Source organism: Littorina saxatilis, linkage group LG12, assembly GCF_037325665.1.
Source record: "Littorina saxatilis isolate snail1 linkage group LG12, US_GU_Lsax_2.0, whole genome shotgun sequence".
Classification (NCBI taxonomy): Eukaryota; Metazoa; Mollusca; class Gastropoda; order Littorinimorpha; family Littorinidae; genus Littorina; species Littorina saxatilis.
The window spans coordinates 75,445,804-75,589,982 of record NC_090256.1 but is presented as its reverse complement, the minus strand read 5'-3'; the positions used below and the strand labels follow the sequence as shown (position 1 = coordinate 75,589,982).

At 41.6% G+C, this 144,179-nt stretch overlaps 6 protein-coding genes and 2 long non-coding RNA genes across 27 annotated transcripts in view; 4 read left to right on the top strand and 4 right to left on the bottom strand.

The window, feature by feature from the left end:
* The window catches only part of LOC138982785 (dedicator of cytokinesis protein 1-like), a 120,366-nt gene extending 98,352 nt beyond the window's left edge, over window positions 1-22,014 (bottom strand). For all 18 annotated transcript variants that reach the window (XR_011460976.1, XM_070356113.1, XM_070356112.1 and 15 more), the window contains exons 1-11: window positions 21,877-22,014; window positions 17,598-17,681; window positions 15,910-16,006; window positions 14,513-14,609; window positions 13,460-13,549; window positions 12,664-12,719; window positions 12,025-12,112; window positions 4,866-4,901; window positions 2,447-2,595; window positions 1,753-1,834; window positions 1-28 (exon numbers count right to left, since the gene is read on the bottom strand). The exon at window positions 1-28 is cut by the window's left edge and continues 36 nt beyond it. Coding sequence is in view for 17 of the 18 variants with exons in the window: in XM_070356113.1 (XP_070212214.1) it covers window positions 1-28; window positions 1,753-1,834; window positions 2,447-2,595; window positions 4,866-4,901; window positions 12,025-12,112; window positions 12,664-12,719; window positions 13,460-13,549; window positions 14,513-14,609; window positions 15,910-16,006; window positions 17,598-17,681; window positions 21,877-21,922 (853 nt within the window). In the remaining variant the exon portion in view is untranslated. The remainder of the gene's footprint in view (window positions 29-1,752; window positions 1,835-2,446; window positions 2,596-4,865; window positions 4,902-12,024; window positions 12,113-12,663; window positions 12,720-13,459; window positions 13,550-14,512; window positions 14,610-15,909; window positions 16,007-17,597; window positions 17,682-21,876) is intronic.
* A 44-nt stretch (window positions 22,015-22,058) lies between these two features.
* LOC138982776 (cilia- and flagella-associated protein 206-like) lies at window positions 22,059-40,872 on the top strand. 3 transcript variants are annotated; one of them, XM_070356104.1, is made up of 17 exons: window positions 22,059-22,177; window positions 22,969-23,085; window positions 23,448-23,531; window positions 23,985-24,075; window positions 24,309-24,497; window positions 24,839-24,997; window positions 25,346-25,438; window positions 25,614-25,726; window positions 26,127-26,246; window positions 34,677-34,781; window positions 34,982-35,071; window positions 35,542-35,652; window positions 36,700-36,842; window positions 37,601-37,700; window positions 38,897-39,040; window positions 39,519-39,607; window positions 40,231-40,872. In XM_070356104.1, exons 2-17 carry the CDS (start codon window positions 22,978-22,980, stop codon window positions 40,373-40,375), a joined length of 1,884 nt encoding a protein of 627 aa, XP_070212205.1. In that variant the 5' UTR covers window positions 22,059-22,177; window positions 22,969-22,977; the 3' UTR covers window positions 40,376-40,872. The 3 variants fall into 3 exon arrangements, with proteins under 3 accessions (XP_070212205.1, XP_070212206.1, XP_070212207.1); XM_070356105.1 differs by having other exon boundaries at window positions 22,107-22,190; XM_070356106.1 differs by having other exon boundaries at window positions 22,120-22,181.
* LOC138982778 (uncharacterized) lies at window positions 31,901-34,670 on the bottom strand. The gene is made up of 2 exons (XR_011460971.1): window positions 32,904-34,670; window positions 31,901-32,077 (listed from the first exon to the last, which is right to left on the bottom strand). It is a non-coding gene; the product is annotated as an uncharacterized lncRNA (long non-coding RNA).
* A 7,462-nt stretch (window positions 40,873-48,334) lies between the features above and the next one.
* Window positions 48,335-52,631, bottom strand: LOC138982777 (solute carrier family 2, facilitated glucose transporter member 8-like). Its single transcript, XM_070356108.1, has one exon. The coding sequence runs from the start codon at window positions 52,272-52,274 to the stop codon at window positions 50,880-50,882; it is 1,395 nt and encodes a 464-aa protein (XP_070212209.1). The 5' UTR covers window positions 52,275-52,631; the 3' UTR covers window positions 48,335-50,879.
* Window positions 52,632-56,862: 4,231 nt separating this feature from the next.
* LOC138983354 (uncharacterized) lies at window positions 56,863-59,201 on the top strand. Its single transcript, XR_011461094.1, has 3 exons — window positions 56,863-57,042; window positions 58,198-58,318; window positions 59,053-59,201. It is a non-coding gene; the product is annotated as an uncharacterized lncRNA (long non-coding RNA).
* Window positions 59,202-61,672: 2,471 nt separating this feature from the next.
* LOC138982775 (uncharacterized) lies at window positions 61,673-66,463 on the top strand. Its single transcript, XM_070356103.1, has 3 exons — window positions 61,673-63,882; window positions 64,249-64,394; window positions 64,981-66,463. The coding sequence occupies exons 1-3, from the start codon at window positions 62,070-62,072 to the stop codon at window positions 65,215-65,217; spliced, it is 2,196 nt and encodes a 731-aa protein (XP_070212204.1). The 5' UTR covers window positions 61,673-62,069; the 3' UTR covers window positions 65,218-66,463.
* Window positions 66,464-67,022: 559 nt separating this feature from the next.
* LOC138982773 (uncharacterized) lies at window positions 67,023-87,847 on the bottom strand. The gene is made up of 7 exons (XM_070356102.1): window positions 87,707-87,847; window positions 85,190-85,384; window positions 79,984-80,129; window positions 79,379-79,491; window positions 78,737-78,928; window positions 77,651-77,759; window positions 67,023-76,622 (listed from the first exon to the last, which is right to left on the bottom strand). Exons 2-7 carry the CDS (start codon window positions 85,366-85,368, stop codon window positions 75,316-75,318), a joined length of 2,046 nt encoding a protein of 681 aa, XP_070212203.1. The 5' UTR covers window positions 85,369-85,384; window positions 87,707-87,847; the 3' UTR covers window positions 67,023-75,315.
* A 2,311-nt stretch (window positions 87,848-90,158) lies between these two features.
* Window positions 90,159-122,854, top strand: LOC138982772 (ciliogenesis-associated TTC17-interacting protein-like). Its single transcript, XM_070356101.1, has 10 exons — window positions 90,159-90,355; window positions 95,332-95,441; window positions 96,028-96,272; window positions 100,050-100,136; window positions 101,572-101,632; window positions 113,268-113,371; window positions 113,686-113,810; window positions 116,885-116,961; window positions 119,009-119,097; window positions 119,485-122,854. Exons 1-10 carry the CDS (start codon window positions 90,324-90,326, stop codon window positions 119,734-119,736), a joined length of 1,182 nt encoding a protein of 393 aa, XP_070212202.1. The 5' UTR covers window positions 90,159-90,323; the 3' UTR covers window positions 119,737-122,854.
* The last annotated feature ends 21,325 nt before the right edge of the window (window positions 122,855-144,179 follow it).

Here is a 144,179-nt window from a genome sequence, read left to right as displayed (position 1 = left end):
CTCGGTTTCTGTCTCGGGACCCAAGATCCTGCACATAAACACACATACAACAATGACAATTTATAACATTTTCTCCTTCACTCCACTCTCTTGATATTGAACAGCCAATGCTTTACTACGGTCTTTTGATTGTCTCATTATCATATGTATGTCCATCCACTACAAAGACATTAAGTTGACATTCTTTTGTGAATGTTTCATTTTGTCTTTAATTAAACATTCAACAAAATTACCTTTCTTGTTTTTTCAATTTTCACCTGTAGATTCCATATCGCCTAAATTCATGATAGAGGTTAGCATAAGCTCCGAAAGCGGCGTATGGCTGCCTAAATGGCGGGGTAAAAACGGTCATACACGTAAAATTCCACTCCTGCAAAAACACGAGTGTATGTGGGAGTTTCAGCCCACGAACGCAGAAGAAGAAGCAGAAGAAGCATAACAGTAAAACAGGTGTATCTCTATGAACAGTTACCGAAAACACAGCTGTGCCAACAAGCTGACCAAATTTCAAAACAAAACATATCTGTACAGTTTTCTTCATGTCGTCTTATACCTTTTCAAAAAATGCATAAGTTGAAAGCAATACTAGGCCATCATGTAGGTGAACCTGAAAAACGGCATCTAAAATCTTTCATCAAAGAAGAATATAGCTATTCTGATGGGCATGTGGGGGAATTCGGGGGCTGTGATTGGATGGTCTCTTCCGATCATCAAAGCATAATGCAACGGAAGTCGGCCATTTTTGCCAATATCCAAAAGCATATTGGCAATGACAAAGACGCATGGTTCCGGTTTACCCATCTGTACCACACGATGTTTCAATCGACAACAGCCAGACACTGAGAACTTGAAATTCTTCACGGGAATGTTTTTCAGCTTTACAAATGTCGATAGCATACCCTTTTCTGCTAACTTCCCGATGAAACAGGACTAAACCAATTATTTTCTGTCCCTAAACACCACAAAATGCCCAAAGTCAAAAGATGTAGTACAAACAGGGGAGTAAAACGGAAAGCAGCCGTTTTTGTGTGCCTGTGTGAGCTCAGTTGCCGACTGACACAAACTTTCGCATTCGGCTTTTCTTATCTCGTAACTCCACACTAAATACCCCACTTCTCCTCTGAAGTATTGATGTACAACCCATGGCACTAACATTCATGTAGTCGTTTATAACTGAGGTTGAAAAATTCGCTTCATAACGAGACAAGTATAAATGCCATTCACCCAAACTGAAAACTTCGCTGCCGTCTGCTCGCATTGTACGGATTAGCTGTTCTCTTCTCCTCCCCTTGTTGCATCCTAGTTCTTCAGTTGTTTCTAGTTTTCCGTTGATGTTGTGTTTTGGTCTTCTTCATAAGTAGTCTTGTTCAAAATTAAAAACACTCAAACTTCTTTTTGTTGTATTCGAATGAACTAATAAAAAGCTGTTTAACAGCTGTGTTGTCAAATCGAGGTTTTTTCCCAAAGTCAGTGTGGCACGCATAAGAAAAGGCGTCTGCTATCAAAACCTGAGATCAACGCATCGACGCAAAAACTGTCATTTTGTAAGTTTGGAACAACAAATCAAGGTCAGAACAGCTATATAATCGCTATTGTATTTTCAGCGTAGCAATAGGGTCCGATATTTAGACTCGAACAAGTATAATGCGACTCGTCTTCGACTCGTCGGCAATATACTTGTCTCGTCTAAATATCGGACCCTATTGCTACGCTGAAAACACAATAGCTGTTAATATTGTTAAAATATCTTACCGTAAAGACCACCCTGAAGTTGTTGAGCATGTCAATATCTTTGGGCACGCCATGCTTGCTCCACCGGACCAGGTAGTTCTCACTGAAAGGTAACCATTGTTACACTGCAGTCTTTATCATTACTATGCACATACAATTACTATACAAGCATATCCGCATCTTAACTAAGGCTTGCAATGATTGCTCATGATGATCTTGCAAACAACATCATACAGATAGGGGCAAGCATAATCATCATGGTGTTTTACGCCAGTCATTGCAATCATCAAGTCCTGAACCCCTTCCAATGTCGTAAAGGTATGGTATCGTGGACCGCTTTCTTTGTGATCTTTGACGTGAAGTTTAGGTTCTCATCATTTGGGGGGGGGGGGGGGGGGGGGGGCGGGGGTGTTGTCAAAGAGAATACTTAATGATGTATATCATGCAGACAATCTGATCATTTGACACCCACAATAATCTTATAATCAAAAGCAGCTGTTGACTATTCACCAGTTATGTAACTAAATCAAAATGGTATAAACCCTCAGTCCAATAAGGAACAACTTGAAATAACAAACAGAACAGTAAAGAAAAAAGAAGAGAAAAAATTTTCCCATTCTTATGTCAGAGTCCAATTTTTTTTTTCAAAAGACACCCGTATCGTTCTGGTTGACACAGAAAGTCTCACATATATGTACAAATAACCCGCACATACCTGATGAACCGTCCCTCTTTGGAGTCAAAGATGTTCATGAGAATGTCAGCGTCTTCACCGATCTTGCAGACAAAGTTTCTCAGCATGACGTACAAGTTGAAGCTGGAGGGCCAGGATGGTCGGGTCTCACTCTCTGATTCATGCATACTCTGTTACAAGGAACAAAATACCACTGAAATCACATCTGCTGTGCTATTACACACACAAACACACACACACACACAAAAGATCAATCACAAACAAACAAAAAACAACAACAAACAAGAAGGGCAAAGCCCATACGACTCACATGCTTGACCTTGACCTTCACATGACCTTGACCTTCAGGGTCAAGGTCAAATAACTAAACCTAGCAATGACATCATACACTAAGAACTGCTTTACACATTTTTCCTACCAAAATACATGTGACCTTGACCCAAGGTCAAGGTCATCCAAGGTCATGCAACACAAAGCTGTTAATTCAAGACATAGGAAGTACAATGGTGCTTATTGGCTCTTTCTACCATGAGATATGGTCACTTTTAGTGGTTCACTACCTTATTTTGGTCACATTTCATAAGGGTCAAAGTGACCTTGACCTTGATCATATGTGACCAAATGTGTCTCATGATGAAAGCATAACATGTGCCCCACATAATTTTTAAGTTTGAAACAGTTATCTTCCATAGTTCAGGGTCAAGGTCACTTCAAAATATGTATACAATCCAACTTTAAAGGACCCTTGCGACCTTGACCTTGAAGCAAGGTCAACCAAACTGGTGTCCAAAGATAGGGCTTACATTGCCCTGTATAGCATACATAGCTAAGGTTGCCATTCTCAATAACTTCAGAAAAAAATGCGAAAATGTGAAAAATGGTCGTTTTTAAGACAACAATTACGGCCCCTGTGACCTTGAACTTGAAGTGAGGTCAAGTTGCCGCACATGTTTTTTGAGATCTTGTAACCATACACCATCAGGCCACATCAGGTGTTGATAGACTTAATAGTGTCCAAGAAATATCCAACGTTAAAGTTTTCCGGACGGACGCCGGGACGGACGGACGGACGGACGACTCGGGTGAGTACATAGACTCACTTTTGCTTCGCATGTGAGTCAACAATAAACCAGTAAAACAGCAAATAAGAAACTCACAAAATGATTTTCAGGGTAAAATGGTTCTTTAACCTTCCTACAAAATCAGAAACATACATGGATTGCTGCTAAACCATAGCAAACAAATCAGAAACATACATGGATTGCTGCTAAACCATAGCAAACAAATCAGAAACATACATGCATACAATGGAACCCACTTTCAAGACCACCCACACACCCCCTTCTGTTTCAAGAACATTGCTTTTTCATATTTCTGTTCATTGCCTCTGTAAACTTAAAACCATAGAAAGACTGCCTCCTTTCTACGACCTGATTTTCTGTGGGATTTTAGATGTTCTTAGGGGGGTTCCACTGTACAATCACTAAGCTTAGTACAAACACAAAAACACACTTTCAAATCAGATCATAGTACAGTCAAACATACTGTGGCAACCACCTCTCAGTAACAACAACTACCTCTCAGTAACAACAACCACCTCTCAGTAACGACAACCACCTCTCAGTAACGACAATCACCTCTCAGTAACGACAACCACCTCTCAGTAACGACAACCACCTCTCAGTAACAACAACCACCTCTCAGTAACAACAACCACCTCTCAGTAGCGACAACCACCTCTCAGTAACGACAACCACCTCTCAGTAACGACAACCACCTCTCAGTTACAACAACCACCTCTCAGTAACAACAACCACCTCTCAGTAACAACAACCACCTCTCAGTAACGACAACCACCTCTCAGTAACGACAACCACCTCTCAGTAACGACAACCACCTCTCAGTAACGACAACCACCTCTCAGGAACGACAACCACCTCTCAGTTACAACAACCACCTCTCAGTTACAACAACCACCTCTCAGTAACAACAACCACCTCTCAGTAACCACAACCACCTCTCAGTTACAACAACCACCTCTCAGTAACGACAACCACCTCTCAGTAATGACAACCACCTCTCAGCAACAACAACCACCTCTCAGCAACAACCACCTCTCAGCAACGACAACCACCTCTCAGTAACGACAACCACCTCTCAGTAACGACAACCACCTCTCAGTAACGACAACCACCTCTCAGTAACAACAACCACCTCTCAGTAACAACAACCACCTCTCAGTAACAACAACCACCTCTCAGTAACGACAACCTGCCCAAAATGACCACCCAAAAGAATCCCTGAAGATTTTTTATTTGTTATAATTCCACTTCCTATAGCAACCACCTGTCTATAATGAACAATTTTGGCCGATCTGCCGGTCGTCATTGTAGTCAGGTTTGACTGTACAAACATGCAACAAAAGAGCTCTGAAACTTACCGAACGTTTTCGTATTTGTTCAGCCGCATCAACATGCTGTAAAACAGCAAAATGACCGTAAGCACATGCAAGATGATTAACAAAAAGAACATCACTCTCATACGAAGGTAAGGCGTACATCATCTACTTGTTCTACATAACACACATGAAAACAGCCAACAATCAGTCATGTCAGAAAAGAGTAAGTAACTCCTGCACCTCTGCAAACAAACATCACAACACACGAGTAAATAGTAAGTAGTTTTTACACTTCTGTGAACAACTTGAAATACTGTTAAAGTGCTTGGACAATTTGAAAATTTTCATCTAAATTTTAATTTGATTATATACTTACCCAACTCACATCAAGCAATTTACTCCAGTTTAGTGCTAGGACGCTGAATAGCATCGCCTTGGTAACAAGGGGAGGTCACCCTAAAAAAGAGCTACCTTGACCCCTTAACATGACAAAGTCACGCGTGACTTCCTGACCTTGCCGCCATCTTTGAATCATTCAATCGAAAGCGAACATAGAAAAAATTTCCCTCTTTTTTAGGAAAAAACCCCCATAAAAACCCCAAAAAGCGGGGCAGGCGGGCGGGTATCAACTATGTGAGTTGGGTAAGTATATAATCAAATTAAAATTTAGATGAAAATTTTCAATTAAATTACATTCTTATCCCAACTCACATCAAGCAGAATGCTAATGAAGGAGGCGGGGAAACAAAATTCCACTTACCTCAGACAGAAGGTAAGACTTGTCCAGCCGCGACAATGGCTGGTAGGGAGCTACTGCCATCATGACGAGTGCTGGCCACATCTCGCAGGTAGAAGTTGATGAAAACATCCTGCGACTTCCAGTAGGCAGCGTCTAGGACCTCTGCTAGCCTGCCTGAGCGGAGGACTGCCAGAGAAGTAGCCCAGGCCCTGGCTTCGTGCGTCCTTGACGACGTCATAGGTAGGACAGAATACCCAATGCCAACTTGACTGTGCCACCACGCATACGCTTGTTTAATCAGCGTAGAGACCCATCTTGCCAAAGTGACCCGCGACACGTCCTTGCTCCGTTCTGCGTTAATTGAGATGAAGAGCAGTTTTTGGTCCCTAGACCTAATAGGAGTGGTACGGGATAAGTAGCTGGTGAGAGTACGAACGGGACAATTTACCAAATCAGGGTCACCAGACGCGAGAATCCTACTTAAAGGAGGGATGCGAATAACAGGAGAAGACCGACCAGGTTTTTGATTTTTGGCAAGGAACTCTGGCCTAAATCTTAAAACGACAGAGCCATCGCTCTCAAAAGAAATATCCTTAGCCAGGCCTGAGAGAGCGTGCACCTCACTGCCTCTACGGGCAGAGGCTAACAAAACGAGGAACAATGCTTTACGAGTCAGGTTAGCTAAGCTCGCTGAAGCTAAAGGTTCAAAGTCCGGTGAGGCTAGAAACTTCAATACCAAAAATAAGTCCCACGCGGGAAGAGGAGACTTAGCCTTCGCAAAACCAATCGCTGCCCCCTTAATAACACTAGCAATGACACCTCCCAGGTTAATGCTATGCCCTAATTGCTTCAGAGTAGAAGAAATGGCTGAGCGCCTGACTCTCAAAGAAGAAGGAGCCAAGCCCTGAGCAGCCAAACACGAGAGATGATTTGCTACATGCATAGAGCGAGGAGAAGTAGCGGAAACTCCATTCTCCGAACACCACTTTGTCCAATTTAACCAGTGAGAAGCATAAACAGTGCTGGTCGATTCCCTATGGGCCTTTTGGACAAACCCTAAAGTAGCCTCTGAGGCGCCAGAACGGCGCAGCGATACCTGGACAGCTTCCAGGCGTGAAGCCGTAGGAACTGGGGGTTCTCGTGAGGAACCCCCGACCTTGGTTGCACGAGATCTCCCTTTTTCACGCCCAGAAAGAAGGGAGGGCCGTCTGCGAGACGAAGGAGGTCGGGGAACCAATGTTGGCTGGGCCACCAAGGGGCCACCAACACCAAGCAAGGCTGTTCCAGCTCCGCCTTCCTGAGCACCTTCCCCAAGAGATGAAACGGGGGGAAAGCATAAGCTATCAGGCGCGACCAGTCCACTTCGAGGGCGTTCGTTTCCCAAGCCTCTGGATCTGGGAAGGGGGAGACAAAGACCTGGAGCCTGCGGGAGAATCTTGTCGCAAAAAGATCGACTGTTGGCTTGCCGAAATGCAACCACAGACGCTGTAGGATCTGATGAGTCAGAGTCCACTCCGTGTGCAACGTACGCGACGGACGACTGAGGCAGTCCGCAAGGACGTTGAGTTTGCCTGGAATGAACTTCGCCGACAACAGAATCAGGTGCTGGCTGCACCAGGCCAGAATCTGACATGCCCTGACAGAGAGAGTGAGAGACAAAGTGCCTCCCTGTCTGTTGATATAGGCCGCCACGGTCGTGTTGTCTGTGCGAACCCGAATATGTTTGTTCCTGACCAGAGACAGAAACGATTGGAGTCCCAGGAAAACAGCCTCTAGCTCTAGGGCATTGATGTGCCAACGACTCTGCGTCTCGCTCCACAGGCCTGACGCAGTGTGAACAGAAAGATGGGCACCCCAACCCTCCATAGACGCATCCGTGAACAGAAACTCGTCTGGAGGGGACATCGAGATTGGCACCCCCTGTGAAATCCAGGGAAGTAGCCACTGCCTCGTTGTGTGCCGAAACCAGCTTTCGAGAGAGACCACCGTCTCCCAGCCCTGAAGAGAAGGCTTCCACAGCGAACTCAGGGCGGCCTGAAATGGCCGCTTGTGGACTCTGCCTAAGGGCACAAGAGTGGCCATCGACTCCATTTGGCCAAGAAGAGAGGTCAGAACACGTACAGACGCTTTGTCTTTCAAGGACAGAGTTCGAATCAGACTTTGCAACTTGTCTACCCTTCTCTGTGAAGGGCGTACCAGCCACTCGACAGTGTTGAACGTCATGCCCAAGTACGTGAACTCCTGAGAAGGCGTGAGTTCTGACTTCAGCTGGTTGATAGAAAAGCCCAGCTCCAGCGCCTGTGCGAGCACCCACTGAGTATGTGTCGCGCACAACCCCGAGCTCTGACTGAGAACAAGCCAGTCGTCGAGATACGCCCGAAAACGCACCCCTTTCTGTCTGACCAGAGAGGCAAGCTGGCGGACAACCATCGTGAATATCCATGGTGCAAGGGATAAGCCGAACGGCAGAGCCCGAAACTGATAAATCTTCTTGCCCCATAGAAATCTCAGCCACTTCCTGTGAGCAGGATGAATGAGAACGTGGAAGTAGGCGTCGGTTAAATCTATTGACGTCACCCAGTCCCCTGGCCTGAGTGCGTCCCGAACCGACGCCGGAGTCTCCATGCGGAACTTCACCACTCTGAGGAATTTGTTCAAAGGAGACAGATCTAAAACTGGGCGCCAGGCGCCCGAGGCTTTTGGCACCACAAAAATTCTGCCGTAGAATCCCGGTGAATTGCGGTCCAACACCTCCTCTATCGCTTGCTTCTCTAGCAACGAGTAGACTTCTCCCTGAATGGCCTCCTGAGCCTCCCTCCTCTTTGGAAAACGAAAAGAGGGAGGAACCCTGGTCAACGGGGCCTTGCCGTCTAACCAGAGGAGCCGGAACCCCGAACGCACGATGCTCACTATCCACTGGCTGTTTACTAGCAGTAACCAAGCCAGTAGGGCCCTGGTGGGGCCGCCCGCCACCAAAGGGGTGGGGGCCAGGTGAGCCGGTGGATCGGGGGGGCATCATTGGGGGGGGGGGGGGGCTTGCGCCCCGACCCCCGCGATTTGCCAAACGATGGAGCACTCTTCGGGTAAGGGGCACCTCCGCCCCTACCCCGAGAAGAAGAACCTCGGCGCTGAGCCTTGCCTCTGAACGAACCCGAAGACTGGGGCTTAGAAGAGGTCTGGTTCTTGCTCTGGTGCGTGAAACCATGGTGTGCAATTTGAGCTATTGCCATATCCCTTGCATCCTGCGTCTCCTTGCGAAGCGCATCCAAGGATGGCTGACCAAGCAACGCACCCTCAACAAACGGAGAGGACTTAAGAGAATCAATGGTCACCTTGTCCTGAATCCGAGACCCCGTGAGGAAGGCCGACCTCCGAGCAAGGATAGAGTGAGCATAAAGGCGAGCCGACAGATTCATCTGTTCAGCCGACACCTTAGCCAGAGAGGCTAGCAGAACAGTGACATCCAACTCCACAGCGTCGTCCCGAAACACGAAGGGATCTAAAGACGACGCTATAGACCTTGACAGAGATCTTTGCAGAGTCTCAGAAAGAGAAGACAATTCAAGCAGACGCCTGCCAGTCTCCTCCAGAGACAGAAGAGAGGCCTCCGAGTAAGGGACTGCTCTCTCCCTACTGTAACCATCCTGCCTAAGTGCCGCGAGTTCCGGAGTGACCGGAAGCGTTGAACGCGGCAAGGCATACGAGTCAATGAGGTTGACCGGATTAAAAGACAGTAACCTCTTAGAAGCGCCATGAGGCAAAGCTGAGGTCGCACTCGATGTAGCCAGATAAGCCTGTACAGAATCAGGAGCTTGAGAATGAGCTGTTAACAGTGGGACAGCTTGGGAAGCACCACCAGACTGACCAGTGGCCAGAAGCCTTGAAAGCTCAAACGCTACTAAAGGGGATTCCCGAAACCGGAACTGCTGTTTCTCGTCCTTGGTCGACCGGAAATCCCCTAAAGCAGAAGAGGGTTGAACAACTGAACCGGAAGGCGTCGTCACACCCTCCTCAAAATACCGAGAAGCCACTTCCGCCGCTAAAGCCAGAGCTTGCGGAAGCTTATTCGGTATGCGGAAGTTGACCTCCTCGTCACCCTGGACGGAAGTGCCAAAATCCGACTGGTAGTCCCTCACTTCCGTGAATCCGGGAACGACACTTCCGCCGTGACTACCATAGTCCGACAAAGCGTCGCCCGGAAGAGACGCCACACGAGGGATTTTATACCCAAGCGGTACGTCTCTATGGACTGCTTCCTGCCTGTAAGGCGGAAGCGGGGAAAGCTGTAAAAGCTGTGCTGCCGCACCCACTGTTCCTCTAGGGAGTGTAGGAGGATGCACTTCCCCTGTTCGGTCAGAGACCGAACGCGTGTCTGGGCTTCTCCCTCGATCTAGACGTTCACTCGATCGGAACGACGTAGATCGAGGGCCTAAGCTTTCGCGCACACGAACCGGTGTGGCTACTCTCTCCAAACCACGCACTTCGTTTTGGCCGGAGAACCCGGTTACTGGCGAAGTATAAATACCTTGATCGTCGTCAGTCCACGAAGCCGCTGAACGCAGCAGGGAAACACCACGGCTACCATCAAAAGAGGCGTGTACGTCGGCAGACGTAACAGTGGAGGAGGGCGGAACACGCACCCTGGCCAGGGAACGCACACCCCCCACGCCGGAGGGCAAAGACAACATCTCAGCCTTGGTAGATGATAACTCCGCTGAAAGAGAGGATATCTGAGCACTCAAGGAGTGCAAAATAGCAGAAACATCCTGCTTCTCGCCGACCGGACCTGAACCGGACAAGACCGGTGAAGCAGACAACGGCAAACTAGGCATAGCCGGAGAATCTGGCAAGTCTATGTCAACATCAAACGAGGATTTAGACAAAGGGTCAGTGACTCTAATCGAAGCTTGACTTGACGAGTTCTTAGATTTACGAGAAGACTTCCTCGTGGGAGAAGGCTCGGCCGCCGACTTAGCGTTATTCTTCTTTTCCTTATCCGACATGACGAACAGAAAAAAGTGTAAACAATGCTAAGTACTCGACAAAACCTAAGTCACAAAAACGATAACAAACAACAAAAACGCTCACCCAAACACACAGTAGGAGCAGAGGGACCGTGTGCAAGTACCAAGGCAGGGTCTGACAAAGGCAGAAGTCAGACAAACCGGCTGAAAGCCGGAGCAAAATCAAAACACGTCTGTAGACACAGATCGCTGGAGAGTGAATGATTCAAAGATGGCGGCAAGGTCAGGAAGTCACGCGTGACTTTGTCATGTTAAGGGGTCAAGGTAGCTCTTTTTTAGGGTGACCTCCCCTTGTTACCAAGGCGATGCTATTCAGCGTCCTAGCACTAAACTGGAGTAAATTGCTTGATGTGAGTTGGGATAAGAATGTAATTTAATAATAGATTAACGGGCCATACAATGTGTTAACAGACATGTAATGAAGTAGCGATACATACCAAAATAATATGTGAGCAATGATGAATTTCACCCCCACTTCCACAAAACCACACTAAATAAGAAGGTACACACACCAGTAGGCAGTATTTTATTAGGATGATTTTTACATTTAGTCAAGTTTTGACTAAATGTTTTAACTAAGAGGAGGAATCGAGATGAGGGTGGTGGTGTATGTGTGTGTGTGTGTGTGTGTGTTTGTGCGTGTAGAACGATTCTGAGAAAACGACTGGACCGATCTTTATGAAACTTCACATGTTTTTTGTTTTTTTCGATAACTATATTTGATGACGTCATATCTGGCTTTTAGTAAAAGTTGAGGCCGCACTGTCACACCCTCATTTTTCAACCAAATTGATTGATATTTTGGTCAAGCAATCTTTGACGAAGTCCGGACTATGGGATTGCATTTCAGCTTGGAAGCTTAAAAATTAAATTTTAAAAAAAAAAGTTAATAAGTTTGCTCATTAAAGTTGTCATTAAAATCAAATTTTCCACTTAGGGTTATAAAATGATCGCATTGTATTTCTCATCTTCTCCTGAATTCAAAAATATATAGATATGTCATGTTTACTTTAAAAATGTGCTCAGAATGGAAGAAAATAGGTCCCGTAAGTACTTCGGTCGCATGCTTTGCGGAGACGAGAGTGACCCGCCTAGGTCTTCAGGTTAGCCGAGACTATCTGAAGCTAGTCTTGGCGATAACTGTTTTTTGGGGTTATTGATCTTTATAGTTTGTTAACGATTGACTAAATGTTTTTATATCGCTTCACGCGACTTGTTTTCATTCATATCACACAAGACAATAACTACTCAAACCCAACAAAAAAGACACATAAATCTTACACACAAATGTAAATTGTAACACAGTTATTCATACACATACACTGTCTCAAAGAAAGACAAAACATAACACATACACCACACACACAATAAAACTGAAAAACGCTGACAACCCATTACATTCTAATGCCACTACCAAACAGAACTCTGAAAGACTCACTCTTCTGTAGATCTCAATGGTGCTGTGTTTGGTCGGATCCAGAACATTCCCATGGTCATCTCTAACCACCAAATCCAAGCGAAGAAGTCTGCAAAACCAAAGCAAAACCACACGTCATTCTAAATCTAATTGAGAAACTGGGAGGTTCATAGCATCATCTTCTTCTTCTGCATTCATGGGCTGCAACTTCCAACTTCCACTTGTAATTGGGTTGGTTTTATTCTTTCTTGCAAGAGTGGGCTCTTACCTATATAGATGATTGCTATTTTACCTGCCATTTTAGGAATGCTGGGTTAAAAGTGCATTATCGACATTAGTACTTATCAAAAACAATGTAGACAAAAGTTTCCCAAAGTCATCCGTTGTATAATTTAACCCCATATTTCTTTCACGAGATTTAATATAAGAGCAAGACTATGCCTTATCCAAAAGCAAGGAAGGCTTATTATTGGAACACTTACTCATAGACGAAGAGAAACATTTTGTTGATTTTGGGACGCTAGTACATGTAGTCTATTTGTTTTGGATTTCTGAGCATTCAGCATGAAAAGTTCAAATACCTATTTACAGGAAAGAGACCTAATAAGGCTAGACAAATACCCATGTTGAAAAAAAAAAAAAAAAAAAAAAAGCACTCACGCATTGCCGCTGTCAATGAGGTTCGTCACCTGCTGCTGAATGCCTCTTTGCTCATCCTGAAATGAAGAAAAAAAATCGAAGTATTTTACACAATTCTTAAAAACCAGTATCAAACAAAAATACACCTGGAGACAGAGTTGAAAAAAACCAAATGAGGACTTTCAGCATTATTCAACCAAATTACACATGAGATAAAAGATTAACCTGAAAAATAAATGACCATACAGTGGTATTTGTGATGAAATGACACCCTTGGAACCAGTTCAAAACGTCCCTACATTGCAGGCGGCCTGTCATGACAGGTATATTTTGGTAGAGATAATAGAGGGATCCAAGGATGTGTCCTTTAAAGGGAGGTGTCCTCCCATCAGAGGGGCCACACATCGCAGGTTCCACTGTACTAAGGAAGGAGACTGGTAATCATGTGAATATTAGCAGAGACATCCACTCTTAACTTGAATGCAACATCCCAGATGTCAACAGCCACTGAATAATACTGAGTTTATTTAGAACTCAACTCATGGCATGAAAACAAACATCAACACACACACACTTTTTTTGATGGTTGATTCCCCCCCCCCCCCCCCCCCCCCCCCCGTAATACACATGGATAAAATCTCTCTATCTGCACTTATTTTAGTACGACGCTTAGGGCAGGAATAACACACAAACACTTCTTCAAGGTCATCTTTCACTAAATATCGCTGGCCTGCCTAACAGCCGCATATCTTCCACTGTGTCAATGTCTTCAACAACCACTAGGCATTATTCCTGCCATTGCTCACTGTCCACCCACCACAGTGTACTTGCGGGTGAGCAGCTTGCTCCTCCAGTCGATCAGGTCCAGGATCATCTTCTTCACCTTCTCCACATCTGGACTCTTGTCCTGCAAACCATGCACAATAATCATATCATTTCAATCGATACTATCATGAGAAAGTTTTATTTTTCTCCAAGTTTTAAGTCAGGACCCCCCCTCCCCCGAAAAAAAAAGCGGTGTATGGCTGCCTATAAACCGTCATACACATAAAAATCCACTTGTGCAAAAAACACAAGTGTGCATGGGAGTTTCAGCCCACGAACGCAGAAGAAGAGGAAGAAGTCAAGCAACATCCACTGAACTCATACTCTAGTATTCATGGCGGAGACAGCGTTCATCCACTTGTGAATCAAGCAAAGCTCATGTGGCTTTAAGATAAGGCTACAACCAATGCATTTCTCTCTCAAGTTAATGTAGTTTTATGCTTACAGTGAGGTTATTTGCACACATAGCTCTCTTTAAGAAGAGTCAGTCCAGACACCTTCATCAAAATACAACTCAAAAGTGCAAGCAACGCCAAGAAAACTAGGTAAGACATGCAAAACATAACGGAGTCCCACACCCATAAGCTCATTTCTGAACCTGCTACAGTTTGAAGCTAATGACGGGCGGGGATGTAGCTCAGTCGGTAGCGCGCTGGATTTGTATCCAGTTGGCCGCTGTCAGCGTGAGTTCGTCCCCACGTTCGGCGAGAGATTTATTTCTCAGAGTCAACTTTGTGTGCAGACTCTCCTCGGTGTCCGAACACCCCCGTGTGTACACGCAAGCACAAGACCAAGTGCGCACGAAAAAGATCCTGTAATCCATGTCAGAGTTTGGTGGGTTATAGAAACACGAAAATACCCAGCAGGCTTCTTCCGAAAACGGCATATGGCTGCCTAAATGGCGGGATAAAAAACGGTCATACACGTAAAATTCCACCCATGCAAAAAAACAAACAAACACGAGTGTACATGGGAGTTTCAGCCCACGAATGCAGAAGAAGAAGCTAATGACATTTCTTTCACATGGAGAAAAACCCATACAAACCATAAAGAGCTGTTTCCATATGACGTGCCATTCTCGCAACACTTCTGTCAGTTCCTGTACAAGAGCGGGCTCTGTGCTTTTGACTGTCTCAAGAGACCTGCACATACACATTTTTATAAAGTGTAAGCAAATATTACGATAACAAAAACCAACAAGTCGCGTAAGGCGAAATTACTACATTTAGTCAAGCTGTCGAACTCACGGAATGAAACTGAACGCACTGTATTTTTTTCACCAAGACAGTACAGCTTCGTCAATCCGCGCGAGAAGGAAATCGCTCACCTCCCACGTGCAAAACGCAGTGATATGCACACGCCAGAATAGCGCGGTAGCGTATTGTGCTAAGCAAGAAAGCGTGCTTTTCTGTATTCGTGTTAACTTTCTGAGCTTGTTTTGAATACAACCTATCATATCTATATGTTTTTGGAATCATGAAACGATAAAGAATAAGATGAAATCATTTTTGGATCGATTTCTTAAATTTTAATCGTAAGACTAATGAATCTATTTTCGTTAATTGTGATCACATTTTAAGAGTAAACATGACATATGTATATATTTTTAGATTCAGAATGTCATGAAGAATACGATGCAATCAATTTTAAATCTGTTTGCAAAAAATCGATTTTAATGACAACTTTAATGAGCAAACTCATTAATTAATTTGTAAGCCTCCAAGCTGAAATGCAATACCAAAGTCCGGGCGTCGTCGAAGATTACTTGACCAAAATTTCAACCAATTTGGTTTAAAAATGAGAGCGTGACAGTGCCGCCTCAACTTTCACGAAAAGCCGGATATGACGTCATCAAAGACATTTATCAAAAAAATGAAAAAAACGTCTGGGGATATCATACCCAGGAACTCCCATGTAAAATTTCATGAAGATCGGTCTAGTAGTTTTCTCTAAATCGCTCTACACACACACACACACACACACACACACACACACACATACACCACACCCTCGTCTCGATTCCCCCCTCTACGTTAAAACATTTAGTCAAAACTTGACTAAATGTAAAAACCACCTGCACATATGCCAAATGAAGGAATAAACATTCTGGTTAGAAAAAAATAGGTCATGTCATATTTGAACTTTTTGTAAAAACCTTCAAGAGAACAGACATACAAAATAAACCAGGATGCTCTAAAAACAACCAACCAAGACCAGACAGACAAACCCACCAAACGCATCTATTATTTTGTTGGCTGGAAATCGTTTAGTTACACACCCTCTCTGACAGGGAAAATCTCATTCAACACGATGATCGCAAAAGAAAAAAACAAGAAAAAAACACGAGTGTACGTGGGAGTTTCAGCCCACGAACGCAGAAGAAGAAGAAGAAAGATAAAAAGAACAAGTAGGGATATAATTCAAAGTAACAAAATAACATACCCGCTTATATGTACAGTTGCCTCTTTAACTTGAACGTAACTTCTTGGGAAGATTCCTTTTTGAGCTTTGTTGTTTGCAGTATACCCACGAAACCAATCTGAAACATAAACAAAATAATAGCCTCAAATCAGACACAGCAATGTCATTAACTTTACTAAAATTATACAAAATAAAAAGTCAGTGTGAACCTTGGTGAATCATAGTCAAATCAACAACAAACAACAATAAAAGCAAACATGACAACTTTCACATTTAACCTCTGCCCACCAACCCCTAAATTTTCACTCAGTATCTGTAGGATCTGAGTCTAAGACTGGCCGTATGTTTTGCCTTGTTGCTGATCTTCACGAAATAACATGCTTTCCATTAACCATGCTTATAACAGAGGATATGATACAAGATACAAGATACAAGATATTTATTCACCAATTTTGCAAAAGGATTTCATCTTGGCACGGCACGGTAAAAATAAAATAAAAACCAACCAGACACATATGCAGACACACATCACCATGCATGCATACATACGTACATTACACTGTCATGCACACACAGACACAACTCACACACACACACACACACACAATTATTTACATACTCACACATAACCAGCCACATATCTACATCACAAATTCACATCGTCGCCTTGTAAAGGTAAAAACCATATCAGTTTAAAAGGGGTGCCAGTAATATCAATGCAACATTAGTGAATACTAGAACAATACCTAAAAATTATAATCCATTTAAAAGTAAGTAGTACACGTAATTATTATCATTTAGTCAGATCATCACATAAAATTATATAATCGTAATCTAGCCAGTTAGACAGTTTAAAACAACAGTATTAACAGACTATCACAGATCTACTCAAGCACCTGAACCTAGAGTCACATTGCACAAAACTACTACCATCACATTCACAGAACTACTCAAGCACCTAAAAAAAAAAAAAAAATAAGGACCATTCCACATTGCACATGCTTCCACTATCACAAGTTATGAGAACAGTAATGGAATGCAGTGAAAGGACTAAATAACAAAAGAACCCCCCCCCCCCCCAATCCTATAACTACAGTATATTACAACGTCTTCTCTACAGGAGTTGTCAGTACAGATGCCGATTAATATGCACTAAATTATGATTGAATGTTATTTGATTACATCACACAATGCTGGGTTCATAAGACTTAATTTGATTTGAAACATGTAATAGCGTACAGTGGAACCGGCCATTTCAGACTCTGATTTAGGACTTCCTCCGTTTTAAGACCTTGCTTCTCCAGATTTTCTATTCATATATGTGACCCTCCACCACGAAATGAGTCGCATGTCACCTCGCGCGGTTCTGCGCTAGGCTCAATATAAGTCTAGGGAGTGTCTGGTAACAGCGTGAGGGTCACCTTAGTCACAGGCTTATAACTCTAACAGTTTTCGCTCTTTTCTAAAACGGTTTTCACCACTGGATAGAGCATACAAAACTCTTTAGGAAAATGTAAAAATATGAAAATTATGCAAAGGTGACATGCGACTCATTTCGTGGTGGAGGGTCACATATAACCTCTGTAAATCTACCTAGATTTTTGAGACTCCCTCCCTTGTAAGACCCGATTTGTTCAGATTGTTTGAGGTCTTAAAAGGGGGGTTCCACTGTTGACACTGTACAAACAATAAGACTGTATAGATGTTACCTGTCGTCTCCTCCAAAATGTAGACGGTGTCGCCGACATCAAGCTGTAGCTGGTGTTGTCCATTTGGCTTGAAGTTGTACACCGCTGAAAAACAACAAATGGCGCTCACTACTTCAAACTGGCCAACAAATCAAGGATTCTCATTTTATCTTGAAAAGTAACAGTTAAATAAAGAAGTACAGTGGAGCCTGAGATGAAAGGACACCCTTTGGACCACCCTTTGGACCACCAAAAAGTGTCCATATATTGATAATGAGATGGCCTGCAATGGCAGATACAGTATATATAATTATTTGGTAGAGATTTTATTTTTTTTATTAAAGGGACAACGATAATGTCTAAATAGGAGGTGTCCTCACATCACAGGTACAACTATAACTTACCTTGTGTTTCTTGAATGAAGATTCATACTTTTTATACCCAAAGGGGTACTACCGTAAACTACCTTGTATACGCCCCCCCGCCCCAATTTCGCCCAAAAGTTTGGGGTGAGCGTTTACTAGGTACTATTCCCTTTGCGGAAGCAGTTCCTTTGCTAGAATAATGATATTTTGGCATAGAAGTGCTCAAAGTATGCGTTATTGCACAAAACTTTCCTTTATCTCACACACACACGGAATTCTGCAAGCAAACCAGGGGTCGACACTAACTTATTTGGCCTGGGGCCACACTGGCCCCAGAGATGGAAATTGCTGGGGCGGAAAACAAAAATCTGGGGCCCACTCTCAGTATTCACGTGCGGCAATGCATTGTCTGTTTTTCTTCATCGTACTGAAGCAAGGGAAATTCTTTCAACCATTTGACATTGAAATTACGACAGCGCTTCGCGCTTTTGGCTGCATCGGTCTCCTTTTTTTGTTTCTCTCCACCCTGTTCTTCATCTTGAATCTTCATTTCCATGTCTTTTTACACGAGGGATGTGTCGCCACATTTTGCGTTTGGCATTTGAAGGCGATACTTATCTCTCACGCTAAAGAGCGCAATCTGGGAGTTATTTCCCTTGCGGCATTGTCCTTCGACGATTTCAATGTTTTCTTTTCTTGACTGCGGCATTGATCGTAACGCAAATTTCAGTGACGACTTTGACTGGCGATTTTTAGTGATTGGCTCTGGCATTAGAATTTTCGGTTTTTCATTGTTGGAATTTATCCTGGGGCGGAGTGGGCCCCAAGCTTCAGCAATGTTTGGGGCGGAACACATGACTCTGGGGCGTTCCGCCCCCCGCCCCCGCTAGTGTCGAACCCTGCAAACCACGAAGATAATCTTGTTGTTTTAGTGTCTGTTAACAAGTTTATAACTTGGGGCGGGGATAGCGCGCTGGATTTGTATTCAGTTGGTCGCTGTCAGCGTGAGTTCGATCCCAGGTTCGGCGGAAATTTATTTCAGAGTCAAATTTGTGTGCAGACTCTCTTCGGTGTCCGAACTCCCCCCCCGTGTACACTACATTGGGTGTGCACGTTAAAGATCCCACGATTGACAAAAGGGTCTTTCCTGGCAAAAATTGCTTAGGCACAGTTAATAATTGTCTACCTATACCCGTGTGACTTGGAATAATAGGCCGTGAAAGGTAAATATGCGCCGAAATGGCTGCAATTACTGGCCGTATAAAATTTCATCTCACACGGCATCACTGCAGAGCGCCTAGAACTGTACCCACGGAATATGCGCGATATAAGCCTCCTTGATTGATTGATTGAAAAGATCTTTGTTCCTGACGACACGGCCCTCTACACGTTCTTAGTCAAGAAATCCAAGAACACCTAAACCAACCTCTTCAGACATCACTTCCCGTCCAAGATAAAGCTTTCGTTTCTTCTTTTCCCTCCCAGTCCAGTGCATTAAAAATGTATCGCAATTCTCTAGCCACTCTAGAATCCCTTTTCTGTCCACTCCGCGAAACATTTCCAAGGAAGGGAAACAACTGAAAAACAACAATAACAGCAGACTAAATAACCTTCTTTTTACATTTAGTCAAGTTATGACTAAATGTTTTAACATCGAGGGGGGAATCGAGACGAGGGTCGTGGTGTATGTGTGTGTGTCTGTGCGTGTGTGTGTGTGTGTAGAGCGATTCAGACTAAACTACTGGACCGATCTTTATGAAATTTGACATGAGAGTTTCTGGGTATGATATCCCCGGACGTTTTTTTCATTTTTTCGATAAATGTCTTTGATGACGTCATATCCGGCTTTTCGTGAAAGTTGAGGCGGCATTGTCACGCCCTCATTTTTCAACCAAATTGGTTGAAATTTTGGTCAAGTAATCTTCGACGAAGCCCGGACTTCGGTATTGCATTTCAGCATGGTGGCTTAAAAATTAATTAATGACTTTGGTCATTAAAAATCTGAAAATTGTAAAAAAATTATTTTTTTTATAAAACGATCCAAATTTACGTTCATCTTATTCTCCATCATTTGCTGATTCCAAAAACATATAAATATGTTATATTTGGATTAACAACAAGCTCTGAAAATTAAATATATAAAAATTATTATCAAAATTTTTTTTTCGAAATCAATTTAAAAACACTTTCATCTTATTCCTTGTCGGTTCCTGATTCCAAAAACATATAGATATGATATGTTTGGATTAAAAACACGCTCAGAAAGTTAAAACGAAGAGAGGTACAGAAAAGCGTGCTATCCTTCTCAGCGCAACGAATACCCCGCTCTTCTTGTCAATTCCACTGGCGGTGGAGTGACGATGCTACGATGCTACGAGTATACGGTCTTGCTGCGTTGCGTTGCCTTCAGTTTCATTCTGTGAGTTCGACAGCTACTTGACTAAATGTTGTATTTTCGCCTTACGCGACTTGTTTTTCCTTGTCTACTCCAATGATCGAAACTGTGGGGTGGGCGTTTTTGTACTAGGTACTGTACCCTGTGCGCAGAATTTGACCAAAAGTAAGGGGTGGGCGTTTACTCGATACTTGGCGTATACAAGGTAGTTTACGGTACTTGATTTTGAAAACCCCCGAAAACCCCATCTAAAACCACTAAATCTAAATTCAAATTGAAGTTTTTGACATGTCTATTAGAATTCATGCCTGATTCAATTTCAAGCCATTTGCATCCTTATTTTTGTGTTAAGAGCCAGATTTTCAACGAAGTCAATACATCGATTTCAATGCGAGGGAGGTAACTCTTGTTACTCTAAAGCACAAGTATTGATGACGTCATACGCACATTAATACATACACGTGCCCGCACACAAATGGTTAACTTTCATCAGTGATAAAACAAAAGATTCTCTTTTATTCTGTCTTAAACCATGCTCAAATCATAAACGAAAACAGCAATGACGCTCACATCGTCTGTTTTCAGTGTTTTCTTGCATTAGAGTTCAATTCCTTTGCGAGATAACAAAAAGGTCTATTACTTCCGCTCCTTCGTAAATCCTCACACTAACACGAAAACAATGCCATGAAGATGAACAGTGGAAGTTGCAGATGTAGGTTATGATTTCAATCAAACAATGAAACATGTCAACAAAACACGATGTAAGGACTAATTTTTTTCATTATTGATGAGGTTTTCGGGGTTTTTTCGAGTCAAGTAGTACTGAGGCAAAGCTAGGTCAGTAGGTGTTCACCCTTTCATAATTATTTATTTTTGTGTGTACTTTTTCCAGTTTAAACATTTGTATCGATATATATTGAGGTTCTCCAGTGAATATTTTGCCTTCGTCTACATGATTAAACATTTCATAAAGTAATACAGTGGGCCCATTCCCTGTAGAGGCACTTCATGTAGGCCTATTTCCTGTAAAGTTGTACAGGGAATGCATCTCTTTTCATTGTATCTCCTTCTTTAGTTTCTTGATGAGAAACTCAGAAAGAATTATATAACAATGTTAGCTTTGCTCAAAGTAACATACTTTCAATGCATGCTTGCAAAATGCACCAATTTCTGTTATATGAGGACCACAAGACCTACTAGCGGGCGTTGCCACTTGAACGCTGGACCAGGAAGGTTTGGCAACTGACACTTTACTGTACGACTACGAGACACTAAAAAGTGTACACTGTTGTGGCCATAATTGACACTATAGCTACAAAAATCATGGTATGGCAACACCATTACTAAGGTGAATAATCCAGACTAAGTTTTCTGCTGCTGCACTTCATGGTTTTAAGTATGCATGAAAAAGGGAACAATATTATGTATGCATCATTATTCGCTACCATTTCCGCAAGGGATCCAACTTCCTTGTTTTTTGCAGAACAAAACAAACACCACATTCAATGAATACCAGTAAAATATCAAAGGTTATCATTACCGACTCCAAGTTTGGCTCTGTGGTCTGTTTTCTTCCACACTGTCATGTTTCTTTATGCATTATTCGCTCAGAAAAATGACTAATTTCATTCAGTCATCCGCAGCATCCTCGTCTTTTCTTCTTCGGCAGCCATCAACAGTCACGTGACTGCTTTTGCTTCCGGTACCCCTAGCTTCCGGCTACGCGCGCGCACATTCGTCGCTAGGGATCTTCTTCTTCTTCTTCTTAGTGATAGGTAGCCAACAACATGGAGTACAAGAGGCTGAACTAACTTTTCTTCTGAGTTTTGGCGAAAAAAAACGTAGGTATAGACAGTAAGTTGTTTGTCAATAGTTTTGTGGAAGAAAGGATTTGTGTCTCGGGTTGCCGCTGACTTACTTTCCTGGTGTACTTTGCAGATCCTGTACTGAAAAATGATGTGTATCCTTGGTGTTCAATAATAAGCCACTTAATTGCACTGTTGCAGCTGTTCCTCGTTTGATTTTGCATTCTAAATCACACACACACACACACACACACACACACACACACACACACACACACACACACACACACACATACACACACACACACTCACACACACAATGTGTATGAATGGAAATCTAAACAACGAAGTGACTGTGGTAAGAAGAACAAAGTTAAACAAACAAAGGAATACTGTACTCATCGATACAAGAACGAGACAAGACGGTAAGACTTGTCTCGTTCTTGTATCGGTGAGTACAGTATTCCTTTGTTTTTTAACTTTGTGTATGAATGCACAAACACAAACGTACACACTAAATGTATTGTATTGTATTGTACAGAAGGGTTTTTTAAGTGTGTGCCAATATCAAGACTGCATCGCATTGATCAGCATCGGTAAATTAGTATCAAAACATGAATTCAAAATGAAGCCGAAACATTTGTACTCATTGACAATATTTATGATCTATGATCATATTTTTTTCTTCATTATAATCATGGAAAGTAACCCACTACTTTTTGGAGGCTAATATCTTGTTGCATGCAACTACAATCCAAGATAAAGACCATGCACATACAGATGTAATTTTAATCAAACACAAGTTTATTTACCTCTATTGCTTACAGGTGGTCACAATGTCTCGCGCACAAGCTGAAAGTGTGATCAAGAACATAATCAGGGAGATTTCCCAAGAATGTGCGAGCAAGGGGCAAGCTGTTTCAGAAACTCTTGTTGCATTTATGGTGAGTTTAAAATATGATATTTACATCTTTTTGTCAGATGATTGAAATCTGTTTTGTCATTTCCTGCATTTGGAGTTTTTAAATGGCAAACTACCAGAAGTTTCCAGTTTAACACAATCCCTGGGTATGCTAGGGCTCATGCTTTACAAAGCACTTGATTTTGTCTTGTAACAATTGGAAGGGAGGGTTTAAATCTAGTTTCTTTTGCAATAAGATTTTGCATAGATGTTATCTCTGTCTCCGTTTCTGATTGAATAGAGAGGTGATAGTGATCTAAATAACCATGAAGCAAGTTTTCAAGGCATGTTGACAATTAAGCAGAGAATTCAAGTCTAAACATATTTTGAACATGTTTTTCTCAGGTGAAGGCTGTGGTGCTTAATCCAGCAAACCAGTTCAATGTCGACCGAACGCTTACCAAGGACGATGTCCAGAAACTCATCAGGGTGAGTACAATGCTCTTTTGGGGTTGAGGTTTTGAAACATCTGATTCATAGTAACTCCAAGGAATTAAGGAATATGTAATCTAAACAGTACCAAAGACATTAGATAGAATTATAAATGTGTGTGAGTGTGTGTGAGTGTGTGTGTGTGTGTATGTATGTGTGTGTGTGTGTGTGTGTGTGTGTGTGTGTGTGTGTGTGTGTGTGTGTGTGTGTGCCTTTCTATCCGTCTGTCTTTGTGTTTGTGTCTGTGTGTGTTTGTATATCTCTCCGTGTCTGTGATGTGCATAGTTCATCTAATAATTTTTGAAAGCAGGATGTCTCGATCTCAGATCGTAAGTGTACAATATTATTTCATATTTCTACCTGGCTGTATTCTATTGCTCTGTCTTTCCATCTTTTCCTGTGAGTCTGTCTGTACATAAGCAGTCATTACTGGGTTTTTTCAATGAACAGCTATGTGTTGAGCGCCTCATGGACAATCGCTCCGCAGCGCTTGATACTGTCAAGATGCAAGTCTACTTTGACATGAACTATACAACAAGATGTAAGTTTGTTTTTGTTTTTTTAAGAGCAAAAGCTTTTTATTTGAAAGAGATATATAGAAATACAATGTGGTGAGACAGAGAGAGAGAGAGTGTGTGTATGTGTGTGTCTGTGTGTGCTTGTGTGATCCCAGAAAATGTGCAGCATCTGGACAGATGTATACACTTTGCATGTATGTATACTTTGTGTGCTTACTGTAATTCTCAATCATTAATGAAATGTCCTGATTTTCAGCTGACTTTTTGGAGGAGCATCGTCGTGTCTTGGAGTCTCGTCTTCAGCCAGTGGTAAGGGAAATAACTGACAGTCGAGCCCGTACAAGAGAGGAACTGGAGAGCCTGTATCGAAAAATTGTTTCAGCCGTCTTGCTTCGCTCTGGACTGGGAAGTCCCACTGACATAGCTGTTGTTCGTGAAGCCACAGGTATTTGAAGACTTGTTTTCCTCACATTCATCTTATATGGGTGTTTGTGTGTGCTTGTGTGTGTGTCTGACTTCTGACTGTCTGTTTGCAAGTGTGTGTCCATGAACTCTGATATGTTATAAATAAAGGAAACTAACATGATTTGTTTTCTTAAGCACACATTCTGTTTTGAAAGCAAAGGAATCATTTCACGTATATATATGCATTCTGGGCATACATGTTTAATGACATGTACCTTGTTATTAATCTAACCATCCATCCATCCATCCACCCACCGTCATCCACCAATCCACACAAATGGAATGAATGAATAAATCAACTTTCTGTATTTTCAATATCAGCTGCCCTTCAGTCAGTGTTCCCTCAGACGGAACTTGGGTCCTTCATGAATCTGACAAAGCGTGACAAGGAGAGACAACTCCTGGAACTGACCATGATTGTCACTGGAATCCGTCTCTTCAACAAGGAGTGTGGTAAAGGCGGAGAGGGCATTGATGACTGTAAGTGTCAAATAAAATATTGATAGTATTCTATTGTTTGTAGGATTTTGTTAATGCATCTCTATTTTATTGCAAGGTGCAATCTATTCTTTGTTTTTGTGTGTGGGTGTGTTTGTGCCGAAGTCTTGCAAAGTATAGTTTTAGGTTTGGCTGAAAATCACATGCTCATTTGATTAGTTTTGTGTAGTTCATATCCTTAATCATTATAGTTAAAAATGTATATTATTTGTATCCACACATGCACGTATGGTAAGAACAACATTATTCAAGGTTTTTCTGTCACTTATTAGCTGCTTCGTATGTGAAGGAGTAAAGATTCATTATGCTATTTTGTCTCAATGGTTTCAGTGCCAGCCATTCTGAACGAAGCAGTTCCTGCAACAACTCAGAGTGTTGACTCAGAGATCCAGAGTACTCTAAAAAGTGCCTACAAGTACACAGGTGAGTGAAACAAAGAATTACCTTCACACCTATATAGTGTTTTGACACATTGGTACCGATAAGCATTCATGATATGCAGTGTCTCTCTGTCATTTGGCAGTATGTACTTTAACGATTAATTGAGAGAAATTACACCCTAAATAATACATTTGTTTTAACGCACTTTGCCTTACAGCTCTGATTGAAGAGATGCACAAGAAGCAGCCACGGGAAGGACCATCCATTCAGCTCCTGAAAGAATCGTTGATCAACACACGTCAACATGAAGCCTTCCTCAGGATCATCCTGGTAAGTGTAATGGGGAGAGAATAAATTGACAATTTGAATAACAACATTTGCTTGCTAAAAAAAGAGATTTTTACAAATTGGCAGCCAGTTTGCATTGGTACGTGCACATTTTTAAAACAATAAACCATCGGTGGTTTGTTCATGGAGAAAAATGTTTTGGGCAAAAATAGAAGTAAAATGTGTTGACCAATTTTAGAATCTGAAATATTTTTACAACTAAGCCATAGTACATTGACTCTTATGTTTAACTCCTTCTGACCTTGACCTCACTGAGAGACCAGTGTTGATTCAGTTAAAAGCAATTCTTCAACAAAAATCTGGAAGCCCTTGGATACCTTATAAACTGCAGCACCTTCAGTGTCACAAGTGCTTATAATCACCTGAATGTTTCTGGCGGCAGAATGACGTGATCAGCTGTGCCCAGCAAGTGGAGCTCCTGGAGAACCAGCTGGCCACGCGCATGGAGCAGCTCCAGGCCACCGTCCAGTCCAAGACCGCTGTGCCCACCGCTCAAGTCTATGTGAGTGGAAAGTGTGTGTGTGTGTGTGTGTGTGCGTGTGCATGCGTGCGTGTGTGTGTGTGTGAGTGAGTTCTGTGTGTGTGTGTGTGTGTGTGTGTGTCCATTCACATGGAACACCTCAAGACCACTGCCCAGTCCATGGCCACTGTGCTGACTGCTCAAGTCTATGTCAGTGAAACTTTTCTCCTCAATTTGCATGCGCTGAGATGGATGGGGGAATGGGTGTCTGCCTTCCTGTGTCCGCCTGTCTAATTACCTGTCTGACTGTTTGTCTGTCAACCTGTTTATCTGTCAGCGTATTCTTAATTCTTTGTTCCTAAAAGCACTTGAGTTAGCCAGTCTGGATTTTCTTAAAATTGTCTCCCTTGATGCTCAAGCAAATCATGGTAAAATGGAAAATTTCAATAGTAAATTTTCATTTGATTAATATACTTACCCAATTCTCATAAATGCATTGACTTCAATCTCACATGCTAGATGTCAAAAAACTACTCAAATAGACCTTTTCGGTATCTGAGCAGCTCTCGCGAGACTCGCTCTTTGTTATGCTTTGAACATCGCGAGAACTTCGAACCTTGGCTTGTGCAGCTCGCACGAGATCGCTGTACCGCATGCTTTGCTATGCTCTGAAGTTTGCGAGAGATTACGAGAGCTTGGAATACCGATAGGGTCTATTACCTGCCCTTGCAAGGGTGGTAACCAAGCTAAAAACAGACGCCATAGCCGTTGCTATGCCCTGTCCCAGCTGGTTACCCATAACCCACCGCACACCACGTGAGCGCCGGCATCCGGAATAATCATTCGAGACTTCTCAAAAACCCTTAGGAAATTAAGTAGCGGGGATGGATGGGAGGGTATTAACTATGAGAATTGGGTAAGTATATTAATCAAATGAAAATTTACTATTGAAATTTTCCATTAAATTACATATTCTTACCCCAATTCTCATAAATGCAGATTGCTCCTAAAGGCGGAGGGAACTTACTTATGTCCCTGAGAGAACCTGTCCTGCAGAAACTAACGAGGGCAAGGAAATTGCCCCATCAAGTTAAGAGCAGGAGATGTCCAGGAGGTAAAAAATTAATGAACACGTCATCAGACCTCCAAAGAGCTGTTGGCAAAACTTCGCATAGGCGACAGGAACACCACCAGCGAGAGAAGAACCCCAGGCTCTGGACTCCTGCACACCTGTAAAGGAACAGAGGGAGGACTGAATGCCCCCCCCTGTGTTCAATAAGCCACCACTCATAGGACTGTCCTATGAAAGTAGCAACACCTCTTGTGAGAGTCAATAAAGAGAAGCCTCTGTAAACCTTGCCAATACTACAAGTAGTCGTATTGCCAATTTTATTTAAACCTTGTCACTTCGCCGGAATGTATTAAGTGGACATAAGGTCGGGTTCGGGAAAAGAGATTTCTTAGAAAAAAGTATACTCTACCAAGACTGAGTTTTACTCTTCACGACATCAACACTCAAACAACTTTCACTACTACACAGTCGTCAAGGCAACACACTGTAATTTACTCTTAAACATTTATTACCTTTTCTTCACTTTCACTAACGCTAACACTTCTTTTCTTATACACAACTGCGGTAAAAAACAATAACTATTAGCTAAACTAAACACTTGAGGAAAAAACATAAACTAAAACACTTAAAGCATGGCAGCTCTGTATGGGAGGTAGGAAAAGTGCCCCTGAAAATACAATGCATAACACTCATAAACACACTATAACAAAACAAATGTAAATAGTAAACAACCTGACAATAAGAACATAGGATTAGAATACAAATACAAAACGAGACAACCTCTTATGACAAAACTTGAGCGCTTTAGAACCGAAAAGTATGTCATGTGACGCACGGCATAGGAATCAACATTGACAAGAAAATGTTCGATCACCATCTATGATAACAACTTTCTTTTAAACATGAACAAGAAGTTGTGTTTTGAGTTGCATATGACTAAGTGCAACAAAGTCAAATCAAAACGTCACTACGTCCACTAGTGATGAATTAAAAATACACCACTCACAGAAGTTCTTCTTTGATATGACTAAAATACATTTCAGCCTTATCTTACTCAGCCATACTAGACTACACACAGTGTCATAAAAGAACTGTATCAGCATACACTAACACAAATGTGATTCCACTCCATCAAAACAGTCCCATAAGTCCCAACTCCATCAGTCAAAATCAGACTCCTCAACATGTATTTTTTCCCCTCATAAAGTGACAAATACAAATAGTAACCAACAGAGAAACTTGATACAAATTACAAACATAACATTTCGAACCACAGAACTCTTTCCGATACCTCACACAGGTTTTTCCCAAACTCAAGACCACATGGCCACACAACAGACAATGACATATATACCATTTTCAATCTACTGGAATCATCTTCAATATTATTCATCCATGATTTATCTTTGCATAGAAATACAAGTAAACAGTTTGTGTGATCATCTCCCACAGTATTTTCAGTCTCTTACCTGAATTAGGAGCACTTTAATCCCCATGTTCTAGCCACCCGAAGCCGGTGCCATCTCTCTCAGAACATCATGCCATCAAAAAGAGAGAAACCCCACTTCCAGACATGGGAACTCAAAAAGTTGGAAGGTGGTTTCATCATAAGTAATATATCTTCATAGTTAAAAATATAATTTCAACATCTAAATATTCCTTAAATGTAACCAATGACTTTCAGATACTTCTGATAATTTTCTCATCACTACTTCTATTTTATAACTTGATAATTGCAATTACCAGAACCTGACGAAAAGTAGTTAATTTAAGTCAAGGGAAGTAACCAACTGAAATGCATGTCAAAATAATAAGTGCAGTTGTGTCCCTTTTAGTTTAGTCACCTCTTGAATGATAAGCTAAATGCCACAGCAGACAGTCTGTGTAAAATAAGAAATAATCCTTGTTAGGAATTATTTCACATGTTTACATACACCCCTCCAAAGAAAATGTTTCCTTATTACTAACACTGGTAATCATGTAAACATTTCAAAAACTTAAAAACATTGTCGTTGAATATCTCAACTCGACATGGCTCATCTCTCATGTGTTAACAAAAAGTGTCTTAAAAGACAACCGGTGCGTGTCTACGACTCAAGTCTAACTAAAAGAAATAGCGCTGAAACCAAATCCCACTCATTAATTATAACAGCATACAGTTCATATAGCACCACACAAAAGTCAGGTTAAAAAATAATCTGGACAGTCAATTGTCTCCACAGAGAAAAAGTAACACAATGTCAACACTACCATACAAAAATGCAACCTTCATCCCCATCAGCCCGTTTAGTTGATAATATAGGGGTTCTCTTTCAATGTGCGCTCTTGTTTAACACTCACAAAAACTCTCGCTCACGGCTTTACAGTAAAGGCATCTTACTATATCACCACGTCATGAGTTAGATACGAGTTCATTACCCAAATTATCTCCCTTTCACCATGAATCAACAAAAACTTTGTCCAGTGCCTCATCTCAACACCCAATCAAGACAAAGTACTTTTAACAAGGTTAAACCATAAGAATCATTATTTCAACAGTGAATATTTAGAAAATCAACATGCGTCCATGCGTCATAACCAATACCACACTCTTGTCACAAGACATACAAATCAATTAGAAATATAACTAAGTGCGCCGGCACAGCTTAGCTACATTCATTGACTCGACTCTCAAGATACACCCACACTACCTCTGCACTGCTTCAATGAATTTCACAATGACAAAAACACATTATACTGCACTCGGCAGTCCAAACCTTCTTGTTTGTTTTCCCCAGTTCCAAAGTCCATTGCAACTTGTTTGCAAATCCCTGTTTTCAAAATATCTGTCTCTTCCCCTTGTCACAAAGTCAAAGAAACACCATAGAACAAAACAAAAAGAACATAACACATAATACACAATACTAAAACAATGCAATGCTCTTGTTATGATTGAAGAATGGAATACAATAGGAATATCATATCATGTACTACATGATATATGGAATCCAACCCAACCAGAAATATTGTCTAAACCACAGCCCCACTTGTCTGTGATAACAAAATTCCTCAATAATGGACAAGAAGTTATGTTAAGATTAATTCAGACACAGCTACAAGCAGAGTCAATCGAAACTATACTTCATCCATTTAGTGACTAGCTTTAAGCATAATCACCTTACAGAAAATCTAAGACATTCACTTGATGTCTCAAATTACTCTTGATGTAACCAGTAACCACTCGGAATTACATCTCTCAAAAGCTGACAGTTAATAAAGCAACTGTGCAGACTAATCAGTTCGCGTGGTGATTCCCCTTATCTCAATACAATTCCTATGTTCCATTTCTTACAACCATCAACATAAAACAAATACTTCAATCTTCTTCTGCTCCACACAACAACAATTATGCAATTTTCAAATTAATGACAAATCAACTTGAATTAACTGCAGAAATGAACAAGTTGTTAACACTTATCATTTCCATGCCTCAAAAAGATAAACAATCAACATCTTGAAGCTTCCAGAGTTAACAAAAAGAGTGGGAACGGTAGCAACGGAGTTAAACCCAAAAACCCGATGACCTTCAAGTACTGAACTATTTAGAGGCCCAGACAATTTTTCTATAATGGAGTTCATATAGTGCAGTAACAGGCAAACATTTCCAAAAATCAAAAAATGTTCCTATTCACTCCGAACAACATTTTTTCAACATGACTCCAGTATGCCAACAGCTATTACAATAATAAGACACTCCTATTTGTCATACAATCACAAATTGACAAAACAAAAATCAACCGCAACTCCTGTGACAAAAAATACTGTAGCACCCAATGACTGAAGTGTTCAAACATATAGTGAAACTCAAGGCAGGAATCGTCCTGACAAGAAAACTCGGTTCAGATCACAATACCAAAACTGTGAAAACATGGAAAAATAGACAAAAAGTTTTGTTAGGATTATATCGCGACCAAGTACAACTAGATCAAATCAAAACTATACTTTCGAGCGTCCATTTATGATGAAAGAATTATCACCACCCAAAATAAACCAAGCCACTAAATGTGGTAACTCTCCACAACATGACTAAAAAAGTCAGTCACATCTGGTCAAAAATCCACAGCACCCAAGGTCACTGAAATCGGTGATTTTCTTCCTGGCAACAGTGTCGTCTCAGCGGTGTCATCCAGCTCATCTCTCTTCGTCCTCTCTCCTCTGCATCGGCTCAGCTGTCGCTCTCCAGCATCCTGTCGCTCTCTCCTCGTCTCTCGCCTTTCCATCATGCTTAGTTATGTGTTTTCCTCTTACCCTTATCTTCCAGTTAAAATTACAAAAAATAGTTGAAACAAAAACAATTGAGTCATTTATTTTCCACTATTCCAGTCTTTACTTTTTTCTCTCTCACTATCTCAGTCCCTTATTGGGCGCCAAAATGTAAACCTTGCCAATACTACAAGTAGTCGTATTGCCAATTTTATTTAAACCTTGTCACTTCGCCGGAATGTATTAAGTGGACATAAGGTCGGGTTCGGGAAAAGAGATTTCTTAGAAAAAAGTCTACTCTACAAGACTGAGTTTTACTTTTCACGACATCAACACTCAACAACTTTCACTACTACACAGTCGTCAAGGCAACACACTGTAATTTACTTTTAAACATTTATTACCTTTTCTTCACTTTCACTAACACTAACACTTCTTTTCTTATACACAACTTCGGTAAAAAACAATAACTATTAGCTAAACTAAACACTTGAGGAAAAAACATAAACTAAAACACTTAAAGCATGGCAGCTCTGAAGGGGAGGTAGGAAAAGTGCCCCTGAAAATACAATGCATAACACTCATAAACACACTATAACAAAACAAATGTAAATAGTAAACAACCTGACAATAAGAACATAGGATTAGAATACAAATACAAAACGAGACAACCTCTTATGACAAAACTTGAGCGCTTTAGAACCGAAAAGTATGTCATGTGACGCACGGCATAGGAATCAACATTGACAAGAAAATGTTCGATCACCATCTATGATAACAACTTTCTTTTAAACATGAACAAGAAGATGTGTTTTGAGTTGCATATGACTAAGTGCAACAAAGTCAAATCAAAACGTCACTACGTCCACTAGTGATGAATTAAAAATACACCACTCACAGAAGAACCAAAACACTTGATGCCTCAAGTTCTTCTTTGATATGACTAAAATACATTTCAGCCTTATCTTACTCAGCCATACTAGACTACACACAGTGTCATAAAAGAACTGTATCAGCATACACTAACACAAATGTGATTCCACTCCATCAAAACAGTCCCATAAGTCCCAACTCCATCAGTCAAAATCAGACTCCTCAACATGTATTTTCTCCCCTCATAAAGTGACAAATACAAATAGTAACCAACAGAGAAACTTGATACAAATTACAAACATAACATTTCAAACCACAGAACTCTTTCCGATACCTCACACAGGTTTTTCCCAAACTCAAGACCACATGGCCACACAACAGACAATGACATATATACCATTTTCTATCTACTGGAATCATCTTCAATATTATTCATCCATGATTTATCTTTGCATAGAAATACAAGTAAACAGTTTGTGTGATCATCTCCCACAGTATTTTCAGTCTCTTACCTGAATTAGGAGCACTTTAATCCCCATGTTCTAGCCACCCGAAGCCGGTGCCATCTCTCTCAGAACATCATCCATCAAAAAGAGAGAAACCCCACTTCCAGACATGGGAACTCAAAAAGTTGGAAGGTGGTTTCATCATAAGTAATATATCTTCATAGTTAAAAATATAATTTCAACATCTAAATATTCCTTAAATGTAACCAATGACTTTCAGATACTTCTGATAATTTTCTCATCACTACTTCTATTTTATAACTTGATAATTGCAATTACCAGAACCTGACGAAAAGTAGTTAATTTAAGTCAAGGGAAGTAACCAACTGAAATGCATGTCAAAATAATGAGTGCAGTTGTGTCCCTTTTAGTTTAGTCACCTCTTGAATGATAAGCTAAATGCCACAGCAGACAGTCTGTGTAAAATAAGAAATAATCCTTGTTAGGAATTATTTCACATGTTTACACCTCTTTCACTTATAGTGTAAAGTGATAAGAACATGAGCTTTTGGCTCTTAGTTCCAATTGACTGAGCGCAAATCAAAAAAGGATTTAAAAAAACTCTAACCAGACAGTTAGAAAATCCAAACCACCCGGAACGAGAATCCTCCCGAGAGGAGGGAATTAAACACCAGTGGAGATTGACCAGGTTTCTGATTCAAGGAAATCTGGCCGAAAAACCATGAAAACACGGAACTATAAGCTCCAAGGCTACAACCTACGGTAAACCCCAACAACGCAAGTGCCTCAGTTCCCTTTGGGGCTGAGGCCCAGAGTAAGAAGAACAAAGTCCTACGCGTTTGTTTGTTTGTTTGTTTGTTTGCTTAACGCCCAGCCGACCAGTCCTACGCGTTAAACAAGGGGACGCCTCTAAACCTCTAAAAACAAGGTCCTTTGATCATGCCCGCAAAAGCGCCATGAACATCAGAAGAGAGGCCTATTTGTTCCAAAGTAGCTGAGATAGCCAAGACGCCGGAACCTCCAAGAAGAGGCCAAGCTGCCCAGAGCCAAAAAGAAACAGAGGTGATTAACCACCTGGATTGAGAGAGGGGCGCTAAGGAGTTGCACCCCCGCTCTATACGCCAATTGTCCAAGGAGGCCAACGAGGGGCATACACAGAGAAAGTGGAGGACCTATGTGCTTCATGCACCAAGACCAGAGTCAAAACCCCCGATCTGTAACACAAACAGCACAACCTCCAGCCCTGTATGCAGATGGCCCAACCCGTGTGCAAGCCTAGCTGAGAGGTCCTGCTGAACGAGTCGGCCAGATTATAGAGCCTTGCAAGGGCAGGTAATTTGAGTAGTTTTTCGACATCTAGCATGTAAGATTGAAGTCAATGCATTTATATATGAGAATTGGGGTAAGAATATGTAATTTAACAACATTTTTGTGATGTACAGATTTTTCTCATGACACTTATGTCTCTGCAAAAGAATTCAGTATGTGCTTGTTTTCTTGAGAGGAGCTAGGGGAAGGGTTATTTTAGATTGCCCGCAGTGTTCACAGGTAAGAGAAAGCTAGATTATTATCTCCCTCTGGGGACCCCCTGCCGATCTACAGAAGGCTGCGGACTTCATGGCAGCCACCGACCTGATGATTTAATGGCCATAATATCAAACGCAGAAGAAGAAGAAGATGAATCTCCCTTGATGCACAAGACTCAGCATGATTGTCTGTTTACTTTGTCTTCCAAGGTTTGTTTTTGACACTGGTAAGTAAGCTTCACTGTCTTCCTTGCACAGTTTAAACAAGATGTGACTGTCTCTGTGTTTTTAGCCCCAGTTCATCCACCTGGCCCAGCTGTGGAGCGGCTTTCAGGACGAGATGGTTTTGCTGAGCGTGCTGAGCAACATCTTGGCCAGTCTCGAGCCTTTCACCAGGGTGAGTGTTAAAGCTACTTTTCTCCTCGAAAATACAAAAAACTTAACAATACAAACTAATAAATGACTGGATTCACGTTTGTGAATTGCTGATAACTGATTTGGGGAAGGTTATAATTATTAAAGTGTGATAGTTAGAATTTTCAATTGTAAAATAGTTTTCGTGGTCCTATCACTGTGTTGGTGTCGTGACTGTTTCAGGGGCACAAGGAGCTGTTCAGCGATGACGTACTGAACCCATACCTGTTGGCGGGTTTGGAAATTGTCACTGACGAGGAACGCATTCAGGCAGTAAGTCTACCATTTCAGATATTGTTCCAAGTACAAATTTCTGTGATGATAACTGACATTTTTTGAGTGTTTAACGCTTTCTATGGGTGGGTCATAGGAACACTTGCTTCATTCTCTTTTGTTTCACCACGGTTTTTAATTTTTATGAGTGTCTTAATTCTGCTGTTGTTTCTGGGCTTGGAAGTCCCATTTTTGTTTGACTTGAGGGAGAAAATGGTGAAGATACCACATAGTACTAAAAGCAGAGCAGCAATGTTGAGTAGAAAATGATTACTGTGAGCTGTCATAGGTCTTCTCTTTGCTGGGGTATAAGCTAGGTGGAGAATGGGGCAATATTATGTGGTGGCTGAAGACGATTGAATGAACATGCAGCTGTGATAAGAGGAACATTATTGTATCTCTCAGAGGTTGACATTATGGAGATTGTTGTATCTGTCAGAGGTTGATATATAATTAGCTGTGTGTTGCAGACTGCGGTTCCGGAGCAGCGGGTCAACCCCAAGGACTTTCGGGTTGAGAACAGAGAATGGCTGTTTCGTGAGACCACCAAGAACTTCAGCAAACTACCCCTCATGTACAAGGTATGTTATGACCTTCTTGCTTTTTAATGAAAATGTCTTTGAAAAAATAATCTTGTTTTGAATCTTTATTTCACAGTCAAGAAGATTAGATGTCATTTCAAATATCTTGCTTTTTACATTTAGTCAAGTTTTGACTAAATGTTTTAACATAGAGGGGGAATCGAGACGAGGGACGTGGGTGGTGTATGTGTGTGTCTGTGCGTGTGTGTGTGTAGAGCGATTCAGACCAAACTACTGGACCGATCTTTATGAAATTTGACATGAGAGTTTCTGGGAATGATATCCTCGGACGTTTTTTTCTTTTTTTCGATAAATACTTTTGATGACGTCATATCCGGCTTTTTGTAAAAGTTGAGGCGGCACTGTCACACCCTCATTTTTCAATCAAATTGATTGAAATTTTTGTAAAGAAATCTTCGACGAAGGCCGGACTTCGGTATTGCATTTCAACTTGGTGGCTTAAAAATTAATTAATGACTTTGGTCATTAAATATCTGAAAATTGTAATAATTTTTTTTTTATATAAAACGATCCAAATTTACGTTCATCTTATTCTACATCATTTCCTGATTCCTAAAACATATAAATATGTTATATTTGGATTAAAAACAAGCTCTGAAAATTAAAAATATAAAAATTATGATCAAAATTAAATTTCCGAAATCGATTTAAAAACAATTTCATCTTATTCCTTGTCGGTTCCTGATTCCAAAAACATATAGATATGATATGTTTGGATTAAAAACACGCTCAGAAAGTTAAAACGAAGAGAGGTACAGAAAAGCGTGCTATGCAGCACAGCGAAACCACTACCGCGCTGAACAGGCTCGTCAGTTTCACTCCGTTATGCACAAGCGGCGGACTACGGTCATTGTGAAAAAAAGCAGTGCGTTCAGTTTCATTCTGTGAGTTCCACAGCTTGACTAAATGTAGTAATTTCGCCTTACGCGACTTGTTTCCTTCTCTCCCTTTGCATGCTTTAGCCACAAGCCAACTTTTCAGTCCCTAACACTTTTGACAAGATCATTGTTGTGCCTTCTTTTTCAGGGGTACTGTGCCTACACACTGGGGAAGTATGATCGACTACTCGTTCCAGCCAATCCTGAGATAGGCGTCATGCGTTACAGGGACCATTACTATGCATTTTCCAACAAAGAAGCTGCTTATGAATTTTCTCAAAGTCCTCAAGAGTAAGTATGCTGAAATTTGGTTTGTTTGTTTGTTTGTTTGCTTAACGCCCAGCCGACCACGAAGGGCCATATCAGGGCGGTGCTGCTTTGACATATAACGTGCGCCACACACAAGACAGAAGTCGCAGCACAGGCTTCATGTCTCACCCAGTCACATTATTCTGACACCGGACCAACCAGTCCTAGCACTAACCCCATAATGCCAGACGCCAGGCGGAGCAGCCACTAGATTGCCAATTTTAAAGTCTTAGGTATGACCCGGCCGGGGTTCGAACCCACGACCTCCCGATCACGGGGCGGACGCCTTACCACTAGGCCAACCGTGCGCGGTTGCTGAAATTTGGTATTACGTGTAAGATAATTTGGTATTACGTGTAAGATAATTTGGTATTACGTGTAAGATTGTGTTTTTCAGGACACTTTTTTTCTCATACTTTATGTTAATCTATTTCACTTACACACATGTGTTACTTGTGCACAAACGCACATGCACAAATCAATGTGCTCACACATGTTCATGTGTACACACAAATGGCGAAATGCGCACACAAACGCAATTTTTGTTTTTTTAGACACAGTAGATCTCTTGGATGTTCAAAACCTTTGCAGTTACCCGCAGCAAGATTTAAACATGTATACAACAACTCAGTGATTACATGTATGTTTATCCTGTAGTTTATCCTGCAGTAAGCTCAATAAAATCTGAGCTCTCAGTTTGGCTGTTCTTTCAGTCTAATGGTGAATATTTGTGTACACAGGTTTATCCAACTTGTTGCTGAAGGAGCCAAACGGAGTCCAGAGTTGATACAGCTGCTGGAGCTTCACACCCAGTTCTCTACCATCACTCCTTATTCTCAGGTCAGTTCTCACACGTTTGTGGATAGTGTTGTTGCATGATATGGTTCCCTGCTTCATAATAGAGAAGAATAGTTTCAGGTGTTGTTGTTTTTTTTAGCTCTCTTTTGTGGTTTTATGCTATGCGAGTTTCATTGTTTTTTTTGTTGTTGTTGTTGTTGTTTTGAATAATGTTCTTTGGCTGTAAAGTTTGAAGCAAAAATCTGACTACTTCAGAAACAATGAACTCTACACCAGCTGTTGCTTCTTATAGTTTGCTGGCATTTAAAAAAAAGTTTGACACAGCAATTATGTTAAATGGTTATTGTTCTACCTTTTGTGAATGAAGCTTCCCAAATCCTGACCGCTACCCACTCCCAATTAAGTTATCTTGCTGACTTATTTTTATAATTTTGTTAAGGATCTTTGTCTTTCTGATTTAACTAATAAAACCATGAATCCAAAAACAACAAGAAATTCCTTCGAGGTAGGAAAAACACCCCCGTTGGTCAAAGGGAAATAACCATTCTCACTGCCACCAACTGAGAAGGTTATTTCCCTTTGACCATTAATATGTCCTTGTAGAATCTTAATCCACCAATAACTCCCTAACCGTGTGTTTGACTGGTCCCAAGTTTTGTAAGGACCGTCTCAGGAATGTATAGAACCTGTTCACCAAGTTTGGTGACGATCGGTCCGTTCATTCTTGAGATCTATATGCGAACACAAACACACAAACACACAAACACATCGACCGAAACCTATACACACCCCTATACCGGGGGTGTAAATAGACTGCCAACGTTCCAACGTTCCAAATTCAGAATAGAAAAACAAGAAAGGTATGTTGTAGGAACGTTAAATTATTGACAAAGCAAAATAGTTCACAGATATTTCAACCCAGCGGTCTTTTTAGTACACAGACAAACACTAATTACAGAAAGACTTATCTGACAAAATGTTCAGCCACTTGCCTTGCTTTTGTCTTCCTTGCAAGTGGTTGAACTCTTTGTCAGATAAGTTTTTTCTGTATAATTAGTGTTTGTTTGTCTGTGCACAAGTCGACTGGGTCGAAAATCTGTGAACGTAACGTAACGTTTCGTCAATAATTAAACGTTTCAACAACATATCTTTCTTGTTTTTTTATTCTTAATTAAATTTGATTAGAAATAATCTACAATGCTCGTTTTTTGATGATAAAACCATGTGTCAACCTGCAGGGCCGTGACGCGGGCAAGATGGTCGAGAAACCAGTGACGAAATGTGAGAGTGGCACGCAGACCGACACGCATTTTATAGATTCCAACATCGTCCGGTCCTACGAATGGAACGAGTGGGAACTCCGTCGAAAAGCAATGAAGCTGGTATGTTCCGGTTATTGATATCAACTAGTGTTGGTAATTAAAATTGACTAGATATCATATGTCAGCGGACAGTTACATCAACCACACAATGAATGTGATGGCTTATTTAAGGCTTGATGCAGAAACTGGTGAATTTGTGATCATTAACTGGCTAGGGACATAGAAGATTTTCCAAGCTATTAAGTTCATTATTGGTATTGAAATATGTGTTTTTTCTGTCGGTCCACTTCTTAAGACAGCATTTTGTTTTGTCAAAAATTAAATATTCCAACAACCTTCCATACTTGTTTTTATTATGCAGATAAAAGCACTTGTTAAGATTCGCTTGTGGCATGACATATAGATGATATACAGTATGCAGAGAAAAGCCCTAGTGGAGATTCTCTTGCATGTGTTTTTCTTTAATTCTAAAGCATGTGATAAGTCTTTACAAAAATTATACCAAATGCATAATTTAATCAACCAAATTGGTGTACAGGCAAACTTGCGGACCAGGATCACTACTTCCATGCAAACCAACCTCAGCAACATACGGCGAGACAATACTACTCAGGTCTACCCTCTCAAGTAAGTACCCCTTTATTTTTGTTCATCTGCAATTAATTTTACCTATACATGAAACTTTTCAGTCATATTAGCTTGAATCCGTCAGGCAGAGCGTACATTTACTATGGGATTTACACACACCCCACTACAAATCAGTGCCAAAAATAAGAAAATTCTTGCTATACAACACTGTTACATGCACAGTCTTGCGGTGACCTTACAAGTATAGTAATGTTCTGCTGCTGTTACAATAAAGTAACCAAGACAAAGTTTGTTCTCGAAATTCTTTGTCATTTTTTTTATGTGACGCCATAATTTGCATTATGATGTCTTCTCGAGCTTTGTTTCGCGTGTGACTTCAAAGATAATTTTATGTTGGAGGAAAGAGTCGAAAAAGACATCTTCATTTGTGTAGTCGATGTCGCTTGTCATTATATACTGAGGAAGTTTGAGGACTGCTTCTGCTCAGTGACATGGGTGCATGTGGGGTATGAAAATTAACCATGGGGTAACTAGCAGTCTTGATTCAGGCCTATACTGTTTTTGGACACACTAGTTCTAAAGCACTTATCAAACTGCCGGAATTCCTCTGGTTTCTTGGAGATGTTCAATACTCTAATCTGCACCTTGATGATTCTCTACAGAGATACAGACACACAGACCAAGACGGATGGCTACAGCAATGTTCCGCAGCCTCAAGTCTTTCTGGCTGGTTTACGCGGCGGTGGCATGGGTGTGCCGACTGTCATGACCAAAGTCGACCTCACCATCGATGTTGATCAGACGTAAAAGACATGACGACCCAACCAGCTGTTTTGTGATTGAAACTTAATCTGCTTGGCAGAACTGAATGCACCACTTTTACATGGACAAACAGTATTTTGGTGTTGGATTTTTATTTTCATTTATTTATTTAATTTTATTAGATAATGCCAAAAGCCTGTCAACTGCAGAGACTTTTTATAATTACTGTCTGTACAGCCCAGTAAGATGTGTGATTAAACTCATAACTTAATTATGACTTTATATCCTTCTTTGGACTTCTTTCTATTCAATATGATGCATTGCTCTGTCTTTCAAATAACAATTATAAACAGACGAGCGAGTCATCTTCCAAAGCACTGTGAATTTTTTTTTGTTATTGTTATTAGTGTTTTTGTGGAGTGTTTTGACAGACAAGCACGACCTTCAGATTCAGCAGTAGAATGATAGAAATTGTATCTGTACAAAAAAACTCCAATGTTACAACCAGATATGAATAAAATGTGCATTGAAATGAAAAGAAATGCTGTTGGGTATTCTTACAACATCCCGCATATTGAGTATTGCTTGTGTGATTGATTGTGAACGTTTTAATCGTCTGTATGCTGTGTGTTCACTTGTAACAGGTGTGCTTGTGGGTATGTATGTATCAAGGGAAAGTGTAGAGAAACACAAGACATTTAAGCGAGAAGGTGAACAAAATAAGTCAGCTGCTTTGCTAAAATGCACAGCAGATGTTACCAATGTCACCTTCGTATTATTACACGCTTTCACTCATTGATTTTTCCCAACGTAAGAGTAAAACTTTAGTCCCTGAATTAGAAACAGCAGCAGGGAGTGAAGCAAATCCTATGAGCTGCAACTTAAAATTCTTGCAGCAAACACCAGGCAGCCAAGGCATGAAACCTAGCGGTAGTTAAAATGAAGAACAACTCATCTGTACTTTTCTAGAACAAGTGATTGAACAGTAATTAGGGACTCCTGAAGGCCCAACACTGTTTGGGATGCATGAGTATCGGTTGTACACATCCAACATTATTCTCACTAAAAATTCAAAGCAAAGGTTCAATTCTCAAGAAAATCAATCAAACTAGAAAATTACAACAGCTCTCCATCAACTTTGCAAAACCTTTATTTGCCCAAGTTTGCAGAAACAAACAAACACAAAAATAAAGAAGGACAGCTTGGTGTAATTCAAGAGTTTGCGTGAAAAAAATGCTTCTTATATTACAAAAGCTACCATAGGGAAAAGCAAATTAAGCAATGCATAATACATAAATGATGTCCAAAAGTGAAACAATAGAAATTTGCATTACCGCAACAAGCTTCTTGGAACTATCTTTGTTGCCGTTGTTGTAAAGATTCAGAATACATTCAAGTATTATAGCAGTTCTGATTAGTACTGTCATGTACTATTCACTACTACTGTACAATGAATTGTACATTGTAAAACTATCTGCGGAAAAGGAAGAAAAAAACAATTCTTGCACGCATGTGGTTTTAAGTTGCAAAACAAGATTGTCGATCAGATAAAGTGGATCGATCTAATACACTCTTGATGTAACAAGCACAAGACCAGCGTAAATTTGCATTAATTCAAACTGAGTTTACACCGCTCTCAACTGATGATCAGTTTCACGCTGACAAAACAATGGAGAGTTATTATTTAAGCAATGCTGTGAGAACGCAAGTGATCATCATGATCTTTCTTTATTTGGTGTTTAACGTCGTTTTCAACCACGAAGGTTATATCGCGACGGGGAAAGGGGGGAGATGGGATAGAGCCACTTGTCAATTGTTTCTTGTTCACAAAAGCACTAATCAAAAATTTGCTCCAGGGGCTTGCAACGTAGTACAATGTATTATCTTACTGGGAGAATGCAAGTTTCCAGTACAAAGGATTTAACATTTCTTACATACTGCTTGACTAAAATCTTTACAAAAATTGACAATATTCTATACAAGAAACACTTAACAAGGGTAAAAAGAGAAACAGAATCCGTTAGTCGCCTCTTACGACATGCTGGGGAGCATCGGGTAAATTCTTCCCCCTAACCCGCGGGGGGTGATCATCATGATGAAGTTTTTGGCTGCTAGTGTTTATGAAGTATACACGCATTATGCAAGAAATGAACAGCGTCTATATATATGCACAGAAATCACATTTTTAATCAAACAATGCTGCCAAAGACAGCTGGAAATTCTCAACCTCAAAAATACTGAAGAAACCCAATTAGCACAACTTTATCACAAGATGAACAGCCACTATACTCACAAAGGAATGATGCAAATATCGTCGGTGAAATTGTGGGACCTCGGAAGTGACTCTTGGCGCCAAGTCACTTACCAAGTCACTTACCAAGTCATTTACCAAGTCTCTTACGAGGTCCCACAATTTCACCGACGATATGTATAACATATTGGATCCATATTGCAGAAGCAAGTGCTAGGATACTTTCATTCTCTTGAGCATGCTTACAATGATTTAAAAGAACCTTAATTCCCATGTAAAAGATCTTGTACACCACAACAAGACCTATATACAGGCTTTGAAATATATATATGGGACATGAGCATATTTCTACTTTGACACATAATTTCAAAAAGACAGCAGCATGGCTGTTTTCTGTGCAAAGTGAGGTTCTGACATGTGCTAAACTAATGTTCTAGGTTGACACTCGTGTTGGTTACACAACTAAATCAGCAACAACAAAATCCTCCGAAAACGGCGTATGGCTGCCTAAATGGTGGGGTAAAAAACGGTCATACACGTAAAATTCCACTCGTGCAAAAAACACGAGTGTACGTGGGAGTTTCAGCCCACGAACGCAGAAGAAGAAGAAGCAACAACAAAATTAAACAAACTATTCTGCACAGAAAGACCCCTGGTTGTAGATGTTTGGTTTGTGCGCCAGAGGAAGAACGGCCTTTAAGTGCACGTAAAAGCCTGGGAAGGTGTATGGGGATTTAAAAGATGTGCTACAATGGAAGAAAGCTTTCTCAGACCTGTTTACCCCTAAAACATTGCATGTGTATTTTCTGGGAGCAAAATGAGGCAAATGTGTAGTTTTGTAATTGAATGTGTAGAATTTCTCGTCGACCTATCACAACAACAAGAACAATGATTGCTACTTTTTACCACATGTATTGATTGACTGACGGAAAAATGGGAATTGCAGACAGTGCAATGAGCATGATGTTTTCCTTTCCGCGAAGACAAGGCATGGGTAGTCCTGATGATATTTTGGCAGAAAGACTTGGTTCGGCGCATTGCTAGTCTTTTTCTTTTTGGTCGGTGGCCTTTCGGAGTCATTTTCTTCACAGTTCTCATCTTCACTTTCGTGTGCTCTGCGTTCAGCCATTGTGTCGAAACGCCCGCATGGTTTGGCAGTAACGCTTTCAGTTGTGCCCGGCATTTGCTTGGAGAAGCCTATTCGGCATTAACAAGCTACAACGCAACGCCCGTGGGCGCTTTACGCGCTGCACGCAGCAAACGACTGCTGGCCGAAAACATGGATTGGAAAATGGATCGGTCAAGGGAGATGAAGAAAATTACGGATTGTGATATGCATAGCCGAAACAATACCGTTTGCGTGCAGGGACGGGGCGGTGTGAGAGCACAACGGGACAAGGAACAGATGTAAAGACGGGAAAAACGAAAAAAAAACAAAAAAAAAAACATTTAATTTTTTTTTTTTAAATACCGTTTGCGTAGAAAACGACAGACTTGCGTAGTTGCGTAGTATATTATTCAAATTCGTAGTTTACTACGCTCAATGTGTAGTGTAAACAGGTCTGCTTTCTTTAAACTTCGGGTAGCAACACCAAACAGCTAGTCTTGGGGAAAATGTCAACTAACGCTAAGCATGACAAAGCTGGCAGTTAGGCAACTGTATAACAAGTCTGTGGCCAGCATGCCAAGTTGATGGAATACTTGTACTGTATTTTACACTTCTGTCACAGGTAACAGACATTACATTTTTATGTTTTATATTTTGGGTGTCCCAACTTTTTTTTCTTCCCTGTCCCAGCTTGCATTCACTGCTCAATCCACATCTGAATTTCGACTGTTGTCAGCCTTGGCAATTGTACACACTCCAAGGAATGACGTCTATTAACTATGTGTACTGGTACATGTAATAGCAAATTCATGCTCCCTGAAGTATGTAAGCTTCCAGGCTGTACAATATTATAAGATGTGTCTAAATGGTAGATTGCCTGTGTAAGTTGCTAGACATTGTCTGTCTACTTTATAGTTTATACAAGGAAGGAATCTTTGAGCTAAAACTACAACTTCCCAAAACTAGTTGAATAATGCAAATACATAAGGGTATGATGTTGATAAAGGGAAGATTATTCTATGTGGAAACAAGCTAATAATCATATTCCCCATAGCACAATATTCACACAGTCTTAAGGAGCATGGGAATATTCAGCTGCAGAAATTGAGACTTAAAGCAGAGCTACTGACACTGAGCCATTGAAACAACTGAAAATACGTGTGATATCAACTTGGGAAGATGAAGCTGTAAGGAACAAAGCAGACACCCTGTTCTGCGTTTGTCTCTATGAAGACAGCAAAACGAGGGAAAAAGACAACAACAGCAATTACGGTTAAATCAGAGAAAATCACAGAACTGCTATCACAAGAAACAAGTCAACCAATAAGTTTAGAGTTGCATTTCAAAGTGTGATGTTAGCACCTGTGGAACGACGTATTGGTGTTACAAGGGTGTAACATCAAAATAACAGTACTGATGTCATCGCAAAGATCTTTAAATAAAACAACAACAAAAGACTCATTTTCAAAATGAAAATAAAGGAAAAAAACAACAAAAACAACAACAAAAACATAACAACAACAGAAATATAAATATTGAAATGGAGTCTATTTCGATGAACAAACAAGTTCAAAACAAAACTCGAAGCATGCAATAGCAAAAATTTTTTCCCAAAACACAACTTCCAGCATTATCCCATGTCCATGAAAGCCATTTTTCCAATAAATAAGATAATGTGATACCTGCAATGAAAGGACGCCCTTTGAACCACCCAAATGTGTCCCTACATTGCAGGTGGCCTGTGATAAAAGGTATTGGTAGAGATACCTGCAATGATAGACGTAGGGACAACAAGGGATGTCCTTTCAAAGGGGTTGTCCTCATAAGTCATATCGTAAGCTAGGGCCTCACCACACAAGTACCACTGTAGTTCTTTTGTTTGTTTGTTTATTTGTTGCTTAACGTCCAGCCGACCACGCAGAGCCATATCAGGACGAGGAAGGGGGGGATGAAGGGGGCCACTTGTCAAGCGATTCCTGTTTACAAATGCACTAACCCATTACTTGTGTCCCAGCAGGCTTTAGTAAAACTAAATTAATACCTACTGGAAGATTACCAGTTTCCAGTATGTTAAAATAGGCTTAACCTATCTACTGCTGGACTTACATCAGGACACTAACAGATTAAACTATACATGAATCGCGAGACAAGCGGCAAGAGAAGAGATTTTTGGAAAAAATACAGGTGAATGAGCAAGAAGGCAGAAAAAAGAAAAGAATTCATGAAGAAAAAGAGAGCATGACAGGAAAGAGGAACCAAAAATCTACCTAACAGCAAACTAGAAAGCTCCTGCGGTTCCAAAAACAGGAGGGGCCTTTAATTTCATAACCGCAGTGCCCCACTGCGGGACACTGTAGTTCATGCAAACATAAAAAATATCAGTGTACAGATAACAAATTAAATACCATTTGCATCTACCGTAGCAACACTTGTGAGTTAGTTACCATGCAACCCTGTGCTGGTTTATTTTTATTTTGTAATAGGATGCAACACAAGGTAATTTTAAACTCTGTTACTGTACACAGTATAGTATGTTCAGTTAATGGTTGAATTGCTGGACTGTCAGTGTCAACGGAAATATCATCACTGCTAAGAATCGCTGCTAAATGTTCAGTCTATTTTATGAATGTGTCTATTAGGCCAACAAAAAAAAATAGTCTGTTTACGGTAACCCGACCGACCCTATTTTTTTCGCGCGACCCTAGACTTTTTTTTGGCATTTGGGAAGAAAAAAAAAAGAAAAAAAAAATTATATTTTTGTTTTTTTTGGCAAAATAACGTACAAATATGATTTTTTTGGGGAAAAAAACAAAAATATCCCGACCTACTGACCCTATTTTTTTGGTCTATGTTACCGTAAACAGACTATTTTTTGTTGTTGGCCTTATTAGATCTATGTGACAAAACCTGTAAGTACAGAAGGGGATAACAGCATTTCAACAAGCAAAAAACCAGCACATGTGATCATTAAAGTCTTGTAAACAGTAATTTAACTGTGAACAAAACAAACCGCAAAACACAGATCAAATTCTAGTCAACTTTTCCTGCTTTTCCTGGGGGCAAAAGGTTTCTGTGACACATTGACAGCTTGCTGACAATGAGGTCGAATGACTAAGTATAACTGTCAACACTGACACATCTGCAGCTGAATGTGCTGGTGGTACTGCTAACGATTGAACTGCATGTGCATGCATAAAAATATGATTAACTGATACTTCAATTATTTTGTGTAGTAAATGTGTGCAGCTGAACTCATTCAGTCATGTTAGATCATCCCCACCCAAAAAAAGAAGAAAAAAAAAGACACTGATAAAACTTAAGACAAACCAACAAAACTTCCACTTACCGCAGTATAATTAAACTATTGGCATTAAACATAACATGAAATGTATCGATTGGACATTGGATTTCCCTTCTTTGAGCCATGTGACGTCAGAGGCCTACAAAACTTTATAATTGGGCGTTTCAGGTTGACCGAAACTTTAAAGGAACTACAAAACACACGTCATGTGTTTGATTGCATGTGTGTGTGCTGTTCAATGTCAAAACAACAACAAAGTCAGTACATGACGTGTGTTTTGTAGTTCCTTTGAAGTTTCGGTCAACCTGAAACGCCCAAATATGAAGCTTATGTGTTTGATTGCATGTGTGTGTGTGTGTGCTCGTTCAATCGTCAAAACAACAACAAAGTCATAGTACCTGAAAGGAATTCGATCGATACATAAATGTTATTTGCGTGTTTGACCAAAATATGCCATTTTACACAGATCTCGACAGTCATTGTTCACCTCGACCGCGCTAGCTACCGCGCTAGCTAGGTCTCGGAGAACAATGACTGTCTCGATCTGTGTAAAATGTCATATTTTGGTCAAACACGCAAATAACGTATATTTTTCCTACAGTACATGTTGACACATTCTCATACCATTCACCTGTTCTTACTGAAGGCTTTTGAATCCTGTAAATTCTACACCAGAAGTTTCTGAATCCAATCTAGACAGTTCATCACACTTATTGAAATGACCTATACCCAAAAGCACTGCCTAATACTAAATAGTAAACCGACCAAAGAGAGTAATGAAGCGAACTTGTGCGCTCCTTCCACAAGCCTTCCCACGAGCACATAGGTGCACCTAAAGGTACACCAGCGCACTTAAAATGTACACAAATGAAAAAAGACCTGAAAACAACAACAACAAATAAGGTACAGTGGAACCTCAAAACAACAACAATAAATAAGGTACGGTGGAACCCATGCTTTATGACACTATAATTTAACAACTACATGTACCGTATTTGACGGATTACAAGACGCACCGTTTTATAAGCCGCACCCCCAACTTTTAACAAAAAAATTGGGACGAGCCACGTATAGGCCGCGTCACTATATTAGCCGCCGTCGAAAAAAATATAATCAGATCGTGTCAATCAATCAAAACAAACAGGCAAACGAAAGTACGGTATTTGGCGAAATCGGCTCCGAGAATAAACAAGTGAAACAAAGAAGAAAAGTGAAAAAGTTTGAAGAAAAATATCACACACACAATTTGTAACCAACACACACATGTAGTTCCGCCCGGAATAAGCTTTTTTGGGATGATTTACGACTTTTGCGCACATTTCGAGCAGACGAAAACAAAACATGGCGGCTCTCGCTCCTCCAACTATCGCGAGACACAAACAAACGAAATCTCGCGCGCGCGAGATCCTGATACATCCGGTGTTTCTCTGTACACTATCTTGTCACGACGACTTGTTGACAAACGAAGATTCGCGAAAGAAAGAGAAAAGCGCCGAGTCTTGAGTAGAGAGCTAATATAAAGTACCGGTAATCGCTAATCGAGCGAAATGAAAATCCGCGGCGACTTCCATTAGGTGAATGCTATTCAAGTTTAGGTAACGTTTTAGCCGCATCTTTTTATAAGCCGCAATGCGATTTTTTTTTAAAAAAAGTCGCGGCTTGTAGTCCGTCAAATACGGTACTTCCTTTTAATACCTTGTGGTTTTTACATTTTCTTTTCATGACGTCTATGCATTTACCTGAATTTAAGATCCTCTCCCTTTCAACCTTCACCGTACTTCGTGGGCCGTGGACGACCCAGAGCCTCACAAAATCGACTTTATCTCTGAAACTCTTTGGAGTTTTTAATTGAGACTTCATGTAATCTCTAATCACCATATGACCCTTCCATCGTCCATTTTTTGAAAGATTATCTTTGTAAACAAACAAATAAACGATGACATAATTTGAACTACACAGTCCGGATGATGTGGGTCGTGGACGACCCATATGGAATTACGTAAGGAATGTTACGTTGTTTATCCTTATTCGGATGGCGTGGGTCGTGTACGACCCATACTCTGCAAAGAGGCGGCAAAATGTTTATCCCTATTCAGATGGCGTGGGTCGTGTACGACCCATACTTTTTACGTTGAATCCTTCTTTGAAAAGTGTCATCCGGAGTGTGTAGTCCAGCGCGTGATCCGGTGAAGGTTAAAACTTAAACCCTGATTTTCTCTCATTATTTTTCATGGTCGTAAAAGGAGGGTTCCACTGTAATTGACTGTAATGTCAAGTCCCACAAATCTGACAAAATCAAGGTACAAGTTTTAATACAATTCTGTTGTAACCTGATAACATCATATGTACACAAACCATCACATCCCATTCAATCCCTCTGTCATTTTATCTGAACACAAATTTCTACCCTCAAAGTCAAAGAACATTTCAAACACAAAGTTCTACCCTCAAAGAACACAAATTTGGTTAGAAATGATTGTGCTAATAAAACTGTATGCATAGATAGATAGATCTACACTATCTAATAGACTTATAAATATAATATAAAACCTTTTCAGAATTTAATTGTTTCTTTTCAAATTAATGTCATGCAGAACTCATACAGTATCAAACAAACCCAAGCATGTATGATTTATACGCTATCTTGTTCTACGATCTATGGCATGGCTTTCATATTTTAATACTCTTTTTTAAACTCATCCACCAGTGGACCCACACAACCAAATTAATAATCACCATACTTAGGAAACTCATTGCAGCTCTGTTAGTGTTACACTTACCAATCAGAGCTCACATACACACACACAGGGGTTCACAATCCATGAGAGTGGCATAGGACAAATGTCCTGGACAATGCAAAAGTGATAGGACATTTGTCCTGAACAAAAATAAATCAATAGGACTTTTTTTTTCTCACAACAAAACATAAATTTAATTAAACTTGACTATTTTCTTGTCACAAAGGTAAGAGAAGGTAACAGAAAAAATAACATAATTTTCTTGGCAAACAGGTAACAGAACAAATCAAAGTAATAAAAACGTGTTGTTCTGTCTCTGAGCTAACTGCGAACGCCAAGGAGAAGAAGAAGTCTGTGAGCTAATGACAACAATTCACTGTGATTGTTCCTTTCTCTTGCTGAGGAGCATGCGCTTACTGGTGGATGCCCACATTTCCACCCACTGTTATTTTTTTAATGTCATCCTTTGGCCCCTCCAGGTACACACGCATGAGCATGTCTTGGTTCTCAGGTGTGATTGTATTTCTCAATGCCATGCAGATCATATTCTGCACTGAGAAACACTTCTCAACATCCGCTGTGTGGTTTGGGACCAGTGGGAGTGTGACGGCACACTGAGCAAGTCTTGTGCTTTTTCGGAAAAAAACCGCAAAGAGAGGCAACTGTCAACCGGCTTGGAGCATTCAGAGTTGCGACCCTTGGAAGCTCTTCTCTATATAAAAACCACATAAAGTCTCCCCAAGTTTCGTCTGCTTGGAGAGACACATCGCTTCGCAAAACATCAATAAAATAGCAAATCAAACTACCTATAATTGGAAAGTACTGACAAAGTCCAGATCAAATGAAAGCACAATCGGACAATGACCACTTTGTGACAAAAACAATTGGACATGTATGTTAGATCATGTATGTCCTCTTGCATGAAAAATGTATAGGACACTGGGAAAATAAATCCGTGTATGTCCGATGTCCAACGTGGATTTGAGCCCCTGCACACACAAAAAATGTATACACACACACACAGGCACACACCGGCGCACACACACACACACACAATCTCTGTATCTGAGATGATGATGTCAACTACACAATTTACAGCACAAATATATACTGAAGTATGCAGGATCTCTGAAATGATGTCCATCTGTCCGTTACACTTTGACAGTACTTCGTCCCAAAAAGTACAACTCAATGTCTTCCAGAGATTTGCCTTTGGTCTCTGGAAGGTACTTGTAGACGAACCACACACTGAAGACACAGCAGGAGCCGAAGAAGTAGAAGACACCATCTTGTCCCAGCACAGCTTGAAGGGTCATGAACTCCTTAGTGACGAAGAACCCCGTCAGCCAGTTGAAGAAGATGGCGATGCCTCCAGCCATGCCTCTGCCTCGAGCAGGAAAGATCTCTGACATAATCAGCATTGGAATGGGTCCCCAACCCAGAGAGAAGCCCACAATGTACAGTGTCAGGCAGACAACTGGCAGCCACATGTTTAAAACCTCTGGCAGCAATTTCTGAGCAGACAGCTTGTAGTAAAGTCCAAAGGCAAAGAGTGTCACTGCCATGATGATCCCAGCCAGGATAAGGAGTTTTTTGCGCCCTGTTCGATCCATCAGGAAGCAGGCTAATAGTGTAGCGAATACCTGCACCAGTCCGATCAGCACTGTGGCTGCGTAGGCCATGTCGGGAATGGCTGTATTGAAGATAGAGACGGTATAGAACATGATAGCGTTGATGCCACTGAACTGCTGGCACATCATGATCACCAGGCAAAGAAACAGTGGGCGCTTCAGTTCATCTCTGCCAAAAAACTCTGACCAGGACATCTCTTCCTGTGTGTCAAGCCCTTCCTCAATGTCCCTCAGTTCTTCTTGCACGTCAGCATGGGGGTCACGTACCGCTGCCAGTGCTTGCCGGGCATCCACTTTGCGATTCCTCCCCAGCAACCAGCGTGGTGTTTCTGGGATCATGCAGGCGCCGACAGCAGACAGCACTGCGGGCACGAGGGCGGCGTGTGCCATCTCCTTCCACTCGTAATCCAGCCCAAGGATGTAAGCGGCGCAGATACCGATGACGATGAGGAGCTGGACGCATGAACCCAGGACCCCACGTCTGGACTTCGTAGAGATCTCCGCAACGTACATCGGCACACACACGGTCACCATTCCGCTGCCGATGCCAGTGAGAAAGCGCCCCACGAACAGGTATGTCACGGACTGTGCTGCGATCATCGAACCATAACCGAACAAGAAGGGCAGGGAAGACAGGAAGATGGTTCGCTTACGTCCTAGCTTCTCGATAAACCAACCGCTCAGCGGTCCCCCGAACAGTGCTCCAACTGTCATCAAGGAACCGAACCAGCCAGCGTCTTCCTCTTTCAGAACGCCATGTTTCACCATGCTTGGGATAGCCGGAGAGCTGTAGCCGATGGTGAAGCCGAAGTTGAGCGCTCCGATGCATGCACAAAGTGTGCAAAACACCATAGATCTGATGGAACCTTCATATTTTGTTGAGAGTGGGCGCTCCATGTCCAACGTGTCAGCCATGTTTTGATGACGACTCCGTTTCTAGGCGGTGCGTATGCATAGATGCCTCCCGTAAAAATACAACCACGGTAGACTATCGAAACGAAGATGAACAAGTTTGCAGCTCAATTTTTCGTTAGCGGCCCTACCCAACGGCTTCTAAAAGTATTGGTGGGAAAAAATCAATAAAAAAAAATGAGCATACACAGATTATGGGTTTCCTTTTAGCATCGTAGGTGTTGGCTTTGAGAGAGGTTTCTAAATCTAAAGCTGACACCTGAGCATGATTTATAGCACTGTCAAAATTTAATGCAAGTTGACACCGCCTTGTTGGTCTTCCTTTTCAGTCACTTTCCACATAGCTCTGGATGAGAAAAAATCGATACTTAGAAATAGATGGAAATGTCATTGGTCTAAAAAGGATTCCTGACAAGATTTTCCATGCACCAGAGATTCATACACAGTTTATTCCAGCGCCTGTGTAGTACAAGGGAGGCAACCGTTGGTCAGTGCGTTTCTTCAGATTTCACGCTTATGCCCCCTCCCTGTTCAAGGAAAACAAGAAACATGTCCAGAGATATTCGATTGTTTAACCGGCAGAATGAGTTAGACGGAAATTATTTTTTTATTTACTGAGGCCCTTAACGCTTCCTTTCCTTGCTTTGTGCATGCCTCCCCGAAATGGTTCAGTACACCATGCAGACTTTTCAGATCAGCATCTTTTGCTTTAGTGTACGTTTGCCTGCTGACTTAAAAGTCTCGTTGATTGGTTGTTTGAATGATTGTTTGAATGATTGATTGATTGATTAATTGATTAATTGATTGATTGATTGATTGATAGATTGATTGATTGGTTGGTTGGTTGATTGACAGATGCGCTAAACACTCCGACAGTACATTCATCTTCAAATGTGCTGTGTATTCAATTTTTCTATTCAATTCATCAATACAACTTTATTATGTAAATGTGATATATACATGGATTTGTGTTTTGGCTCATGCACAAGCAAAGATTTAAATCGTTCTGTAAACCATAACTTGACGTTACGCTATGCTTAATTTTACTGTACTTTACTTCCATCGCTTTACTAGAGTTTACATGAAATATGACCCTGTTACTCCTGCTAAAAGAATTTTAAGAGTTTTTGCTTTTCATCCTTTTTACATAATTTCTCTCGTTAATTTGTTATTCATGGGAATGCCTGCTTTGTTGCTTGTGTAATTGTTTTTGCTAAATTTGCATCACATTTTAATATTTTTGTTCACGACCATCGCTACCTATAAAGACATGTAAAACATGCTGACAGAATTTCAGGAAAGTTAAAACAAATTCAAATTCCACACCGCCCCCCACCCCCTCCCCCCACACACACACCACACACACACCACACACACACACACACTCACACACTACCGGGTTATTTTGGAAAGACACAATGGATATATTATTAATACTATTTTAGAAAGAATCAATGGATGTATTATTTTATGAAAGCCCATTGGCGGTCGATACCTGAAGTACTTTTACCCTAATTGTTTCTTTCCTATGTATATTTGATATGATTTCGTTAAAAAAAATTGTTTTGTTTGTTTTTGTATAAATATTCCTTTTTATCAATAAACAGTTTCATTCATCGCTACCTTTGGTTTATATCAGAATGAATGCAAGTATGGCGTTATCACCACTCCTGACTTGAAAACAGAATGCCTGCCTTGGTTTTATTCAGCCTGAAACATGTCACAGCCAGCGTCAAATTACAGCGCATAATAGAGTCGTTTTCACGGGGGCGTAAAATATGCCCCCACACCGTGCGGTGTAGTGTACGACCTTGGAGGGCCCCAAAGGGTTTAAAATCGTGATCGTGATTGGCGTTTTTTGACCTTTCTGTGACCGTGATTGCCGAAATTTCCATTTCTGTGATCGTGATGGGACTTTGCCCATGATCCGTGATGACAAAAAAATCAAGTCTCGTGATCGTGGTCGTCATTTGTTTTCGTGATCGTAATGGGCATTATTGCAAAGCATTTTATTTTCAACGTACATTTTTCACAGCTGTATCACTCTATGATCCTCTATTCGTCAAGGTGTTTGTGATCGTGAAAACAAAAATCAAGGTAACTGTGATCGTGAAAGCTAAAATTTCCCTTCCCGTGATCGTGATGATACCCCCCCTTTGGGGCCCTCACCTTGGATAAGCACTCACACGGTCCCCCACCGGTGAAGTGAAGTCGCTGTCACCCCACACTTGTCGCACAATACATAATGCGGCGTTCACCGACTGGCTTTCAGTGGCAGGGTTGATTCACGCCCATCTCTTTTTACATTTTGTCAAGTTTTGTGTGTCTGTGCGTGTGTGTGTGTAGAGCGATTCAGACTAAACTACTGGACCGATCTTTATGAAATTTTACATGAGAGTTTCTGGGTATGATATCCCCAGACGTTTTTTTCCTTTTTTCGATAAATGTCTTTTATGACGTCATATCCGGCTTTTTGTAAAAGCCTGTTGAGGCGGCACTGTCACACCCTCAATTTTCAATCAAATTGATTGAAATTTTGGCCAAGCAATCTTCGACGAAGGCCGGACTTCGGTATTGCATTTCAGCATGGAGGCTTACAAATTAATTAATGACTTTGGTCATTAAAAATCTGAAAATTGTAATTAAAATTATTTTTTTATAAAACGATCCAAAATTACTTTTATTTTATTCTTCATCATGTTCTGATTCCAAAAACATATAAATATGTTATATTCGGATTAAAAACAAGCTCTGAAAATTAAAAATATAAAAATTATGATCAAAATTAAATTTCCGAAATCGTTTTAAAAACTATTTCATCTTATTCCTTGTCGGTTCCTGATTCCAAAAACATATAGATATGATATGTTTGGATTAAAAACACGCTCAGAAAGTTAAAACGAAGAGAGGTACAGCGGCGTGCTATGAAGCACAGCGGCAACCGCTACCGCACCTAACAGGCTCGTCACTTTCACTGCCTTTTGCACTAGCGGCGGACTACGTTCAGTTTCATTCTGTGAGTTCCACAGCTTGACTAAATGTAGTAATTTCGCCTTACGCGACTTGTTTTTCTCTTCAGCGGAGAATTAAAAAAAATAAAAATAAAAACAAACCTATCCTCAAAGCTGATATTTTGTGTTCCCGAAAGCGTGGGACCTGGAATATATGAGAGTCGCGTCGTTTCGAAAAGAAAGAAAGACTGAAAGGAAGAGAGAAAGAACAATCAATCAATCAATCAATATGAGGCTTATATCGCGCGTATTCCGTGGGTACAGTTCTAAGCGCAGGGATTTTTTTTTTTATTATTATTATTTTTTTAATGCAATTTATATCGCGCACATATTCAAGGCGCAGGGATTTATTTATGCCGTGTGAGATGGAATTTTTTTACACAATACATCACGCATTCACATCGACCAGCAGATCGCAGCCATTTCGGCGCATATCCTACTTTTCACGGCCTATTATTCCAAGTCACACGGGTATTTTGGTGGACATTTTTATCAATGCCTATACAATTTTGCCAGGAAAGACCCTTTTGTCAATCGTGGGATCTTTAACGTGCACACCCCAATGTAGTGTACACGAAGGGACCTCGGTTTTTCGTCTCATCCAAAAGACTAGCACTTGAACCCACCACCTAGGTTAGGAAAGGGGGGAGAAAATTGCTAACGCCCTGACCCAGGGTCGAACTCGCAACCTCTCGCTTCCGAGCGCAAGTGCGTTACCACTCGGCCACCCAGTCAAAAGGAGCAAAGTCTGGGTATGTGTCTTTGTGTCTGTGGTATTAATGTGTATTTGGTTTGCTTCATTGAGTACAAAAAGATACACGCTCACAAATCACACACACCACACACACACACACACACACTTCCTCGCGATGCCTCACACGTGAAAAGAAACCGCTTAGGTCTTTCACAATCAAATTCACGATAATTTATTTCCATTAATTCACCACAACGCTCACAGAAATGAAAATGATAAATTAGAGAGATAAAACGCGAACGCTGACTAGCTTGGGAACTTGCATTCGACGCTACGACCGTACACTGAATTAATGTTCTGAATCTGAATCGCGCAGCTACAAAAACATATGTGTTTCAACAAGTCATCGTCCAGAGTCACCGTCTAAAGTAGCATACATTAAACCAAGACGAGTGTGGTGCAAAAATAAACAACCGAACAAAAATCCAGTTTTTTAATTTTATTTTAGAATTGTTTACACGAACATATCTTTCTATCAAATTGTAATTTTGTGTTGCTGTAAGTGTTGTTGTGTTTTTCAGTGTTGGTGAAACGACATCAACAAAGACCACCAAAACCCAAAGAAAATCAGGACTTACATGGGAGTGAATTTTAAAATGGGAGGAAAATTTTCCAACCTCATGAACAAACAAACATGGCAAATTCGTAAAAGGCAAGAGGGGGGGGGGGGGGGGGGGGGGGGGGTGTGTGCGTGTTCCGCGCTGGTCTAAACTGAGCACAGAAGACGCGTTACGGTCATGGCTGTCCAGAGTGTGGTTCATGACCACGATAACTTTGCGGGTACAACTTCAGAGCTCCAGGCAAACTTAAATTTTCTTTTGCCATGCAGACATGCAGTTCGCTCTGATAATGTTTCATTATTGGAACCGTAAGTTAGGTATGTGTGGTAGAATGACGTCATCTGGTTTTGAAATCCGACATGACGTCATCTTTGCGTAAGCTTAGCAGAAGATTACAAAGAGCGAAGGAGATCCCGATTCATCGTTGCGGTCAATTGTGAAATTAAGTGAGTTGAACAGTCAGTTTTGTACTGCATTATATTCTTCAAACAAACCCAATTATCATTTTCGAGGTCGGGCATTATCAATCAATCAATCAATCAATCAATATGAGGCTTATATCGCGCGTATTCCGTGGGTACAGTTCTAAGCGCAGGGATTTTTTTGTTTATTATTATTTTTTTTTAATGCAATTTATATCGCGCACATATATTCAAGGCGCAGGGATTTATTTATGCCGTGTGAGATGGAATTTTTTTACACAATACATCACGCATTCACATCGGCCAGCAGATCGCAGCCATTTCGGCGCATATCCTACTTTTCACGGCCTATTATTCCAAGTCACACGGGTATTTTGGTGGACATTTTTATCTATGCCTATACAATTTTGCCAGGAAAGACCCTTTTGTCAATCGTGGGATCTTTAACGTGCACCCCCCAATGTAGTGTACACGAAGGGACCTCGGTTTTTCGTCTCATCCGAAAGACTAGCACTTGAACCCACCACCTAGGTTAGGAAAGGGGGGAGAAAATTGCTAACGCCCTGACCCAGGGTCGAACTCGCAATCTCTCGCTTCCGAGCGCAAGTGCGTTACCACTCGGCCACCCAGTGACCTGGAGAACGCCCATCTGGTGGTATTTCAGTGTGGATGGTAAATATGTAAGCGAAAACTGAAAGATAACTTCCCTCTCGTCTAAGCTACAATATAATCTTGTAAATCTTAATTTTATGCTAATAAATCGTCTACATCTTAAGGGCGAGAGCGTTTGTATGCAGTGAATTGTTTATTCAATAGTCTTTTTAAACCTTAGCCGTCATGTATTGAAATGCTTGTGATGTTGTAGTGTTGTGTTTGTCGTTTTATGGACCATCATTTTAATTCCTCAGGCTTGAGACAATGAAGTTGATCTGGTTTGACTTGATTTGATCATGCATATGTAGATTGTTGAGTTTTTAAGATGGGATTAGCGCATCCTTCTAGTTGGACACATAGCCTACCATGTACTCTTTATATCCCATTTAATATTTATTATTTACATTTTTGTTGATTTTCTGAGAGGCTTAGTCAAAATGAATAACTTGATAATAATGTAAATTATTCATGAGTGAATGCATGTGAATCAGCTGCACCACCATTTGCTTGTGTGATAACTTTCAGACATGTCTTCGCTGGAGGACGAGTCCATGTTACCGCTGTTGGGGGTGGCAGGAATGTTGACTCTGACCACTCTCACTTTCGTTGTGGTGGTCTATCTCTCCATTAGGACTGCAGAAGAACGGTAGAAATCAACACAAACAAACTATCAAATTTTTTTTTGACGAACAAGCAGACAAACACAATTAAATACTGACATATACACAAAGAAGAATGAAACTGATATTGTCTAGTTTGTGATCGTTTGCTTTACAAGTTTCCAAAAGAACTTGAATATCAAAGTATTCGAATTTAATTTTGTTGACTGATTAATTGATCGATTGATCGATTGATTGGTTGATTGATTGATTGATTGGTTGTGGTTGGTTAATTGATTGATTGATTGGTTGTGGTTGGTTGATTGGTTGATTGATTGATTTTAATATGTATGTTTTTCTTAGTGTGTAGGCCTATTGCGGTGCTTTGGTTTGGTTTGGTATTGGTTAGTCTGCTTTGGTTTGGTTTGGTATTGGTTAGTCTGGTTTGGTTTGGTTTGGTATTGGTTAGTCTGCTTTGGTTTGGTTTGGTATTGGTTAGTCTGGTTTGGTTTGGTTTGGTATTGGTTAGTCTGGTTTGGTTTGGTTTGGTATTGGTTAGTCTGCTTTGGTTTGGTTTGGTATTGGTTAGTCTGCTTTGGTTTGGTATTGGTTAGTCTGGTTTGGTTTGGTTTGGTATTGGTTAGTCTGGTTTGGTTTGGTTTAGAGTTGGTCAAATCTGGGGTGATGATAAATGTTATTTTACGCCCTTACGGTAAAACCACTAGGGGCATGTTCTGGTCATAAACCAAACAACACGAACATCCACTGTTTTCCTTACCAGAGAACAAACTAAGGCTGACTTCAAACGGATGGTGCGAGAACTGGACCTGATCAACTATGAAGACTGGCCAGCCGCTACAGATGTCGCAGAGATGGACAGTTTGAATGGACCCAGTCCCGCACTCAGTCACTACAGTCTGGGGTCACAACAAAATGTAGTATACTGATAAAAATGGCGTGCTAGAAAGAAAAAGAGGCACATAGAAAGAAAAATAGCATACATGTACTGAATTGTAGTGACAGAAAGAATCACCTATTCCTTAAAACACACACATATACACGCACGCATGCACGCACGCACACACACACACAAACACACACACATGCACGCACACATACACACACATACACACACGCACACACACAAGTGACACACATACACACACACACACGCACGCACACACAAACATGCACGCACACACACACACACACACACACACACACACACGTCACACACAAACACACACACACATATACACACACACGCACACACACATGTGACACACACACACGCACTGCACGCACGCACACACACACGACACAGACACACCGTCCTTTTCGTGCAAAACACCGTATAAACCATCAGGACTCTGCACAGAATAATACTTCAACTGCATTTTTGGACCGGGTACCAACAAATCCCAACCAGACTGCTTTCTGAAAAGAGTACAGTGGAACCACCGATTAAGAACCTCCCCATTGTAGTCTTCCTCCTTGTACGGGCCTTGAGTTATCTTCCACTGTAATGGTTATCTGAGTATACAATTTGCTGATTGACTTCGGTACGTATCACGTATCAGTCATAAATTTAATGAAGCAAGAAAAAAAGCCATATTTATTCCCCACAAAGCCCGGCGTATCTGGGATGGTTTAAAGGAGAAGACTGAATGTATATTTGCAGATTTTGAGTCTATCAGTAATTAAGGAACAACAGTACTGAGCGAGTTTGTTCATGCGCTCATGTAGTCCAATCATCATGCAGCCAAAGTTGATTTTGACCATTTTAGTTCGGTGTGACTGAAACGAAATATAAGAATCCCAGTTACACAATGATAAACAGGTGTGTGTGTGTGTGTGTGTGTGTGTGTGTGTGTGTGTGTGTGTGTGTGTGTGTGTGTGTGTGTGTGTTGTGTGTGTGTGTGTGTGTGATTTAATCTCTCCGCTTGCCCACAACTAGCAATTATCAGTCATTTGGTTCATACTCAGTGTAACATTACGAATGACTTTTACTCATAAAGTTTTACGGCGTTTGATTAAGAATGAGATGTTACAAAAGTAATTCACACATTCACACAAAAGAGTAACATAACATTTAGAAACTATTTATCAAAAAAAACAAGGTCTGCCAGTTTCGCGTGCGAGAACAAACTGGCACACATTTCGTTACATACAGACACTGAGACACACCGACAGACAAACTAACAGACACACGCACCCTTACCCACACTCCCCCAAACACTGTGACCACCACCCACCCCCACATACCACACACACGCACACACACACACGAATACATTCTCACCGTCAATACACACACACACACACTAACACACACACACACACACACACACACACACACCGCTTTGCTTCTGTCAGTGTACAACAATGCGATAGAGGCGGTCGCCAGTTGAAACTGAACGAATGAGAGATAAACTCTCGCGTTCATGTGATAACATGATACACCTTCAGCGACACATTTACACACTACTAATACTATACATCTTTTCACACTTTGAGTGCAGCCCTTGTCTGTTTTGCGAACAATCGTATCGGCCAAACTTCTTCCCTACCATGTCACGCGCAACATAAATGAAAACACATTATATTATTGTTATTTTTAAAAATAACATTCTCATTTGCTTTTGTAACAACGTCAGTTGGGAGATTGAGTGGGTTTCGAGCGTTAAAGATTCGAAATACATCAGCGGATTTTAAACGGAAGCTAAAATGGCTTGTATAGCGGTGAAGTATGAGAAATGGACTATGTTTACGTGTGTGTGTGTGTGTGTGTGTGTGTGTGTGTGTGTTTGTGGCGATATGTCGATAAAGCCTTACTCCTGAACAAAACTTGCAGTATCCCTTTGCTGTTTCAATAACCAATAGGTCAGTAACTAAAGTGCTACCCAATCTCTACGCGGCCAGGTTTAAGTCAGTTAGAAGTCAGCATCCCATTAAGCACAAAATAAAACCTTTATATTGTCTTCATGCAACTTGATGGTAATGAAATTCATCTCAAACCTTGCCAATTACGCATGATATAAGCCTTTCTAGAAATAAACTGACACACACAAGGCCGTCACTGGTGTCAGAATGCACAAGAGCTAGCTGATATAAAAGAATTTCCCCAGGACTGCTCTGCTTGTCCAGCACAGTATAGTAAGATATCACACTGTTGGATAAGTGGAGGCAGGTCAGAGGCAATCGCGGTGCAAAGAGCAGGGGGCGTATTGTTCCTTCGAACTTTGCTACTGTCCCTCATCAAACCTGATCACTCTTGCCCCTACCTATCTGCACAACGCGTATCAAATACGCCTTATATATATGTACATATAAACCCACACACAGTCACTCCACTCCTTAGGTGCACCTTATTGCTGTGTACGTGACGTGTGCTCGGTATATACATCTTCTCCAAGTTAAACCATCGATAGACAGTGATAGACAGATTACTTGTGTTTTTGTGTGTGTGTGTGTGTTTGTTTGTTTTAATCAGACGAAATTAAGACGTCTGACAGAAGAAAAAAACTGAAACTGTTAAACACGTAGAAGAACATAAAAGAAATCGTTGGTCTTTGAACTGCGTCCGTCAAGTTCATTGTATAACAATGTCATATCAATAAAAGCGGCTGATCGACCATCACCTGTCAGCAACGCCAGCTCCGAGTCTGGAAACCACTCTTTGGAAATTGCGATGAGCGAGAAAGATGAAATAGCAGGCAATGTAAGCAGCAATCAGGACCGTCATAACAGTGGTGAAAAATAACAACGAGAAAATAGGACCAAGATCAGAAAAGCAACATGAACATCATGGACATACCACTGTTGGACCAGGATAGACTGCACGTGCTCGCTGAAGGAGACCTGTCTTCTAACATCCTCAGCTTCTCTGAACCTTTCGGTTCCCCCTCTTCCAGTCTCGCAGACTTTAACACACGTTTGGCATGGTCCGCACATAATGCCAAGTCTCCTAGCTCCAGCAGGCCCCTTCATTCTGGAACCACTGCAGTCGCTCACAGACCCTGGGAAGACGGGGTGCCTTTCGTGCCCAGATGGAACCACAGTTGTAACGTGTCACAAATGACGCCTGGCTTCACTAGAAGACCGAAGACTTTCAAACCTATCCTGCTCTACCATCGACCGGAGGACTCTCTTGTCATGGGGAGGCCACCTGCACCAAGATTCACACCCTTCAATGAACAAGGTGGACTCTCTCCATGTTGTGTCGAAGATTCGACTTGCGGTTACCTTGACAACTGCCACAGCTGTGTCGAAGAACGAAGGAGCAAGGACATGTTCAGCTCCGCTACAAACAACAGTCAATTCATTCGAAGGAGCTGTATGGGTGAACTGACAAATGGCGGCTTTGCTGACTGTGCTTGCTCTTCTTGTTTCCAGACCTCTCTCGGCCCACGGTACCATTACAGTGGACAACACTCAGTGGATGTTGATGCGTGTTCCTCGCACAGGCCCGGAATCCCGGTGGAGAGTTCTCACAGGCGCTGTCATGGGTCCTGTTCATGGTCAGACGATTCTTGCTCCATGAGCCCGCCAGCACCATTTCCGCTAACGCCGCCGTTAGTTCATCAGCATGTCCCATTCTCCATGATGCCATTTACAGGAGGCGTACCACAGCTGGAGTATTTTACGACACCACAAACCTCGTTTCAGGTTTCCCCGCGTGTCCCCTGCATGGGCAACACAAGAACCCGTTTCCCGGGTGTGCCTGCTGCTATGAAGTCGGGGCACACGTCACATCCCATGTCACCGCTCGCGTCATTACCGTTCAACTCACAAGCTTCAAGACCCTACTTGCCTGTGTTCGCCAGACATCCCATGACAACCATGGAAAATGGCTCAGTCAATGAGATTCGTCGAGCTCTTCTTTTCAACCATCCAGTATTGAACGATGCTTGTGCGGATTGCACTGACTGCATGTACAGTAAAGCCAGTAGTAGCATTGACAGTGTTAGGAACAAGTTCAAAACGGCCAGTCAACATTCACAAGGCGCTCAAAACATCAGCAACAGAGCTGGGAGCTTTGCACATACTTTACACACTTTAGCTAATAACAAACCTGACACGAGTGTTCAAGCAAAGAAGATCACTGGTGATCGAAGTAAAGGGTACGCATCTAATGCCAATGCTCTGACCTCAGACTTTGCAAACACTCTCCAGACTTTAGTTCTTCAAGCTCAGCCAGTAACAGCTCCAGGCTCAAATGTGACAGGAACCTCACAGGTGACTCCGCCGACTCCCACAATACCAATGGGAATGGATGGCTGGCAGGAATGGGCGGGAAAGTATGGCAGTTTCATGCAGCTTCTCAACACCCCAGATTACCCGCTAACCCCCGACAGTCCCAAACCGCTTCCGTTCAGTTCCCTCGTGCCTGAAATGCCACAGAATAGGCATCGGGACATGAATTCAGGGTCCTCTTTGCACACGGGACTGGCGTGTGAACCGGAGCAGACGTCGCGTTTGCACACCGCACCATTGGAAAGATCTGGGGATGACGAGGGAGGATTGGAAGACAGAAGACATAAATGTCCCTACTGTGACGTGGCGTGTACGAACAACGGACAGCTTAAAGGACATCTCCGTGTTCACACAGGTCAGTTTATTTCTTTCCCGTTCAAAATAAGAAAAGGCCCACCCGGAATGGATGGTGTAATATCAAAATGAAGGAAGATTGGAATTGTTTGAAACTCAAGAAAAAATTTAACTTGGAGTTCCTGTGCCCTGCATCTTTCGTATTTTTGTCTGACTTCATTTAATTCATTTATTAATCACAAAATCAGTAAATCCGGAATCACACGCACTTGCTTAACCCAGAAAGTACAGGCAGATAGACACACACTGACACACACCGTCACACACACACACACACACACACGCACACTTTCTCTCTCACCCTCACACACACACACACACACACACACACACCGACAATAACAATTGTCCTTTCTGTTTTTCGCAGGAGAGCGACCCTTCAAGTGTGAGTGTGGTCGAGCCTTTGCCCGGAACGAGGAGCTGACCCGCCACAGACGTATTCACTCCGGGCTCAGACCTCACCAGTGCACCGCGTGCGGCAAGAGGTTTGGCCGCAAGGATCATCTGATTAAGGTACGCTCTGCGTTGATACCCAATAAAGAAAGAGACTATAATAGGTTTGGCCGCAAGGATCATCTGAATAAGGTACGCTCTGCGTTGATACCCAATAAAGAAAGAGACCATAATAGGTTTGGCCGCAAGGATCATCTGAATAAGGTACGCTCTGCGTTGATACCCAATAAGAAAGAGATCATAATAGGTTTGGCCGTAAGGATCGATCATCTGAATAAGATACGTCGATCATGCGTAAATACTGAAAGCAAAAATATCAAGTCGCACGATGTTTGTTGATCGTCACAGTAGTACTTCTTATCCTTGGTCAGTTTCCTGCAGGGAACATAGGCTAATAATATGGCAGCATCATGAAGTTCTTTTACGTGCATACCCATGGGCAAAGTTCAGACTAGTTAGGTGCCTTTAAAACTGTACTCGCGTGGAGACATTCGAGAACTTCGGCACCAACTGTTTTGTGTGTAATATGTACATGCAAAACAGTTTGTCGAAAGCTTCTATATCCAGGTTTTGAGGGGTATGCTTTCGGTAAAGAAGAAGTTTCATACTCCTTGCTAACACGCAATTGTTTTTCTTGTTCTTTCAGCATCAGAAAACACATCTGCGCACGAGCGAGAAGAAGGTTCACGCCTGCCAAGTGCCAGGATGCATTCAGCGCTACACTCGTTCGGACGCCCTGGCTCGACACCAGTGGGGAGCACACGGCATCAAGGCAAAAACATCACGGATTCGTCCCTCTCCCAAAGATGGAAACCAAGACATTCAGAATGCGAGGATTGGCTCACAGCGAGAGGTTAACGTGACACTTTCAGTGAAGACATGAACGTCTCCTGAGATGGCCATGACCTCTACTTGGAACCGAACGCGTGGGTGTACAGGATCATATGATTTATTCTTTAAAATACGGTTCATCTTCGTTTAGGGTCAATGTTTCAGTATCGACTGTCTCTTGATTAGGAGACCGTGTATATACCTACATCAGTGTCATCAGGGCCACGATCTTCTATAGCTGTTCCAGACGTTTTGAATGTGACGAAAGATAAAAAGTACCAGGGTAAGAAAAAAATCCGGGATATCGTTGTCTTATAACGAAGACTGAATAGATGGCCAAGATCACGAGAATGCGACCACAGGCGCGTAGCTTTAAAGTGCAGTTTTTCAAGGGGTAATTCAATATGCCTCCATAGGATAGCAGAGCAGTCTCGAGATTCTTGGCACGGCAGCAGGGTAAACAGTTTCAAATACGTACCTTTTCGATTTGTGTCAAGTACAATATCTTCAAGATTCGACCATCTTCTGAAAGTGCCAGTGCAAGACCTTTAAAATGCAACCACAGTACATAGGCACACAAAATGTGTCTCCTCGAGTAGCCAAAGCCTTTAGATTATTACCATCAGCGCTGGGCACCAGGGAAAGATGCTGTCTTATGCCATTGTTCACTGAAAATCATTCAAGTTAAGTCCACAGAATGCAACCATCAATGCATCAACTTTCAAACAGCCAACGTTCGGTGAAGTAAGATATTTGGAAACCAAGTACAGAATCACAGTTTGGATGCTTTGGCTTTGAGGTTAGTCTCAGTTTCATTTTGAATATCTTACTTCACCGAACGTTGGCTGTTTAAAAGTTGATGCATTGATGGTCCGTGTCATCACCATCATCTGCTTTTGAAGAAAGAGTAAGCGAGGGCAACACAGGAAAAGTGACTGCAATCAGTCAAGGGTAAGTGATACTAGATTATGTTAGAGATGGTAGGGGATATCATCATTTCTTTACTCTATAGGAAACTTGTCACTATTTCACTGTTGCATAACGCACACGACCAAAATAGTGTCTGCATTTTGTGTCCTTATTGATATTCTTTCTTTCTTTATTTGGTGTTTAACGTCGTTTTCAACCGTTCAAGGTTATATCGCGACTGGGAAAGGGGGGGGGGGGGGGGAGGGGGATGGGATAGAGCCACTTGTCAATTGTTTCTTGTTCACAAAAGCACTAATCAAAAAATTGCTCCAGGGGCTTGCAACGTAGTACAATATATGACCTTACTGGAAGAATGCAAGTTTCCAGTACAAAGGACTTAACATTTCTTACATACTGCTTGACTAAAATCTTTACAAACATTGACTATATTCTATACAAGAAACACTTAACAAGGGTAAAAGGAGAAACAGAATCCGTTAGTCGCGCGCCTCTTACGACATGCTGGGGAGCATCAGGTAAATTCTTCCCCCATAACCCGCGGGGGACTTATTGATATTAAACATGCAACAACCACATATGATTTATATGTGCATGTATGTGTGCGTGTATATGCATGTGTTTGTGTTTACACACGTACGTGTTTGTATATATGTACGTGTAACAGTTACACACTTCTGATGTTCAACAGATTTTTCTTAACAGGCTGTTAGCAGTGTAGAGGGCAGGATCAAAACTTCAGTGAATAAAATCAAAAATCCTTCAGGCATTTTATGTTTACTGCTGTTCTTTTGTATGCAAAAAAACAGACCCAACCTGCAAAGAAGTCAAGCATCTTCCCCCAATGTATGTCTCTCCTTTCTCCGGCCTCTTCCTTTGAAACAGACACACACACAATTGTGCCCATGCATGCACACAGAGACAGACACAGATCATTTGTTAATTTTATTTCATTCCGAGGAAATTTTTGCAGGCAAGAATTTCATAACATGAAAAAAATCACATCATTTCAATATTATATGTATGGTCATCAGATGTTAGTTTTATAAAAAAAAATATATAAAAAACAGTTAAACTTCTTAAAATTATATTTACCTGACATATGATACATCAGTATTTACAATTTAAGAATAATTGTCCCACAAATTCCTGAAGAAAAAATTAATCGGGTACCATCATTCTGAGCCTTTAAGAATAATTGTCCCACAAATTCTAGAAGAAAAATGCATCAGAAACCATCATTCTCAGCCTTATAAAGTACATCAAAATATACAACTATACAGAGAAAAAACTGTAAGACTAAAAAGTGTACATTGTATAAACAGTCCCCCAATTAAACAATCCCCATCGGCCAGCTTTGTGTTTGAATTCATTACTATCACAAGATGCTGCGACTGAAGATTAACAATTTCCCCTTACAGATCTTTTCTACATTTAGAATAAGATTAGAAAAATGCTTAAGAACAATAAGCCATAACGCTAAAACTCATGTCGTGCAGAACAAAGTATAACAAAAATGTCTGCAGAAAAGACAACTAAATTATAATGTTACGCCCAAATCAAATGTGCTCAAAATCATTTTTCTTGGAAGAGTTTACATCAAATAATAGAAGCCTGATACAATCTGTGTTCTTAGAATGGGATGTTTTTTTTTAACCCTGCTTTACAGTCATCAATGTCTAACATTTCAGTGCTACAACAAGAATGTGTTTTAAAACAATCTGTAAGGAATATAGGGGGGTTTCAAACGATTTCTCAAAAACAAAGGAGATTCCAGGGATCATAATCATAGATTTATTATGCTTGTTAAAGTAAATTATTGATGAAGTACGCAATTTATCTGAAGGAAATGGTTCTTTGCTGTAGTTCTTTGGTTTGATGAATGTTTCCAATGATATTGTGAAATGTAGGAACACTTTTGGTGTACCAAGTGTCCTTTAACACCACATGAAGGTGGGTCAAATCAATATTTTGTTCATTCACTGATTTAATTACAGGTACAGTTACAAAACCCCCATACTTAAATACAGTGAAACCCCTAGTTTAAGACATGCACACACTCCACCTCACCCAACCCCTTAAATGTAAGCCCCCCCCCCCCCCTTCTCTTTTAAGACAGTGTTTATTTTGAGCTTTTCTGTTAATAAACTCTGTACATTTTACTTCCCCTTTAAGACTCCCTTATTTATAAGACTTGATTTCCCCCAAACCCCCTTCCCCCCCAAAATAAAATACCCACACAAAAACCCAACATTACAACAACAACAAACAAACAAACAAAACAAAAACTTTTGAAGGGCGTTTCACTGTACAATGTATATAACAGGGCAGTAGAGGGAGAAGGAGCACCCTACATGGCAGGATGGATGCCGATGATACAAAGTGTCGACAGGTTAAAGGTAAGATACATATTGTAGCACCTCAGTCACTGACTCAGTGTCGAATTAACGAGTACACACCTACTGGCAGTCCTAATCACTCAAGTCAACCATGGGAAAGATGAATATTAGCGGAAAAAATTACATCCACATGGGGAGATACAAGCGCTTCTATTTTAATTAAATCCATAGACGTTACTGGCATCAAATGCAATTAGATGGAAGCCCTTTCTTTCTTTCTTTATTTGGTGTTTAACGTCGTTTTCAACCACGAAGGTTATATCGCGACGGGGAAAGGGGGGAGATGGGATAGAGCCACTTGTCAATTGTTTCTTGTTCACAAAAGCACTAATCAAAAATTTGCTCCAGGGGCTTGCAACGTAGTACAATATATTACCTTACTGGGAGAATGCAAGTTTCCAGTACAAAAGACTTAACATTTCTTACATACTGCTTGACTAAAATCTTTACAAAAATTGACTATATTCTATACAAGAAACACTTAACAAGGGTAAAAGGAGAAACAGAATCCGTTAGTCGCCTCTTACGACATGCTGGGGAGCATCGGGTACATTTTTCCCCCTAACCCGCGGGGGGTATGGAAGCCCTTCTTAACAACTCTTCAAATAGGCCTGAGCGCATATCCCCAATTGTTTTCCGATACTTTCACAATTTACACAATCATTTTTGGTCTGTTTATAGAATACTGATTTGACAACTGTATTATTATGATACTCAGTTAAAATAAAACATTTCTTTTTTTCTATTGCTTTTGACATTCCAAGTTTCTCAGTTCAACATCAATAAACTAGTTGTGTAACACCTGGGACACTGTGCCAGGCAGAAATGTATTTGCATACATGAAACTTTCCATACAAATATCAAAACTCTTTCCCACTCTCCTGAATGTATATATGTGCATGCTCTCTTTCCATAAAGTGTACCAAGCAAGTGCATGACTGAAATATCAGCAAGCAGCAATTTTGTTTGTTTGTTTATTTGTTGCTTAACGTCCAGCCGACTACGTAGAGCCATATCAGGACGAGGAAGGGGGGGATGAAGGGGGCCACTTGTCAAGCGATTCCTGTTTACAAATGCACTAACCCATTACTTGTGTCCCAGCAGGCTTTAGTAAAACCTACTGGAAGATTACCAGTTTCCAGTATGTTAAAATAGGCTTAACCTATCTACTGCTGGGCTTACATCAGAACACTAACAGATTAAACTATACATGAATCGCGAGACAAGCGGCAAGAGAAGAGATTTTTTGGAAAAAATACAGGTCAGGTGAATGAGCAAGAAGGCAGAAAAAAGAAAAGAATTCATGAAGAAAAAGAGAGCATGACAGGAAAGAGGAACCAAAAATCTACCTAACAGCAAACTAGAAAGCTCCTGCGGTTCCAAAAACAGGAGGGGCCTTTAATTTCATAACCGCAGTGCCCCACTGCGGGCAGCAAGCAGCAATGAAGAATGTAAAACAAGCTGATCTACACAGAACTCGCCCTGTTAATGATAAGGAAAGGCAGGTACAATGAAGAGTTGAGAAGAATGGTGGGATAGGAAAAACAACAAAAACCAGAGGGATTATGAAAATGGAATGCGTTGAGTAGACTTGGGGCTTACTTCAATGAAGCTCTGCTAGATGTTTAACGGTTGAAACATTTATATCGTCATTACAAAAAGTGGTTCAAGGCAGGATTGTTGTTTGGTGTGAGCAGTCAGAAAAATGCCAACACTTTTTCAATTCACTGAAAATGTTGCTGTCACGTCGACAAGTCTGCCTTACCTTTTTTTTGCGGGATCAGAAACAGGACAGCATTGTCTTCATACTTATAAATGAATTTTTTTTTACAAATATGAAGAAAAAAACATTCACCACACACACATCGTTTTAACCAAAGGGGGCAGCAATGACTGCTTTATACTTCAGAAAACTGTTGTTAATTTAATAGTCAAATCAGCATATTTGCCAAAGGAAAACAAAATTCCCCGCAACATCCCAGTAAGGAGGAAAGGTTGACATGGAAACACTGTTGATACTTTGGTCTACAAATTGATACAAAACTATGTTTACAGGAATATAACAGGTTATCTGTACATCTGATCAGACCTACTACAGTGGATCCCCCCTTTTCAGACCTCTAAAAATCTGAGAAAATGGGGTCTTAAACAAGGAGGGAGTCTTAAAATGGGGGTAAAATTAGAGAGGTTATGAACAGAAAGTCTGAGAAGACAAGATCTTAAACAAGGAGGGAGTCTTAAATTGGGGGTCTTAAAATGGGGGTTCTACAATACAAAAACAATGAAATGCCCAACAGACACCATGTTCCTGCAAACTCAGATTCATTCTTACAACAAGCATATATCATACTGGGCAACCTATTCAAGAGTTTACCGACTGGGTATGTACCGGTGGTTTGTTATCAAAATATGTACAAAATATACATTTTCTCTATTGTTCATTTCGCTATTACTAATATTAATTGAGGATAACTTTAGGGTCGGTATTTACATGTGTTCACACCACAATTAGGAATCTGTACAATATGTCCACATAGACATTATCTGAGCATCATTTTAATTGTTTAATGAAACAAAATATGAATAGTCCTCATATTCTGTTGAAATAGGTGGAAGAAGTGTTCAGATACACATGTATACATGGCTCAAAACTTTATTCTATTTTTTTGCCAGAGGCCAACAGGTATGTAAACCATATATATTGAATGAAAAATGTGGTGATCCAAGGTGATCCTTAAATTTTAAAAAAGGTTTTTATATGCACCGGTATAACAATAAAGTTGACAACAGATTTTGATGTAACTGATGTATCATTCAACAAAATTAAGCAAAATTTAAGTGTTCAGGGATATATAGTTGCATAACAAAATACCTAACTAACAGAAAAACTGTGATATGCCTTGAAATGAAAGTAAACTAGATGCACAGTTCACAATTAATGGAAATGCAAACACATAGGCATATAAAGCTCAGGTTAATATTAACTATAAATCAAGTATGATTGTGATACATGAATATATATCAAAACAAACAAAAAATAAAAAGGTTTTTTTTATTGAAAAAAGACCCACTACTATATTACTAATTTCATTAATTTGTAAAAAATAACAGAACTGGTGAAATAAGTATGGTTTGAATATTGTGTGTTAAAATCTACTGGAAAAGTACTAAAGGCGTTTCTTTGTTTGTTTGTTTGTTTATTTGTTGCTTAACGTCCAGCCGACTACGTAGAGCCATATCAGGACGAGGAAGGGGGGATGAAGGGGGCCACTTGCCAAGCGATTCCTGTTTACAAATGCACTAACCCATTACTTGTGTCCCAGCAGGCTTTAGTAAAACTAAATTAATACCTACTGGAAGATTACCAGTTTCCAGTATGTTAAAATAGGCTTAACCTATCTACTGCTGGGCTTACATCAGAACACTAACAGATTAAACTATACATGAATCGCGAGACAAGCGGCAAGAGAAGAGATTTTTTGGAAAAAATACAGGTGAATGAGCAAGAAGGCAGAAAAAAGAAAAGAATTCATGAAGAAAAAGAGAGCATGACAGGAAAGAGGAACCAAAAATCTACCTAACAGCAAACTAGAAAGCTCCTGCGGTTCCAAAAACAGGAGGGGCCTTTAATTTCATAACCGCAGTGCCCCACTGCGGGAAAAGGCGTTTCGAACTGATAGGTTTAATATTTTGTAAAACAGATATTAAATAATCCTATCACAGTCACATTAATGCATCAATAGTATGATATGTTGTATATGGAATGTACAGTCTTGCCATATTTTCTACCACATGGAATGTACAATCTAAGAAAAGAAAACTACATTAAAAAACACACAATAGTAACCTGAGCAAGGAACGGTCATAGGAAAGTTCTTTCCTTGGCAGATTTTACATAAAAAATACTGTTTCTAAATCTAGTTTACTAAATTTATTTTTTAGTTCTGGTTATGCTTGGTTAAGTTAAGTCAAGGTACTATTCAAATAAAAAATACCAAACTTTACCAATTTGAAAGTTCATACCTTCTCGTGTAAACAATTATATTTACCACCTCAGACCTGTTAAGGCTTTTACAAATACAAGCATCTTGCAACTTAAAAGTTAAAAACATGCAAGTGCATGCAAAAGTTGACCTGGGAGATTGGACAAATGTCACAAGATGTAGCCGAGATTCAAACGCTCAAACGTCCACATGGGAGGCCAACATCTTATCCACAAAGCTACTGTGCCCGCAAAGAATACAACCACACTATTGATTTATGGTAAATGTGCAAGTGACAGGATGCTTTATCCCATGTGGAAGTCTGAACATATTTGTGGTGGTAAATATGATTGTGTACGGGGGAATTAGGATCAGGACATTTGATTTACCTTTAAGCAGTGAGTGAACAATCTGTGCAAAACGTTATTGTACTGAACAGCAACAAAATTGAAAGGTTGCAAATGAAGTTACTGTAGTAGTAGTAGTAGTAGTGGTAGTGGTAGTGGTAGTGGTAGTAGTAGTAGTAGTAGTAGACACTGGGGAAAAAGTCACACTCGAATGCCCCTACTTCTAGTATTACAGTGGTCGCCGCTTAATAAAGCCACTTCTGGACCGACGAAAAATGGCTTTAATAAGCGGCGGATTTATTAACCGGCGGTCCAGGAATACGTCATTTTCGAAAGAAAAAAAAATCTTCTCTTTTGTTTATGTCACTCAGTCACTTTCTTTCGTCATTTACACTTGTTTGAATCTAAACAAAACTTCACGAAGGATGTGGAACTTTTGTTTTAATTATGTACATGTACGTGTACTTTGATCACTTCGGTACATCAATAATTTCACTGTCACCGTCACGAATCATTACTCGGCAGAGAAGAACGATTTTATGAGTGTTTGTTTGTTGGTCGTCTTCCACATCAGAACAAAATAATGTGAGTTTTAGTCACAAACTACGTGATTTCTCTGAGAAAACTGGCTTTAATAAGCGGCGGGTTGGTTTTATTAACCGGCTTTTTCTAATACATAAGATATAGTGAAAAATCCGGACCGTCTGAAATCGGCTTTTATAAGCGGCTGGCTCTATTAACCGCGGTTTTATTAAGCGGCGTCCACTGTAGTTTCTATGGTGTCTGTCAGAAAATCATTCTGATGCTGATTCTCTCAACAAGTTTCAAAAATAATTACAGTGGAACCCCCCTTTTAAGAACTACAAAAATATGAGAAAATCAGGTCTTAAAAAGGAGGGAGTCTTAAAAAGGAGGGAGTCTTAAAAAGGAGGGAGTCTTAAAAAGGAGGGAGTCTTAAAATGGGGGTACATTTACAGACCATGTTATGAACAGAAAATCCGTGAAAATCCAAGGTCTTTAAAAAGGAGAATTCTGAAATTGAGGGGTCTTAAGCTAATAAAAGGGGGGTTCAACTGTACTACTGTCTGCATTTAATTAAAATCAAAAGAGCAGAAAAAGACACAATGGAATGGTGACGAAAAAACAACACGACCATTTGAGGTAGGCCAGTACATGTATACAAGTCACATTTTATAAATATTCAATGATCATGATGCATAGATTACCCTTTACTTTGAGATGCAAAGAAACAGGACAGGCAACAAAAAGATCCTCTTAAAAAGTCCTGTAAGCATTCTCACTTCCAAGCGCAGTCCAGAAAGTTCCACAATGTCCATTATTGCATTTGCATGCAACACATCACTACCTTGATTTTAGCATCATCACAGGAATGTACACAAATCAACAAGGCTGCAGATCAGTCAAAAAATGAATGCATTATTAACTTCATGGGCCTTACAAAATCAAATAGTCTCACTCTCAATCTTAAATGGCACTATCGTTGCTGGGACTGAGAAAAAAGCTGCCTCATTTTGATTTTTAACATTTCTTGCAGAGTTTTACAAATTGGCCAATGAATACCGTATTTTCCGGGTCATAAGGCGCGACTTTTTTCCTCGAGTTTGACCCCTGCGCCTTGTATAACGAAGCGCCTAATCCGTGTATGAAATATGAAAAAAAATATTGGGAAAAAATCATGGGAAACAAAACGTGACAAGAACTCACCTCCATCTCGAATACCGGTAGTCGTTTTTTTAAATTCCGTGAGCACTTGTTTACACAACTCACACTGATCGTCACATTTCTCGGCAGTTTGATTTCATGACACACCCTCACACAGTCACACAGCAACCATGCCGAAGACGAAGCGACTTGCTTACGATGCAGAATACAAGTTGAAAGCGATCGAACTTGCTGAGGGAAAAGGACAAAGGACTTTGCCTAAGTTGAGGTGACTGAAATTTCTAGCAACAGGTGCTAGGATCCCGGACGAGCCCCCAACTTTTTCAATTTTGGTGCGCCCTATCGACCCCCTGCGCCCAATGGGTGACTGGATTACAATTTTGTTTTTAAAGAAGGGGGTGCGCCTTGTGCGCTGTAGCGTCTTGTAACCCGGAAAATACGGTATAAGGAAGTAATAATGCAAAATGCATAAATAAATAACACTAAAATAAGATAGTGAACAGAACTTTAGGGGACAGATCTATACAATCCAGCAAGCTCCTGAGCTTAAAGTAAAAAAAATATTAAAAAAATTAAAAAACACACACACAGTGACACACACTGGGGCAATGCGCTCATTGATTCTTGATAACTAAATATCTTGATAACTAGGTAAAACTTCTTGTTTTTCTTCAGCATTGTGTTTCAGCAAGTCGGTATTACAGCGAGTGTTCAAAAATTGTTCACATAAATCCTGCTGCTGCTACATTTTTGTTTACAATTAAAAAACACAGAACACTTTGTCAATGTGTGTTGCAAACTCAGCCACAATTTAGATGAAACTTTCACCCACTTGCTCTCTGGTACTTTGCAAGTTGCTGCTGTAGCCATTTGTCTTGCTGTAATGTACACCGGCATGACCGTGATGTCCATAGGGTGATCGGGTAGAGGCGGCACCACCCTTTGAGTACGGGGAGGGAACAGGAGCACTCTTGTTGCCATAGTAACCATCACTGTATTTGTCCGAACTTTGCGACGTGTGTCTCTGCTGTCTGTCATGGTATCCAGGGTCTGCTTCTGGCTGTGCACCTCCCACCATTTTAGCGATTAACTCTTTGTGTTTGCGCATAGCTTCATTCACATCTGGTTCCTCGTGTTGGAATCCATGATTATCCATGGCGAAGCGATGAGGGGGACTGTTCTTTGCGTAAGGAGCGCTGTCATAGCTACCGTCACGAACATGTCCATCACTGTCAGAGCATATACCGCTGTCAGCCACAGTTGACCCTGTCTCTGATCGTGACGACCTGTCGCTTCCTTGCTGCATGTGAAGTCGAGTGAACTGCTCTGGTAGCGGAGTGTAGTCACCGCTGTCTTGCGTGGGTGAGGGGCGAGTGTAGGGAGCCTGGCCGGGGCTTCTTGGGGAAGTGTTTCCGTAGGGACTGGGACTCTTTGCTGGGTTGAGGTTTGTGTAGGGACTGGGGCTTTGTGTGGGTGGTGTGTTTGCATACGGGTTTGGACTCTTTGCGTTTGCATAGGGACCTGGACTCCTTGAAGGATGAGCATTGGGATAGGGACCCTGGCTTACTTCTGGAGATGCACTTGGGTAGAGATTGTTGCCACGAGGGGTCTGTGGTTTGCCAGTGTGCACCCTGATCTCAGGGTACATGTGTCCGTGGCTGTCGTACTTTGACCCACGCTTGGGTTTGGCACCTTTCTCCTCATAGAACCCATCATCGTCAACAGGGTTTGGATCCTGAGAGTACGCGGACGGGTTCTGGTAACCACCTTGTCCGCCGTACCCTGCTGCCTGAGGTTTAGCACCTGCACCGTAACCATGCCGACCATCATCATACTCCTCGTCATACTCCTGCTGCTGTTGCCACTCATCTTCATCTTCCAAATCCGGCACCCGCAGTTCGATGCCGTCATTCATGGTCGGTCGCACACCAGACGGTGCACCTCCTTCCGCTATATCGCCCAACTCTCCCCTCGGCCGTCGTTTCTTCTTGCGGAAACTCTCGTAGAGCCGCCCTGCCTGTGCGTAAGAGTAGTTTGCTGCTGGGGCTGCTTCACCGATGTTTTCAAGCGGTGATACTCCGTTGACGGTCCATGCTGGTAAACTCTCCCGAATCTCATCTGCAACGAGAAAAGTCACATTGCAATTGCAGTGAAATGTTATAGTAGGCTACTCGCTAGGTGATACCCGTTTGCTTGCTGATATATAGATATAATATATTACACTTACACTTTTTTAAGGAGCAACAAACTTGCGCAAAAGGTTTAAACAGTGGAAACCCAGTAGAAGATTTTTTTTGTTCCTGTTAGTAATCAATCGTTTGACATTATTCCTAATAATGAACAATCCTCGGCAACTGTCAGTCAGTTCTGATCAATACTCATGGATGACTAAACCCAAAGCACTTTTCTCCTTTAACTCATTGTCTCCCAGGTATGGATATATCTGTACCCACTCATATGGCTCTATCTGACCAGGTATGGATATATCCGCTCAGACTGTTAGCTTCAGTCGCTTCCTGTAATGTCGATGTAACGCCTGCATTCCAGCGTATTGATACACAGTTACTACACAGTTACTACATTTCTGAGTGACCTGTTGCATCACAGCTGGTCTCAGCTAAAAATACTTGGTCAACATAGGTGGGGTAGAAAATGTTAAGCTGATCACTACATCATTTTAGCAACATGTCCTTTGAGTCTGCTTTTGCCAGTTCTTTTTCAGACAGCAGCTCTACATGTTTTTACCCATTCATTGTCTCATTCATTCACCCCTTACAAATGCCATAATAAAGGCAAACAAGCGTAACCTAGTGAATGAAGCACAAAAATCACATTTGGAGGCAAAGCTAGTCGAATAGGATTGAAGATTTAGAGCTAAGTTATTAGCCCTACGAAAACTGCCATAGGTACGCAAAGGTTCCCAAGAGCATACAACTAACAAGGAGACAGCAGCCGCCGGACCCTATTACAAACAGCACAGAACTACAATTGACAGGTGTCTAGCCGACGACGTAGAACAAATGTTGAGCTACTTTAAAAAGCCTACGCTCTTTGCCGGCAAACAACTCTGCAGAGTCTGCTGTGAAGGGAGACTAACTGTGTCACCCAGTCGCACAAGGCACACAAAAAGCACATTTTCTCCTTACCCTCAGTGACAGCTGATAGGTGGGGTCTGGGAAAATGCTGTGCTCCCAACGTTTTCCAGGCGATCTCCTGGTATATCAGATCCTCAAAGTTGAAAGTCAGGTTGAGAGTCTGAAAACACAACGAAAAGCATGCAGGATATGACAAACAACACTCACTGTGCGAAGGACAGGAGGAGAGGATACACTCTTGTTACAGGTGTATATGTATACTCAACTCAACTCAAACATTTTAATGTCCTCATAAAAAACAAGGAAAATTGCCTCGCATGGATATATTGACTACAGTGAGTTGTGAAGGTGTTGACAAGATCTACAGAATTGTTTGATATACAATCGCGTGGAACATAACAAGACCAAAGTGAAAGAAACAACCAGTTACATTTAACACACTCACTGTCTCATTCTCTACCCCTTTCTAAGCGTCGACTCTTTCTCTCTCTTCACACTTTTCCCTAAACCTTAAACCGCTCAAACACTTGGTCTCTTTCTCGCATCCTGTCTCTCTTCCTCCCTCTCTTTCTGTCTCTCTTCCTCCCTCTCTTTCTGGCCCATACACAATCTTTCCAATTCCATCACATAAAATCAAATGTTCCTTCACTCTCAAGTTTCATTTTCTACCCCTCTCTAATTGTCTGCTCTCTCTCTCCCTTTCTCTATCTCGTGATGTTGAGAAAGTGCAAGCTGCACTATACCACTTAATTCACATCAATTAACTCGCAATTTACCTTGCATTTTGTGTACCTATGTATAATGTGTTTTCACTTAAGTTATCTGTTAAAATGTAGAATTTTAGTTTTTCTATTTTCTATTTTGTATTTTTATTTCATTTTTGTAGTTAGTCCCTCTTTAGGGCGAGGGCTGGATGTAAAAAAGCAGACCACTGCTTAATCTACTACCCTCGTTAAATAAAGAATTGTCATTGTCATTGTCGTCATTATCTCGTCACACTTTTTCCTAAACCTCGAATCGCTCACACACCTGGTCTCTTTCTCTCTTTCTGTCTCTCTTCCTCCCTCTCTTTCTCACCCATTCACAATCTTTCCATCACAAAAAAATCAAAGGTCCATTCACGACTTTTTAACTCACAGGCATCTCCATTAAGCCACCGCTTCTCCCCATCGAGGCAGCGTATCCATAGTAACGCACAATGAGGTCACCATACTCCCATTGCGCAAAACGAAAGTATGATATGAGAAGGTCTAGAGCACTTGCGTTATCCTGTTCCTTCCTTGACAAGGTCTCTTTGTAAACCTGTTCCACCAGCTTGCTGAATGCAAACTGAAAATGAAATGCAAGAAAATAAGACAAGTAATAAGTTGAAGGTTGCTTAATGGAGTCAGGAGATGTGTGCAAAAGGATGTTAGAGCCTACACTAAAGAACTGAGAAACACTATGTTCTGGTTAAATAAGAGCGAACAAATTAAAAGCAGCAATGAACATGCATAGACAATACATACACACAGAACCCCTCCCCCCCCCCCCAAAAAAAAAAAAAAACCAAAAAAACAACAACCACCACCCAAAAAACAACTAACAACCCAACATAAACGGCACCAAAAGCAAAACACATCTCCCTAAAAAAACGAACAAACACACACACACACACACACACACACAAAACCCATCCCAACCACCACAAAATAAAACAAATACAAGTCTTGCAGAAGATGCAAAATTAAAACAACAGAGAACAATGCTTAATGAGAATGAAAACTGAAGCGAGCATACCTTAATTTCAAAGGACCGGCCTTTAGCCATTGCCGATTTGGCAGCATCCAGTCCCATCTGGAGCCGGCTGAGGATCTTGGGGTGCGTTTGATTGACCAGCATCACCCATTTGTCTGAAACAAAATGAAAGGCTTTAGTATGCAACACAAATGAATCAAAAAGTCAAAGCGGCGTATTGCTGCTGCAAATGCAATCCAACAAGCAAGCAAAAAACTAAAAACAACCAACCAACTAACAAACAGAAAAAGATCAAAAGACAACTGCTGATTTGAGAATTTCTCTTTTCCGTTTCCCTTGAAATATCTTTGAAAAATATAACCATTTCAGGCACACTGTCACAGATCTGGCCCGGCTTTTAATTTTACATGGGATAAAACCCTCCCTCCACTTGGTCACAAACCAAAAATCAACACCCTGACCACTGATGAGGTGAGTTGAATTTTTTTAATGAATTAATTTCTTAAAAAGCCACCGGTTGCATTTACAAAATTAATACATAGACCACGTAGTGCCTAGACCACGACCTAAGTGAAAGAAAGAAAGAAAGGAAGAAAAATAGAAAGCAAAAAAAAGAAAGGAAGTTGAGAGAAAAAACAAGCACCTACCATCTTTGTAGCAGAGCCCACAAGCCATGCTGCCATTGTTGCCGAGACCACGACCGAAGTGAACCACAGGTTGCAACACCAGGGGGCGCCTCAACAACTGGTTGCAGAATTCATTCAGCTCATCTTTTCGATCAAATCTGTAAATCCTGTAACAGAAGAGCAACAAATTGATGACAATGACATAGTCTATGTCTGCCTGTTCAAACAATCAAAGTGCAAAAATGTTGAGTTGGTACCTCAGAAAGCTCTGACTTCAACACAAACTCAGTTACAACTGACAGGGGAACCAAACACAAAGAGACATGTGGACTTTTTTTTTTAAAGGCAAAGTCTTTTCCATGAAGATGATTCAGCTCACTCTCTCTCTCTGGTCAGGTCTGTACATCAGATAAGGCCAATTCTTTTCCATGAAGATGATTCAGCTCACTCTCTCTCTCTGGTCAGGTCTGTACATCAGATAGGGCCAATTCTTTTCCATGAAGATGATTCAGCTCACTCTCTCTCTCTGGTCAGGTCTGTACATCAGACAAGGCCAATTCTTTTCCATGAAGATGATTCAGCTCACTCTCTCTCTCTGGTCAGGTCTGTACATCAGATAAGGCCAATTCTTTTCCTTGAAGATGATTCAGCTCACTGTCTCTCTCTGGTCAGGTCTGTACATCAGATAAGGCCAATTCTTTTCCATGAAGATGATTCAGCTCACTCTCTCTCTCTGGTCAGGTCTGTACATCAGATAAGGCCAATTCTTTTCCATGAAGATGATTCAGCTCACTCTCTCTCTCTGGTCAGGTCTGTACATCAGATAAGGCCAATTCTTTTCCATGAAGATGATTCAGCTCACTGTCTCTCTCTGGTCAGGTCTGTACATCAGATAAGGCCAATTCTTTTCCATGAAGATGATTCAGCTCACTCTCTCTCTCTGGTCAGGTCTGTACATCAGATAAGGCCAATTCTTTTCCATGAAGATGATTCAGCTCACTCCCTCTCTCTGGTCAGGTCTGTACATCAGATAAGGCCAATTCTTTTCCATGAAGATGATTCAGCTCACTCCCTCTCTCTGGTCAGGTCTGTACATCAGATAAGGCCAATTCTTTTCCATGAAGATGATTCAGCTCACTCTCTCTCTCTGGTCAGCATCAGATAAGGCCAATTCTTTTCCATGAAGATGATTCAGCTCACTCTCTCTGGTCAGGTCTGTACATCAGATAAGGCCAATTCTTTTCCATGAAGATGATTCAGCTCACTCTCTCTGGTCAGGTCTGTCTGTACATCAGATAAGGCCAATTCTTTTCCATGAAGATGATTCAGCTCACTCTCTCTCTCTGGTCAGGTCTGTACATCAGATAAGGCCAATTCTTTTCCATGAAGATGATTCAGCTCACTCTCTCTCTCTGGTCAGGTCTGTACATCAGATAAGGCCAATTCTTTCAACTTGGACACATACCTATAAAGTCAACAGTCTAGATGCTTTGTGCAGGGATGTCGTTAGGCGTCGGACATAGACCGATAACAAGGCTCAAATGTCCGATTCACATAGCAGCATTGCGGTCAGATGTCCTATCGTTTTCAACTGAGCGCGGTCATGGTCCGATAAGAACTCCATTCCTTCGGACAGTGCGATATTTGATATTGTTTTCGTGATAGGGCTGAAGTTTTTGGTTGTATTTTAGTTTGTTTGTCTTTTGTGTGTGTTCTGCATGTTGGTGCATGTATACTGATATGTGTGTGTTTGCACATGATAATTTTGAGTTTTGCACACAATTACAATGTCCTATTAAAATGTCTGAAAGCAGTCAAATGTCCTATTGATGCCGAAGAGCTCAGGACATTTGTCCTATAGGTATGAATTTGTGGCAACATCCCCGTTTCTGTGTATAGTGGTAATTATTGTATGAATTCATTTCTTAAAATGATGTTGATTAATGGTATGTGACCAAGTGAAGAGATAGTCTTATCTCATGTAAAAGCCTGGGCAGATCTGAGGACTATTTTCACAGGAAAGACGGTGCCTTTAAGTCTAGAATCTATTTTTCACAACCCCAAACTTTTTTGTTGACTTTGAATTAGACATCTGGTTTGGTATTTGCACTGGCTTGAATAGTAAAATTCAAATTGTAAGGAAAGTACTGTCACATTCAGTTATATGTACTGACATTCAGTGTTCACAATGGCTTCTCAATGAAACATCCAACTACCGTGATGCCGCCCGATGCAATAACTTTAGTTAATAACTTAATACAATAATACTAATCATAAAATGTTTAAAAAAAATGTATAATACATCACTTTTCTGCAGTACAGGTCCTGATATCAGCTCAAAATGCTTTACAATGAATAACAATAGCCAAACCAGCCTTTTGTTGACATAATTAATTGTAAACAACTCTTGCTGCTATACATGTAAAAATCAACTGGAACTTAAAATTTCACACTGTGGAAAGCCGGTGCCATAATAAGTATTTAAGTACTGTACAGGGGTGCGTATCGCTAGCGCTACGTGTCATTTGTGCTACGTGTCATTTGTGCTACGTGCCGCTATCGCTACGTTGATTAGTGCTACAAATAATTTGTCTATGAGTCGCTATCATTCGTTCATTATCACTATGTGTCGACAGCACTACATCTTTTAGCGCTACGTGTCAATACCACTACTTACTGACGACTTTCTCTTTCTTTCTCTCGCTCTCACTCCTGGTTTGTGTGTGTATATGTATGTATGTGTGTGCGTGTGTGTGTCTGTTTCAGTGTGTGTGTATACAGTGTGTGTGTGTATCTCTCTCTCTCTTGCTCACTCGCTCGTTCACTCACTCTGTCTCTCTCTGCCCCTCTCTCTCTCTCTCTCTCTCTGTGGCCTTAATATAATAAACCATTCTGAGTTCTGAGTTCTCTCTCTCTCTCTCTCTCTCTCTCTCTCTCTCTCTCTCTCTCTCTCTCTCACTGTGTTATGTTATTTTAGTTTGTATGTATGTTTTTGTTTGTTTGTTTAGTCTGTTAATCGTTTGTTTGTTCGGTTGTTTGCTTTTTATTACTTCTTTGATTCATATTCTAACATTTTTTAAACGTATTATCGTTAGATTAAAGTTTAAACCCTCCCATGGGTGAGGGCTGGATGTAAAAAAGCACCTGTTTGTTTATGCCATTAACCTCGTTAATAAAGAATTTGTCTTTGTCTTGTCTTGTCTTGTCTCTAGCTCGCTCTCTCTCTCTCTCTCTCTCTCTCGCTCTCTCTGAAGGAATATTTTGTTTTTCCTTTCACTTTGCCAGAGATTTGTAATTTTTGGAAGAAAGTCTCTGCATGATTTTCAGTTGTTTCTTTCGGATTTGGATCTTTTTAGAAAAAAAGGGCTTTGTTTTTGACAAATTGTAAGACAGTGTCATTGCATATATTTTTAAATACAAATATTGACACAAGGTATAACCGAGGATATTGAAACCTTTTCTTCTCTCCCAAATTCTTTTATGAAATTAGAGGGGGAGAGAGAGAGAGAGGGGGGGGGGGGATTAACAGACAGACAGACAGAGAAAGAGGGAGAAAGCGGAAGAGAGAGACAGTTAATACAGACAGAGAAAGAGAGAGAGGGATGGAGGGTGGTTTTTATTTCATGGTTGGTTGGTTTTAGTTCTTAATGCACTGTTTTTAACAATAGTTTTCATTCGGTAAAAGGCAAATTCTATTAACACTCTCTCTCTCTTCATTACAGTATTTACACACACACACACACACGCACAAACGCATACGTACACACGGTATGGTACACACAAACTCACATACAGAAAAACATCCGTGTACATGTATACGGTATCATGCGAGAGAGAGAGAGAGAGAGAGAGAGAGAGAGAGAGAGAGAGAGAGAGAGAGAGAGAGAGAGAGAGAGAGAGAGAGAGAGGAGGGGAGGGGGAAAGAGCGAGCGAGAAAGAAAGAGCGAGAGAAGACAGAAAGACAGATGGAGAGAGAGAGGGGGAGGGGAGCGGGAGAGACAAGGAGAGAGCGATTTAAAAAAGGTACAGAGAAAGGGCGATTGAGAGGTGCAGAGAGAGAGAGAGAGAGAGAGAAAGATAGAAAGAGAGAACTCAGAATGGTTTATTATACTAAGGCCACAGACTCATATACAAACCACGGGGGATGGGGGAAGAACAAAGAAAAAACAAAAAAACACACACACCAACAACAACCATGAAATAAATACGTGGTAAAAAAAAAGAGAGAGAGAGAGAGAGAGAGAGAGAGAGAGAGCCAGAGACAGAAAGAGAGAGCGAGCCAGAGAGAGAGAGAGAGAGTCAGAGACAGACAGACATACAGATCCGACAGACAGCCATGCAGGCAAATATATACACACACTCACACACAAAGGGAAGTGTCTGCCGTTTGAACATGTAGTATAGTGCTATCGACACGTAGCGTTATCGACACGTAGCGCTACAGTACATTGGTTTTTCAAAAATAGTGATATCGACACGTAGTTCTATTGAGACGTAGTGATAATGACATGTGTGAATTGTGGCAATAGCACTACGTGCCGATGGCACTACTGTTGTGGGCAATTTGTGTCGATAGCACTACAGAAAATAGCGCAAACGATACGTAGCACAAATGACACGTAACGATAGCGGGACGCACCGCTGGTGCTACCCATTCTTTTTCCTGCATGCATGTGTTCGTTTTCCAAGCCCTGAGACTTTTGCTGTGAAATAATTAGGATCTTTATCATGCGCATGAGTACACACGTGTTCAGACACTGAGGATAATCTGCATAATTCCCATAAAATTGACTCGGGAAATAAATCCAAACAAAATCAATGAAAGAACTTGTTAATTAGTTTAATATTCAGGGCTTGAAATGGAACAAGATAAAAATGGAGGACATTTTGCATTGGCGTGTGGTCTATCAAAGTTGTTAGCAAAGAAGAGCCACCCCTCTCAAGGGTCTAAGGCCCCCCCCCCCCCCCCCCGGGATTTGTTTAAAGCTGGAACCCAATCTTAGCAATCTGGTGCATTTTGAGCTGAGCATAACTTTAGATAAAAGATTGACAAGGGGAACAGGCTTCGGGCATTTAGGTTAGAGGAAAACAAGCTTTCAGGAGGAGGAAAAACAGGCTTTTGGAAGTAGAAAAAAATCATTCTTTCGTTGGAGGAAATCCTTCAAAAGGAGGACAATTTCAAGCCCTGAATAATTCCCTTTCCTTCAATCAATGGCTTCAAGCTGACCTTCTGAATGGCACGACATTGACGAGGCGGTTGACGGACACAACCTCGGTACCCTGCTCTGTGGGTCGCACCATGCGGTGCAGAATGTTATTGTTCATCACCAAGTCTGACATCCGCGCCAGTTGAATGGCTGATGGGAAGTCCGCCGGCTGCGGCGGCATCATCTCCATTTGCATCATCTTGTCTGCGCAGATTCTGTAATTGATGTTGTAAAAACAAAGCATTTGAGATGTTGTTTTTGTCATAATCATGACCATCTACATAATGGGATCTTCTAACAGTATCACTACCAGTAACAATAACCCCCTCTCCTTCCAAATGCCCTCTATTATGATCTTTCAAAGTCATTATACTCTTGAAACTGCATGGTAGAGTATATATAATATATAAATTATAATAATAATACATTTGGTCATTGTTCAACAATCACTGAATCAGTCATTTTAAATCTTATCACGTATAGTAAATTTATACTCACGGTACATTATTTGACAGTTGAATTAATTTATATATAATATATATAAAATTATATATATCATTGGAGACATTTGGGAAATTCAGATAACCTGATTTTAATTAATTCCTGTCCTCCACACCATTACCACTGGCTGTGGGACTGGGAACCAAGTACTGTAAATTGTAATTATGATAACTCGACATATTAATTTTTGTTAAAGTTATACACCTGAGCTAAGCTGCTTTACTTGGTGTGCTCTATAGATGTGATTGCCACTTATCAAGTTATCAACCAAGCAACAAGCAACAACAACAACAAAAACTTGTACACACTCGATCAGTACACTGCACAGCCTCAAGGGGTGGGGGGTCGTTGTACTACAGGTGTATAGTATACTGCTGTTCAAAATCAAAGTTGAACATTACTTTTGTTGTGTACATAGGATTAGGAGGGCCAGTGTTCAATTTTACTTTATAAATACTTAATGTATTAAAGAATTAAGTGTGAGTGTACCGTAACCATGATGTACAATTTAACTCCGATGAGAATTGAGATTGAGATTGGAATAAGCCCTAGACTGCCAGAGCCAGTGCCACTGACAGTTATTGAGTTAATTTGCAAGAAGCTTACACAGCTACTTTCGTCTACTCTGAGTACTTGGCAAGCTCTCCTGGCACTCCCATTCAATTTAAAAACAAGTCGCGTAAGGCGAAAATACAATATTTAGTCAAGTAGCTGTCGAACTCACAGAATGAAACTGAACGCAATGCCATTTTACTCGTAGCATCGTCAGGCCACCGCTCATGGCAAAGGCAGTGAAATTGACAAGAAGAGCGGGGTAGTAGTTGCGCTAAGAAGGATAGCACGCTTTTCTCTACCTCTCTTTGTTTTAACTTTCTGAGCGTGTTTTTAATCCAAACATATCATATCTATATGTTTTTGGAATCAGGAACCGACAAGGAATAAGATGAAAGTGTTTTTAAATTGATTTGGACAATTTAATTTTGATAATAATTTTTATATATTTAATTTTTAGAGCTTGTTTTTAATCCGAATATAACATATTTATATGTTTTTGGAATCAGCAAATGATGGAGAATAAGATAAACGTAAATTTGGATCGTTTTATAAATTTTTATTTTTTTTTACAATATTCAGATTTTTAATGACCAAAGTCATTAATTAATTTTTAAGCCACCAAGCTGAAATGCAATACCGAACCCCGGGCTTCGTCGAAGATTACTTGACCAAAATTTGAACCAATTTGGTTGAAAAATGAGGGCGTGACAGTGCCGCCTCAACTTTCACGAAAAGCCGGATATGACGTCATCAAAGACATTTATCCAAAAAATGAAAAAAACGTTCGGGGATTTCATACCCAGGAACTCTCATGTCAAATTTCATAAAGATCGGTCCAGTAGTTTAGTCTGAATCGCTCTACACACACACACACACACACACACACACACGCACACACGCACGCACATACACCACGACCCTCGTTTCGATTCCCCCTGGATGTTAAAATATTTAGTCAAAACTTGACTAAATATAAAAAGGAACACATGAAATGGTGTATGCAGTATTAAAAAAAAAATTTGAAGAAAGGGAGCACTTTCCAAATCCCCTCTTATCTATTCCAAACTCAGTTTGAACGGGGAACACGTTTTGGAGGGGGGCACACAAGGCTCTGTGCAAACAATGTGAGTCTGTTATCGCAGCTCTGCCGTCTGTGGGACAGACAGTGTGACACACACAAACACTAGACTGAATGGCTAGATTTAGGTCTCCGTGTCACTGTCATTTTTAGACTACACATAAGGTATCAACTGAGGTCTTTCATTCAGTTTCAAAATGAGCTTTTCAACGACAAAACATAATGAAACAGCCACTGAAACTGGAATAACAGAAAAAAATCTCATTCTACCACTACCAGTACCACAATGTCACCTGGGAGTCAACACACACCTGTTCGCAGTTGGAATCCAACGGAGTGACCGTTTAGTTTGAAAATTAACGTTCGTCTTTTCCCAACAAAAGACTAAACCAGTCAAACTCACCTGTAACACTGTCACCAAAGTTCAAATCTTCCCAGCACCACAAACACACGATAACGATTTCCTTCAGAAGTCCGTCATACTAATTTGAATGACAGCAATTTGAAGTGGCTTCCGCATACGCGGCCATCTTGGATCAAGTTTTGCACCAAAAATAGGTCAGACACCGTCACCGGTCCCACAGGTAAAGGACATACCTGTCGTGTTATTCATACCGGTGTAAGGGCAATTTGCTACCGCGAACCTGCTGGTGACATTTTGAGAAGAAAGGAAACACGCGCACATGTATGCAGTTGGACTGCAGACTGGTACGTGTATGTGTGTGTGGTGTGGGGGTGGAGGTGGTGGTTTGTATGGGGGTGGTCAGTTTGAGCAGGACCAGGTTGACTTTAGCGGTGTAATTATGTATGCAGTACATTACTGTCAGAAAAGACGAAATATATTAAATTAGATCAAACGACACGAGAAAAAAAGACCAATCTAAAAGGCAGCCAATCTAAAAGGTAAGGTGGGAGGGGGAGGGGGGGGGGGGGTTGTAGTCCGTTTGAAGGTGATTACACAAACATTATTTGCATGTTTTTTCTTTGGTCTTGTCACTGTGGTCTTGTTTAATAATAATAATAATAAAGTGTATTTATATTGCGCCTATCCCTTTCTTGTTTTGTTATGTATTTTTGCATTCTGTTGGTAGGATTTTAGTTGCTTATGTTTTAAGAGTAACTAGTAATACCTAATATACTGGACTCGTTTATATATATGCTTATGTTTTGTTGTGTTTTATTTTACTTTATTCTATCTTATTTTAGTCAAGTTTATTTCAGTTTATTTGTGTGCATGTCAACATGTCTCCCAAGAACTGGGTTACATGAGGTGATGCTGTCACTATGTTTTTTCAGCTTGGTAACAGGTAAGTTATACAAAAAATGTTTTGATTGGTTGTAGTGCGTCACCATGCATGAGCAGCAGCAGCACTCAGCAGCATTATCTCTGATAATGCCGGTACGCATTACCCCAGAATGATTTGTTTTGTTTGGGATCAGCTCGTTACTCCCCCGGCTCGCTAATCCCCCGGCTCGCTACTCCCCCGTATCGCTACTCCCCTGGCTCGTTACTCCCCCGTACACAGAAAATGACTGGATAACCCTGTGATAGTAAGTTGGCATGAAATATTGTTCCCCCCCCCCCCCCCCCCCCTGTCCAGTTTGTTTCTTTGTTTGTTTATCCAGACAATTTCTCCGGAAAAACAATATTTCATGCTAACTTACTATCACAGGGTTATCCAGTCATTTTCTGTGTACGGGGGAGTAACGAGCCGGGGGAGTAGCGATACGGGGGAGTAACGAGCCGGGGGAATAACGAGCCGGGGGAGTATCGAGCCGGGGGAGTAGCGATACGGGGGAGTAACGAGCTGAGCATCTCGTTACTCCCCCGTATCACTTTTGCTTAAAATATATACTTGTTTTTCAAAGATGTACTGTACACGAATGTACAGGCAGATCTGACAGTTGTAAGTTCTTTAAACATGCTCTCTCTCTCTCTCTCTCTCTCTCTCTCTCTCTCTCTCTCTCTCTCTCTCTCTCTCTCTCTCTCTCTCTCTCGAAAATTCAATTAAGTAATAACTGCATTACTTACGTGTAATAAAAAGGCACGGGGGAGTAACGAGCCGGGGGAGTAGCGATACGGGGGAGTAGCGATACGGGGGAGTAACGAGCCGGGGGAGTAACGATACGAGATGCTCCAGTTTTGTTTTACGGTTATTTCAACATGACGATTTGATAATGACGACCACCCCCCCCACACACACACACACACACACACACACACAAGTTTGAGGAGAAAGGTGTTTACTCCGAGCATACCTCAGTAGCTGTCCTAACGTTTTATTAGGCTTTGACAAAAAACGAATCCAACTTACACGGATCAAAAAGGTTGGGGCGAGAGAGTGGGGAAATCAGGACCAAACAAAAATCTACTACTCCCCCCCCCCCCCCCCCCACCACCACCACTGAAGGCCCTGGGGGTAAACCTCCAAGACTAGTTGGTATTATTCAGTCAGTGATGGTGGCCGAGCTGGCTCTTGGTCTGCAATGCACGGAATAGAGCACATGTCAACATGTCACTCAAGGAGCTGACACGTTTGACAGATGACAACAGAGGCGGTTGAAGTCGTGCGTCCAGAACGGCTAATCGTTACTGCAAACGCTATATAGGCCTACATGATTACGTTGGCAAAAGTTAACTATTTCTGCCGCCTGTGGATCCTATTTTGCAATATATGCCCTTAGCTGTCAGATTTGTCATGGGAAAGATCGATGGTGGACTGACCGAATTGCTGTCTAAGCAAGTTTTACTAGCCTTCTTTTGATTGAGTTAAAACGTATGGTATTTAGAAAGAACAGGCACCAGTACTACCCGCATGAAACACTTCGCAGTGCACGGTTACGTCCCTTGGATTGACTCTTCCGGAAGTGCTGATTACCATAGAGACTTGGCCATTTCGTCGATAGACACTTGAAAAGCTTCGTATTTTAGTGCATTTTACGCCCATACAGGCTTGCATCGGACAGTTTTCTGTGCTTGAACGGAAGGAGCAAGTTTAGTGAAGTGCTAGGATCCTGCCATGAGCGCAATGAGTGCTCCTGGCTCTACGAGGTAAGTGAAAAGTCTCCGCAGTATTTGGAACAGGTCTACTCAATATTGTTGAATTTTTGTTGTATAATATTAATACGATTCATATTAATCATAATGCTAGAATTCAATCTTTGTGAATGGGTATTTTATGAACAGGTACCGATGGTTTAGGAAACGATGCTGAGGTCCTTGTGTCTTGGCCATCAGGAATGTCATTTTAGTATGAATGTAGATTGAAAAAAACATACATTGTTGTTGTGAAGACGAAAGGCAAAATCACGAGAAAAACAACCTGAAAGTGAAAAAAGTATTATGATTAGCAGCGAACATTAATTTTTTTGGTATATTTTTTTTCACCAGCACATTGTGGTGTAATGTTAAACTTTAGCGCTGTGTATTCAGAGCTCTCAATCAAGCGGCATTATGAATTATAATATTGACTTATTTTTGATAGAAGTCGCTTTTCAAAGCAAAGCATATTTCTTGTGAAATTAATCGACAAATTGAGTTCTAAAATATGCATATTTGATTAATTTGGTTCTTTGATTCATGGAAAATGGCTGCCATAGTTGTCTCCCTTTGCAGAAAACAAATACGTAAGATCGACATTGTCTCCCTGCCTTTGTCAAAATGGATGTGCCGATGTTTTCCTTCTAAACCAAATGTAAATGAAACACATCTATAAGTTTTTTCCTGAAATGAAATGATAAATTAAACAACTTTTTATAGAAAAATGTACGTGCCTGAATTTACAACTGTAGCTAAAGTTTAAAGGACCAGACCACGCTGTTTTAGCGTCAAAAACGCTTCGAATCGTGTTCCTGCGCGACCGAACACTTCCCGATGTTTGCAGTTAGTTAGAAAACCACTTTCTTACCGTCTTCAACAATGTTTGGTTTACTTCGGAATCTTCTAAGGCCGTAATCCGACGAATTTTGTGACCGAAGCGACGGATTTCTTCTCCAAAACGACCCGCCATTGTGCCGCGTGATCTTCGCGAGACTGGCTTATGAATAAATTATCCGTGACGTCACACCGTGTGGAGATGGTTGTTTACCAACATGACAACAAGCGTAACTGCAGACGAAATTGAACCGTACATGTTCGAACTACCGGTTTCTCTCCTCGAATCAAGCATGAAAGATGAGGGTGGAGGCCACTTCCAGCAGTAGTGAAACAGTGACGATGAAAATTGCGACACTGTTTGTCTCAGCGATCAAAGGTAAACACGCCCGCTCTCTGTGCTGAACTTATCGTCTGCTTTCGAGTCTGTGCTATTTTTTCACTCTCGCCTTGTCAACGCACTCGCGAATAAGTGGGATATTGTTTAAGTGTTCATGCATTGCATTCACGAGTAAAAGAACAACAGCTCATCGCAGTTTTAACTGTTCTTGATTATTTCAGAGACTGGTGTCAGAGTGGCCACTGTACCTGTTGTATTGTGTGGGAGGGGCAGATTTGAGAGAGAGAGGAAGCTAGCCTGAGGTACATTGTAGAATGAAAACTTGCAGGGGAGCAAGAATGCATCACCAGCCACGAAGGTGTACATACAACTTTTTTTGAGGTGCCTATATTTGTTTGATTGTTAAATGTATGTATTTGTTGTTGTTTTTAAAGGCTATCAAGAAAACTGTTGTCATTTAAATTTGTAACACTCAGTCACATATAGTTTCACACACACACACACAAGATTAACTCACTTGCATGCCCACAGAAGAAGTTTGCTCTTCACATTGTTCTGTTGTTGTTTTTATAATGTAATCATTGTAACATCAACACTCAGTAATAACCAATATTACAACACAATCACTTTTTCATCAGAACTCACTCACATACTACATGACTTTGTATTAAACCCTGGTTTATGGACACTTGCATTTGTACTTTGCATGGGAAAGCAGCCTGTAGCAGTCAAAGTCTGGGCACTGTTGCATTGTAGTCTTGCTGTGTATGCAGAGCTTTGTTGTAGCTGCCATAGGCCAGTGTTGCCATAGGCCAGTGTTAGGATCACCACCCCCTCAAACAGCTCGTTCAGTTAACTGATGCCTGTTTTAGACAGAAAAAAAAGTTACCACAATCAGCAGAACTTTCACCGGAGAAAGGGCATCATTCTTTCATACTTTCTTTCTCATAGCTTTTTATAATCTCTTCATTACACTAAATAACATCCATCTTAAGACCTATTTTGAGCCTTAATTTAAGTTGACTAGTAATGATATTAATCATAATGTATTTATTTTTATAATGTACAAACTAGAGTATGTATGTGGATATGTGTGTGATGGTGCTGGTATGGATATGTGTGGTTTGGGTTATGTGTGTACTGATGTGTACATTTTATGTGTTTTGTATGTTTTATGAGTGCGATTTTATGTGATGTTATTCTGTACACCAGCCAAAACAAAATGTCTGGTATATTAGATAATAAACGCACCTTTAAATTTATTAGCGACTACACCCCGTCACCCTCCAGTCCCCCTCCCCCCCATTACACCCTACACTTTTAACATTGTATAAAAAATCATGCCCCAATATAGGTCCCTAGTTACCTGGGAGGACGTTAAGCTCCATAATCAACATCAACAACGTATTGAATTGAATTGAAAAGCTGGGGTTAGGAGGTCTAACTTCTTGAATTAAAGTTTTTTTTTTCTCAGGTGCATGTAGTTTTTTATTTGCTTGAAATCATGGTGTATTCTGGTTGTAAGAGAAGAGTCAATTTCCTTGTAAGCCTGCAAAATTAAAATTTGTCATTTTTGAAGTAGCCTACATTTTTGTAAGAGTCCAAAATAGTCCAGGATAAGGAGGAAAAACATAGGGTGGGTCAGGAAATCTGAAACATTGCATAGTTTTGTTTTGCCTATGTAGACACAAAAAGTACTTAGAGCACTTTTCCCCCCCCAAGAGAGCATAGCTTAGTTTTAATTATTTTAATGCCACTGTTAGCAAGAGGAGTACTACAGACAGCAATCAAACAGTGGGTTTTTTCTGTAGACATTGTTATTTCTGTTTAGGTGTTTCAGTAGTTTTCTATGCGGATAAATCATGCTGCATGATCACTAGAAACAATCCAGCTCTGTAGCATGCAAGTTTTTTAAAGGTTTTTTTTCCCCATGTTACTCTGAGAGAAAAAAACAACCCACAGAGATAAAGTTGAACTGGCAGTTTGACTGAAGCAGTGGTAATAACACAGAGTGCTCTTCCTACAATCAATTTTTTTATGTGGATGATGATGTCCACACATGTACTTGGTTGTATTATTTTGCTAGACTATTTGTTTCTGTTAGATATATCTGCTCACATGATTGTTGTTCATAATTTGACATTACATTTACTGCTGATCAAAATGTATTGTTGGAATAGGTCTGCTTAATATTCTGACTGCAGTTTTGTAATAAAATCAAATAACACAGATGTTTTAAGTATCAAAGTGCTTTTCACACACACACACACACACACACACACACACACACACACACACACACACACACACACACACACACACACACACACACACTCACACACTATGAGTATGACTGCAAACATGAATTTGTACTTGTATTAATTATAATTACTGTATTACAGAACCTGATCTGAAAAAAAGGACAACAGCAAATTATTCATGCAAGCTTGCTGTATTAACGATTTCTTTATCTATTTAATACAACACTGAATTAGATAACAACTATAACAACGTGTGTGTGTTTGTGTGAATGTCTATGTGTATATGGACGGACACTGATTAAACCTGAGACTCATCGATTACCCAGGTGAGTGTAAAAGAGGGAGAGAGAGAGGGAACTTTAAGGTGGGTGCATGGGGACGGACATGTAGTAACAGATATATATGTTTTAATCTGTAATCTTAACACATGTGCTTAAAATTAGGAACAGATGCCATTCCACTACAAATACTGTCAGTCTGACAAAAACGCCCAGTGACACTGAACCCCTATCCCTTACAGAACACATTCAGTATACATGTACTCACTTCCTTTCGTCTGCGTTTAGTGAAAGCAGATCGTTCTGATGACATTGGTATCCGGTTTCTGACCTCCTGTGAGTGGTCAACAATTGTCGGAACTGGAACTGCGTTAGGCAACAGCTGTTTTGTGTGTGCCAGGTTTTCTTGCCGGCTTAACTGCGTTCGCATTGGAAGAAAGTGTCGCGAAACACACAACATCGTGTTGGCCGTTTCCAGTTAATCAGTCTTGCTGCAGAAGTTGTAAGCCCATCGGAAAAAGGTGACAACTGATGCCTGAACCTTTTTTCTATACTTCATAGCTATCAGCAGCCGTGCGCATTCCTTCGGCGTGCTGTTGATGCTCGATTTAGGCAAACGCCCACTTGAGCGTAAGCTGTAACTTTCGGTTTCCAAACACTAAGTGACGTCACAGCCGGTTCTCGTCTACTGGCGGCCATTTCGAAGTCTCGTTTAGCAGACGAATTTGGCGGAACGTTTTTAATTAAATCACAATGATTAAGCTACGAATCGGTGAATTTCTTTACATTTTTGGAATCTTTAGGTGCATTTCTCTAACCTTCAGTCATCGGTTAGTGGTTCTAATAACCTTTAAAACAGCGTGGTCTGGTCCTTTAACAGAACATGTTTTTTTTACATCGACTGTAATGAATACATTGTCATTACTAATGAATGACTTTCTTACTGGTCAACATAAACAATACAGACAGGCGGACAGACACTCACACACACACGCACACACGCACATACTTTTTGTCATTGAAATAATTGTGTCAGTAAATGGACATGATTAAGAGCATGGTAAAGACTACGCTGGTGATAAATCGCCTGGTAACAGCCACGCATCTGAGACTTGACAAGTGAAATCAGCCCGATTCAGTGAATTGACACGATAAAGAGCATGTAAAGACTTTGACCCTGGGGGTAGGTAGGTAGGCACAGTTCCGGTCAGTTGAACTTCAAGGCAAAGTGTAGTGAAGCTGACATTAATGACATGACTATGATGACTGTTTCAGCCAAGCAGGCAGTAAGGTGACAAGTGGAGTTGATGGGCCTCAGCCACCCCCTGCAACTGCTGATGTCCCCAAGGCCAGCGAGAAGGCTGTGGCCTATTTGCAGACATTAAGTCAGTGTGCTTGCTTCAGGCCATTACTCCATTTAGCTATTTAATTCAGCAATCAGAAATGTTTATTATAGTATGGATTAAGAAATCTTTGAGGTAGAGACACATTCAGAAGTAAGAACATTTGAAACTAGGTTTGTGTGTGTGATAATGTAGCTGTTTTGTCAGGGGTTAGCATAAAAAAAGCTTTGGAGAATAGCTGAAGTGCTTGCTGCGTCACTAGCCCGAAATCTGGCACAGATGCTCATAACAGAAATGGACACAAGAAAAGCTAATGACCTTTTTTTGTTTTTGCAAAATGGGTGGGTCCTTACCAAAATGATCTGACTAGTATCCACTCCTGTTGGTGTATGGAGCTCTATGAATCACATGGTCAAATGCATGTTAGTTTTGGGAGCAGTTTCTTCCGGTAGTAAAAGCAAACAATGAATTAATTAGGAATGAGATTTTTTATAACATCAACAATCTATGGCTGGTTCAGTGAGATTAAAGAATAACTCATAGTAGTTGTAGTAGTAATAGTACCCTGAGATCTAGAGAAAAATGTATGTGCCATGTAATGATACTCTATTTTATTTTATGTTTGCAGTTCCAGAAGATGACTTCAAATATGTCATGTTTGACGACAACCTGGTCACTGTGTCTGATACTGGCAAGGAACTTGGAGAGTTTACAGTGACGGTAGAGCCGACCAAATTCCGTGGACAGGAGTGCTTTCTCATTCACGCCAACAGCCACGGTGCCATAGACGGTGTTCCCTGTGGAACCTCTATCATCTGCCACGTCTCCAAGAGTCTGGAGACTCTGGAACAGCATCATCATGAATATGTCAAGGTAGGACATTGTGTGAATGAGAAGATGGTATACAGGGCGAAGTGGGGACTGGCTTAGGTTTGGAAGTTTGTTGTGTAATGAGTCAGTGATGTATGGGAGGGTCAGAAAAAAGAGAGGTAAAGAAGGGAGTGTTGATAATTGTATGACAGAACGGGGTGATTTATATGGTCAAAGGCACAAAATGGCGTCGAGTCAGAAAAAGTGATACAACCTCCGGAAAAAGTCTCTTGTTGCTGCTTCTTTTTTATTTAAAATCGTGAACATGAAGAGCATTGACGAAGAAGGTATTTTTCTCGGCTCGGACATGACTCCGTAGCGTGTGGTTCACGTGTACGGAATATAATCGATGTTTTGTTGGTGATTATTGACGGTGATCTGTTGCAATTCTGTGACACCTAGTACAGTGTGCTCGGCAAACTTTCGCATACTGTCAGATCACTGTCTAAAATATAGAAAAAATACGGAGATTCTATTCTGAAATGGTCGGTCTTTCCCTTGCAAAGTTTGAAGTGCCCCGAAGTTTGCCGAGTCGAAACTTACCGGAAGATTACCAATAAATGTACGTCGTTCTCTGTCGTGATTTTCCGGCCGAGTGTATTAATGAGCCGACATTCATTCTCAACTTTCAGAACAACAAAGTTTTTGTTGATTTTCGATGAAAAATCATTTTTCTGTGTGAAAATGAGTTTAAAACACGAATCCAATGAAAAACAGCGGTACGGGAAAGGTTTTTCGGCCAACTGCGTGATGCGTCGTGACGCGTTAGTTATGTACTATATTTTCTTCCGCGCATGGACTCGTTTCTACAAGGGGTGTGAACAAACTTTGTTTACTGTTCTCCAGCATGCGATCGTAGTTTCATTTGAAGAAGTCTGCGTTTGAAACGAACGAGAAATAAGAGAACACAGGAGGTAAGTGTTTTGTCGTGATTTCTTTGAAATGTGTTATGTACACAATGATGGTAAGTTTTATCAATTTTGTAAGTCATATTGCTGTTTGAGACGTGTTTTGTTTCTTTGTAACGATGGTTGAGTGCAAGTCAAAAATATCGCGCGCTAAACGAAGTCTCCGATCTGACGCACAATGAAGAAATTTTATTTTGATTGTTCAGATACGAAGCTGTTGTCGTGACGGATAACGTACGATGCATGGTTAAGCTAATACAAATAGAATCTTTGTACAAATAGGTGGAAAACATTACTATGTTGATTTCTTTTGTTTCTGCGTTGAAAGGGACTTTCTGACGGGCTAGGAAATCGGTTGAGAAAGTAAGGTGCGATGTTCATAACGTCACATCATGAGATTACTGTCTTCGGGCTAGGCGCGGAATATTTAACATTTTTATCAATGATTTTCTTTGATTTTCGTTCTTTCAGACTTGTGGTTCATTTTTTTGTTGTTCTTTGTAAATGACCGGGTTATGAGATTCAGACTTTTCTCTGTGGGATTCGTGTTTTCTTCCATGACTGCGTGTTAATAACGTCACACTCCTTTAGTTCGAGATAGCTTGTCTGGCTGATGTGTGACATTATGTACACGTTATTGAAATCTTGTTCTGAATGCTGTGCAGTACGCCAGTAGAGAGTTCTTTACTACGATCAAATCTTGTTCTTTTTTGCTAAAAGAATTAAAAGCTGAGCAGTAGATGACTGCATTCAGCTGTTTTTATGACCCTGAAAATGTTCATAACGTCACTTCATATCGTTTTGCTGTGATGATAACAGATAGTGTAAAATCCAAACATTATAGCAAGCATTTCAGAAACTACATGCATCTATAATTGTTTTTTCTTTCAGATCACAAAAGCTACTGCTGAGGGAGCCTGGGAGGTCTTCGTGGGGGGAAATTGGGCTGTGGGAAGAGAAAATGGCCTCCAATGTGTACAGTTTTTTTTATACCCGTGTGCAACATCCTGCGAGTCTTCAAGGAGGACGACTACATGATGTCCCTTGAACACTGGGCTTTTATTTACATGTTTGCTGCTAAATCTTTCTGGAGGCATAGCCTACATGAGACTTATGGCTGAGACCAGACTTTTTTTGTGAGCTTCAAGTTTTTTATTTACACATCCTGTTTTAACCATCTTCAGAATTGATAACTTATTTCACAATCATATTACACTAAGACTTTTTCATGTATTCTTGTTCCTATGTCTGTTGATAAACAGTGATCATTTCCCAACTGACAAAATCTAAGTGAGCAGTACTCACCAGCACTCAATGCATGAAAGATAATCTCCTGTTGTAATGTTATGTACACGTTCTCATTTTTCTTGCATTTTCTGATGATGATCTGAATTTATGTTCCAGGGCTGCTAGTTGCTTTTTTATTTGTACCTTCTGTGTGTCATTTGTTTTCTTATAATTTCTGCCTTTGTAGGTGTGCATCTGTTTAAGATACATCACTTAGAATCATAGGTGTCACGGTGTGGCGTTATCTCTTACCTGCTACATGTGTTATCTTGTTTTTTGATTTAAAATGGTAACTGTGTCCCTTTGCTACTAATTTCTTTCTCAGATTTGTTGATTGCAGTTATTGTGGCACCATTTTTAGCTGATATGGGCACTTTCATCCTCTGACTTTGCGTGCCGTTATGTACACATAGGTTTCTTTTGCTGTATAGTGGATTTATGGTGGTTTTATCCACAACTTTTACTTCTTAAGGGTTCTTCTCATTTATTTGGAGATGTCCATACATTTGTTTGCCTGTTGGGTCAGAATGTTCTTGTTTTAATGTATCTGTTTTGGTTATGTCACGCTGTGATGTTATGAACAAAGTTTGACTGCTGCTGTTTGTTTTTAATTGTCTAGCCCCTATAACCGGATTTTGCTTGTTTGCCACTTTAACTTCATAGCTGTAAGCATTTCTAACTATATTTGATGTTGGTTTCATTCCGTGTGGTTTAATTGTTGTTTTAATCTCGATTTGTTAGCAATTATTTACGGATGAAGTGAAAAAGGATGTTATTCCTTTCATCCTCTGTGGTTACATTTCACCTTGCTGTGGCTGTCTGGTGTCTATCTCTTTTACATGGGTTTTGTACTGAGGGGTCAGAAATCGTCTTTTGTCACCTTTTTTGTTGCATTTTTGTGATATGATGTGACGGTTATGTACACAATGCTCTAGTCGGGTGTAATGATGTTAGATTTTTGTTTTTGGTGTTGTTTTGATATTTAAAGTCATTTAATGTGGGTTTTTTGCTTGGGTTATGTTTATTTTCTGTCATAGTGCACTTGTAAGGTTAAATAAAGTTTGTGACGTTGTGACAAGTTATGTACATATGCCGGGATTTAAATTTACTAGTTTGTTAAAAATAAACTACTTTTTGAACTTATAGTGTGTTTATGAGCTTATAAGTGTGACTGGATTTGTCTAGCCTTTCTTTGTGTGTCTCCTTTTTAGGCTAAAAGTTTTCCTGAGCATGTCACAGTTTTAGACTCCTTTTCATGCCTGTGACCATATGTGTAGTTGCCTTGTAAAGCGTAGGAACGAGACTGAGAGGATAGAGAAAGGGAAGAAAGAATGAAAGAGGTGTGTGTGTGCATGCGTGTGTGTGTATGGTTGTGATAAAAAAAAATATTTTGCATCACATGTGTTTCGTGCTTTATAACTTTTTTTTTTTTATTGATTTCAATTGTAAGAGTCAAGAATGTATAGTTCCTCATCCACATGAGTTTTTTTGTATCACAGACAAGTTTATTACGAGTATGGTAGGGTCTCTGAAAACAGAATAACCCCAAGGAACTGACGCAATGAAATTGTTTTTCTGTGTTTAGCTGGAGAACTGCCCACTGGACAGGAAAACCATTCTCATTAAACAGCCAGACAGCTACGTCATCAACAGAGTCATTACGCAAGGAGAGGTTTGTTTTTTTCAAGTTTTTGTGGATATTACACTCATTAAAGGGGGCCCAGTGGCAGAGTTGGTGGAGCTTTGGACTTGTGACTGTGATCCTTGGGTCGCGTATTCCAATCCAGGCTGGGGCAGAACCGGGTCAACCTTCTGTGCAGATTCAGAGACACAGTCATTTTGCTGGAGTTGCAGATGGCTGATTACACCTAAACACGCACAGACCTGGGTAGTGTGACTCTTGTAGCTGCTAGCTTTCCACTGGGAGGAAGCGACCCAAATTTTCCAGCAATGGGGTAACAAAGGAATGAAAGTAAAAATTAAAGAACAAGAAATTCCTCTGAGGTAGGAAAAACACCCCCGTCAAAGGGAAATAACCTCAGTTGGTGGCAGTGACTGAGTGAGAATGGTTATTTCCCTTTGACCATGAAGATGTCCCTCTATAAGTCCTTGTATAATTTTAATCCACCAATAACTCCCTAACCGTGTGTTTGACTGGTCCCAATTTTTGTAAGGACCGTCTCAGGAATGTATAGAACCTGTTCACCAAGTTTGGTGACGATCGGTCCGTTCATTCTTGAGATCTATATGCGAACACAAACACACAAACACACAAACAAACAAACAAACAAACACATTGACCGAAACCTATACACACCCCTATACCGGGGGTGTAAAAATAATAATAAAGTAAAATGAAAAAAGAGCATCCTTGTAGTAACAGTTTTAATTATCCTGGAACCTGCATGTGCAGTGTTGCTTTCACAAATCTGAAAGACCTGCAGTCTAGGAAGAAATCAATTTTTGTTTGGAGCGTTTCTGTGATTGATAAGGCCAAAAAGAAAAATATGTCTGTTTCCGGTAACCCGACCGACCCTATTTTTTTAGCGCCGACCCTAAAGTTTTTTTTCGCTTTTCGCTTTAGTTTCAATATATCTAGGTCAAAAACATGTGCTAAATAATTGTAAGTAAACTAAGGAAGCGTTTAAAAAAATGTAAAAAAAACCGTGAAAAGACGTTAATAAAACGTAAGAAAAAGGTATAAAAAAATTAAATAAAAAAATAAATAAAAACCGACCGACCGACCCTATTTTTTTCGGCGATGTTACCGGAAACAGACATATTTTTCTTTTTGGCCTAACAAAGAGACTGCTCATTTCTACAAAATGCACAGTATGTATATGGATAGATGTTCATGTATGTTTGCATGGTCAAGGAAATGTTGACACAAGAATAACTGATACAGGCTGCAATTGCTGCGTAAAGTTGTGACTGTAATGAGCAAAAACATTTTGGTTTTCTTTCTCTTTGGGGCTGAACTGGTCCAAGTTTATTGGGGAAAGTTTGAGCGTTGATTCTTACTCTTTTTATGTATCGATTTACATAGTTGTTACAAAATATGATGAACATGCTTTTAAAAGCAACATGTCTCATTCTCGTCTTTTCAGGATGTTCAACGCACATCTCGGACAGTTACGCTTGACACAATGAAGGGGTTTATATCAGAAGGTAAACTTTTCCTCAATAATTGTTTTTAAAATGTTGGTGTCAGGTTAAGGATAGCAAGTTTCCATTCTGTTATAGAAAAAGTTAAATTATTTAAAACTCTACGCCAGTCATACAGATGTGGCTCTTATACGGAAAACTGAAAGCAGATCATTTACAGAAGCGTATTTTGAGAGGGGATGATGGGGAGGCACCTGTAAAAGTACCATGTTTGAGCGAACTGACTGATTCTGTATGTATGGCTGTATGTTATTGCAGATTCAAAATCTTCCAAAGATAGGAATCTACTTTCGTTATCTGTTTAAGATCAATTATCTGCAAACTGAGGGCGTAAGCAGAAGCACAGTCAAGAAGCTGGCATACAGCAATAGATATTAGCTTCCATAGCATAAGAATGTATTGGTTAAATTTTGTTCTTGTTGCAGAGTTGTTCTTCAGTACTGGTGACAGAAAGGGGGAAAAGTGGTCAAAATTCAAATCTCTAGTTTTGTTTTTGAAATATAGCTTTTAAACTACTCACTTATCGCCCCCCCCCCCCCCCCCCCCCCCCGGCGCAAATCAAGAGCACACGATAATCCCAAAGAAATGACACTCCTCTTTCTCTCCCTCTTATTACTTACAGTTATACTTACACACCTGCGCGCGCACACACTCACATACACCTGACACACACGCAATCACTCTCGTGCGCACATACATCACACATAGCGTAGTCATGCATTGATTTGGGCAAATAACGAGGGCAGTTTATTCAAGAGAATACCATCTGACAATGAGAGATATCATTGTGCAGTGATAAGTCCCATAAGTCCACAACAAAAAACAACAAACATTTGGTTACACTAACAACAAACACAAGGAGCCCTCACTCAAAGATTTAAACACCGTGAATAATGATTACATAACATTAACAAGGTTCGAGTCGCTTCATGCACAACCTCACTTCAAGTGAAGGCACAAACAGGCATGCATTTGCCTCAAAATTAAAAACATCATGCAACGGATTGCTAACAAAATACAACGGTGGATGCCGGGGGTGGATGGGGGGTAAGAAATAGTTGGCATATGCCCGCTGCGCCGCGCTGGTAAGGACTGACCACAATGTGTTGCTCTCCCGTTCTTATAGACCCCCGCTGATGCATCACACGTGCAAGCCCCCCGGCAACATGGACATTGCGGCTGGGCTATTCTCCTTGACTTTCACAAGTCCTCCTCTCCCCTCTCTTTCTAATTACGGGCCTAAGTGTTGATATCCTGCTTTACTACCCTCTCTTCCCTACCTGCCAACACTGATCCCTTTAGGCCTACCTCAAGTATCTAACATCCTCCTCCTCCACCCGCGGCTAATCTGTCTCGTTTAAATAGAGTTTATCTGACGCTGTCCGCTCTATCTAAACTCACACTTAAACTACTCACTTATCCCCCCCCCCCCCCCCCCCCGGCGCAAATCAAGAGCACACGATAATCCCAAAGAAATGACACTCCTCTTTCTCTCCCTCTTATTACTTACAGTTATACTTACACACCTGCGCGCGCACACACTCACATACACCTGACACACACGCAATCACTCTCGTGCGCACATACATCACACATAGCGTAGTCATGCATTGATTTGGGCAAATAACGAGGGCAGTTTATTCAAGAGAATACCATCTGACAATGAGAGATATCATTGTGCAGTGATAAGTCCCAAATTAGAGGTACTACTCGTTATTCAGCCCAACTAAAGACAGTATACTAGGTTAGAGGTGGGAGGTTTAGGATTGTTGTGATGTTATACATGAAGGAGTTGCCTGGGCTACATGTGATCTGTAAGATGATCTTTTGTGGCAGCTGGTCTAAGTAGCCTAAGTACGCGTTGCTTTTCCAATCCCCCATCACCTTGACAATTTCCCCCGGCACACCACAACTCAACGCCCACGCGGCACCACCCCGCCGAAAGCTGTGGCTGGAGAAGTTTCCCCCAGCAACAGCGGTAGTCAAGCGCAGTTTCTTATTAAAGTCTGATCCTTTCATCGGGAAGACCTGCGCCTTGGGGTCCATCGGCCCCAACAAAGGTAACACAGCGGTCACGGCAGACACTGGACACAAGGGATGGAGTGACATTGCCGGGAGCTTAATTTCAACAGAGCGCTCTTTACGCTGAATCGTTTTGCTCCATTGGAGCGTTATTGACATGCCCGTACCCAGAATAACCACCTGGTCTCTTGTGAGCTGCTTACAAGGATCGAAGTTCCCGTTGTCCTGAAACAAGTTCGATCTCCGGAGAACTCCGAAAAAAAGCACCAAACACGCAGCCCAGCACACAATATCTTGCCTACACTCAAGGTCCAGCTGGCTTTTTATTATGTGTAGTAATTCAGGGGTGATTGGGGTTTTCTTATCAGTGGCACACCCCTTGCATTTTTCGATGCCCTTAAGTGTTGTCTGGACGTACCACGAGTCCCTGAATGGGTGCGGCACGCCGCTTTCAAGATGAAGAATGCGAATAATGTTGATGTATTGCTTGATGGAGGACGGTTTCAAACCTCGGGCTAGGTACGCTGCGTATTGCGCAACAGTCTGCTCGTTCACAGGCACTGACATTATGTCCATCTCCCCACAGAAACGTAAATACGAGGTAAGGTGGGTGCGGTAAGTCTTCCTAGTGTTATCAGAAAAGGCACTTGCTCTGTAATCCAACACTTTGCCGTCAGTTGCGCCCCTAATGGGGGCTGCTGGTCTGAAAAACAAGGAACAACAGGGCTTGGTCAGACATATGGTCACACAGGTTGATGTCGGGGGGTCTCCCCCGGTGCCAGAATGTCAACAGACGCACTAAGTCTTCGCGCCGTCTGGGCTCATGGAGGCGGGAAATTGTGTCAGCCATGATGTTTACACTACCAGCCACATGTATCGCCGCGATTTTGCAGTTCACTTTTGCACATTCCCACGCCATTTTACGGAGCAGACTGTTCACATACTTATTAGTCGATCTGCCCTTATTAATGATAGCTTTTGCGACAGTACTATCGGTATGAATAATCACTTCTTGTCCGCACCACATCGGAGCCCATCGTGTCACTGCTTGCACCACAGCGCACACTTCTTTATAGTTAATATGTAGCTCCTTTGCTGCCTGCATGTCTTTTTCAAAGATGGTGTACTGCCAGTCACCTTGCCAAAAGGCACCCGCTGCAATATTACATGCATCTACATGAACATGCTGTTTTGCATTGTGAAAATAATATACTGTGCCGTTAAATACATGCATAAAAGAAAGCCACCATTGTACATCCTTATGAAATTCGCCAGATAGTTTCGCTTTGTGTCGCTGCTGCTGAAGGGGTTTAATCGTGTCCAGTATCCGCCGCAGAAAGAATTTTCCTCCTCTGACAGCCTGACAGGCCCAATTAAGGGACCCCGCTATGCTTTGTAGCTGAGTTTTTGTCGCGCGCTTCTTTCCTCGGATCTGGAGGAGTCGCTGCCGCAGTTGCTGCAACTTGTCACTTCCAAGTGACAGGGTGTTGTTTCGCGTGTCGATGTCGACACCGAGAAACGTGATACGTTGAGTAGGCCCCACCACCTTCTTCCAGCTAATGTTGAAACCCAGTTCCCTCAATAATCTAATTAAAGACAGTAACATGTCATTGCACTCTTGTCTGGTAGCTGCTACCAGAAGAAAATCATCAATATACGCTAACACACCTGGCATGCCTTTCCGTGCCATGCATCTGCGAATAGCTTGCGACAGGCGATGGAAGTGTGATGGCCCTACGTTGCTGCCAAAAGGCAGCCGACTGTCAAAGAGATAAGTAGGTTTCTTTTCACCTGTGAAATGCCATTTCAGCCCAGTCATACAATAATCGTCCGGACTGATGCATACTGACCGATAGGCGGACTGCAAGTCTACTTTTGCACACCAATACCCTGTCTTCGCTAGGGCGCACGCGTCAGATACGGTTTGAAATTTAGCTGACTCAGGTATAGAATAGTCGTTCATTGCCCTACCTGTGGGTTTGCTAGCGTCATGGATCAACCTGATGCTGCCATCATCCTTGGGAATCGCAGCGATAGCGCTTACCACAGTTGGTTTTCTACTAGCTACAATGTAATAACCTTTTTCTATCTGATCTAATAGCTCTTTTTCCACAGCTTTATGGTGTTCGTTCGATGACCTATGGTTTGTTTGCTCTACGTCTAGTACGCCTGCCCTACTCTCTTCTGTTACACGGAAACCGTTTCTTATGCCATCTAATAAAAAGGTTTTGTCGTGATCGCCTTCTAGCACCTTGTGCCACATTTGAGATTTAGCATTAATGGAATCACTATTTCCGAGAAATTCGCACTTATTGGAATCTAGCTGAGGGAACGGGCTGTTGAAGGTGGGGCCTACCGTTTTGTCGGCAATTCGTTGCGCTGTGTCCTAGGCTGGGGAGGTGGTAGCTGTCACTTTGTGGTCCTTGCCGGGGTGGCCCATGCCGCAGGTGTCGCAGACGTGGAGGAATCTGCAGCGGGACCCATAGGGACAGTCGCCTTTGTTGGTATACAATAAGCACACTTCCTTCCCGTTGGGTCCCGCTGGTCGCCGGGAACCGCCGCTGGCCGTCGTAGCCTTGCCGCCCTTGTTGTCTTGGACGCCATGCTGGAGCCGGTCCCGCAGGATCACCGTGGACAGGTGGGGGTTGGGGGTTCCCCACTTGAATCCGCTGGACGACTGGCGCCTTCTGTACTCGTCGTCGTACAGAAGCACCGACTGCCACAAGTATCTGGCCCCCAGCTCGCCTATCATCTCTGTGTACCGGAGGTAGGCGGTCGAGTCAAACCCGGGCTTCTCAGCACTCAACTTCGCCATGATGCGTGCGTTTGCCACAATCCAATGGCAGGGGGAGACTTTGTCAAGTTTTGGTCTCTGGTTGAGTTTTAGGATGACACCTCCCCCGAGTGTCACCTCTTCCTCGGCCGCCATCGACCCCGGCACAAAATCCAGAATGGAGAGATAGGAGGTCTCACCTGTTGGCTGCAGTGACAAGCCGCCTAACAGTCCCTGGAGTGGTTCCACGCTTTTTTCCTCAGTCACCCGCTGGGATAGTGGCCCTCCCCCGCTTCGCTTTTGCAGGGCCGCCACTGCTACTCTCAGCGCTACGTAGTGGCCACGCTTGAGACCCAGGCCCTCCAAATCCTGGGCAGTCGCATTTCTCAGCACATTGAGGGTGTTCAACTCCTCATCCTGGAGAACTTTAACCACCGTTAAAGGCAGATCTGTTGCCCACGCTCCAAATTCGAAGTCCATTTTGCAGTAAGAAATAGTTGGCATATGCCCGCTGCGCCGCGCTGGTAAGGACTGACCACAATGTGTTGCTCTCCCGTTCTTATAGACCCCCGCTGATGCATCACACGTGCAAGCCCCCCGGCAACATGGACATTGCGGCTGGGCTATTCTCCTTGACTTTCACAAGTCCTCCTCTCCCCTCTCTTTCTAATTACGGGCCTAAGTGTTGATATCCTGCTTTACTACCCTCTCTTCCCTACCTGCCAACACTGATCCCTTTAGGCCTACCTCAAGTATCTAACATCCTCCTCCTCCACCCGCGGCTAATCTGTCTCGTTTAAATAGAGTTTATCTGACGCTGTCCGCTCTATCTAAACTCACACTTTATAAAGCAGAAATACTGTAGTATCTGATGTACATAAGAAAAAATCACTGGTTCACATGGTTCTTACATAATCTAACTTTTAAAGCTGGTTCATGTGTGTCTGTGTGTATGTTTGTATGATGACGATAGGACCCAAAACGGCTGCACCGACTGAGACAGGAATTGCAGAGAATGTTATTTGCCACTCGAGTCGTGTCATAGGGTACTTTTGGAATAGCAAATTTGAAAGGATTCTTTAAAAAACGGCGGAAAACATTATATACCCTGTGAGCTATCGAGGATCCTCCCCGTCTGGGCTGTCGAAACATGGTCTTGTTAAAAGACGTTTTCAAATGGTTAACGGGGAGATACACTCGAAGCACATTTAGCGAAGTTATGTTGCCAAATCATCAAAGATCAACATTTCACTACACGGATCGACGCACACAGTCGAAATAGATGTGACTTTCACACGACCGAAGACTACTGACTAGCAGACTAGCAGACTAGCAGACGACAAGATCTAAATATTTAGATCAGTGAGAGCAATCCGTTGAAGAACAGTTACTCCGCTTATTCGTCTTCAGTTAAGCTTATTTCCCCTGCCATAAGTTTCCTTGCAGATCTGCAGTCGCGTAGTGAAATGAACTAGTGTCATCGGAAGGTTCTTCTCAGTCAATGATCAAAGCACAGTAAGTTCTATGCTGACAAAAGTCACTTTAGGAAAACACGACCATTGACTCCATTTATGAGCCCAAAGGTAATCTTCTTCTTCTTCTTGTTGCCGCTACACGTGGAGACCAGTCCAATTGAGAAATGTAGTTGTCATCTGCAGGGACGCCGCCGTGCCGTACAGCTTATCCTGGATGGGAGTCGGCTCCGGCCACATCTTCCTTCTCAACAACTGGAAGTTCCCGCAGTCTTGTAGGATGTGGTGGGTGTCCTGCTCTGCTTCTCCGCAGGGACACATCGGGGACGGCACAACTTTCAGCTTTGAGTGGAGGTGTTTGTTCAGCCTGTTGTGCCCTGTTCGCAGCCTGAAGATGGTAACCTGCTCTGGTCTTGTGAGCAGGTGAAGGCTGTCTTTTTGAGCCGGGGTTCGGAACAGGGCTTTAGTAATGGTATTTAGCTCGGCAAGGCTTACGGCGTTGTCTTCTTGTTCTTTTTCTGCACCGGATTTTGCCAGGTCATCGGCTTTCTCATTTCCCTCTATGCCGCAGTGTGAGGGGATCCACTGAAGCACTGTCCGTAGGCTCTTGATGTTGTTGAGGGCCTTCTTCAATGAGGGTTGACTGTCACTGTTATAGGCTTAGGAAGACGATATTTGTGTTCTGGTCTGCTCTTGTCGCGATGGTGTGTGCTGCCTGAATGAGAGCGTCTACCTCTGCCTTGTAGTTGGTGCAGTAAAGGCCGGTCGGAAGCGTCTCTTCCGTCCATTCTCCACCGGGGTATTGGATGTGGACCCCAGCTCCTCCACTTTTGACGGCATTTGTGGCTGAGCCGTCTGTATACACCCGGATCCAGGCATCATCAGGGTATCTTTCCTCAAGCGTTGCCAACGTCAGGGCTTTCAAGACTTGGTCGCTATGTTCACCTTTGTTGTTGATATGGGGTATTGTTGTTTGGACAGTGGCAGTTTCTTCTCTATCTTCCCAAGGTGGGGCGTCAAGGGAGAAGGAGATGGGAATGACCTGGTTAGGGAGGGTTTCTTGGTGCTTCCTGTTCAGTGCTCTGGCCTCCACAACATAGCTTGATCTTTTTAGTCTGCCTGATGATAGCGTTTGGAGCCTTTCTTTCATTGGGTGGTTCTCTGAGCATCTGAATTTGTTGGCCTGAAGCATTGCCTTCTGCTCTCTTCTCTTGGCAAGTGGTGGGATGCTAGATGTTTCTTCCATCTTCACTATAGGTGTTGTCTTCATGGCACCTGTGATTATTCGAAGTGCCTGGTTTTGGACTTTGTCCAGGGTCTGTAGATGCGTCTTGGCAGCTGTCATCCAAGAGTTGGACCCGTACTCAAGGTGCGGTCTTACAGTACCCTGGTAAACTGATTTTAGAATCTTGTCAGTTGCGCCCCATGTAGTTCCTGCCAGTTTCCTTAAGATGTTGAGCTTCCTTCTGGCTTTTCCCTCTGCCTGGTTGATGTGAGGTTTCCAGGTCATTTTCTTGTCAAAGGTGACACCAAGGTACGTCTGTTGGTCTTCGTACTTTAGTGTGGTATTTCCCAGGGTAAGTTTTCCAGGTTTGGCTTTTGTTGACAGTGTGAAAAGAGTGGCGGTTGACTTCTCCCTGTTGATTGTTACGCACCAGCTTTCAGCCCATGCTGCAACACTCTCTAGGACGATCTGTATTCTGTATGTTGCTGTGGTTGCATACTCCTCGCTGCACCAGAGTACCAGGTCATCTGCGTAAAGCGCTGTGTGGACACCTCTTGGCAGTTCTGCTACAATGTCGTTGATGAAGAGTATGAACAAAGAGGGGGAGAGGACGCCTCCCTGGGGAACTCCCTGCCTCAGCAACACCTTCTGGCCACAGCGACCATCTACCGACACTCTGGCTCTTCGGTTGTGAAGGTAGGACTTGGTCCACTGGAACATGTTGCCTCTGATGCCACACCGTAGGAGTTTTACTAGAAGACCATCCTTCCAGACCTTGTCGAATGCCTTCTGTAGATCAATAAAGACTGCCAGGACAGCCTTCTTGGCCTGAAAAGCATCCTCTATGACCTGTGAGAGGTGGGTCGTTTGATCTTCTGTGCTTCTGTACTGTCTGAAGCCAGCTTGCTCTGGGGCAATGATGCTCTGTGTCTCCAGGTAGAGTTGTAGGCGCTGATTGATGATGCGCTCCATGGTCTTACAGACACAACTTGTTAAGCTGATGGGACGGTAGCTTTGGGCTTTGCTTTTGTTTTTGCCACGTTTGAGGATGGGAATCATTGTGGCTTCTCTCCAGCACTGCGGTACCTGGCCTTGCTTCCAGCTGAGGTTGTATATATCTAGCAGCTTCTGAAGCGCGGTGTTTCCTAGATGTTGAAGCATTTCGTTTGTGATGTTGTCAGGTCCTGGAGACTTCTTTTTCTTCAACTTTCTGATGGCCTTCTTCATTTCTGCCAGGCTGATGTCAGTATGCATGGCGTCTGTTACCTCATTTTCTCCTGTTGTTCTTTCCTTCTCTTCCTGTCGTATCTCTTTCTGGCGGTGCTGGGGTATGATGGTATTACCTTCTGCTGCATATGCTCTTGCAAAATTGTTGGCGGCAGCCCTTCCTGTAAGAGTGTTTCCTTCATTTTCCAGGGTGATCTTCTGGCCTTTGGTGCTTTCGTCGTTCAGGGCCTTTGTCAGTTTCCAAAGCTTTGTTGTGTCTTTCTCCATGTTGAGGCTTGCTGTTTTCTCTCTCCAACTTCTTCTTTTACTCTCCAGTTTGGTTCACAAGAACTTTGCTTTTCTTTCTTGGAGCTTGATGTTGTTCTCCTGGCTGGGGTTGGTTTCAGCCTCTCTTCTTGCTTCTGTCAGAGCATCATGCGCCTTCTGCAGCTCACTTGTCCAGTAAGGGGTGTAGTCTTTTCTTGCGCCATTGGGTATGCACTCCTTGGCTGCCTGGGAAATACTGTTGTTGAAGTCTTTGACTACATTGTTGATGTTCCTCTCTGTAACTTCTATGCCCTTTGTCAGCTCGTTGGTGCGTACGCTGAACAAGCCCCACTGGGCCTTTTTGTAGTTCCATCGCGGATGTTGCGAGTGTTCTGGTGCTTTAGCACGCATGGTAAGGACGACTGGGCGATGGTCACTTCCTCCGAGCTGTTCTTCTACCTTTCTGCTGATCTTTCTGTGGATGTCATCGGTGCAGAAGGCCAGGTCTGGAGTTGTGGTGGTGTGCCAGCGGCGCGAGTAGAAGGTATGTGTGTCAGTGGGGTCATTTGCAAGGATAAGGTGGTGTTCATCTTGCCAGGCTTCAACTTCTTCTCCTCTGTTGTCCATGTTGCTGTATCCCCAACTCTGGGACCGGCTGTTGAAGTCTCCAGCGATGAGGAAGCCGCTGTCTGGAACCTGGATAGTGTCAAGGGACAGCATCTTGTCATCGGGGCAATAGTAGTTGACGATGTTAAATGTGCTGTCTTGGATAATGACCTTGACTTCTATGTACTCAGCTTCGCCTGTAAGTTTCTTGACGTCAGTGGCGTTGATGTTGTTTCTCACCAGTGTCATCACTCCTCCCTTTGCTCTCCCTTTCCGTCCATTTGGAAACACCTGGTAGCCTCTGATCTTGAACGGCTTCTCCTCTTGCAGGTGTGTTTCCTGTAAGCAGCAGATGTTGATACTGTTCTTATGAAGAAAGTGTTCGAGTTCTTCCTTCTTGTTGCTGACCCCTTCTGCATTCCATTGCATGATGTTGATGTCAGGGGTCACCTTGACCTTGCTTGGTTTTTGGCCAGTCGCTCTCCTTGCTCGTCCCCTGGCTCCACAGGACAAGACGAAGGGACCTCCAGTAGCTGAGGGTGGGCTCCTTTGAGGCACGGAGCCCGGCGCTGCACCTGCCTGGGGGGTCCTCACAGGGCGAGCACCATTTCGATTGGTTTGGTCTCTGCGTGTATTCATGGCGATGGTGTGCGTGGTACTGTGATCCGTTAAAGTGCGCTGTCTCGCTCAGTACCGCCGACTTCAGCACTAGAGGTTTCTGTCGGGGTTACCCCACCCTTAGCTCCTGGTCAGGGACCTTACCTGGGAGCACAGGTAGCAGAGGTTTTAACGCGCCTCTTACCCGCGTGATGAACCCGTATGAGCACATAGGGTATTTACGAGTCAACAGTGCCACCTGTTCACCACCCCGCTCTGATAGGAACACCGCCAGTTGGTCCAGGACAGCTTATTCGTCCGGGCAAGCCCGACTTATATCGCTGCAATCCCTTATATCTAAGGGACGCCCCCTATCCGCCGCCTGGGGACCCGCCGGGTTGGGGATGGTCGCCCCGCCACCTAATTGTAGATAGCCTGACCCCGGAGCCCAAAGGTAATAATATCGACAAGAATGTACGCATTTGACATTAAATGAAACATTCATAGACAGTTTCCAACTCACCAGATCTGCCAAAGAGCCTTCATTCGTGAAAAACGATGATTTTAATCAGACAGGTATCGGAAGCAACCTCTTGGTAACCTGCGTTTCTCCTTCCGAGGCGACGTGACGGCGCCACATTTGTTTGTTTATGGCTGTTTATCGCGAAACAACACAGTTGAAATTTGTGTGTAAAATATCATAAATGTGTGGCGTGTAATCTCCGAATCAGTTCGTTATCTGTGTTTCGATGGTAATTCAGTCAGAGTGGAGTTACTTTGAATCGAAGGCGAGGGTAGTTCCTGCGTTGCATGTGCGACGGCGTGAACAAATTTGATTGCAATATTTTATACAGGAAGTAAATTTCAATGATTCTGGCTCAGTCTTGTAGATCTGTTATGCAGTGTTTTGGTAGTGTATCTGCTTTTCTACTATGAAGCTCATTTGGAGTGATACGCTGATCGAAGTGGGGTACCCTATGTGGGACATCAGCCGTATGCAGATTACGCCTCAGAACACTCTCGCATTTCACAAAGACAACAATAATTTGCAACATTTCAAGAACTGCATCAGTTTTATTAGATACTATTTAAACAAAAACAGCACAGACACGACTATTATCAACAACACAGAACGGGAGGTAAGTCAGCAAAGACACTCCTAGTGTGCATTCCCGTTTTTGGTCGCCATTTTTGGTCGCCATTTTCACAGTAAATCTTTACATTTCCATATCTATTGAATGATTGTGGTATTTTCTTTGATTGTGGCGATTCTCCTATCTCTCTGGCATGTACTGGGTGCTTTGTGACCAGTTTATCCCCTAGACTGTATTGAAAAATGCGTCCGTGTGAGCTGACCCCCACTTGTCACCAGTAGCAAAGAACAACTCTGCAGAATGAAACTTTCACATGGGCGTAAGCCATATATGTGTCTGTGTCAGTTTTCTTTCAAGTGTGAATAAATACTTGCAGGGTCCAACTTGCTGCTGCATCGTGTGTTCATCGGCAAAGGCCTGCCTGAAGAGCTGCAGTTCATTTCCTTTGATTCAGAGACCAACCTCTGTCCTGCTATCTATGTGAGTGTGATGACTCAGACTCTTTTTTTCTGTAATTCTGGTTTAACAAAAAATCAAGACTCCTGATTGTTTTACTTATACCATTGAGTACAAGTTGCTTTTTATGCGCTCTGTATGCATTTTGAAATATGGTATTGGTGCAGTGGGTGGAATTTGAGGATGGCTGATTTTGTCAATTAAGTGTGTGTGTGGGGGGGGGGGGGGGGGTGGTGACTTCTATAGAGTGGGAGGGTGGAAGAGAGATAGTGTGTGAATTAGTGTATATGTGTAGTAGCAATCCATATCAAAGCTAACTTTTTGTGTTGTTTTTGCAGAGGTCGCTTGAAGAGCGCACTCAGACGATAGAAGGCGTGGAGCTACGTGTGTTTGGTGTGGAGAGAACGATAAACTCCAACATTGACTTGCCAACCACGTGGCAGTCTTACTTCATCAATGATGGGTAAGTGATATACAATTCCCTTTCAAGCTTTCTATAAGGAACAAGTGTTGACCTTAACGGGGTCAAGAAGCCGCCCTTGGTAATATGGGGGTGGGACACGGAGACAGACAGACAGACAGACAGAGGGAGGGAAACAAAACATTTTTAAATGAATAAATTATAATAAAACAAGTCGCGTAAGGCGAAATTACTACATTTAGTCAAGCTGTGGAACTCACAGAATGAAACTGAACGCACTGTTTTTTTTCACAATGACCGTAGTCCGCCGCTCGTGCAAAAGGCAATGAAATTAACGAGCCTGTTTAGCACGGTAGTGGTTGCGCTGTGCTGCATAGCACGCTTTTCTGTACCTCTCTTCGTTTTAACTTTCTGAGCGTGTTTTTAATCCAAACATATCATATCTATATGTTTTTTTAATCTGGAACCGACAAGGAATAAGATGAAATTGTTTTTATATCGATTTCGGAAATTTAATTTTAATCATAATTTTTATATTTTTTAATTTTAAGAGCTTGTTTTTAATCCGAATATAACATATTTATATGTTTTTGGAATCAGAAAATGATGAAGAATAAGATGAACGTAATTTTTGATCGTTTTATACAAAAATAAATTTAATTACAATTTTCGGATTTTTAATGACCAAAGTCATTAATTAATTTTTAAGCCTCCAAGCTGAAATGCAATACCAAAGTCCGGCCTTTGTCGAAGATTGCTTGGCCAAAATTTCAATCAATTTTAATGAAAAATGAGGGTGTGACAGTGCCGCCTCAACTTTTACAAAAAGCCGGATATGACGTCATCAGAGACATTTATCCAAAAAATGAAATTTTTTTTCGGGATATCATACCCAGGAACTCTCATGTCAAATTTCATAAAGATCGGTCCAGTAGTTTACTCTGAATCGCTCTACACACACACACACACACACACACACACACACACACACACACACACACACACACACACACATACACACACATACACACACACAAACAGACACCTGAAACCCGGACAAACAGGCAGAGCAAATCCAGTAAGCACCCTTTACAAGGCGGCTTAATAATCCAACGCATGTTCGCATGCTGTCAGAGATCGAATGAGACCCGAAGGGAAGTAACTAATTACCGCCTCTTTCCAAAGTAAATGACGTACACAGTTTTGCGTCACTTCACCTTCACAGTACCAATGATATTACTCAGGAACGGCCCATACTTTCTAAAGAAATACTCAACATAAAAAGTATCTTTCTACACAACCCACGCCATCCAAATAGAAACAAGAAAGGGAGGTAACTCATTCCATAAAAACCATGTAATTAGGAATTGAATATATATTGTGACACTCTCAGTGGGCAGCACATGCCTTCAAATGCTTTTGAGGCCACCCCAGGCGAAGCTGGGCCCTGAATCTCTACTATCTTCTAAAACGTTACTAAGGAAGGGAGTTAAATCAAATCAAAGTTATTTTTCAGCAAACTGAGTATGTTGATGGTAATACTTTTACACTGTCTGATTCTTATAGAATATATATATAGAGAGTCGAAGTGAAAAACAAAATGCTAGTAATAACATAAGACCAAAACATTATTTGGCAAACGAGTCCGTACCACGGAACCACACACACCAATAAAACAAACTCCACTGTTACCGCCCAACGAAGCATCCAAATATTGGAGCACGTAAAATGAAATTGAACAAAAGCATGGCGGCTGCCAAACCAAAACACTGATCTAAAAATATAGATCAGTGAACCAAAAAGGCGAAAGGGAAGTAACCTGCGGGAATTCCCGCACACTTATTAGTATGTCAGTGGGTTTCGTCCCCTGGCTCGGTTTGTAAAAGCGTTAAAAGCTAATATCTTCCGTTTGACTACCGTTAGGAATGTATTTTTTTGCATACAAAAAACAAAGCCTATTCCTAACAATTTCACAAAATTTGAGCTTAATTGACCAAGAGATACAAGTCTTACCCGACAAACACCGACTGACTGACCGTCCGCCCGCCTCAAACAAACAAACAAACAAACAAACAGAAAGAGCAAATCCAGTAAGCCCCATTATTCTAATGGTGGCTTAAAAATTGTATAAGAGCACATTTGTCCTTGCAATCTGTCATATTGGTTGTGAAAATATGCATTCAGTCTGACTTGGGTGTTGGTCAGTCATGAGTGGCTGAGCAAGTGTGTATGAAATCAGTGTTGTGTGCGTGCAGGTGTGTGTGTGTCTTCCTATTTCAACCTGTCGTTCCAAGCAAGGGAAGCTACAGCCTGAGTAATTAAACCTACCAGTACCTAAATGGAGGATTACCTCCCTTCCATTATCTGCCACAATAAAGTTCTTCAAACTCCAGCTGGGGTGGTGTGCAGACCTGCTAGTGACTTAACCCCCTTCGTGTGTACACGCAAGCACAAGACCAAGTGCGCACGGAAAAGATCCTGTAATCCATGTCAGAGTTCGGTGGGTTATGGAAACACGAAAATACCCAGCATGCCTACTTAACAAAAGCGGAGTGAGCTGACTATGCTCTCAGAGTATAGTGTGGGGAACCCAAATGGGCAAACGAGCTCACACGTAACCAGAACATTCTGGAACGCTGAAGAAAAAGAAGAAGGTGTGCACGAGAAAATGTCCGACTGGAAACGACCCAAGCAGTGGTGCTGTTTGGTTGAAATCTTAAACAAACCTTAGTCGCGGAAATAGCTCTGTTTGTAGCAGTGCTGGCTTGGAAACCAGTTTGTTACTTTTGGCGTTGCAATGACCCCCACATTCGGCAAGGGATTTATTTATACGTTGTGCAGACTCTCCTCGCTGTCCTAACAGCCCCGTGTGCACGCATGCTCGCTTTTCGCAGGGAGAAAGCAACTTGAATTTCCATGAGGGTAACCTCACAAGGCTGTATATCTTATCTTATCTTATCTTATATTATTTCAGACCCAGCACTCGCATGGTACCCATCTAGTAGGGCACCTTTGCGTGCATAGCAATCATGGTGTCATCTTTCTGAAGATGTTTTGTTTCACAGTTTCTGCCCCCAGATGTTGATACTTCTGTTTTATTTGTGGGTTTTTTCCAGGCATTTATCAAACAGAGTGCAGGTGGGATCTCCTGTAACAATGAAACTTCAGCGAATCCCTACAATGGTTGAAAGGGGTAAGATTCATAGAATTACATCCAGCTTTATGCATCAAGTGGGTGGCTGGGGGAGGGGGGATAACAAAACAGAAGGGCAAATCTTCTTGAGATACTTTGGCTATTTACCAAATGAAAGCAAATGACAGGCATGTGTGTGTAAATCTATTTTCTTGTGACATTTTGATATGTTTATTTATTGTTTTAATTTCTTTATTCTCTCTTTGTTTCTTCTACTTCTGCAATTATAGGTATTGTTGCAACTAGAAGAGCTGCAGTAGGTTACACTGACACAAAAGACTGGGGAACATGTACTTAAAAGGGTTGAAAGTAAAAACTAAGGGATGAAATAGAAAACTTGTGCATCTGTTAGTGCCTAGTTGTACTAGCCCCTGGTGTTTGATGTGAGAACGGTATAGAGTTCTTGGACTTTATACATAAGTTAGTTTACTGTGTGCAATTGGTGTCAACTTGGTTTTTTTTCCTGGAGTGAAAACAAACAAGTACACTGCACGCATTTTGTGGACTATAGATTACAAGTGTTTCCTGAAAGGTGAAAAGGCCTCTGGTCTTTTTTCTGTGCAGGCACTCCATTGACTTCCTGCTTCTGTGCTTGTGTAATGTTCAATAGCAAACAATACCTTGCCTTGTTCTTTTTCTTTTGATTTATGCACAGTTTTCTTTTCTTGCTCTCTCAGATGAGAGCCCTTTCTGCAGCATCCCTCGCCCATACCTCCAAAATATTCCCATCTGAAGCTTCATCTTTGAAGTCCGTTAGTTAAAGAGAAATGAAATTTGAGATTTTTCTTTGATTTGACCTGCTCAACAGAATAGGTTTCAAAGTCGGTTTAAAAATGTCATTAGCTTGATATTAATTTGGCAAAGTCTACATTGGGCGAAGTCTACTTCATGAAGCTCGCTGCACAAAGCTTTAGCACCGAATTTTGGCAAAGTCAGCTTCGGGCTCAATAATGGAAGGCCTTTAACAAAATCAGCATTGGTTAGACTGTCCTAACCTTTCAAGAATTATAAGCTTCAAACTTGTTAAGAAGTGAGGCCACCTGACACAGCCGCATTAAAAGCTTAATACATGTACTTAGTGAAGACAAAAGTTACTCACACAATTAAGACTGAAGTTACTCATACTATTTGTCCGAAACTCAGTTCAGTGTCAACCGAAAGCTCTGTCTTTTTTTGTTATACATGTAACTGTATTGTTAATTACTGTTATTTTGCTTCTTTATTTCCAACTATTTTTGTTCCAATGTTAAGTGTTTGTGCTTTGTAAAATTGTGCCTGTTTTTCCCTCTTTGAAAGAAATAAAGAGGATCAAATCGTTTGCTGGGAATAGCTTTTGAATTGATGAGTGCAAAATAGTGCTCAACACTGAATGTTCCATTATATAAGCTACTAGAAAAGGGGACCTAAACATGTCAGGGTGTCAGACTGAATTACAGCTTGAGCTCTTCTAATTGCAACACTGTTTGATTCTCTTAAAACAAAAAAAGCATGTGTTTGCAGATATTTGAGGTTGCAGAATTTGGCTGTGGTATTTTTGTTTTTTGTTTTGTTACTACATGGTTGTGTTTTTCAATGCTTGCATGGTTTTTACGGGTTGATGCAGATTGAATTGATAAATGCAACAGAAAGTTTTGATGAATTTGATAAATGTACAAGTCTGCCTGCACCTTAGTCAAGATTAATCTTCATACATGATAAACCTTGCACAATAAATATTTATGATAGATTTTCCAACCTACCGGTACATTTACTAAAAGTATGTACTGTGAAACAGTGATGCTCCTCCCCCCCCCCTCCCCCTTCTTCAGTTCTAAACCCTCCTTTACTCCATTCAGAGATTAATTGGATGTGTTCTCATTGCTGGCTTATTAAAACTTGTATTCTGCAGTCTTGCTAGGGAAAGGGGGTGGGGTGGGGAGAGGGAAGGAGAGGAAAGACTTGAGATATACAGTGAAGGGTTTTTGGTTTTGTTTGTTTGTTTGTTATTTTCAGTTGGCTCTATGTCTTCTTGCATGACATCTATGGTTCTTTTTTTCCCCAACAACAGATGAGGAACCTCCTAAACCTGTGTTTGAGAAGACGGAGCTGAACTGGGTTGAGGACATGCAGATGTATTCCAAGTTTCTGGACAGAAAGGTACACTCATCGATTGTAAATTGTAGATTGGTTTTGAATGTCTGAGAGTTTGTGGAAGAAAGCAGATATTAATAAGCTTAGATATTAAACTGAGATTTGTAAGCTACTGTGTAGGGTAATCTCTGCATTACGCCGAAGAAGGGTCTGTTGGAAGAGAGAGAAAGAGTAGTTTGAAGTAGATCTTGGGCTGTGATGTTGTTATTCCTGATTTTGTTTTTGTATTCTACTCAAGAGCTGATTTAATAAAAATGTTGTTTGAACCAAAGTAGTCCAGAATTGTCTGTGCCTGCAGCTTGTATTACACAACTGCTTTGCTTTGCACATTAAATTGCACAATGTTTGTAGTTTGCACAACGCTCTGTTTGCACCTCATGATCTTACCCACAGGAGGAGCTCAAAGGCGACCACACAGTGTACATGCGTCACCACCCAGAACTCAAGGCACTTCTGGCCGACTTTCTACAGTTCCTGCTCCTCCGGAAGCCAGATGACGCCATCGCCTTCGCTGCTGAGTACTTTGCTGCTTTCTCCACGACCATGCCAGCGACCTCTCCGTACCTTGCGTCCGCTAACCCCTCCCCCTTCCCCCACAGTCGTACCAACACGCAGATAGAATCCATGAGAGCTCCCACGCGCTAAGGAGCAGGCAGTTGCTGATAGATTTTTGTCCTGCTGAACTTGTCTTGTTTATTTTATTTTTAGGCTGTGAGAGGTCGGAAGAAGGGGAAAGACTAGTATTAAAGAAAGCACATGAAAAAGATTGAACATTTTCTGTTTTCTTTTTAGATTGGGCTTTTCAAAGCATAACAAAAATGACTGGACATTTTTGGTTGTATTTTTAGGCTTGGGGTGTGGGAGAGAGAAAAAGGGGGGAAGCATCAAGAAAGCACATGAAAAAGACTGAAATGATCTGAATAGCCTCCCATCCTTTGCTCTTCAAGTTACGGAAGTGAGAAGAACGTACAGGAAAGGGAGATAATGAGAAATACTTCAAGGAGAGGCAGGCCAGAATAAGCTGAAGATGTGAACTGAAAAGTGCTAATTCAGGCCTTTGAGATTTAAAGGTTTCTCTGCTTTCATGGACAAAAATTCTTTGAACAAAATTGGGAAGGGTGAAAAGGGGAGGATGGGTGAGGAATTGGTGGAGAAAGAGGTTGGTAATGGGATTTTGATGGTGTGAAAATAATCAGAGAGTGAGTTGCTGAGATGGAAAGCAGTTTAGCCTGAGTGTACCAAACAACAAAAAAGAAAAAGGGGAGGGGTGTCAGGTTCTGTAAGTGAAAATGTGATATTTGCTATTTTTTTCTCTCTTTATTTGCTCAATAAGATAAGAAACATAAGGACAGAATTTATATCTTTGACTAGCTGAATATGTGAACAATTTGAAGAAAAAAAATCTGTGAAACAAAATTGAAAAGCAATATGTGCATCCTTTTAATATGCACGTGATTTATTCTTGTTACAAGTGTCAAACCGGAACCCACAACAGTATTTTTGGCCAAAATCTGATTTTGTAAATAACACTGTTTTGGTGTGTTACGTGCAGATGATTACCTGTATCTACATCATTAGCTCGACTGTTGGTATTAATTGCTTGTGATTATGTGACAAAGTGTTACTTTTGGGCTGTAGTTCTGGTTTGGGGCTGGTTTGGTAAATGACTGTTGACGCATACAAAAGTTTTCAGTATTGTTACAGAAAAGTTAGCTTATATTCATATTTTGAAGAAGAAGTCATAATATACAACATGATTTTTATTAAAATTATAACATCAGTCAAGGAGAGAATTGGTCTTTTTTTTGGTCACTATACTTTGTGTGTTAAATAGACAAATTCGGGAAATAACTGTAGGGTTTGTATGAGTTGTGAAAGGGTGAATACCCTTGCTTTTAGTGACACAAGCAATCCACAGGCCAGTCACTAGCGTGGGGTGTGTCTGAGGCATATGGACGAGGAGCACATGTGGTGTATTTGTCTCACTTCTTCTTCTTCTTCTTCTGCGTTCGTGGGCTGAAACTCCCACGTACACTCGTGTTTTTGCACGAGTGGAATTTTACGTGTATGACCGTTTTTACCCCGCCATTTAGGCAGCCATACGCCGCTTTCGGAGGAAGCATGCTGGATATTTTCGTGTTTCTATAACCCACCGAACTCTGACATGGATTACAGGATCTTTTCCGTGCGCACTTGGTCTTGTGCTTGCGTGTACACACGAAGGGGGATAAGCCACTAGCAGGTCTGCACATAAGTTGACCTGGGAGATCGGAAAAATCTCCACACTTATTAACCCACCAGGCGGCCGTGGCCGGGATTCGAACCCTCGACCTTCCGATTAAGAGGCCGACGTCTTACCACCCCGCCACAGCGCTCGTCATTTGTCTCACTAAAAGCTAGGGTATTCACTCCTTCAGAACCCACACAAACCTGAAGAGTTATTTACGAACATTTTCTACTGCATCTGTTACTGTATGGGCCAGTTATACCATTACTGCATACACTGCACACTTGCCGGTGTGTTATCTGTGTTACATGCTCTTGTCATTGGTCCTCTGTATATATATATGTTCATTGAAAAATGCATTACATATATGTGAGTTAAAAATGCTCTTTTGACTGGGAGGTTCAAAATCAGCTGTAACCTTGTTTTTAGAGTTTTCAAGAAAAACGATTTTGTAGTTGTCACTCTGTTTTTTCGGTTTTTTTAGCCTTTCAGTTAAATTTGATAAATTCAAAGGTGAACAAAAACTCAAGTGCATGTGATCATTCATTTTGAACAAATACTTCTGCAGAGTGTTCTTTTGTGATATTTTGTTCCTGCCAGATTCTTCAACTTGAGTTGCTTGTAAAAAGCTTATATACCGGTTTATAATATTATGTCCATACTGTGTTAAGTAGTAACCTCAGTATTACAGATGGCGCCAGGATGTGTTTTTATGATTTTGTATGAGACGCACAGAAACCTGCTCATTTTTTGTTTGTTTGTTTGAATGCTGTCAAGGCAGTGTTTTTACTTTAAGTACGAAATTACTTATGAGGCATCTTGAATCATTGTTGTTTGAGAGCTGTCATTTTTTTAACTGTCATACAGTCTAGAGACTGCTGCCGCGTGAGCAGAGAAAATTTTCCCTCTTTATCTTCACTGCGCTGGCTGCAAAACCCCTCCGCGCGGAGGTGTTTTCAGACACATCCGACACAGGGTGCATAAGAACAATTGCATTTCCAACAATCTTGATGGTTGTAAAGATGGCCAATTCCTTCTTATAAGCTGTACATTAGCCAAAGAATGGATGCAAATAACAATCGACTAAACAAGCAAACAGCAAACCAAACAAATACATCAATACTGTGCAGAAAGTAGAGCTTATGTCATTTAGTCAAGGTTGGAAAGAAAACTTTGATAATATGTCAAAAAGAATAGTTTTATCATTTGACATTTTTGTCTGAATCTCTTTTCTTTTGTAATTAACAACCTCTCCGTCCACATTTTAGTTTCTACAAGGATGTCTCACACTTAACTTGGGAAACATTGTTGTAAATGTTGTCATGAACAATTAATTTTTCATATTTCTACAGAAAATCGAACAAAGAAGAAGAGCAAGAAGCTCACCAGAAATAACAAGTGTTATGAAGCTGATGACCTGACTAAATGATGATTGTGACATCAGAAATTTCTGTTGACTGTTTTTTTTTTATCGATCATATTCTTTGAAGTATCAGATGTACTTTGAAAACTGTAAATAAAACCAATGATACATGATTTCTAGCTTTATTTAATTTGTGTGTGCTGTCTGAATTGATGTGTGAGAGTTTACAATTTCATGATAACAGTGTTAAGATTTGAGAGGAAACTGCTCGGGTCTGTGTGTTTGAATGTGTGTTCATGTTGAAATTTGATAGCTTAGAACTATTAGCACAAGCTTCTTTAATCAAAACCACACTACCTTTTTAACCATTGATCTTCAACATTCTCCACTTGGACATAGTTTGTTTGGTACAACAAGCAATGAATCAAAATCTTCAGAAGAACACACGTGAGAATAAAAACCAAATGAATACGTTCATGCACGCATGATCATTCACACAGAAGTACACTGCACACCCACACAATTAAACATACACACCCACCCGCACCCACCCACCCACAGACACGCATGCATGCATGCACGCACATACACACACACACACACACACACACACTGTGTGACACATAATTCTTGGAACGTGAGAGACAGACACACTAGCAGTTTGACTTTGAAACCATGCACACGCACGCACGCACGTATGCAGGCAAGCACACACGCACAACTGAACACACACACACACACACATACATCTTTGAGCGAGAGAGAGAGAGATACAGAATAGGTAGACAGAGCATGCACTGCAGCCATTAAATATCACCCGCTTGCATCTACTTTTCATGAAAATTCAACCTCTGGCAATTTAGTTAATTTCAAACTTCTAGCCATAACAGCCATAAACACGGCCGTTCCTTTTAGCAGAGGACTACACGAGTTGGTCCTCCCCCTGACATCATTAACGCGGCCATTATTTTGTTGTTGCTTATAAAGGCACAGTCCTTCCCGAAGGTGTAAACGATTGGGCTTATCATCTCAACTCCGCCCAGGCTGCATGCTACATGGGATAACATTTTGATTGATATATCATCCCTCCTCTTGGACGTACTTCTTGGCGGCAAACGGAGGCAAAAACTGGCGGAGGCCAGATGGAATAATTATTTCTCGGCTTAAAGGCACAGCCATGCAGTCCTTCCCGTGTAAACGATTTTGTTCACTATTACATGGGACAGGGACCTATAGGTCTATGCATGGGATAAACTTGGACACAAATCCAAACCAAGATCATGGCTGTGTCTTGAAGAGAGCAGACATTTTGTGGTGAATTTAACGGGCGCAATAGCCTAGTTGATTAGACGTCAGCCTCCTGTGTGGCAGGTTGGGTGTTCGAATCCCGGCTGCGCCTGGTGGGTTAAGGGTGGAGATTTTCCCGATCTCCCTGGTCAACATTTGTGCAGACCTGTTATAGTGCCTTATGGCTTTTCCCCCTCCGCGTGTACACGCAAGCACGTGCACAAGACCAGGTAAACACGCATGGAAAAGATCCTGTAATCCATGTGGTGGGTTATGAAAACACAAAAATAGCTTACCAAGCATGCATCCCCAGAAAACGGAGTATGGCTGCCTAAATGGTTGGGGGGGGGGGGGGCAGTCATTTGCAAGAGTGTACATGGGAGTTGCAGCCCATGAACACAGAAGAAGAAGAAGAAGTGATGAATTTATTTCGCAGGTTGACGCTAGTAGTGTCCTGATTCATCACAAAAGCTCAACTCTGCACAGAAACACATTTAGCAACTAAGATGTTGATTTTCGGTGTATGTCCAAATTCATCCCATGTAAAAAAAATAAAATGCCTGGATAGGTAGATCTGTGATGGTAGCAGAGCTGTTTCACGGGTAGGACCGTGCCTTTAAGCCCGCGAGAAATAGCCCATCTTGCCGCCGCCAGCATTTGCCCCCCGTTTGCCCCCAAGAAGCAATCTCCTGCAATCCTTCACGCCATTACTAGATTAGGTCACAGCGAGTGGCCAGCGCAGCATGGCAGCATTAACGGTATTATAGTGACCTTCGGTTCTGCCTCTCGCTTCATCAGAAGAGTGAGTCTTGGGAGGTGTCCAAGTCCCAGGCTCAGACAGGTCTTGGCCATATTTTCTGTGCAGCCGCAAATTTTTTGGGGGTATGCTATCATCATTAAGACCACTCAGTGACAAGCCCCTAGCAGTCCACCCCTCCTCTGATCCAATCTATTCCACACCCTTTCTCACTGTCACTTTACCCTGGTCATCCTGACTCAACTCAAGTAGTTATTCACTTTGGAAGTTTAAGTGGATGTCCACAATCAAATCAAGGGTTTCTAAATGCTCAAAGTATCCCCCTCCAAAAAAAACAAAAAAAACCCCCCAAAACCCCCACCTAACCCTAACCCTAACGTACTTTCCGGAATCTAAGTCAATTTTACAATGCAAAACACGTCGTAGAAGTATAGTTTTGTGCGGCCCAACTGAACCGGTCTAGTTGTTTAAAATAAGCCTCGGCCATTTTGATCCGAGGATACCGCGGCACAAGTGAGTTTAATCTAATTTAATATGAACTTACAAATGCCAAGTTTCATCCGGGAATAAAACGAAATAATTATGATTGAATTAAATCATGTTTGACAACAAAATAAGAATGTGCACAGTTTAAGACTACCCTGTATTCCCGGTTTTGCGTTCATGAGAACCTCACCTCCTAAAGTTGCAAAAACAAACAAACAACAACAACATAAACAAACAAAAGACAAACAAAACAAAAACCCACAGAGGTCAATAATGCATTCCTGTTATCAACATTTTGATGCAGACGAGCCTGTCAAATCATGTTTTGAATTCTTGTTGTTGGATTTCTAGTGGCGACTGTGTTACTGAATCGTCGTCAACCGTAACACGCAGTAATTTTCGCTCTTTGCGTTAAGTTTTTGCTTCTGTTTCGATTCGTATCTTTTTATATTATCAATGCTGCATCTTTGTATACTACAGAGTAAAGTGTTTTCAGCTTTCTTCCAGTGCCATCGGCGACAGGAAAAAAATGCCATACTGGCTTTCTTGCACTGCACCAACATCTTGTGCCTGAAGCCTTTTTGCAACCCCTCGATCCGACATGTTCCAATTCATCATATCTCTAACTACCCCACCCCCCAAAAAAACCCACAAAAACACACACAAAAAATCGCTTCTATTTGGTACTCACAAATTTGGCAATGAAAACTGTCTTGGGGTCGAAGTCATCAAGGTACCCAGACCGCGAGTTGCGGCCCTTGGCCAAACGCTCTTTCGCGCCGGAGGTAAAAGAAATCGAACCTTGTTTGACCTAATCAGGTCCAATTCAGAGAGTCAATGTTGGATTTAGTCAGCCTAGGTCTGAGCTTTCTAATAAAGCCGAGGGGGATTGGTTTCACAAACACACTCGTGTGCGTTGCCGATAGCGCAGAAATGGAAATTGTTTTGCGGATTATACCTCAACGTTTTTTTGGAGCCGAAGAGACCTCACTCAGCCTGTGATTCGCCCCTATTCCAACCCGCCCTGTTTCTTTCTTTCTTTTCTTCTTCTTCTTGTCGTTCGTCAATGCTAAACTTGGAGTCCAGCTCTGGTAATGAAGCTGGTGGTCTTATGAAGAGCCTCCATAGGTCCATGCAGCTTCTCATGAAGGGGCACCGGCCTGGTCCAGATCTCTCTCCTCGGGGGCTGGAGATTCCTGCAGGATGTGGGCTGCATCCTGCTCTGCGTCTCCACAGGGACACATGGGGAGGGCACGGCTCGCAGTTTTTTGTGCAGGTGTTGTTGCATTCTGTTGTGCCCTGTTCTCAAGCATCTTTCTTTTGATGAAAAGATTATCACATTTTATCGTTTGTCAATTGCAGAGAACATAATTTTTGGCTCACGTAAGTGTAGCCTATGCGATGCTAACTTTTGTCTGTCTGTGCGTGCGTGCGTGCGTATGTATGTATGTATGTATGTATGTCTGTGGTAGAAACTTTAACATTTGACTGAACACCGACATACTAATTTTACCTGGTTATTATCCAAGCAACAGCTTCAAAATATTGAAGCAATGATCAACATTTCGTCGGCACGTATGTAGTTAAAGTGTGTATCCAAAGAAAACGGGTGGTGGGGGGTTTGGGGGGGGGGGGGGGGGGGTAAAAACAGGTGACTGGTTTGTGTCGTGTGTGGTATGTAGACCAGGTCAGGGGTCAAGGTTAGGTCAGATCGCGTGAAGGATTGTGGAATAGATACAGTTATCACCGAGCTGCAGTTCGCCGATTCGGAGAAGACGATTTCACATTATTCGGTTTCGTAGTTCCAGAAAAATAGATAAAGAAGATACCAAAGGAGATTTCCTACAGGTTAATCTGCACAGCGTGTTTCCAGTATCTGCGCGAGGAAGCGTTGTCGAAAGCGCAGTGTCGATCTGGCCATCTGGCAGTCGTGTCCCCGTAAGTAGGCTAGACAGACATATCTAGATCTAGTGTCTCGCACTCTTTCACCGTGTCACCTGACCTGTGCTTACTGTGTGTGTGACGGAGTGATTGAGTTTGTGTTACTGTTTGTCGATTTCTTACGTGAGCCTTGAAGGCTTCCCCTCTTGTTGGTTCTTGTTCTAGTTGTGTCCGTCCCTCTACTGATGGTTACGACGCACAATAGTTACGCTGTTACGTTTCTAACATATCATTGCCACGAATGAAACTCGCCAGTAAAATATTTATATCATCCCCGCCCCGCTCTTTCCGCTCTCCCCCCCCCCCCCCCCCATTCGTCAAAGACAAGGCCTTACAAACATGGAGAGGGGTTTCCTCCCAGAAGCTTACAAGTACGCAGCTGTTCGTTGTGTTTTTGCTTCTTGTCAGTTGTTTGCTGTGTCATTTTTGCCGGTTTCTTTTCACTCGGAAAACAAAGGATGACATTTCGTGAGTCCTGGTCGATCGATTCCGTTATCTGACTGCAAATGAGGGCATTGTGCATCCGACGTTATCTGTTTCGTCTGGTTCTGGAAAATAATTAAGATTAGCAGCATTAACTTACATAACCCATTTTTGCCCGACAAGCCTCGGAATCGGGTTGAATCATGCAATCATGAAACAATTAAACGACCCTTCTATAGAAATATATTTGTGTCGTGTCATACGTCATTGCGTCTGAGAGGGATAACGTAATTTAATCCATCGACTGATTCCATCGCTGCCAGATGCACGCGAACACCTTGTCTGCTTTCAGGTGTTGTCTGGTTTACTCTTTTTACATTTAGTCAAGTTTTGACTAAATGTTTTAACATAGAGGGGGAATCGAGACGAGGGTCGTGGTGTATGTGTGTGTGTGTGTGTGTGTGTGTCTGTGTGTGTCTGTGCGTGTGTGTGTGTAGAGCGATTCAGACCAAACTACTGGACCGATCTTTATGAAATTTGACATGAGAGTTTCTGGGAATGATATCCCCGGATGTTTTTTTCTTTTTTTGGATAAAATAATACTTTAGATGACGTCATATCCGGCTTTTTGTAAAAGTTGAGGCGGCACTGTCACACCCTCATTTTTCAATCAAATTGATTGACATTTTTGTAAAGCAATCTTCGACGTAGGCCGGACTTCGGTATTGCATTTCAGCTTGGTGGCTTAACAATTAATTAATGATTTTGGTCATTAAAAATCTGTAAATTGTAATAATTTTTTTTATATAAAACGATCCAAATTTACGTTCATCTTATTCTACATCATTTCCTGATTCCAAAAACATATAAATATGTTATATTTGGATTAAAAACAATCTCTGAAAAGTAATTTCGCCTTACGCGACTTGTTAATCTTGTTGTTTGCATTATAACGCCCAGAGACCGTGCGAGGAAAGGCTAGTCTAAACTGTGTGCGTGCGCGCGCGCGCGTGTGTGTGTGTGTGTGTGTGTGTGTGTGTGTTTTCTTTGTTGTCCGTTAGAATACAGACACAGGTGATTAAGGTTTGGATCCCAATTGGTAAAACGTTTTTCTTTTCATTTTTAATGGCCGTAAAGTGTGTCTGGCGTCAACTGGATGGGAGTGGGAGAAATTCTATTCTAAAATGTGCTGGTAATGTTGTTCTTGTGGGACATTTTCCTGAAACTTGGTTGGCTACAAGAGAGAACTTCTCACCTGGAGGGTTAACCCCCACCCCCTTCCGGTTGGCGCTAGACACACTTTACGGTCTTTCAAAATGACAAGAAAAACGTTTTATCAATTGGCGTTAAAACGTTATCACTCCTGGAGGTGTTAAAAGATTCACAATGTCTGCAAGTAGGCGGTGAAGAAGCAGACAGTTAAAGCGATTTTATGACATGCATTGCATACATGGCGAGTAGAGTACGCTATGATTGCATACCATTCAGCGTGTTACTGCACCGTCTGTTGCGTCATGGTACAAAACAAGGAATTAATAGCGATTTTACGACGAGCATCGCAAACCGACCACGCCATCTCTAGTGCCATAAATCCACAGATTTCAAGGAACCAACGACTCTCAAAGGCTCAGTTTTGCCACCACCCACATCAACTATCATGAAGCTGTAGTTTTTATATTTAGTCAAGTTTTGACTAAATATTTTAACATCGAGGGGGAATCGAAACGAGGGTCGTGGTGTATGTGCGTGTGTGCGTGCGTGTGTGTGTGTGTGTGTGTAGAGCGATTCAGACTAAACTACTGGACCGATCTTTATGAAATTTGACATGAGAGTTCCTGGGTATGAAATCCCCGAACGTTTTTTTCATTTTTTTGATAAATGTCTTTGATGACGTCATATCCGGCTTTTCGTGAAAGTTGAGGCGGCACTGTCACGCCCTCATTTTTCAACCAAATTGGTTGAAATTTTGGTCAAGTAATCTTCGACGAAGCCCGGACTTCGGTATTGCATTTCAGCTTGGTGGCTTAAAAATTAATTAATGACTTTGGTCATTAAAAATCTGAAAATTGTAAAAAAAAATAAAAATTTATAAAACGATCAAAATTTACGTTTATCTTATTCTCCATCATTTGCTGATTCCAAAAACATATAAATATGTTATATTCGGATTAAAAACAAGCTCTGAAAATTAAATATATAAAAATTATTATCAAAATTTTCTTTTCGAAATCAATTTAAAAACACTTTCATCTTATTCCTTGTCGGTTCCTGATTCAAAAAATATATAGATATGATATGTTTGGATTAAAAACACGCTCAGAAAGTTAAAACGAAGAGAGGTACAGAAAAGCGTGCTATCCTTCTCAGCGCAACGAATACCCCGCTCTTCTTGTCAATTCCACGGGCACTGCCTTTGCCACGGGCGGTGGAGTGACGATGCTACGAGTATACGGTCTTGCTGCGTTGCGTTGCGTTCAGTTTCATTCTGTGAGTTCGACAGCTACTTGACTAAATATTGTATTTTCGACTTGCGCGACTTGTTTCTATACCTTTTTCTCTCGGTACCCTCAGCCTCCGCAATGGCAGCTAAAAACCCGGGGGAAATCGTGATGAAATGTATATACACACTGAACAGCACCCATGGGTCTCTTGGCCTTGCTGCATTATAGTCATGGACACACGTGCTGTGGAAGAGAGGGGCACGGAACAAGTGAGTGGTAAACAAGTCGCGTAAGGCAAAATTACTACATTTAGTCAAGCTGTGGAACTCACAGAATGAAACTGAACGCACTGCATTTTCTCACAATGACCGTAGTCCGCCGCTTGTGCAAAACGGAGTGAAACTGACGAGCCTGTTCAGCGCGGTAGTGGTTTTGCTGTGCTGCATAGCACGCTTTTCTGTACCTCTCTTCGTTTAACTTTCTGAGCGTGTTTTTAATCCAAACATATCATATCTATATTTTTTTAGAATCAGGAACCGACAAGGAATAAGATGAAATTGTTTTTAAATCGATTTCAGAAATTGAATTTTGATCATAATTTTTATATTTTTAATGTTCAGAGCTTGTTTTTGATCCAAATATAACATATTTATATGTTTTTGGAATCAGGAAATGATGTAGAATAAGATGAACGTAAATTTGGATCGTTTGATATAAAAAGAAATTATTACAATTTTCAGATTTTTAATGACCAAAGTCATTAATTAATTTTTAAGCCACCAAGCTGAAATGCAATATCGAAGTCCGGCCTTCGTCGAAGATTGCTTCACAAAAATTTCAATCAATTTGATTGAAAAATGAGGGCGTGACAGTGCCTCCTCAACTTTTACAAAAAGCCGGATATGACGTCATCAAAAGTATTTATCGAAACAAAGAAAAAAACGTCCGAGGATATCATTCCCAGGAACTCTCATGTAAAATGTCATAAAGATCGGTCCAGTAGTTTGGTCTGAATCGCTCTACACACACACACGCACAGACAGACACACAGACAGACACACAGACAGACACACACACACACACACACACACACACACACACACACACACATACACCACGACCCTCGTCTCGATTCCCCCTCTATGTTAAAACATTTAGTCAAAACTGGACTAAATGTAAAAAAAAAAGCAAATGGCAACATCATCGATCTGAACCACAGAGCGTTGTTGCTATTTTTGGTTACATTTTACGACTTGATCGCCAGTGCGGCGTCTATGACAACCCGCTGATTATTTTAACCTGACATTTTAGTGGTTTTTTTAAATTAATGTTTTTAATTGTTTTTTTTACATTTAGTCAAGTTATGACAAAATGTTTTAACATCGAGGGGGGAATCGAGACGAGGGTCGTGGTGTATGTGTGTGTGTGTGCGTGTGTGCGTGTAGAGCGATTTAGACTAAACTACTGGACCGATCTTTATGAAATTTAACATGAGAGTTTCTGGGTATGATATCCTCAGACGTTTTTTTCTTTTTTTTGATAAATGTCTTTAATGACGTCATATCCGGCTTTTCGTGAAAGTTGAGGCGGCACTGTCACGCCCTCATTTTTCAACCAAATTGGTTGAAATTTTGGTCGGGTAATGTTCGACGAAGCCCGGACTTCGGTATTGCATTTCAGCGTGGTGGCTTAAAAATTAATTAATGACTTTGGTCATTAAAAATCTGAAAATTGTAAAACAAATATGTTTTTTATAAAACGATCCAAATTTACGTTTATCTTATTCTCCATCATTTGCTGATTCCAAAAACATATAAATATGTTATATTTGGATTAAAAACAAGCTCTGAAAATTAAATATATAAAAATTATTATCAAAATTAAATTTTCCAAATCAATTTAAAAACACTTTCATCTTATTCCTTGTCGGTTCCTGATTCCAAAAACATATAGATATGATATGTTTGGATTAAAAACACGCTCTAAAAATTAAAACGAAGAGAGGTACAGAAAAGCGTGCTATCCTTCCCAGCGCAACTACTACCCCGCTCTTCTTGTCAATTTCACTGCCTATGCTGTGAGCGGTGGACTGACGATGCTACGAGTATACGGTCTTGCTGCGTTGCATTGCGTTCAGTTTCATTCTGTGAGTTCGACAGCTTGACTGACTAAATGTTGTATTTTCGCCTTACGCGTCTTGTTTAAAGATTGAGATGGAAAGAGGGTGCATGTTGCGGTGTGTGTGTGTAACAAAACCGCTGACATTTGCAGTGAGCATCATCCAATTTCAACAGAACAGTCCTTTTTTGTGCGCTGCTGACAAGAGTTCCTTTCCTGCGACATTTTTACATTAGTTTTTCATTTTGAATTCTGTCCTGAGGTACGAAATAAGTTAAAAGATCCACAAAAGGAAAGAATATGACTTAATCACCACATCCATGGTCGCCATCGTCATGAACAACAACAGCTAGCAACAAACAAACCAAAAAGCAACGTGGCCTGCAAATACGACGACAATGACAACAGAAACTAATTCAGGGCTGAGACCAAAATTGTAGCTTCCAGCCATCATTAGTTTTCCAAAGACACTAACGTGCCCGGACGGGAATAAAAGTAAAATCCGATAATACTACCCAGCAGAGTTATTAATGGAAAGCAAGCGCATCTCAGGGGCATTTCATTTGGTTGTGACTCCGGGGTGATTCTGCTTCAGACAAGTAAAAGCGAAGCGATGGCCAGATCTTTGAGGGAAGATTTTCATTTAGTGCAGAGTATGCCATCGATGCAATTACTTTATCTGAGAATTACGTAATAATCTTAAAGCCGCAGGGTTCAAGAGTCTCAACATTGCGGAATGGGTGTTGTTGGGTTTGGGGTTCTTCTTTCTGTGTGTGTGTGTGTGTGTGTGTGTGTGTGTGTGTGTGTGTGTGTTCGTTTGTGCGTGCGTACGTCTGCGCGTGCGTCTTTGTGTGTGTGTGTGTGTGTGTGTGTGTGTTGTGTGTGTGTGTGTGTGTTAGTGTGTGTGTATGTGTTTGTTCGTTTGTGCGTACGTACGTCTGCGCGTGCGTCTTTGTGTGTGTGTGTGTGTGTGTGTGTTCGTGTGTGTGTGTTCGTGTGTGTGCGTGTGTGCTCGTGCATCTGTGCGTGCGTATATGCGTGCGTGCTTATGTGCGTATACTGTATCCTTCTATGACTGTACTCCTAAAGCCAATATCAAGACAAACAATGTTATTTTTAACAACTGCATGATTTGTTATGGACAAGCCAGTCTGGCAGAAATAAAATCTGCATCCAGTCTTTTTGTTTTCACAAGATAAAACAGTCTATAGTTTATTCATGAAAGCTTTCGTAACTCTATTTATAAACATTTCCCCGTATTGTTTAATGTATAGAAACACACCCGCCAAGGCATAAAAAAAGCTGTGGCAATGTTTTATCCTTCGAGCTTTTTAGGAGTCGGGGATCCGGACTAGGTACGTGTGGGGGCTGTTTGTTAAGTGGAGGTCATCATAAAATGTCAAGAGAGGCGAACGTTTGGTTTTTATCGTACTTTTAACCCGCCAAGGTCTCCCCCAGGTCAAATGGGTTTTAGGAGAAAACTGCGCCGGTTAGTCTTCCTTGTTAAGCCCCTTTGTGGAGTGTACATTCTTTTTCTCCTGTCGTCGGGAGTGAATGAACTTACTGTCGAAACGTTAGTGTTTTGTGTTTCTAAAATCCAAAAACAGATCAGACTGTTAACGTTTAAAAGTTCGCAATAACTTACCATTCTTTTTTATTTTTTTTATTGTTTAACTCTGTTTTGTGTTTTTGATTCTTTTTACATTTAGTCAAGTTATGACTAAATGTTTTAACGTAGAGGGGGGAATCGAGACGAGGGTCGTGGTGTATGTGTGTGTGTGTGTGTGTGTGTGTGTGTGTGTGTGTGTGTGTGTGTGTGTGTCTGTCTGTGCGTGTGTGTGTGTGTAGACTGAGCGATTCAGACCAAACTACTGGACCGATCTTTATGACATTTTACATGAGAGTTCCTGGGAATGATATCCCCGGACGTTTTTTTCTTTGTTTCGATAAATACTTTTGATGACGTCATATCCGGCTTTTTGTAAAAGTTGAGGAGGCACTGTCACACCCTCATTTTTCAATCAAATTGATTGTAATTTTGGCCAAGCAATCTTCGACGAAGGCCGGACTTCGGTATTGCATTTCAGCTTGGTGGCTTAAAAATTAATTGATGACTTTGGTCATTAAAAATCTGAAAATTGTAAAGAAAATACTTTTTTTTATAAAACGATCCAAATTTACGTTCATCTTATTCTTCATCATTTTCTGATTCCAAAAACATATAAATATGTTATATTTGGATTAAAAACAAGCTCTGAAAATTAAAAATATAAAAATTATGATCAAAATTTCTTTTTCGAAATCAATTTAAAAACACTTTCATCTTATTCCTTGTCGGTTCCTGATTCCAAAAACATATAGATATGATATGTTTGGATGAAAAACACGCTCAGAAAGTTAAAACGAAGAGAGGTACAGAAAAGCGTGCTATCCTTCTCAGCGCAACTACTACCCCGCTCTTCTTGTCAATTTCACTGCCTTTGCCACAAGCGGTGGACTGACGATGCTACGAGTATACGGTCTTGCTGAAAAATTGCATTGCGTTCAGTTTCATTCTGTGAGTTCGACAGCTTGACTAAATGTTGTATTTTCGCCTTGCGCGACTTGTTTATCTGTCCGTCCGTCTGTCCGTCTGTCTGTCTGTCTGACCGTCTGTCTGTTCATTGTCCCAGAATGTACCTTCCACATGTTCTAAAGCACGTAGACCGAAATTGCAGAATCCACTCGGTATGACGAGTTCTTTCAAAAACATGTACATCGTTCACTATGACGCTATTGGGTTTTTACATCTCGCCTCACGTTCAAGGAGCATAACTCTTCCACAGCGCATAAGAAAGTTATTTCCGAGCGTCATCTATTGTGTTGAACTGTGATAATAGGGCACATTCAGGATTTGAATTCAAAAATGAATGAGTGTGGTCAAATACAGGAGAGTCCACCTTGGTTCTGTTGAACTTTGCTGGGCACTAATGATTTTAGTCCAATGATGGATTATTGTGGTCAAACAACTAGAATCCACCCTGGCTCTGTTGAACTTTGCTGGGCACTAATGATTTTAGTCCAATGATGGATTATTGTGGTCAAACACCTAGAGTCTACCCTGGTTCTGTTGAATTTTGCTGGGCACTAATGATTTTGGTCCAATGATGAATGACTGTGGCCAAACACTGAGAATCCACCCTGGCTCTGTTGAACTTTGCTGAGCAGTAATGATTTTAGGCCAATGATGGAGGATTGTGGTCAAACACCTAGAGTCCGGCCTGCTGGTTCTGTTGAACTTTGCTGGGCACTAATGATTTTGGTCCAATGATGGATGATTGTGGTCAAACATTGAGAATCCACCCTCATACGAATGGGTCAGATCCCAGCTGGGATTGAGAGGTGAATGGTCAACCAAGCGAACGGCAAACGTCCAGCGGTCAATATTTTGACATTCTAATCGCGCTGATCTTGGGGACAAATTCCCTTCTGATAACGTCGCAGCATTCAAATCGGGACACAAACCTGAACTTCGATTGTAGCCGTCAGCAGAGATGATTGAAGAGTCTGAACTTTGGCAACTGCCATGTGTATCTTCCATATTTGCATACAGTCTGTCATTTTGCTCGAGTCCTTCTATTTACCCACGCACATCGTTGACGTCACACGGTGAGGTTCACATTTTTGTCCTGACATAAAACTGTCAAACTTTCGGGTTTTCCAATGTCCGGTCTTACGAGGATCTGGAGTCTTGTCGGGAATCAATATCAGGAAGAAGCTGATGTTATCAGTCCAAACTCTGGCAGTGAAGAATTACGAAGAGTTTATTGGCTCTCTGTTCATGATACGCTCGCGAAACTGGTTTCCTGTCAAGATAACCCATCGGGATGTCATGTCGTGGGCGTGCTTTTGTGATGCTCTTGTTTTCGCTGAAAACAGTAGTGGACATTTCTAAGAACGCTGCCACTCTATTAACCAGTTGTCGTGAAGCATACATCGAAGTAGACAACCACGTATATGCTTTCTGACACAGTTAGCAAAACTTTACAATATGTTTTTATTTATTTATAACGGCATGAAACCTCCTTAACAATGATCGTATCACAAAACGTGTCTTTGCTGCGCCTCGAAAAAAAGCAAAGCCAAAGTGGTACTGGGATTGTGAGACATGTTCCGTAATAATTATGAGCCGATACATTTTGAAAGGAAAACCAACCGACTGCACGCTCATGTTTGTCAATCTGGGGAAATGCAACTACAAATCACTGAGATCAATTTAAATATAAAAATAACTTGACAACAACACCGTTGTCGTCGTTGTTGTTGTTCAGTGTTGTCATCATCATCATCATCATCATCATCATCATCATCATCATCATCATCATCATCATCATCATCATCATCACCACCACAAGGACGACAACAGCAATGATAGCAACAGTCAATCAATCAATCAATCAATATGAGGCTTATATCGCGCGTATTCCGTGGGTACAGTTCTAAGCGCAGAGATTTATTTATTTATTTATTTTTTATTTTTTTATTTTATGCGATTTATTTATGCCGTGTGAGATGGAATTTTTTTTACACAAGACATCACGCATTCACATCGGCCAGCAGATCGCAGCCATTTCAGCGCATATCCTACTTTTCACGGCCTACTATTCCAAGTCACACGGGTATTTTGGTGGACATTTTTATCTATGCCTATACAATTTTGCCAGGAAAGACCCTTTTGTCAATCGTGGGATCTTTAACGTGCACACCCCAATGCAGTGTACACGAAGGGACCTCGGTTTTTCGTCTCATCCGAAAGACTAGCACTTGAACCCACCACCTAGGTTAGGAAAGGGGGGAGAAAATTGCTAACGCCCTGACCCAGGGTCGAACTCGCAACCTCTCGCTTCCGAGCGCAAGTGCGTTACCACTCGGCCACCCAGCAACAAAAGCGACAACAACAATTACAATCACGGCTGCTGCTACAAAAGAGCAAACAGCACCAACCAACCACCAACACCACCAACCAAGGCAATATCATCCTAATAGTGCAATTACCGCAACAACTACGACTGCGACGACAATCAGCCAAACTGCAAGAATATTCGGAATATGCAAATCAGGGCGAAATTAGATCTGACTTTCTCTCGTGTCTGGGCTTCATTCCAAACCCTTCTTCCGAAATTGATTCAATCTTGGTAATGTTATGAGCCATTGAGACACCCTTGTTGACTGTACTGCTGTGCATCTGTCACTTTTGGTCCCTATCTCTTTTTCTTGCTTCGAGAGTGTTTGACGTGAAAAATAGCACATCGTTAGATTACTCCACTGCCATTGGGAGAAACGACCCACCTCAATCTCTCTCTATCTGTCTTTCTCTCTTACTCTCCCCCTCTCTCTCTCTCTCTGTCTTGGCGTGTGTGTGTGTGTGTGTGTCTTACTCTCCCCCTGTGTGTGTGTGTGTGTGTGTGTGTGTGTGTGTGTGTGTGTGTGTGTGTGTGTGTGTGTGTGTGTCAGTGTGTGTGTGTGTGTGTGTGTGTGTGTCTTACTCTCCCCCTGTGTGTGTGTGTGTGTGTGTGTGTGTGTGTGTGTGTGTCTTACTCTCCCCCTGTGTGTGTGTGTGTGTGTGTGTGTGTGTGTGTGTGTGTGTGTCACAGTGTGTGTCACAGTGTATGTGTGTGTGTGTGTGTCACAGTGTGTGTGTCACAGTGTATGTGTGTATGTGTGTGTGTGTGTGTGTGTGTGTGTGTCAGTGTGTGTGTGTGTGTGTGTGTGTGTCTGTCTCTCTCTGTGTCTCTTTCCCCCCCTCTCTCTCTTGCTCTCTTTCTCTCACACTCTCTCTCTCCCTCTCCGTCTGTCTGTCGCTCTCTCTGTGTCTCCCTCTGTCTCTGTCTTCCCCCCCTCTCTCTCTCTCTGCATTTGTTTTGGAAGTCAGCAGACGACAGCCAGTCTGAATATCGTGACCCCATTATCCGCTCAATTTCTTGCAGTAGGTACAGTCGGTCTTCAACATCAATCATGCACGACCTCATTACTCGCTTCTTTCTCCTCAGCTTCAAACTTTGAAGGCAAGTTTACATTTGGCTTTTCTGGCCGCGCTTTTCTGCATCAGTTTAACGTTGTGGAGTCTGATGAGACTGTAAGTAGTGGATTGTGAGTGGACATTATTGTTCCCCAAATGCTCTGCATACCGTAGGTTCCCCAAGGCATAGGCCCATGCAGTGTGCTTGATAACAGTCGGATTTAGATATCGGCCTGTGCCCTGGCCATTTTTATATACACCTAAACTCAGGGCTCCCCAAAGTGCGCGTCCCTGCGTCCTATACGCACTAGAAGCCGAAATCACGTACTAGAAATTCATGGAGGGGGTCCCGGGACGCACTAAACCTATAAAGAGCGGGTCCCGGGACGCACTAAACCTATAAAGAGCGGGTCCCGGGACGCACTAAACCTACAAAGAGCGGGTCCCGGGACGCACTAAACCTATAAAGAGCGGGTCCCGGGACGCACTACACCTATAAAGAGCGGGTCCCGGGACGCACTACACCTATAAAGAGCGGGTCCCTGGACGCACTACACCTATAAAGAGCGGGTCCCGGGACGCACTAAACCTATAAAGAGCGGGTCCCGGGACGCACTAAACCTATAAAGAGCGGGTCCCGGGACGCACTAAATTTTCGTTGTCGTGCGTCCCGTAGGTACACTTTTCAGATTGTAGTCGTCAGCTAACATTACAACAGAAAGACCAGAAGTCAAGCTGAAAGTGTGCGTGTGTGTTGCCTTTAACAAGGTATACTTGAAGTGTCCTTCTTGAATATTCTAGTGGAAATACCCCCAATTCATATCACATTATTCGCGATCACAAGGCGTTTTATATGAACACAGGGGTTTTGGGATCCGGGACTTTTAAGACCCTCTAAAACCCCGCTTCGGGGGTCCATGGACCCTCTAAAAATTAAAAGCGGGTGTCCCGGGACCCTCTAGGACAGGTGTCTGTTGGGAGCCTTGCCTAAACAGAGAGAGAGAGAGAGAGAGAGAGAGAGAGAGAGAGAGAGAGAGAGAGAGAGAGAGAGAGAGAGAGAGACTGGCTAACTGACTGACTGACTGATCTTTACTACATAAGGATAGAGAGCGCAGCGTGTCTCTGTCTGTCTGTCTGTCTGTCGGTCGGTCGGTCGGTCGGTCGGTCGGTCGGTCTGTCTGTTTGTCGGTCGGTCGATCTGCCTGTCGGTCTGTTTGTATGTGTTATTGTCTGTAGAAGAATGTACGTAAGTTGTACCTAAAAAGAGCTGGGCCAGTGAAAAGTTTCATTTCTAGAAATTCAACAAGACAAAAAAGGCATTTTCTGTGTAACTCGACCAATGGCAGGCGAACGACAGAAAAAGAAGACTCGACCAATGGCAAGCTTACCATGCGCGGCATAACCAAATACACCATAAGTACCGACAACGTGGTTTGAAAGCCACAGTAGAAGAAGGCGTCGTTGACCCAGGGAAAGAAGTCGAAGACGTTAAAAATGTTGAAGTTAAGGGAGTAATTATTTGGAGTGTTTCTGCTCAATATTTGTCATCCATCCAGAGAAATTGCCTCGTTCATTTTAATGTCTAGTGCTTTTTGTCATTACTGCGCTTCAATATGAACTTCTTCATCCATTGGAGGATCTTTTATAACATCGTCAGGCTGATTTCTCAAGGAATCTTTTCCAATGACCTCAGCTGACATTGATTAAAGCCGGAAAGAAATGCGTAGAGCTTGTGTAACTTCTGCTTTATACGTAACTTTATCCGAAAGATAAAGATTGTATAAAAGTAGAAGAAATGTAATGTTAAGATGCACTTCTTCATCCAGTGCAAAGTCTATGCGTAACATTGCCTGCATATTTCTTTTCCATTGCCCGTACCTGACATTAGTTAGCGAGAAGTACTTTTTTGGTCCAATTTTTAACGTAACTTATGTGAAAGAAAACGATTGCGTACAGTAGAAAGTTAACGTCAATATAATATTATGCACTCTTTCGTCCAACGAAGAATGACAGATAACTTGACACCATCGGCTTGTTTCTAAATAGTTCCTTTACCTAGCCCTGAGACGGCATTAGTTTAAAGAAAAGTGTACTTTTTCTGTCAAATTTATGCGCAAGTTTATGCAGGAGTAAATATTGTATATAATACAAAATGAACGTCAATAATGCACTTTTTATCCAATGGAAAATCATTGACAGCATTATCAGCTCATTTCTGAATGGAACTTTTTCATTCCCGCCGGCTAGCATTTGTTAATTATTTCAGACACATTTGTCCAAGAAAGGGAATATTTCTATTTATGCGAAAAATACAGATTATCTCAGAAAGTTCAAGTCCATACACAATTTAATGCTACAAAAATTTTTTCAGAAAGTGAAAATCTGAATTTAACTCAATTTGAAAAGCACAGATAGTCTCAAAAAGTTTAAATCCACATACTTCAGGCGAAAAAAGTCATGACTTGTGGGAAAGTCAATATTCTCGCTTGCGTAACTAGCGCCATTGTGTCACGTCGAGGTCAAGTATCACAATTGATACATTTCCAAAATTAGATTCCGAAGCGAGCAAAAGGCTTATTTTTTAATATATTTTTTTGGCCAAACAGCCTTTTTTCCAATCGCTCAATCATCAGTTATCGCAGCTCCGCGAAGCTCACACCATGTGAATAATACAGCAAAGGTCTTGCCAGACTGCGATTAATACATTTCCGTCAACGTGTTCTTCCTGTAACGTACCGGTACAATTCTAAACACCTTACACACATTTTGATTACAATTTCTCTTTGTGCAGTATTTTCATTTGAGTGTAAATTAGCGAATAATAAAGTACATATATACATTGTTTACGTTGATCGTAGCGGATGGATCTTTACTGATTTCATTTTCCGCTCCCCCCCCCCTTCCCCCCCACCCCTTCCCCCTGTTTAGAAGTATACAATCGCTTCAATAGAACACCCACACCTATACGTATGGACCGGTGTCTGTGTTCATACAGCAGCAATGATCTCACGGCTTCACCAGAAAAGTTAAAGTTCTCACATTCATATAAAATAATCCAAGCTTTGCGTTGCTCTTGGAAACATAAAATAGGCTTGCAAAGGTAATAACCATAATGGCTAATTTTCCAGAGTGGTTCGTCTTTGAATGCGTCTTAGGCCGAGGGATACTGAACAGGAAGACCGGCTCTTAAAGCTTGTCACAAAAGCAAAAGGCTTAGAGAGAGAGAGCTAGAGAGAGAGAGAGAGAGAGAGAGAGAGAGAGAGAGAGAGAGAGAGAGAGAGAGAGAGAGAGAGAGAGAGAGAGAGAGAGGACAGTTTCAATAAAGGTCCCTTTCAGCTCAAAAGTAAATAAAGTAAGGAGAACAATCAATGTAAACTTGAAGTAATCCGATGTGCAGTCCTTTAAAAAAAAATCAATCTTGCATGCTTCAAGTTGCCTTGAAAAACGATATATTTTGGAAAGGGTATTTGTGGAGAATAGCCGATGGCGACAGCAAGAACTTCTACTTTCAGTAATTTTGTTGAAGTTGAAAACTCTTGCAAAGCACTCCCCCTAAGGAACTGCTGCCACGGTACATTGCATCTGGTTGAGGTTTTTAAACAGTAGTAGTGTAATTTCCAAATGTTCAATAACAAAACAAAACACAAAAATGACAAGGCAAGACAAGACAGTGCAAGGCAAGGCAAAACAACACATAAATTATATTAAAATATATCTCAGCCAACCACAGAACAAAACATCATAACAACCCAAGACAACAGAAAACAACGCAGAAACTAAACTTGAGTTGTGGATAAGAAAGAAGCAGACCCCTTCGCTATGTGAAACCCATCATCACAGTCCTAGAACTGGACCAAGAAAAATTGAGAGAAAAAAAAAGAAAAAAAAGAAGGATCCTCTTCTCACCCCCTCATCCTCCCTCCATCCCCCCCCCCCCCCCCCCCCCCCCCCCCCGCCTCCCACCTCGGCCTGGTTTACCAGCATCCACATTCGCTTCCCTTAACCCCGCCCAATATTAAAAAAAAAAGAAAAGTGGATTGGAAAGTAAACTGTTGAAACAGCGAAACCCTCCAGTCCCTCCTTCGGCGGTCCCCCGGGAAATAAAAGGCAACTCCCAAAATAGGCACTGATTTCGCTGGGAGCGGGTCGATGCCGCCACAGGGGCTTGTGGCAAACTTCCTGTCGAGCTAAGTGCCAAGTGCTTATATTGTAACCTTCAGAAACAAATCTGAAAAAGAAAGGAAAGTAAGCGCTCTAAATGCATACGACATGTGCGACAAGAGTAAGTGAGAGTTATGCGGCAGTGTCTTGGCACCTGAGATAATAACAAACAATGAAAGGATCAAGCGACTCTGATAATAATAATAATAATAAAGAACACTTATGAATCGCCCCCGATAAGTTCGTGTGACTCGCAGTCGTTTGTTGCCTTTTAGATTCAGAGGTACACAATAACGTGCTACATGTATTGCAGATACAGCGAGTCGCATTGAAATCACAAACTGACGACTAAATTGTGAAAAAAAGGAAAGTGGATCACACGGGTTCACGATGGCTCAGGGCTAAAATAAAAAAACGAAATCTGGTGTGTGGTTTCTGCAAGCTAAATAGCCATTCAAACGAATTGTGTTATTTAATGCTATTAAATGCTATTGCAAGTGAGTTTCATAAGGTTAGAACTGCTTTTTTCGTGAGAAGATTTAAATCGTTCTGTAAAACATTTGAGGCAGACTGGAGCTTTAACGATGATAAATCGAGTGACTGAAATGCAATCAAATCCCATTAGGACTGACCGGTTCACGATTACTTTTCTAGTACAGTAGAACCCCCCTTTTAAGACCCCCCAAAACCTGAGAGAATCTGGTCTAAAAAAGTAGGGAGTCTTAATTTTAGAATGGGAGAAAATTTGCAGAGGTTATGAACAAAACGGTTGAGAAAACACGGTCTTAAAAGGGAAGAAGTCTTACATTGGGGGTCTTAAAAAAAGGGGGGGTGGGGGGGGGGGGGGGGGGGGGGGGGGAAGGGGAAGTTTTGACTAAATGTAATCATAGACGGGGAATAGAGACGATGGTGGTGGTGTATGTGTGTGTGTGTGTGTGTGTGTGTGAATATACACGTATATATATATACTATATGAATACCCGGCTTCGCCGGGAAGAAGTAGAGGCGAATACCCGGCTTCGCAGTGTGAGTGGCGCACCGTACGCCGGCTTCGCCGTGTGAGTGGTGCACTGTACGCGATTGACGCCACACGAAGGAAGAGAGATAAACGCGCAAAACACTGGAGAAGATAAGGAAGAGTTACTGGGAATGGATGTACAGAAAAACCATAAAAACCAAAATCGGTTCAGCGCTGCGCGCTGAGAGCAGGTGTTGAAAATTTTCATCCACCAGATTGTGTCCGGGGTCTACCTGAATATGCCCACCAAATTTGAAGCAGATCCATCGAGAACTTTGGCCGTGCATCGCGAAGTGACAGACAGACAGACACACACAAGCCGTATATAGATATAGATATAGATATATATATAATATATATATATATACTAGATGAATACCCGCTTCGCCGGGTACCCGGCTTCGCCGGGAAGAAGTAGAGCCGAATATCCGGCTTCGCCGGGGACCCGAAGGAAGGGAGATAAACGCGCAAAACACTGGAGAAGATAAGGAAGAGTTACTGTGAATGGATGTACAGAAAAACGAAAATAGGTTCAGCGCGCAGCGCTGAAAGCACGTGTTGAAAATTTTCATCGACCAGATTGTGTTTTGGGTCTACCTGAATATGCCCACCAAATTTGAAGCAGATCCATCGAGAACTTTGGCCGTGCATCGCGAAGTGACCGACAGACAGACAGACAGACAGACAGATACAGACAAGCCGTATATAGATATAGATGTGTGTGTGCGTGTGCGTGTGTGTGTGTGTGTGTGTGTGTGTGTGTGTGTGTGTGTGTGTGCGAGACCACATCACCCCCCTACTTCGCTCCTTGCACTGGCTCCCTGTCAACACCCGAATCTCCTACAAACTGTCCACTCTGATCTACAAG

Bases quoted from the DNA above. Each gene is read 5' to 3' on its own strand.
- LOC138982776 (XM_070356104.1), top strand. From the start codon at position 22,978: ATGTCTCGCGCACAAGCTGAAAGTGTGATCAAGAACATAATCAGGGAG. The intron at 23,086-23,447 runs GTGAGTTTAAAA...TGTTTTTCTCAG, and splicing joins AAACTCTTGTTGCATTTATG to GTGAAGGCTGTGGTGCTTAA. The intron at 25,727-26,126 runs GTAAGTGTAATG...TTCTGGCGGCAG, and splicing joins CCTTCCTCAGGATCATCCTG to AATGACGTGATCAGCTGTGC.
- LOC138982777 (XM_070356108.1), bottom strand. From the start codon at position 52,274: ATGGCTGACACGTTGGACATGGAGCGCCCACTCTCAACAAAATATGAA.
- LOC138982775 (XM_070356103.1), top strand. From the start codon at position 62,070: ATGAACATCATGGACATACCACTGTTGGACCAGGATAGACTGCACGTG. The intron at 63,883-64,248 runs GTCAGTTTATTT...TGTTTTTCGCAG, and splicing joins ACATCTCCGTGTTCACACAG to GAGAGCGACCCTTCAAGTGT. The intron at 64,395-64,980 runs GTACGCTCTGCG...TTGTTCTTTCAG, and splicing joins GCAAGGATCATCTGATTAAG to CATCAGAAAACACATCTGCG.
- LOC138982773 (XM_070356102.1), bottom strand. From the start codon at position 85,368: ATGATGCAAATGGAGATGATGCCGCCGCAGCCGGCGGACTTCCCATCA. The intron at 80,130-85,189 runs GTCAGCTTGAAG...CTTCTGTTACAG, and splicing joins AATGTCGTGCCATTCAGAAG to GATTTACAGATTTGATCGAA. The intron at 77,760-78,736 runs GTGAGTTAAAAA...TTGTGTTTTCAG, and splicing joins GTGGCTTAATGGAGATGCCT to ACTCTCAACCTGACTTTCAA.
- LOC138982772 (XM_070356101.1), top strand. From the start codon at position 90,324: ATGAGCGCAATGAGTGCTCCTGGCTCTACGAG. The intron at 90,356-95,331 runs GTAAGTGAAAAG...TGACTGTTTCAG, and splicing joins AGTGCTCCTGGCTCTACGAG to CCAAGCAGGCAGTAAGGTGA. The intron at 113,811-116,884 runs GTAAGTGATATA...GGTTTTTTCCAG, and splicing joins TCTTACTTCATCAATGATGG to GCATTTATCAAACAGAGTGC.